The sequence below is a fragment of the Marmota marmota genome, unplaced genomic scaffold, assembly GCF_001458135.2.
Source record: "Marmota marmota marmota unplaced genomic scaffold, marMar, whole genome shotgun sequence".
NCBI classification, from domain to species: Eukaryota; Metazoa; Chordata; class Mammalia; order Rodentia; family Sciuridae; genus Marmota; species Marmota marmota.
This window is the reverse complement of record NW_025999968.1, coordinates 53,650,397-53,756,767: the sequence shown is the minus strand read 5'-3', so window position 1 is coordinate 53,756,767 and position 106,371 is coordinate 53,650,397. Positions and strand designations below refer to the sequence as shown.

The 106,371-nt window shown below is 40.7% G+C and overlaps 3 protein-coding genes, 1 long non-coding RNA gene, 1 other non-coding gene and 1 pseudogene across 7 annotated transcripts; 2 read left to right on the top strand and 4 right to left on the bottom strand.

Annotated features, from left to right (window-relative positions):
* The first annotated feature begins 6,858 nt into the window (after positions 1 to 6,858).
* Dnajc28 (DnaJ heat shock protein family (Hsp40) member C28) lies at positions 6,859 to 9,445 on the top strand. The gene is made up of 2 exons (XM_015478707.2): positions 6,859 to 7,154; positions 8,248 to 9,445. Exon 2 carries the CDS (start codon positions 8,276 to 8,278, stop codon positions 9,434 to 9,436), a length of 1,161 nt encoding a protein of 386 aa, XP_015334193.1. The 5' UTR covers positions 6,859 to 7,154; positions 8,248 to 8,275; the 3' UTR covers positions 9,437 to 9,445.
* Positions 9,446 to 17,752: 8,307 nt separating this feature from the next.
* On the bottom strand, positions 17,753 to 20,330 carry LOC107136145 (annotated as a pseudogene).
* Positions 20,331 to 30,257: 9,927 nt separating this feature from the next.
* Positions 30,258 to 73,483, top strand: Tmem50b (transmembrane protein 50B). Of its 2 annotated transcripts, XM_015478704.2 has the most exons (8): positions 30,265 to 30,409; positions 44,342 to 44,461; positions 52,757 to 52,889; positions 55,204 to 55,316; positions 56,725 to 56,792; positions 63,033 to 63,125; positions 67,854 to 67,911; positions 71,702 to 73,483. In XM_015478704.2, the coding sequence occupies exons 3-8, from the start codon at positions 52,791 to 52,793 to the stop codon at positions 71,745 to 71,747; spliced, it is 477 nt and encodes a 158-aa protein (XP_015334190.1). In that variant the 5' UTR covers positions 30,265 to 30,409; positions 44,342 to 44,461; positions 52,757 to 52,790; the 3' UTR covers positions 71,748 to 73,483. The 2 variants fall into 2 exon arrangements, with proteins under 2 accessions (XP_015334191.1, XP_015334190.1); XM_015478705.2 differs by lacking the exon at positions 44,342 to 44,461 and having other exon boundaries at positions 30,258 to 30,409.
* LOC125616946 lies at positions 37,540 to 47,367 on the bottom strand. Of its 2 annotated transcripts, XR_007347745.1 has the most exons (3): positions 47,196 to 47,367; positions 43,229 to 43,429; positions 37,540 to 38,119 (listed from the first exon to the last, which is right to left on the bottom strand). It is a non-coding gene; the product is annotated as an uncharacterized LOC125616946 (long non-coding RNA). The 2 variants fall into 2 exon arrangements; XR_007347744.1 differs by lacking the exon at positions 37,540 to 38,119 and having other exon boundaries at positions 42,979 to 43,429.
* Positions 73,484 to 81,841: 8,358 nt separating the features above from the next.
* Ifngr2 (interferon gamma receptor 2) lies at positions 81,842 to 101,482 on the bottom strand. The gene is made up of 7 exons (XM_048803945.1): positions 101,405 to 101,482; positions 99,456 to 99,673; positions 92,056 to 92,264; positions 87,916 to 88,061; positions 86,121 to 86,280; positions 85,192 to 85,349; positions 81,842 to 82,490 (listed from the first exon to the last, which is right to left on the bottom strand). The coding sequence occupies exons 1-7, from the start codon at positions 101,480 to 101,482 to the stop codon at positions 82,365 to 82,367; spliced, it is 1,095 nt and encodes a 364-aa protein (XP_048659902.1). The 3' UTR covers positions 81,842 to 82,364.
* Trnaa-ugc lies at positions 98,378 to 98,450 on the bottom strand. The gene has a single exon. It is a non-coding gene; the product is annotated as a tRNA-Ala (tRNA).
* Positions 101,483 to 106,371: the final 4,889 nt, after the last annotated feature.

The window sequence follows — 106,371 nt, the reverse complement described above, 5'->3', positions numbered from 1 at the left end:
GTTAAAAAAAAAAAAAAAAAAAGAAAAACAACTTATTTTTTAACATTTTAATTATAATAAAATACATGTAAAATTTATTGTAGCCATTATAAAATCACAGACCTACACTGTTAAATATATTTACATTGTTGTGCGATCTCCAGAACATTTTCATCTTGTAAAACGGAAACTCTATAACCATTAAACAACTTCCCATTTCACCCTCCCTGGAGTTCCGGGCAAACACTGTTCTACTTTGATTCTGTGAGTTTCAATACTCTTGATAGTTTATATAAGTGAAATCATGAAGTATTTGTTTTTTGTGACCAGCTTATTTCATTAATGTCCTTAAGGTTCACTATGACATAGCATTTGTCTGAAATGGATTATTCTGTGGTGTGTGTCACATTGTGGTTTTTTTTGTTCATACAGCTGGTTCTACCTTTTGGCTATTGTGAATAATACTATTATGAACATGGGTGCACAAATAACTCTTTGATACCTTGCTTTCAATTATTTGGGATATGTATACCCAGAAGTGCTGCTGCTGGATCACATGGTAATTCTAAGTGGTGGCAGACCTATGTTTATCATAGCAGCTGCACACTTTATATTCCCACCAGTAAGGATCCAATTTGTCCATATCCTCACCAATATTTATAATTTTCCTGGATTTTTTTTTTACAGCATCCATTTTAATGGGTGTGAGGTGATGTTTCATTGTGGTTTTAATTTGCATTCCCTAATGAACAGTGATGTTAAGCATCCATTCATATGCTTGCTGACCATTTGTATATTTTACTTAGAGAAATATCTATTCAAGTTCTTCACCAATTTTTTAATCCACTGACCTTCTTACTATCTCATATATTTACATATCTTTCCCCCTAGAATGTCAAATACTTGGAATCAATACAGTATGCAGCCTTTACAGACTGGTTTCTTTCACTTAGTAATATGCAGTTAAGGATCCTCCATGTCTTCGTGGTTTGATAGCTCAGTTCTTTTTATCACTGAATATTCCATGGTATGGATGTCCTGCAGTTTGTTTGCTTTTTGAAGGAGATGTATTTAGTATTGTGGATTGAACCTAAGGTGCCTTACCACTGAGCTATAGCTGCAGCCCTTTTTTTATTATTATTATTTTGAGACAGGATCCTACTAAATTGCCCAGGCTAAATTGCTGAGACTGGCCTGGAACTTTTGCTCTTCTAGCCTCAGGCTCTGGGTCACTGGGATTACAGTGTGCAACACTATTCCTGTCTTTGAAGGACATCTTAATTTCTTTTAATTTTTGAAAATTAAAAGGAAATTCTTTTTAAAAAATTAAAAATAATTCACACAGAAAGCTGTCAGAATAATATAAAACCTCTCCAATACCTTTAACCCAGATCTCCCCATTAGTTTTTTTGTTTTGTTTTGTTTTTTGGTGATGCTGGGAATTAAACCCAAGGCCTACCCACAAACTAGGGAACTTCTGTAACACTTAGCTAAATCCCCAGCCTCCCCCCGCCCATAGACTTCTACTCTATAACTTATAGGCATGCTCTCTCTTCTCTCTTCCTCCATACATGCACTTATTTCTAAGCCATTAGATAGTAATTTAAATATATATCCTTTATCCATAAATATTTCCATGTATGTTTCCTAAGAACAAGGATAGAAGCAAAATACCCATGTGGCTATCCCCCAGAGCAGATAATTAAACCTCAGCTGTCAAGCAAAGAATAGAAATTATGTAATTACTTGATTTCATTTAACACAACAGATTCCATTTGTTTAGTCAGGAAGGGCTTCTTCAAAAGAGAGTTTGAGTTGCAAATTGGATTTATGTGCTTATTTTCTATGCTGTTCAATTGAGAATAGCATGGAATATATGATCTAGTGTCACCCAGAATTTGAGGTCTTTCTGGAGAAGTTGTAGTAAAAGGGTCTTTCAGGGACAGTACTTGGGTGGGGCCTTTTTGAATGGGACCACCACTTCATGTCATTACAAAGCTGTCTTTAGAGTTAAACATGCCTTAAAACCAATTATCTCTGCTAAAGCATCTTACATGATTCTTTCACACACAGTGTTATTGTTAAGAATTTTTTATTATTGTTATTTGAGAAAGGATCTCATTATGTTGGTCAGGATGGCCATAACCTCCTGGGCTCTGGTAATCCTACTGCCTCAGCCTCTCCAGAAACTGAGACTACAGTCATGTACTGCCACATCCAGCTTGTTAGTGACAGTTTTAAGTATTTGGAGTTTTGTTGCCAAAATCTTTGACAATTAAGAAGCATCAAGAAAAAGGAGGCAACCCTCCATGTCCTGGTCTTTTTAACTTATCAGATCATGTTCAAGGATAAGAAAAGCAAAGTGTAGCCATGCCATAAAGCAATAATTTCAATAAACATGCTGGGTGAATGTAATACAGGTTTGAAACAATCCAAATCTTGATCCCTGGGCAGCTGATGTGCACTTGCTTTCCTCACTAGTGGCCTGCAATTAGAGAATGATATATACATTGTTCATAATTTTAAGAAATGAAGAGAAAATGCTGATAAGTCAGGCTCAAGTGATAAATCACTTCAAAGCTAGAAATAAAATTTAAGAGTGCTTGGGTGGGAGAAGGCAACTTCCACTAGCAAGTTTCCACAAATTCCACATGTGGCCCTTCCTGAACCATTCAGTCACTAATCAACCCAGATGGGAAGAGGGAAGAGGACACTGCTGAGAGCCATTGCCAAGTAGGAATGACGCATCGCAATTTCTTTGTCAGCCTACTCCATGTTGCTTAGAGGAAGGACTCTCCATGGTGGACCCAGGTCATTTGCAGTGACTTTGCATGAAAGGTGACCTTGCTCAAGGACCAGGGCGGATCCGGGTTTAGGGTGGATCAGGGTTTAGGGAGGATCGGGATTTAGGGCGTTCTGGGTTTAGGGCGGTTCCAGGTTTAAGGTGATTCCTGCTAGGAATAGGGCGTATCCTGCTGCCTCAGGCGCCTTGAGTTCCCGTTGAGTTCTCGCGGGATTCAGAGAATATTTGGGATTCAGAGCCTGGTGGAGAGTGTGGATTTTGCCCAGAACGTGTTTGTAGAGTGCCAGTGTGAGTTCGGGAATAAAGAATTGCTGTTTGAATCTACAAGGCTGTGAGTGGCTCGTGATTTTGTGCCCAGCCAAAATGTGCGGCAGACACAATGTCCAAGTGAGTGTGAATCTTCTCTTTTCCACAGTACTTTTTCCCACCCATACCCCATACTTTATTCTTGTACAATGGTCCCCACTTAACCATGGTTTCAATTTCAGTGGTTAAGTAGGGACAGTTATTCACCATCAATCATGGTCTGAAAATATTAAGTGGAAAATTCTAGAAACAATTCATGAGTTTTAAATTTTATGCCATCCTGAATAGGGTGATGAAATTTCTCACCATTCTGCTCTGTCTCACTGAAGAAGCAAATCATCCCTCCATCCTGGGTATCCAATACCTAGCCACCTTGATTATCAGATGAACTGCCATGGTTATCATTATCAACAAACTCTTTTTTTTTTTTTTTTTAAAGAAAGAGTGGGAGAGAGAGAGAGAGAATTTTTTAATATCTATTTTTTAATTCTCGGCGGACACAACATCTTTGTTTGTATGTGGTGCTGAGGATCGAACCCGGGCCGCACGCATGCCAGGCGAGCGCGCTACCGCTTGAGCCACATCCCCAGCCCCATCAAGAAACTCTTTACTTAATAATGGCCCCAACCACTAGAGTAGTGATGTTAGGAATTTTATTATATTGTTATAATAATTCTATTTTATTACTATATATTTTGGTTGATCTCCTACTGTGCCTAATTCACAAATTTAACCTTATTAGAGATGTATGCTCAGGGACTAAAAAAAAAAAACATAGTATATAGGATTCAATACTAGCCCTGATTTCAGGCATACACATGGGATCTTGGAAATATCCCCTAAGAATTAAAGGGGTACTGTCCTTCTTAAGTCAATCTACAACTTTTTCTTTTTTGGAGGGGTACTGGGGATTGAACTTAGGGGCACTAAACCACTGTGCTATATCCCCAGCCCTATTTTGTAATTTATTTAGAGATAGGGTTTCACTGAGTTGCTTAGCACCTCACCTTTGCTGAGTCTGGCTCTGAACTTGCCTCAGCCTCCTAAGCATCTGAGATTACAGGTAGACGCCACAGAGCCTGGCAGCCAATCTACCACTTTCTTTCTTTTAAAATTGACACTCTTTTTGTAAAACTCCTCTATGATCAAATGGAGTAAAAAGAGTACTAAGATGGCACCCAGAGAGAAACACATGTTCACAGTAGTTCTAAGAATTGCGGCTTAGATGACACCATTTGCAAATGTTGATGACCAATGTGTATACTGAGCTTCAATCAATCTGCAGGGAGCTATGGATTTTGGTTACTATGGTACCACAATTTAATGAAAACAAGTCAGTTTCTTTGCAGTCATCATAGAGCCAATGAACTGTAAAAGAATGCTTTATCACCAATACAACTTGCTGCTGCTGTAGGAGTTTATGTGTTGTTCTGAAGGTCACCAATAGGACATTTAATGAAACTGAAATAGAATACTGTAGATTAGATAATGCTCTGTTAAATTTGCTGAATTGGGTAATAGTATCATGGTGACATTAAGAGACTGTCCTTGTTTTGAAGAAAGAAATAGTGCATTTTGGGAGGTTAAGTGCCTGCAATTAACTTATAATTACTCATAAAAAGTCTACATGTGGAGAAAGAATGAAACAAATATGCCTACTCTTGGCACACTGATTCAACTAACCAATACCAGCTACTGCCTACATCCACATCATTTGGTCATTTTTGGCAAAGATGGAACACATATACTACAGTGATTCCACAAGACTATACTGAAGCTGAAAAATTCCTATCACCTAGTGACATAGTAGCTGCTGTTATAATATCGTAGCTCCCCATTTGATCTGCTTTTGGTGATGCAGGTGTAAACAAATCTACCAGGTGCTGCCAGTTATATAAACACACAGCAATACAATTATATACAGTACATAATATTTGTTAACAAGTTGCTATGTTAATGGTTTATGTATTTACTATCTATACTTTTCATCTTCATTCTAGAGTGTACTCCTACTTATTAAAAAGAAGTTTGTAGCTAATATCATAGCTCCCCTGTAATCCCAGAGACTCCACAGGCTGAGAGGCAGGAGGATCAAAAGTTTGATCCCAGCCTTAGCAACTTAAAGAGGCCCTAGGCATCTTAGAAAGACCTTTTTTTGGAGAGGGGGGCGGTACTGGGGATTGAACTCAGGGGTACTCAACCACTTAGCCACATCTCCAGCCCTATTTTGTATTTTATTCACTGAGCACTTCGCAGTTGGTGAGGCTAGTTTGAACTAGCAATTCTCCTGTCTCAGCCTCCCAAACCACTCAGATTACAGGTGTGTGCAATTGCACCTGGCAAGACTCTATTTTAATATTAAAAAAAAAAAAAAAAAAAAACGGCTGGGAATGCGGCTCAGTTGTTAAGTTTTCCTGGGTTTAAATCCTCAGTACACCCCCTGCCCCAAAAAAAGAGTTTTTAAAGAAGTTTACGCAGAACAGTATGCTGTGTTACCCTAATAATAGCCTCATCTACCCTGTGTTTACTATGCATTGTGATTGTGTTTCAAGACCACTGACCTATGTCCTGAGTGGTTTGTGCAAGTACACTTAGTGATATTCACACAAAGATGAAATTGCCTAACAATGTATATCTCCGCACGACTATATATGAGAAAAATAATCCAAGTCAGTGTGGGCTACTTTACACTTTGCAGTTCAGTGTGTTCCTTACACAGAAGGAAATCAATTATCATGTTGTTTATAACTGATAGGGTTGGTGCCCATTTCTGACTCCTTTAGGAGACACTGGGGCAACAAAAAAAATGTTTTTTAATATTGTGTAATTCTGTCTAATAAAGGACAGCCTAGAGAGCTAGGCGGACAGATTCAGCTCCCTTAATCTGAACTGTGGTCTAAATATTGGTGAAATGGTCATGCTCACTTTGAATTTAGTTTGGGCTCTATCATTTTGGGGCCATTAAAAGTGATAATTCTAGCTGTCTTAGAATTTGGTACCAAATTTAAGAGAGGAAAGGAGTCATGTGTATGAAGATCAAGTGGGTGAGTTTGATGCAATGATTATTTCACCGTATGTAAAATGGGGACGGTAACAGTATTTCTCCCAGGCGGCTGTTGCACCCAGTACAGTGCCTGGTAAACAAAAATGCTAAATACTCGGTTACAAACAGTCACATGCCTTGCCTAAAGCACACAGAAAATGGAAGAAACATTATTTTCAACCCAGGTCTGAAAGTCCTCAAGTCTTTCCTCTCCCTTTAAAAACAACTTTTCTACCTGTCCAGTGCAGGAGGGTACATACACCTAACCCTGTCCGCGGTTAAACCGAAGCCAGCAGATCCTTCTTTTCTAGCCTGTCCCCAGCCCCTACCAACGCCTGGCCATTAGAGCTAAGTACTCAAGTTAGGTACTCGCTGAGTTAAAGAAAGACCAGCTTTCTAAGCCTGAGTTAGTTACTAAGTAGCTTAGTGACCTCGGGCAAGTCAGGTGTCCCCGGAAGGGGCTGTCCTGGTCTTGCAGGAGCAATCGGCCTAACCTTCCCTCGCCCCAAATAACCCAGAGTCATCTCCTCCAAACGACAAAGACTTCGCTGTAACCCGACACGCGTACCCCCGGACGCTGAGCGCCGGGGACCCACTGAGAGGCCTCCCGCGAGTCGCGTCGCTGAGGCCCCGCAACCCGAACCTCGGGCGGAAGTACACCTCCCACAAGCCCAATCGGCCGAACCACCTCCGCTCGGGGAGGGGGTGGAGGCGGAGCTGCAGCCCTGGGGCAGGCCGGAGCCTCCGGGGTGTCCTGCCTGTGTCCTCCAGGTCAAGTTCGCGGTGGGGGAGAGTTCCAGTTGCCCTGGTAAACCAGGTCATCCGCCGGAATCGGGCAGGATGATAGGCTCCGTGCTCCGAGAGGCCCCCCAGAGTAAGGCCGCAGATGGTGTAGCCCAGCCGAGAACCTGGCTGCGGGCCGCCGCGCCAGCGCCTGGGGAGTGAAGGGCGACCCGCCCACGCATGCGCAGAGGCGGAGCATGGGGGCGGGAGTCGCGGGGCCCCTTCCCCATCCCGGTGAAGGTGAGTAGGGGCTAGGCGGGGCGTGTCCCGGGTCCGGACCGACACTGCGCTGTAACCTTCTCCGTCCGAACCAATGCTCAAGTCCGTTGACCCCAATCGTTGGAGGTTCCCAGGAGCTCTTTTGGCGTTTACATATAAAATTCCCACTTTCAGTTAAGCCATTCTAGTATTCTATAGCCATTGTCTATGTACATGTCCCCTTTATTGGACCATGCATTTTTAAAATAGCAGCGAACATTTGCTAGGGCCATCTCCCCTGTCATCTTTGCTTTCCCAGCACTCGTAGATAGCTCCTTCCTAATGAGCTATGGAGCCTTAAGTCTTTTGGACGCTTGATCCTGCTCAGTCTAGATAACCAGGTACATATTCTAGTGCTCTCTGTTTTATGTGCCTAAGTCTTCTTATGAGAAGACTTCCGAAACGATGAAGACCATGACATATTAATTGGAAAAAATGGTTTGTTTGAAGTTTATAACCTGCTGAGGATACAATTAAACGTCCTTATTGTGCCCCCCCTCCAACCATTTTGCTTACACTTCATTATACAACCTGGTTAAATTGCTTAACCTTTGGACTACATTTTCTCATACAATGAGAAGATTGGATTAGGTGATCACTAAGAACTTCCCAGCTCTAAAATTCTGTAATTAGTGAGGAGTGGAGTCCAGATTATGTCACAATATGTTAATGCTAAACATCATCGACTTCCATTTCTCTTGTTAACATCAGTGAAATACACATTGTAAGAATTTTGTCAGCAACATTAGAAAGAACTGTCCCTTGCTGGATGTACTGGTGCAGTTCTATATTCCCAGAGACTCAGGAGGCTGAGGCAGGAGGATGGCAAATTGGAGACCAGGCTCAGCAACTTACACCCTGTCTCAAAATAAAAAATAAAAAGGGCTGGTGGATGTAGCTCGGTGTTAAAGTGCCCCTTAGTTCAATCCCCAGTACCACACACACACACAAAAAAAAAAAAAAAGAATGAATTTTCCCTTACTAGATTTATAATTTCACATCTTCTTTTATTACTAAAAATAAGAAATCAACTGATAATAACTTTGTTCAACCTGAATTTGTTGTCATTTTATAGGTCATTGTGAAGAAGAACTCTGGGTACAATGATGAACAGAATGCATGTGAGGATGGCTCAAATCTTACGATCTCACCAGATAAGTGCTTCACGGATTCCTAATGGAGTGAAAATGCTTCTGTATCTTGGTGTCATTAGAAATAGAATGATATCAACCCATAAGTCCAATAAGAAGATCAGAGAATATTATAGGCTGCTGAGTCTGGATGAAGGATGCTCTGCAGATGATGTCAGGGAATCTTTTCGCAAGCTTGCCAAGAAATACCATCCAGATAGCGGCTCTAGTACTGCTGATTCTGCAACATTTGTAAGAATAGAGGAAGCTTATAGGAAGGTACTTTCCCATGTGGTAGAACAATCACATGCCAGACAGAATAAAGTTGAAGAAATGGAAGAAGAAGAAGAAAAATTCAAATATAATACACCCCAGCACAGGCATTATTTAAGTTTTGAAGGTATTGGTTTTGGGACTCCAAGTCAGCGAGAGAAACAATATAGGCAATTTAGGGCAGATCGTGCGACTGAGCAAGTGATGGAATATCGAAAGCAGAAGCTACAAAGCCAGCACTTCACTAACAGCGTAACTGTCAAAGATGTCAGACAGAGCAAAGAACAAAAGATAACTCAGGCAATCGAGCGTTTAGTGGAGGACCTCATTCAGGAATCAATGGCAAAAGGAGACTTTGACAATCTCAGCGGGAAAGGAAAACCTCTAAAAAAGTTTTCTGGGTGTTCATATATTGATCCCATGACTCACAACCTGAACAGAATATTGATAGATAATGGATACCAACCAGAATGGATCCTAATGCAAAAGGAAATAAAAGATACTATTGAACAACTCAGAGAGGCGATTTTAGTGTCTAGGAAAAAACTTGGAAATCCTATGACACCAGCAGAACAGAAACAGTGGAACCAAGTTTGTGAGCAGTTTCAAGAAAACATTCGAAAACTAAACAAGAGAATTAATGATTTTAATTTAATTGTTCCCATCCTGACCAGACAAAAAGTCCATTTTGATGCACAGAAAGAAATTATCAGAACCCAGAAAATATATGAGACCCTTATAAAAACAAAAGAAGATGCAGATAAAAGCCCAAATGACATTAATCAGGAAGAAGAGAAAACACCTGGAGTCAAGACAGGTCTTTTAAACTGGATGAATCTGTGGAAACTTATTAAAATATGATCATTTTGATGTTCACTGTCACAGTGCTGCTTCAGTTCTTTGTCAGTTGCACTGACATCAGACGTAGAGGTGGAGATGTGTTGCTATATCATACGAATTTGAGAATTGTGTGCCTCTGTAAACTTTTCACTAAACTAATCACTTCCTTGGCAATGTGTGAGAAACTGCAGACTGAGTCAGAGAGTTATCAACCAGCTTTGCTCTGCGAATATAGCAAGAAGAGAACTGACTTCTAGGGGAAACAATTTAACCCATGTCAGAGTCTAAATGCATCTCAGGTAAAATGAGCTAGAACTGAAACTCAGACTTGAGAATCATTCAGGTTATTCTGAAAGTCTTAGTGCAGTTTCAAGAGCTAATAACTTAAAAGCAGTTACTGATTGCCATTTTCAAACATAGGTACTTAGACAACAACAAAACCTAAATATGCATTATCAAAACAAAAAACTAATGAAATATAATGAAATTTAACTAACCAAACCTCTGAATGATGAATGTTTTTTGCGAGTTTGCTGCATTTATACTTCTGAGCTTATTAAAGCTCAAAACTATTCTAAGATTTTTGGAACATCCTCTTTTTTTTTTTTTTTTTTTTTTTTTTAATATTTATTTATTTATTTAAGTTTCGGCAGACACAACATCTTTGTATGTGGTGCTGAGGATCGAACCCGGGCCGCACGCATGCCAGGCGAGCGTGCTACCGCTTGAGCCACATCCCCAGCCCCTGGAACATCCTCTTAAAAGCTAAGTTCAGGAAATTTGCTTAGTGGAGTTTTGTACTCTTCTTATTACAAAGACCTTCGCTGTGAGTATTGAATGAAGAAAATACCAAACAGCTAGGTTGTACTTTTGCCTAACTTCATGATCCATTCTGGCTGCAGAAATCAATTATATCAGCTAGTTGATTTAGAAATTCTAGAAATAGACTCCAGTGTCCACTTTTAAAGAGGCTTATTTGTTTATTTTTTTAGTTTTCAGAGATAGTAAAAATTCTTAGGCTCAATGCAAATATAAGATTTCACTTCAAGTTTCATCTCTGATCACAAGGTTGAAGTGTTAGGTTTCCATAAGCCTGCCTGTGTCTTAAATTCCTCAGAGGCTTTTCAGTTCATGTGAAGATCCTAATTTATTGTCTGTGGACCCAATTTCCTGTCTTACAGACTTTTTAATAAACAAATATATGTAAATTTTATGCATTTGCATCTTTTGCAAATGACAAAAGATTGAAATTCTTGAGGTTTTTGTCCTGTCCACTTTCAGGAAATTTGACTTTTTAAAGTTTGGTTAATTGCTTTTGCCACAAAATTGGGCACCTAGAAGGAAGCAGAGGATGGTGAAAAGGAGCTGGTCTGTACCCAGAGTGCTGTGATATAGATATGATTCAGAAGCACAGCACTCAGGACTCTGATTTTGGAAGAAAGAATTATCGTGTGAAGAGTGTGATAATTAAAACAACAAAGAAATGTACATCTTCAAAAGGAAATTTGGGGGCTTTCTGCTTGAATCATGGGATATTAATTGGTATAAAGTGATTTTTTTTTCATTGAGTTATCTATAATTTGGCTTCTGTAATGATAGTACTCTGTCACTAAAAATTGTGACCAGTGTAAAATGTAGCTTTATAATAAGAGCTATAGTTCCACAACATTTTAGGAGCCTGTAATTCTGTGAATCTTGTTAAAAATGGGAGTTAGACCTGAAGAGCTGATTGTATTGCAGCAAGCACATATTAATAAAAACATTTTCAATGTTGAACAATGCGAAGGTGAGGTTTACCAAAAAATTGCAATCATTAATTTCAGGCACAGTGCACTTTATGTTTGTAAATGTTTATATTAATAAAATTACTTTAATGATTATTCAGTGGTCTGTATCGCATAAACAACTACTAGTAATAATAACCTTATTTTTATATTTTTAATATTTTTATTTAATAACCATGGGTTTTTAATTCCTTTTAAAATCTTTTTCTTTTTTTTTTTTTTGTACTGAGGATTGAAGCCAGGGATGTTTTGCCACTGAACTACATCTGTAGCCCCCCAGCTTTTTTTTTTTTTTTTTTTTAAGTTTGATACAGGGTCTCTCGTCTCACTAAGTTGCTTAGGGCCTCACTAAGTTGACTGAACTTGTGATCCTCCTGCTTCAGCCCCCAAGTCACTGGGTTTACAGACATGCATCATCACACCCTGATAAAACCTTTTTTTAAAATTAATAATATTGAAGCTGTGGCATAGATTCTCCATGATATGAGGAAAGGTTTTGTTGTTGTTGTTGTTGTTGTTGTTTGATTTGGTGGTACTGGGGATTGAACACAGAGCCATCTACTGTAACAGGAATTACTTGATGTTTTGACTGTATCCCTTGTCACTTGAAACTTACATTTTTTTTCCCCCAACCTTCTTCTCTCTGACCCTCCCTGATCTCATTTTCTTTGAATCACCTCTTTATCCTGCTGATGGGTAGAATCACAGCCTTTGGAATAGGAGTCCTGGTGTTTCTCCTTTGCTAGATGAATAAATTTATTGCTAAAGCCATAAATCTTTTTCCTTTTTCTCAAAACCATGTCCTCGTTATTGGATTGACATCGGGGACAAGGACCCAACTTTCGGCAACACTACCACTGAGCTGCACCCCCCAGCCCTTTTTATTTTTGAATTTTAAGACAGGGTCTCACCAAGTTGCTGAGGCCAGCTCAAACTTGGGATCCTCCTGTCTCAGCTTCAGAGTCCCTGAGATCATAGGTGTGCCTCACCACACCCAGCTGAGGGAAAAACTCTTTTAGGTAAAAACAGCCTCAATTATTTAAGTAACCAAATTTCAGGCCCCCAAAAAGGATTTGAGCTAGTTTATCCATTTGTCATACTGGAATCGGTCACTTTCAATACAGCCTTGATCTTTTCCTTTTAGTTTTTCCACCTTTTCACCGTCAGCTTTTCTGTTTATTGATAATTTGTTGAGGTTCCTGATCTCACTAATAGGCACATATCCAACTCTGCGGGTTCTTAGCCTTTCCATGGCTCCTGTCTCCACAATTCATTCTTCAAATGCTAACACCAGGGCTCTGGCCCAAGAAGCCAAGGAGAGAGTCTCAAATCACTGCAGCTTCTGTTTTCTAGATGGTTTTTGCTCAAGTTCTGTTCTCCTGAGTCTTGGCTTCAGTAGCTGTGCTGGTACATCAGGAATAAGGCTGAAATCCCTGAAGAGGACAGTTGTATTCCTCTTCCTATTCCTCATCATGTCCCCCACAACCCACTTAGGGACTTAGTTCTTAGAAACTGTCTTCCCAGGCTGGGTCCCTTAACCTTGCCTCTGCCTGGGTACATTACTATCTGACATATTTTCTGGCCACTAACTACTTGGGTGGTCCTCACTGGGCCTCAGGTACCTGTTGGGACATTCCAGTATCCTGAGCTGCCCAGCTTAGGGAAGACTCATGCTGATTTGCCTCTTCTTATAAGTACCACCCTCCCTTTTGTTCATTCAACACACATTTATTGAACTTATAAAACAGAATCCATCATTTCCCTCTCTGAATTCTCAAAAAATCTATAATTGTGGGGTGGGGGCAAAAGGACTCCTCAGCGTCAGAGGTTGGATACCAACTTTGCTCGGTACCACCACCTTGGTTCCAGGTAAGGGACACTGTGCCCCTCTACACCTCTGACCGAAGGGAAGATCCACAAAAGTCATAATTCCCCCTTCCTGGCTAAGACTGGATAGAAGCCTTTAAATACCACTTTCTTCAGAGCTCAGGATGACATAAGGGAAGGAAAGACAGTCCCTAGAATAGGACATCCTTACCCCTGGCCCTCTCCAGTTTGCCTCGGAGGCCAGCTCCTAGCCTGCTGTGGAGTGGCAGAGCCTACTGTCCTCCCATCTAGAAAAGCCCTAAAGTGCCCTGACCATGCCCCCACTCCCAGAATCTAGAGCCCAGAAAGTAGGACCAGGGGACACAGGGCTTTTTCTCTCTTGCCAAACCCAACGTCAAAGTTCTGGCTTCCTGTGGGAGGACCCACATCTTCCCCAGATGATTGACATGAATGCCATCCCTCCTCCCTGAAGAGAGACTTTACCTGTCCATAGCAGGACAGATACATCCAAATATACCCCTAGTAATCTTAACATTTGTTCCAAGAGAGCCTACCACCTCCTGGGTGGAGGGGTCCTACCTGGTATATAAAGGTAAAGAAGACATCTGTGCCCTTGAAGACCTTCTAGCAAGAAGCACTTGGTCTGGTGGCAAATCTGCTCTGAAGTTTACAGATGGATCTCTGTCCCATGTGGATGAGCCTGATGCAGGATCCTTGTCCTTTCAATTCTTCCATTCAGTCACAGCATTAATCCACTTGGTATTACTACAAGTTAATACCCGAGGACGGTTGACATTATAAATAAGAGGTTTATTTAACTCACTTTTGGAAGTTCAAGGTCATGGTCCTGGCATTGGCTCAGCTTTGGTGTGAGGACCCTCTTGTTTGCATCTTATCATGGCAAGAGCCCCTGTGTAAGGGAGAAATTTTATTTGGAAACAGGAAGTCAGAGAGATACTGGGTGGGGCCAGGCTCAGACTTTCATAACAACCCTCTTGCCACAACTAACCAGGGTCACATGAGAAATTGAGAAATGCATTAGGCCCTTCCTAGAGCACACCCCCAATTAACCTAAGGACCTCCCACTAGTCCCTACCTTTTAAAGGTTCCACACCACCTCCCAATAAGGTCACCCTGGGGACTAAACTGCCAACACATGAAATTTTGGGGAATACACTAAAACCGTATCCAAACCACAGCACACAGCTATATCATGATTTGCCATTTGGCTAAGATTTAGCCTTAAGATGCTCAGAGCTTTGCTTAAATGATGTAGTGAACAGCTGTTCGACTTTTGGGTAACGTCATAAAGACCCATATTTACGGTGGCATGCATCATTCAGCTGGCTGGTTCCTTCCAGCAGGAAGCCAGACCTGTGAAGTTGAACTTAGCAGGAGACAAAATCCTTAATTTTCTTAAATATGCTCAGAAATGGGATATTGACCTAGGCTCTGCCAATAGACCTTGACATCGGGAGGCAGTTCAGAATGAGATGTGGCAGGTAACACACTGGTTCTTCATGGTTTCGCTTCACAGGTGCAGGAAGGCAGTGACTGCCAGGTGGAATTCCTGGCACAGAAAGGGCGTCCGTTCCAGTAGCAGTGGCAGGCAGCTAAGTTCATGGCTTCAGGAGTGTGGTGGCTATAGCAGGTGATTTTCTCACCTGGCCAGTTCCTCAGTGTGGTTGTGAGCACTCTTTCTGTTACAGTGGGAATTGCCTTTTGTGATTCAGAACTTCCACGGATGCAGATAAGAGCAGGAGACTCTCACAGCATTGAGATAAACAGGAGTTGTAACTGGATTGTGGCCCGTGAAGCACAGGCGCTCTGGCCAAAATCTCAGCTCTGCCCCTCTATAGGCATATGTGTTTGGACAAGTTACTGAGCTTCACTGACAGAGATTTCTCAACATAGGAATAATGGTCAGTATGGTGAGAATTAAAGAGACAAATATGTAATCCAGCACAATTTCTGATGCATGAACACTTCAGTCTAAATATTAAATTATATGTGCTCTTGTGCTCATATAATAATAAATGGAAGTTCTTATTTTTATTGAAGATTTATTGATAAAAGTGTTCCATAGTTCTTTTCTTGGAGAAGCCTGATTTCAAAGCTAATCTTAGCAGTTTCAGTGAATTTTTTTAAATAGCTGACATTGCTCTGTCATGCCTTCATGACAAAACTACTAGAAGGCTTTAGAAGGAAACGGAATTGGTTGGACACAATAGCACACACCTATAATTCTACTGACTCTGCATCCAAGGCAGGAGGATCACAAGTTCCAGGGCAACCTAGGGCAACTTAGCAAGGCCCTGTCTCAAATAAATAAATAAATAAATAAAATAAGTACTGGGGATGTAACTCAGAGGTAAGGCACTCCTCTGAGATCAATCTCCATTACCAAAAAAAAAAAAAAAAAAATTAGGAATAATTCCATTTATATGAAAAGTCTAGAATAGGTCATTTATAGAGCTAGAAAGTAGATTAGTGGTTGCTTAGGGCTTATAGGGTTTGGGAGGAAATGGAGAGTGATTGTTAATGGATATGAGGGTTTTTTGGCGGGGGTGAAAATAGGTTCTAAAATTGATTGTGGTGATGCTGCACAGCTCCGCAAACATACTAAAAACCACAGAAATGTGCATTTTAAATGAGTGAATATTTAGTGTGTACAAAACTGTTTTAAAAAGAGAAAAAAACTAAAAGCCCCCAAATTTGGTAGTTTGAGCACTCCTTTTTCTATAGACAATTGTCTTTGGAAGCATACAAATATTAGAAAACTGTTTTAAGTCACATGAAACCTAAAACAACCGTCAGTGTTTTTAAGAATTTAAATTAATAGAATTTATATCCATAGCAAAAGTTGATTTTTATGTACAAATTTCTGGAAAAACAAACTGTCAGTATTCCCAGGCATCTGATACTGAATCTTTTTTTTTTTTTTTGGTACCAGAGATTGAACCCAGGGGTGCTTAACCACTGAGCCACATCTACTGCCCTTTTTAAATATTTCATTTAGAGACAAGGTCTTGCTCAGTTGCTTAGGGCCTCACAAAGTTGCTGAAGCTGGCTTTGAACTTGCAATCCTCCTGATTTAGCCTCCTAATCCTCCTACAGGGATGCATTATGTCTATCCCAAATCATTCTTAGAGCAATTGTTACTCTCAAGAAACTGAGGAATGGCCTTACATAAATGAGAATACACAAAGTGGAGAAAATCCCAATAAAAGCAGCAAATTCGGAGGCTGGGATCATAGACTATAGCTCAGTGGTTCACTCCCCAGCACTGAAAAAGAAAGGAAGGAAGGAAGGAAGGAAGGGAGGGAGGAAGGAAGGAGAAAGAAAATGTACATCTTGTCAAAGAATTTTTTTAATTACATACACAATTTAATCATATACACAAAAATTTTCACTCTAAAACTCAGCAGGTATTCGGGTGCATGCCTGTAATCTCAGTAGCTCAGGAGACTGAGGCAGGAGGATCATGACTTCAAAACCAGCCTCAGCAAGAGAGGTGCTAAGCGACTCAGTGAGACCCTGTCTCTAAATAAAATACAAAATAGGACTGGGGATGTGGATCAGTGGTCGAGTACCCCTGAGTTCAATCCCTGTACCCACCCCTAAATAAAAACACAGCAGGTGACAAAATTAAGATTTCAATTTCCACTGTTTCCTGTTATCTATCATGTAGCCCCACGTCTCTGCTCTCCTTTCCCTCTCCTCTCCAACTTTGCCCAAGAAGAAGTGGCCTTGAAAAGTCACAGCTCCATGGCTTTCTGGCATTAGCTGCTCCTGAGTGTCAGGGAGCTGGCAAAGGAGGAAGAGTGTCTGCTTATGCATTTGGGTCTCAAGAAATCTATTCTAAATGTGTCACTTAAGGTCCCTCCTGCCCACAGCCCCATGGATGTATCCAACTGGCTAGTGAAGTTGTTACATGGCACAAGATAAGCTGATAAATCAGATTCTTTATTTTGGAAAGAAATTATTACAAAAACGTAAATACATACATATGCGTGTATGTATATATATGTATACATGTAAAGGATAGACATGACTAAATCACTTCCCTTGTACTCTAGACTCCCTGCATCCCGACCTATGGAGTCCACTTCCTAGGTCCAATTGCCATCAACAATTTCATGTATAGCTGTATTAGTTTTATTTTGGGAGGAGGGCCCGGGGATTGAACTCAACCACTGAGCCACACCCGCAGCCCTATTTTGTGTTTTATTTAGAGACAGGGTCTCACTGAGCTGCTTAGCACCTCACTTTTGCTGAGACTGGCTTTGAACTCTGGATCCTCCTGCCTCAGCCTCCCATGCTGCTGGGATTATAGGCTTAATTTTTTTTCTTTAAAAAGAAAAGCTTGTCCAAAGCCATTCAGATGTAATTGCTTTTTTAAAAAAATATGTCTTTAGTTGTTGATGGACCTTTATTTTATTTATTTATTTATTTATTTATATGCAGTGCTGAGAATTGAATTGAACCCAGTGCCTTACACATGCTAGGAAAGTGCTCTACTACTGAGCCACCACCCCAGCCCCACTAAGGGCTTTTAAGTAATACTCTGTATAGTTCCATATGGCTGTCCCTGTGAGCCAGAAGTAGGGGAAGTTACTTCATGAATTCCCCCCAAGCACAATGCCATTCCCTCCCCCATCATGATGGCTGTCTCTTAAGATGAAGCCCTTTCATAGGAAAGAGAGCTGGAGGCTGCTGACCCCTGTCAAGGAGAGGCACTCATCTGGCCAAGGCTGCATTCTAACTTGAGTGTCACACTGTCAACCAACAGAACCACCTAGCCATGGAAGCTGTAAAGCTTATCAATAATTTGGTCCTTGTTGTTTTGCTGGTTTATTTAGCTTTTTCCTTAGGCAGGTCTGTTTAGATAAGCTTCTTATAATTCCTTTTCTTGAGGACAACAGTCAAGCTTTTGTTGGTGGTGAATTTTATGGTAAGACATGGGCTGAACACTAGGTTAAGCTACTTGGTCACCATCCAGGGGATGGGCTCACAGATGCCACAGTCTTTGCTTCTTGTGTTCAGCTAGTTACGGTAAATCAGCTCCACGGTGAGACAAGGCTTCACAGGTTGATGGCATAGCACAGGAGTTTGCCAAGTATTTGTTCTATTATTAAGTTTGAAAGATCATGTAGATATTTTTTTCATGGATCATAACGGTCTAAAAAAGAAATTTGGGACTTGCATGATTTAAGGTCATATATTAAACATTTGCTCTCTTACCCTGTACCTGTTATTGTCACTACCAAGGAGAGCCTCCTGTTTATATTACTGTGCTTCACAGTGCCCTTGGAGATCAAGAGATCCCCTTCCCTGGCTCAGACAAAACCTTAGACTTTAGCACTTTAGGTCATTGTTTTAGTCAGCTTTTTTTGCTGCTGTGACTAAAGGAGAAAAGTTTATTTAGGGGCTGTCAGTTTCAGAGTCTCAATCCATAGACTGTAAGCTTCATTTCTCAGGGCTTGGGGTGAGGCAGGACATCATGGTGGGAGAGTATGGAAGAGGGACCCAGCTTGCATGAAGATCAGAAAGCAAAGAGAGAGGCTCCACTCACCAGCTACAAAATATATACCCCAAAGCCACGCCTCAATTCCCACCTCCTCCAGCCACACCCTACTGCTTCATTTACCACTCAGTTAATCCCTATCAGGTGATTAATTCACTGACTGGGTTCAGACTCCTCATAACACAATCATTTCTCCTCTGAATCTTCTTGCATTGTCTCACACATGAGCTTTGTGGGGACACCTCACATCCAAGCCAGAACAGTCATCTACTGTCTTCCAGTGTCTGCAGTTATCCACCAGGTGCTGCATGAGGACCAGCAGATGTGCAAAGGCATACCATGCACTGAACATGTCTATTATGAAGTAGTCGATGAAGCAGATCTGGGACCTGGGTTGCTACAAGTGCTCTGGTCAAACACTGGCATCACCATTGACAGCCCCCGTCTCTTCACTTCATCAGTCTGTGCAAAATACTCCTTGGAGATCCTCCTGACCCACACAGGTCCAAGGGGTGGCATGGGTTGGTCATGTTGGCACATATAATCATCATACACTTGATCAGGATTTGGTTTTCAGGAAAGATCTTCCCAGTGGGATTGCATTCACAGGAGCTACCCTCAAGCTCAGCTGCCATCAGTTTGTTGATGGTGTTCACAAATTTGTTCACATGTTCAAAGTGTTTTGTCATCTCTGTTGCCAAAACCATGTCAATAATGGCACAACTTTAAATGATGGTTCCTGTCAGTATTCTTGAAAATGTGGTGTTTGGTGTCCTTGACAATGAGCTGGAAGGTCGGGGCTGCATGGCGACTCCCCAGGATGGCAGTGCTGTCGTAGAGCACAGCAAGGTCTTTGCCTGTATTGTACGGGAACAAGCTGGTCTTTCTCAGGTGATCCAGTCTTAGACTGTGGCAGCCACCAGGGCTTCCACCTCATCCAGTTATCAAGGCTTCCCTGTCACGCTTTCCTTTCTAAGAAAGCAAGCTGTGGTATGCAAGATGTCTGCAGCATGGGTGGAGTTATGGTAGGCATTGGAGGAGTGGTAGTTGGTTTCAGTCACTTGAAGACAGGCCTGAAGAGTGGTTTCAGAATAGTCTAAAAATTCACATAGTCCAAAATGAGTGAGTACCTTTAAGCCTAGGTAAACCAATGGCGTTTTGTGCATAACCATTTCTAATTCAAAGATGTTGAAGTTCCAACTTTTCTCATTATCAAGTAATCGGGCAATACAAGGGGGAACATTTGATGGTCTTGGCACTGTAAGGTGACTGTGACTCTGGTGCACACTCTTTGTAAACTGGCCTTTTCCAGCTTCTGGAGGCTGCCTGCATTGTTGGTTTGTGGCCTTCCTTCTCATCTTCAAAGCCAATCAGTCTTTCCCATATCACATCACTCATTTCTTGATAATCTTCTCAAACCATCCAATGAGATCACTGGATGAGGATCTTCATGGTATGAGGATCTTCATCTCTGGTACCCAGCCGAGGGACTAAAATTCTATGATTCATAACATGTTTAGAACTCTAAGGCTTCTGTTAATGTGATTGAGCTGTGTTTTTTTTCCCTGCACTGATTTTATTTATAACCTTTGTGATGAGAGTTTCAATGGAGTGGATCCTCACTGTGGATGGATAGTGATGATTCTATAGGCTTCAGTGCATTACTGCCTCCAGATGATATGTATTTCACATAAGTGGACTCTTTTTTTCCTGTTCTTGTACCTGAATGAATAAGGCTCTAAGAATTGTCTCCTGAATCAGAATGGATCTTGTGAATAGATTATGGAGGCTGCAAAGTCCCATCTGCAAGCTGGACGCCCAGGGAGACCAGTGGTGTAAGTCCCAGAGTCCAAAACCCTGAGGATCTGGAGCACAATGTCCAAGGATGGCAAAGACTGACATCTCGCCTCCTGTCCTAAGTGGATCTTACTGGGCTAAAATGATGGTGTTTGGAGGGCCATGTTCCTCTTGATTCCCCCTATGGAAGAATCAGTTCCCTGGCCTTTTCCAGCTTCTGGAGGCTGCCTGCATTGTTGGTTTGTGGCTTTCCTTCTCATCTTCAAAGCCAATCAGTCTTTCCCATATCACATCACTGTGACTCTCTCCTGCCTCCTTCTTCCACTTTTAAGATTATATTGGGTACACCCAGATAAACCAACATAATTGGTTTATTTTAAGGTCAACTGATTAGCAATCTTAATCCCTTTTGGAACCTTCATTTCCCTTTGCCTCCAACAATTTATAGATTCTGGGTTAAGACAAAGGCACATTTGAGGGGACCATTATCCTGCTACCACAATGTCCTTCCAAAAATTAGTATGTACATAGTATTTCTTTTTCTTGAAAATACTTGAAAAAATGTTAACACACCATAGATACTGTCTATACCTTTTTCTTCATCCGTTTATTTATATATCTTCAAGATATTTCCAAATCATCAAATTTAGCTCTATGTCATTATTTGTTAATACTGTATGGTAGTGTTGTATATTGTCATGGAAATCAGAACTCACCAATATGGAGCAAAAGAAATAAGTAGCAATGCAAGTTTACACAGAGACTGTAGGCATAGAGAGGGAAATCACAATCTGAGGTTACCATGAGTCTAGAATGAGCTATGGCATAATGAGGAGGCTCAAGTCATGAAGTACAGAGAAGGTGGCAATGAACATGAGTTGGGAGTGAGTCATGACTACTAAGGAGACAAAAGCTCTGGGGTTCAGAGCGGGTAGAATTAACTCATACTTGGTGACTACTTTCCTCCATTCACTAATTTAATCCCCACAACCACTCTATGACACAGTGTTTTAGTCAGCTTTTTTTTTTTTGCTGCTGTGAACAAATGACCTGGCAAGTGATAGACACAACCTGGTCTTTTCTTAAAATTGGGAGTCATCTCGCCCAAAGCCATAAGATAATTTCAGTTTTACTATAAATTACTGCAAATTCTGAACCTGCTTGGAATGCCTGCCTGTGCCTTGAACTCATCCATGCCTGGCTCTCTGACCAGACAGCAGCCCTCTCTAAAACTAGTGACGCCTCACAAATCTTGGCCTTTCCTTGCCAGACAACGACCCTCTCTGAGGCTCTAATGACCTTCATAAATTCTGATGTCGGGCCAGCAAAAATGTAAACTAGCCTTTGTGTTATGCTCGTCAGAGTTCTGTTATCTGTAACCCGCCTTGGTGTAACTTTCTGGGCTGTAAAGCTGGGCTGCAGAAAGCTGCGGCTGCTGTCTTGTTCCCGCGGTTTTGGGTGGGAGAGGCAGCCCGGCTGGTCGAAATAATAAGCTTGCTTTAATTTGATTTTAATTGGAGTCAGTGGTCTTTTCTTGCCTCCTGGTCTAACACAAGAAAAATGTAGAGCGGGGAATGTTTCACAGTTCAGAGGGGCAGTCCTTGATCAGCTCGCAGCTCTGGGCCTGAGATGAGGCAGAACATCATGGTGGCAGGGCGTGGTGGAGGAAAGCAGCTCCTGACCTGGCAACCAGGAAGCAAAGAGAGAACACTGCTCACCAGGGATAAAAGATAAACCCCAAGGCAACTCCTAGTGATCTACCTCTTCCAACCATACCCTACCTGCCTGCAGTTACCACCCAGTTGATCCATATCAGTGGAGTCCACTGATTAGGTTACATCTTTCATAATCTGATTATTTCACCTCTGAACATTTTTTGCATTTTCTCACACAGGAGATTTTGGGGGACACCTTATCTAAACCATAACATATAAGTACTCTCTTATTAATTTTTTTTAAAGAGATGAGACTGAGGAACAGAGAGATTAAGTGACATGCTAGATCACACAGCTAGAAACTGGTAGAGGTGGAATTAGAACTCAGGGCATCTGCAATTGGTCAGATTTCAGATCCCTATTCTTTTTTTGTGTGGGGGCGGGGCGATACCAGGGATTGAAATCAGGGGCACTCAACCACTGAGCCACATCCTGTAAGGATGGCCTTAGGCCTTAGCCTAAGCAACTCCATTTTAAAAACCTGCAGTCTCACCAGGCACAAGTCTACAGAGCCCTCCAATACACCATGAGGCACAGCCTGATAACAACCATGTCACTTACCACCACCCTGATAAGAGTCAGGGTGTAAAATCAGGGTGGAAGCCACTAAACCATATGGCTTGGCTCTGAAATGTAAAACGTCACCAAGAAACCCAGGAGTAACTGATAGGGACTCAAAGGGCAAGTGGAAACTCCCAGAATTGGTATAAACAATAGAGCAAAAGGACAGACATTCAGATGCACATAAGCCTGAGAGCCTGATGAGGACCTGGACTGCCATTACAACTCTTTTCATCATCTACCTGATCCTCTGCATGGTCCTCACTGCTCTCAAACTCTACAGCAGCCTCTTGATGGAGGTGAGAATGGCAACTGTCACCTTACAATAGTCTCCTGGACCAGCCACCAACTCCACTCCAGAAGAGTCCTCCACCTGATCGCTGTGGTCTGAGTGTGCATCCGCTGGACTTAGGACCTAAGACTTAAGACTTTAGATCTGGCGCTTGAGCTTAGCATGCAGAGAGAATGTCTGTAATAGGTCTGTCATGATTAGGTGGGTTTGCAGTGCTTAGAGTTAACTTAGAATTGTTTGCTTTGGACTTGATTATATCTATTGCTGAGGGTCTTGCTAAATTGCCGGGGTTAGCCTTGAACTTCTAATCTTCCTGTTTCACCCTTCTGAGTCACTGGGATTACAGGCCTGTGCCACCACAACAGGTTAATGGTTTCTATTTCTAAAAGAAATTGTATGGGGAAAGTAGCACATAAGTAGATGTGAATTATTGTTAACACATGTTGGTTATTTCATACAAGTTTATTGCTAAAATACACACACAAAAGAAGGAGGGTTATGCATAGATGACAAAACATCTAATTTAATAAAAAATAATGACTCAATGGAATTCTGTGGATGTCCAAATCATTAAATAGAAACCAGGATAATATTGAAAATCATTCAGTATTGATAATTTTAGAAAACTGCATTGCTCAAAAATCATGACTCATTTCTTGAGAGTTTGACTCTAATCAATATTCCAGACACTATTTCAGAAAACAAGTAACTTTACAAGGCCCAAGTTTGAGACATACTAACACTTATCCAAGGGTTCCCTCCAGTTGGTCAACCAGTCCCATTTTCTTTGCTCTGCCTGTGTGAATGTTTCTACCTGTCAGCATCATGATAAAAACAGCAGGCGCACCCACCATTTTGGGCAGGCTTTAGGTGTCTCCCTCTCCTGGTAGAATCCCCATCAAGAATTCAGGGACGCCTAATACTGTTTTCCTATTTTTTGTTGCTATTCTGTATCAGCATACAATGACAAACTCAAGTCCTCTTCCCAAGCAAGATCCACTGATGACAGCCACAACAGGTTTTGGGAACTTTCTAAGTTTCTCAAACATTCTCTATCCTTCCTTTGGTATTTGTGTTACTTCTTGCAGGGTCTTACAAGAGGCTGACATGTTGATATCAGCACCTACAAGAAAGCAAAACTGGCTTTGATGAGATGAGGTCAGCACTTTAGATTTGATCACTGGCCCTGATTTGATCATTTCCATGAATTCTGATTGTACTTCTTTATTCAGTGTATTTACCTTTGAACTGGGTGAATTAATGCAAATAACTGTCACATTCTCTTTGAGCCCAAAATTAACATGGGTTCTAGTTAGCAAAGCAGAAGACCCTGAAAAGTTGCAGCAAATACAACCTCTGGAGCGGAATATCTTGAAGGCATTGAAGTGTCTAAGGCTGCCAGTTGCCCAGGAGGTCACTATCTTGAGCAGGAGAGGACAAAGTAGAGCTGATCTCATTAATTCAATCAACACGTATTGCTTTAAACTATTTCATATGCACAGTTTAGTGTGGTAGCACATGTTTGTAATCCCAGCAACCTGGGAGGCTGAGGCAGGAGGATCATGAGTTCAAGGCCAGCGTCAGCAAATTAGCAAGACCCTAAGCAATTTAGTGAGACGCTGTCTCAAAATAAAAAATAAAAAGGGCTGGGGACCACTGGTTAAGCAGTTAAGCATCCCTGGGTTTAATCCCCAGTTAAAAAAAAATCATATGCACTACTTTCTAGTACAATGATAGTCAAACTATATTGTGAAAGTTATCTAATAAAATTATTTATTAATTTTAGAGTCATGTATTATGTTTGTTAGTACAAAATGACCAAGCCAGGTGCAAACTTCATGGATCAGCAGAGCTTTTATTCAGTGATGAAATCATGCATATGATGGACCCACTTTCCTGATGGAAAATGAGCCACTGGCCAAAGGGTGATAGCAGCACCTTATATAGGTGATATTAGGTGTTTATACAGCTTACACTGAGAGGTGACTTAATTATTGACAGAGCACATCTGTTTGGGCACTCAGGAAACAGGTTTGTAAGAATTTGAAATTTGTTTTACTGAGTAATATTTTTACTTAGGGAAGAATGGAAGTCTGAGGTCAATGTTTAGTGCTTATCTCTTTCTCTTCAGGGTCCCATTGTACTGTCACTGGGAAAAGCTTTATTTGGGGGAAGGATCAATGCTTTGGCTTCTTCCCAGAGACTGTCATTCTAGGACGGATGGATATCTCCTTCCCAGGGATTGTCCTGTCATTAGGAAAGGATGTATTGGGAAAGGATCAACATTATCAATGTGTTGCCTTTTTCCTCACTCCTTCTTTCCATATCTTACAGTGTTTCCATTCAACCTTATACTGTCTCCAGAGACCTTTCCCATAAGTTCTCTATGTCTTCTTATATTTCTGTATCTTTTTATGACTCATCCTCTTAAAATGAAGCACTGGGCGTGGTGGTGCTGGCCTGTAAATCCTAGCTACTTGGGAAGCTAAGGCAGGACGATTGTAAATTCACGGCCAGCCTGGGCAATTCAGTGAGACCCTGTCTCAAATTTAAATGAATGAGTAGCTGGGCACAGTGGCACATGCATTTAATCCCAGTGATTTAGGAGTCTGAGGCAGGAGGATCAACAGTTCAAATCCAACCTCAACAATTTATTGAGAACCTAAGCAATCCAGCAAGACACAGTCTCTAGTTAAATATAAAAAAGGGCTGGGGATGTGGATCAGTGGTTAAGCACTCCTGGATTCAGTCCCTGGAACAACAACAACAAAAATTTAAAATGAATGAATACATAGAATAATAAAAGGTTGGAAGCATAGTTCAGTGGTAGAGCTCCCTTGGGTTCAATCCCCAGTACTGGAAAAAAAACAAATCTCACAAATAAACAACAACCCTATGCGCCCCCATCCCCCCCCCCTCAAAAAAAAAAAAAAAAAAGGCACAAAAAAACCCAAAACCCCAAACAAACAAAACACAACAAGCTTTTGCTCCACAACTTTCTATCAGGCATTTACTAAAAAGGGCTACAACTGTTAATATGTATCTCCTAGAGCTCAGAGAATCTCTCAAGGACAGAGCATTTCCCAAAATGTAACCATCTAAAGAGTGAGACAATCCCCAAGACCTCTGCAAGGGTACAGAAACCAGTTTTAATCATTGCCAGTTTACAAATGCAGGTGCTGTAATCTCATTCATCTAACCTACTCTTTGTTCTTTTTGCTTCTCTTTCTCTAGTGAGCTTCTGTGCTTCCCCTTCCTCTAAAAACAACCAAATCAGAATGGAGCTTAGCTCTTTCCCCTACTGCTAGGCATTTTCAGGATTTCCTCATTTTTTAAAAACATTTTTTTAGTTGTAGATGGACACGGTATCTTTGTTTTATTTATGTGGTGCTGAGGATCAAACCCAGTGCCTCACACATATGAGGCAAGCGCTCAATCACTGAGCTACAACCCCAGCCCAAATTTCCTCGTTTTTAACTGATATGTAAGATGTTTTCCAGAACATGGGGTCATATGGAATACCTTAAAATCTGATTTAAAGATGACCACAAGGGGAACATTTATAAGTATCAGACCAATGGACCAGGAGCTACACAGACTAAAATGAAGAATAAAGAATGAATAAAAACAAGAGGGTACTGAGAGAGCAAATCTGACTATGCCCGTCTAACCTAACATGATTGCACTGGAATTCTTTTTTTTTCTTTTAATGATACTGGGGATTGAATCCAGGGTCTCCTGCATGCTAGGTAAGTGCTCTACCATTAAACTGCACCCCAGCTCTGAATTTACATTCTTTTCAAAAGAGAATTATTCCACAGGCAATGTGACTTCACTCTCAAGACATCCTTATCAGAGTATCATAAGCTAACAGATGCATAAGACTTTGAGGTCTTTCTTTACACAATCCTGTAAATTATACGGGAAGAGACACAATATTCTGGGAAGTAGTACATGTTTACAAAACTTCCTTTAGTGTTCTCCGTTAGTTTCAGTGGTACAATTGCACTTGTACTCTCAAAAGATGGGAAGTGAATTCCACTATCAGAGTAAGTTCATGAAGTAAATTCTGAGAAAGTAAGAAAAAACTAGAACCCATGGGGCCTAGTGTGAAGGATTGCCTGCATTGCTTCTTTTTTGATAGACAGTTTCTACCTGGACTGCATTGTATTTGTCCAATTTTAGGTGAAGTAGGTCTTTTAGAACAGGTCCTACCAGGCACAGTGGCACTTGCCTGTAATTCCAGTGATTTGGGAGACTGAGGCAGGAGGATTGCAAGTTCCAGGTCAGAAACTTAAAAAGACCCTGTCTCAAAAAAGAAAGAAAGAAAGAAAAAAACAAAAGGGATGGGGGAGTGTAGCTCAATGGTAAAGTGTCCTTGCCTTGGGTTTAATCCTCAGTTGAAAACAAAAACAAGACAAAAAAAATGATCCTAGTTCATTGCTGAAAAAGGTCCTGAAGTCACAGTCTTAAGAACGTAGGGGAGCTTCTCAAGGTCCTTAAGTAATAGGTTCTTAACAAAACATACAGGTAGCTTGATGGCAGCATTCCAGTTGTATCATGGCATGTGTGGAGTTTTATTTTCTTCTGGATCTTCCTTTAAGGCTGATTTGCAATTTTATTAAAGACTTAGTACATTTAAAACTGATATTAAAGTGGGGTCTGTTGGCACATGCCTGTAATTCTGGCAGCTCGGGAGGTTAAGGCAGGAGGATCATAAATTCTGAGCCTAGCAGTTTAGTGAAGATCTAAGCAATTTAGTGAGACCCCATGTCAAAATGTAAATTAAAAAGGGATGGGGATATGACTCAGTGGTTAAGGGCTCCTGGGTTTAATCCCTAGTTCAAAACAAACAAACAAACATGATATTAAAATGCTCACATCAACAACTTAATTCCAACTTTTCAAATGCCCACTCTTTTTTTTTTAAAGATATTTATTTATTTGTTTTTAGTTATAGGTGAACTTGATACCTTTATCTTATTATTATTATTTTTTAATGTGGTGCTGAGGATCAAACCCAGGGCCTCACACATGCCAGGCAAGTACTCTACCACTGAACCACAACTCCAGCCACAAATGCCCACCTTTTTAAAAGCAGAACTAAATCCATGTTTTATTCTTTTTGTGGAATAGAGGTTTATAGAATGAGGGGAGAAAAATCCCCATTAATTTCTAGAAAAACAACTCAAAGTATATGCATCCTTACAGAAGGTAGGGAATGGCATCTTCATATATGGAGGTAAACATTTTCTTATAGGTATTTTTCTGCAACAAAGCTTTTAAAAATCATGGAGGATATTGAAATACTTAATTTTTTTATTTTTTAGTTTTCGGTGGACACAACATCTTTGTTTGTATGTGGTGCTGAGGATCGAACCCGGGCCGCACGCATGCCGGGTGAGCGCGCTACCACTTGAGCCACATCCCCAGCCCCTGAAATACTTAATACTGTAAAAAGCAATGAGACTTAAGACTATGGTAGAAACTTCCAGTTGTACCTCCCCACTATCCAGTATAGAAACCACATCTTCTATCCTTCTTAGCAGTGTAGTTAGTTAAGTGACTAATTTTTTTTAAATATTTATTTTTTAGTTGTAGTTGGACACACTATCTTTATTTTATTTATCTATTTTTATGTGGTGCTGAGAATGGAACCTAGGGCCTCACACACACTAGGTGAGTGCTCTACTGCTGAGCCACAATCCCAGCCCTTAAGTGACTAATTTTGACCAGCAAAATGAAAGCAGAAATGTCACATGCAGCATTTGGGCAGAATTTTAAAGAGTGGGGGTCATCGTTTTTATATCCTCTCTTCTGATCTTGCAGGAATAATGGCATATCTCAAAAGGAAGTTATTCAATAAATATTTATTGAGCATCCAGATTCCAGCACATATGTAAGATCTGTAGTAGTTATAGATGAGTTAAACCAGGATGATATTTTGTGATAATCATATGATACAAAATATTTTACTTCACTCTGTCTAAGCAAAATTCCCATCTAAATTTTAGATTCCCAACGGTAAAACCTGGATAATGTCTTGTCCCAAAACAAGTAGATCACATTTTATATTCTGTAGAAAATTTAGACATGGCTTCCAAAGATTATGCAAGTCATGTTGAATATTCAAGAGGTAGTGACTACAGAGAAGACAAATAGGAAGAGATTTGACTTATAAGAAAGCTAAAAGGGTAGCGCGCTCCCCTGGCATGCGTGCGGCCCGGGTTCCATCCTCAGCACCACATACAAAAAAAACAAAAAACAAAAAACAAAGATGTTGTGTCCGCCGAAAACTAAAAAATAAATATTAAAAATTCTCTCTCTCTCTTAAAAAAAAAAAAGAAAGAAAGAAAGCTAAAAATCTGGGTGGGTGGATAGAAAAAGAACTGTCAGGAAATGCTTACCTAGCATGCATGATCCCCAGCACTACAGGAAATACAAACAAACAAAAAAAACAACAAACAAAACAAACAAACAAACAAACAAACAAACAAAAAACAAAAACAAACAATTGTCAGACCGGAGCGCTATCAGAAGAGTAGTTGTACTTTATAATCAGTGTCAGTTGAATATCCTTGGACAAGTAACTTTACCTTCCCGGACTCGGGTTTTTGTTTTGTTTTGGTTTTGTTTTGTTACTGGGGATTTATCTCACAATTGCTTTACCCCTGAGCTACATTCCCAGACCTTTTTATTTTGAGACAGGGTCTCGTGAAGTGGCTTAGAGTCTCACTAAATTGAAGAAGCTAGCCTCGAACTTGTGATCCTCCCTCTTTAGCCTTCCGAGTCGCTGGAACTACAGGTGTGCACCACCACGCCTCATTTAGGGCTCCGGTTTTGAATGGCGGGATTAGAAAAGGGCATCGCTAAAATCCTTGAGTTTCTGAGAATCCTCTTGGAGCACGTGCCCTACTCTGAGCACCTCGAGGACAAAGCTCTAGGGCCAATCTGCAAAGGAAGACCCCCTCCTGTAGACTTGGGCTCCTCTGTGATCTCACAGAGGCTGTGCACTTTGGTCTACACTTCGACAAACTGTAAGGCGCAGGGCCTGGACCGCGGCTCTCAGAGTCCGGCGAAACAGAAACGATCCCACTCCGCCCCCAGGAGTCCCGCCCCGCCCCGATCCCGCCCCGCCTCTCAGAGTCCGTCCCATCCCGCCCCTGGCAGGCCACTTACTGAACGCCGATTGGTCACTGGTGCGCACGACGCCCCGCCGCGCCCCACCAACGCCCTTTCTCCGCCCCCTAGAGTCCTGCTCCGCCTCTCGGATCTTGCCCCGCCCCCGACAGTCGACTTGCTACGCGCCGATTGGTCACTGCGGTGCGCACGGCGCCTCGCTCCGCCCCGCCGGCGCCCACCCCTAGCGCCGGCCGCAAGCTCCGGGCTCCCGGAGCTGAGGTGGAGTGGGAGGAAGCCGGCCCGGTGCGGCGCAATCTCCTCCTCCTTGAGCGCGCTCCTGGGGTCGGCGTGGTGGCCGGAGGAAGCTGGGTGAGTGCGGTTGGCAGGTCTCAGGCGTCTGGTGAGGGGTACGAGGGAGCTCACTCACGCCTGCTGCCCGAGCGTGGGGAGGTCCCCTCCGCGGGCCCGGCCTGCGAGATGCCGTGGCGCCTCCCGGCCCAGTGTTCCCGGAGCCCGCGGCAGGCTGAGCCGGCCAGCCGAGCACCCGCGAGCCTGCGGGGCGGGGCCTTGGTCGCCCCCTCTAGTCCGGGCCGGCGTCCTCTCCAGCTGACCGTGGCCCTGTTGCCCGGGCAGGCCTCTCCGCCGCGTGATCTCACCGACGGGTCGCCTTTCGGGGGAGATTGGAAAGGTGTCCATCTCCTGCCTTTCAGCTTCTCTGGGGATGGGTACTGTCTCCAGGACACTGCCGCAGCCGCGACCCCTCCACGGCCGGAACGAGTGTTTGGGGGCGACTCCAACCCTTCTGTTCCCTTTCGTTTGCTCTGAACCATTGCTGGGAGTCTGTCAGTGTGTTGTGCACTTTCCTGACTCCATCGGTACGCGAGGCAAGTCCGGAGACGGGGAGGGGAAATGGAAGAGGAACAAAAGTCTTTTGGGAATTAATCATAAGTGTTGAGTGTCTTTTAGAGGAGTAGCAGCAGAGCATTGTCACTGTGGCAGTGACATACTGTAATATTGTTTGGCAATTGACATAATATAAGGACTCATTTCCATATCAGTATGTATACTACTTTATTTTAAAAAAATGCTGCATAGAATATCACTATTAAGATATATCCTAATTTCTTTTCTTTTCTTTTTTTTTTTTGGTCTCTTATTCATGTATTTTTTGTGGTTTTTATCCAGTAAGTTGGCTTCCGAGTTAACCACTGGAAGGTACTTAAACCTGAAAGGTGAATATTTCACCTTTGGTGATATATCGTACCAAAGCAGTGAGATGGACCGTGCTCGCGTTTTCCCTGCTGCTTTTGGTGCGAGGGGAGGAGGGGGCGCGGAAATTCAAGCCTGTGTGTATCAGCATTCTCTCTCTCAAAACACTTTCAGAGAGTTCCACCTCTTCTCTCAAACTCTTTACTCTACTTGTACTGGAAATCCCTTTTCTGGGCAATTCCAGAGACTTACTGCCAGGCTTGTCATCCTTTTTCATCATCTTCAATCTCTTATTTGTCTTGTCTTCCAAAGCTGAATAAGTTTCAAATATTGAACATTTTAACCGAGCATAGGGTTGAAAGACACCTCGATCTTAAAATGAAAACCAAAAGTTATTTTCAATATTGACGCACAGGAAAAGCAGGTTTAATTAGACCGAGGTGAGGATGTATTTTTCCACTTCCAGAGACACACCCTTCCCACCTCCCCATTCCTCTTATACCAAATAGCATGGTAGCAGCGTTAACTGCCAGGTCTCTTCTGGGGCCCAAGGAAAGAATTTGTTTTATTTTATCCTTATTTGCTTTTTGAAATGATAAAATTGACATTGAGGTGTAAAACAATTTAAACAAAACAATATTAACTTAATATTAAGTATAAGTAAAAATTTCAAACAGCATAGAAGTACATCAAATAAGAATTCACTCTTCATATCCCCAATTCCACTTTCCAGGAGGGAGTCATACTGTAATATTGTTTGGCAACTGACATAATATAAGGACCCATTTCCATATCAGTATGTATAATACTTTATTTTTTAAAAATGCTGCATAGTATATCACTATTAAGATATATCCTAATTTTTTTCTTTTATTTTTTGGTTCTTATTCATGTATTTTTTGGGCCTTGTGCGTGTGTGAGGCAAGCACTCTACCAACTGAGCTATATCCCCAGCCTTCATGGATGGTTGGTTGTTTTATTAGAAGCCTTCTGTGAAAAATCCTTTTGGCATTGTAGGATAAGTTTCAAGTAGATAATGTAAACTGATTATTGTACTTTTTAATATAATTTTATTTCTGAAGGAAACTTTAATAACTTTCAAGGTTTTATAATTTAAAAGCAGTAGCTAAGTCTATGTGAGTTAAATGCATTTCTTAGAATCTTTGTGTTCTTTTGTATTTAGAGATTGCATCAGAAAAAACTTTGAGTACTGTGTTAAATAATGGCAAATTTATTAGCCTTGCTACCACTGACTGGTGTTGACAGTAAGGTTCATTTGATCAGCTTGGCAGGAGTGAATAGAGGGGTCTTTCAGGGAGGGAAAATGTGAACTGACATTTTGTGTACATGTATCTTGTGGCAATCCTCTTCAATTGCTAACAATAACAGAAATAATTGTTCTTTTTAAAAATACATTTGTTGGGCTGGGGATGTGGCTCAAGCGGTAGCGCGTTCGCCTGGCAATGCGTGCAGCCCAGGTTCAATCCTCAGAACCACATACAAACAAAGATGTTGTGCCCGCCGAAAACTAAAAAATAAATATTAAAAAAATTTAAAAAAATACATTTGTTTATTGGAAAATGTATTTCAAGTACTAAAATGTATATAATTATAAAAACACTTTTGCACTGATCACCATTATATCTGCTATCATATTAAAGAGAAAACATTTGCATTTTTCTTCAGAGGTAGCCTCTATCCTGATTTTTGTGTTAATCTTTCTTGTTTTTTAATATAAGTTTTACATATATACATATATGTAAATGCACATGCTTATATTCATATATACATAAATGTGCATGTATTATGTATACATAAATGCACATGCATACATCCATGTATATTCTAAATAGTATAGTTTTTTTTTTTTTTTTGGTTCTGGGGGGTTGAATCCAGGGGTGCTTAACCACTGAGCCACATCCTCAGCCCCCTTTTTTTTTATATTAGAGGGTCTGGCTGAATTGTTAAGTGCCTCATTAAGTTGCTGAGACTGGCTTTGAACTTGTAATCCTCCTGCCTCAGTTTCCCGAGCCACTGGGATTATAGACATATGCCAATGCACCTGGTATATACTTAGTTTTGAATGAATAGTGTTAAAAAAAAAACTCTCATTATGAGCATGTTTCAAAATTTAATTTAGCTGTTACTAAGAGTTAAATTTAAGAGGTGGTTTTAAGAGGATTAAAGGAATAAATATTAAGTCCCTTGGGAAAGGAATGTCCATAGAATTACTAATTAGATATAACAGGTTAATGTTCTACAGGGCAACAAAATCACAATGTTTTGGGATCAATTTTCTCCACCAGGCTATAAAATCATAATAGCTGGTTAATTTCTGCAGGGAGGTTAGAGTTATTAATAGTGGATTGTTCATTAAACAAACTATGATAACAAAGTTAAAATTTCCCAGAATACAAATGAAGTCCAATCAGGCTTATTAGAAAATGGTATAGCTTCCTAAATTTGGGGTTAAATTTTTGATTTATAATAATAAATTCAAACTTGACTGAGGGAACAGTATTGTCATTATTAGATGAAAGAAAAGAATGAGCTGAAGAGAATGGCTTCAGCTTCCCTGACTTATAGGGGCACTTTCTGAGGAAGTTGGGGTTGAATTATGAGGGAGTCCTAGGAAACAGAGTTCACCCCAATCAGGGCATCTGGAGTACTCTAGTGTGGACCAAGTAATGGAAGGACAGCAGAAGGAGTAGTCTGCTCTGCAATTGTTTTATAGCTCACCATGGCCTACCTGAGTTATCAGGGCTAGTCAAACTGCACCTGTGTGGGGGGAAGTGACTGGCCATTGCTGGTGCAGCTTGTAGGCTGCAGGAAAGGAGGAACTGCATTAGCATGTGCTCAAGATCAAGCCAACCCTGCCCAGTTCAGACAGGAATCTGGGCCATGTTCAGGGGCATGCAGTCCTCAGGTTAAAAGCTGCCATAGCAGCCAGGACATTGCACTGCTTCCTTCTGACCTGATTATTCTCTGATTCTGGGGCACAGCTGGGATTCTCTTTAGCCCTCCTGTGTTGGGTCTTCCTGTGTCCTGTATTTTTAAGTTTTATTTATTTTTTATTGATTTACTCTCTCTAGTAGAGCTCAAACTCTACCAGCATCTTGACAAGAAGTTACGTATTTTGGCACCTTTGCATCGCAGAATATGATTTGATCTATCCTCATACTTGATTGATATTTTGGAGGGCAAAAAAAATTTTGGTGGTAGTAATTTTTCTCCAGAGTTTTGAAGTTATTGCTTGGTTGTAATATTGCTTCTAGGTTGCTGTTGAGAATTCCAAGCCAGTATTATTCCTGAATCCTTTGTGACTCATTTTTGTTTTTGTTTTTCCTGTATAGAATCCACATTTTGATATTCACGTCTGTGTGTGTGTGTGTGTGTGTGTGTGTACACGTACCTGGGGATTGAACTCAGCGGCACTCAACTACTGAGTCATATCCCTAGTCCTATATTGTATCTTATTAGAGATAGGGTCTTACTGAATTGCTTAGCGCCTCACTAAATGCTGAGTCTGCTTTGAACTTCAGGATCCTCCTGCCTTAGCCTCCTGAGCCACTGGGATTACAATTGGGCTCAGTGCCTTGATGTCTGTGTTTTGAAACTTAAAATGATGCATGGGTCTCTTTTCATCCATTAGGTGAGATATATATTCAATGGACCCTTTAAATACTGGAAATAGACCACCTCTTCTGGGGAAACATTCTTTGAAATATTTTGTTGATTATTTTTTTCCTTGTATTTTCTCTTTGGAAATACTTTGTCATTTATTTTATTTTGTTTTTTTTCCATTTTTTAAAAAATTTGTACTTTGTCATTTATATGTGAGCTTTTTGTAATAGTCTTCTAATTTCTTAACCTGTTTTTTTTCTCTATTTACTGCTGTATTTTCTTTCTTTTTTTTAATATTTGTTTATTTTTAGGTATAGATGGACACAACACAATGCCTTTATTTTTTTGTGGTGCTGAGGATCAAACCCGGGTCCCGCCTGTGCTAGGCGAGCGTTCTACCACTGAGCCACAATTCCAGCCCTACTGCTGTATTTTCTTAACTCTTATTTTCTCTTTCTATTTGGATTTTAAAAAAAGTTTGCACTGTCTTGTTTTTAAATTCCAAAGGTATTGTTTTTAGTCTCAGTGTTTCTTAGGATAACATTGTTTCTTTTCCGTGAGGTTAGAGTTATTTAAGTTTTCTCTTCCTGCATGATTTGTTCCAAGCTGCTTTATTATTATTATTATTTTTTAATCATTCCTAGGGATTGATCCCAGGGGCTCTTTATTACTGAGCTATATCCTTAGTCCCATTTATTTATTTATTATACCAGAGATTGAACCTGGGGCATTTAACCACTGAGCCACATTCCTAACTCTTTTTATTTTTTTTAAACATTATTCTAGTTGTTGATAGACCTTTATTTTATTTATTTATATGCAGTGCTGAGAATTGAACCCATGCCAGGCAAGTGCTCTACCACTAAGCCATAGCCACAGCCCCCCTTTTAATTTTTATTTTGAGACAGGGTCTTGCTAAATTGCTTAGGGCCTCATTGAGTTGCTGAGGCTGGCTTTGAACTTGCGGTTCTCCTGCCTCAGCCTCCAAAGCTGCTAGGATTTAATTTATTTATTTTTTATTTTGAGATAAGGTCTCTGTTACCCAGATTGGTCTTGAATTTGCCACCCTCCTACCTTAGGCTTCTGAGTAGCTGGGATTACAGGCCTGCAATAGCTCCTGGCTCCCAAGCTGCTTTTTTTCCTCTGCGTGTCTCATGTATTAAAGGTTTCCTTAGGTGCACAGTAATTCTTGACTCTGTTTGAATAAGAGTAGGGGACTAAAGAGGTGATAGCCAGCTCTGAGGGAATAGATGAGGCTTTTTAGCTGTGTGTTTCACTGCAGTGATCTGGCTTGGTGATAGGTTAAGGAAACCCTGTTACCAGTATGTTTATACCCTGTTTCTTAAGGTCGTCACATTCTCAAGGGAAGCATTTCCTTGGCTGGTTGGAGGGAGAGGATCTGGCTGCCAGTCTCCTGAGCAGACAGAGGCTGAGACTGTCTCCATTTAGCATATAGTCCCTTATGTCTAATTGTCAATGTGATACCTGCATTGTCTTTTGGATCTGGTATTTCCCAGTCCAGAATACAAGAAATAAGAAAAAACCCCCACTTGTCAGTTGCCAACTCTATGAAGAGAGAAGGAGAAGTTGCCAAGTTGCTGAGGCTGGCCTCAAACTTGTGATCCTCTTGCCTTAGCCTCCTGAGTTGCTGGGATTGTAGGTGTGCACCACTGTGCCAGCAGGAGTTGATTTTTTTTTTTTTTTTAAACTCCCTTTACTGTAGTTTTAGTGCGGTTTCAGGAGTGAGCAAAAATGAGATGCGTATATGTAATGTACCATGTTCAACCAGAAATCGTACAGGTTTTTCTTCAGAGTTCTGGTAATGCTGTCAGGAATAGAATGCCTTCTACAAAGCAATCATATGTCTGTATGTGGCTTTTGTGCTTGACTGACAGGATACAGTGCCCACATGTGCTCTCTGTTCTCATTAATTTTCACTTTCTGAGGGGCATGTGACCATTACTCCAGTTTATATACCAGAAGACCTTAGCCTGGGGGAACTTTGAAGCTTGAATAGTTCCTGGCACATGGTTAGTCCAGGAAGAATGGAGTGGATGAATAAACCTGTCCAAGTAGGCACAACAGGGAAGGAGGCTGTGGGTAGCAGTGAGCCTAGGTTGGCATCAACTGTAAGGATCATGCTTTTAGCTTCCTGAAGGTGTTCGTTTCTTTGAGCTCTTTAGAAATATTCCTCCTGTAGATCTTTTCTGAATCCATCTTAATGACTTTGCTTTCCCAGTACTACTCCCCAGTAGGGTTCCCTTTTGCCTATGTGGGTTAAAAACTGTAAACCTGGAACCAGTTTCTCTGAACTAAGCAACTCCAGAGGATGCAAAGATGACTAAGCAGAGCTCCACCTGGGGAGTCAGGAAAGGATGTCCTTGGTGAATAAGTTGAATAATTTTGCTATGGCTGGATCAGCTCTTGGATTATATAGTAGTCATCTGCATTGCTGTGGTAATTCTGTTTTTTTCCCCTACCTTTTTCCTTTTATTTTATTTTATTTTTTTAATGGTAGTTGGACACAATACCTTTATTTTATTTATTTATTTTTATGTGGTGCTGAGGATCGAACCTAGGACCTTACATGTGGGAGGCCAGCACTCTACCGCTGAGCCACAACCCCAGCCCCCTCCTACCTTTTTATTAAAAAATAAAACAAAACATTGAAACATTCGGAGAAGTTTAATGAAAGAACAGTAACTTTGACATTGTTAATATCTTACCACATTTGGTTTACATTATTATTATTTTCCTAAACTGTGTGATAGAATGTTGCTGACATTGTCAGCATGCGTGATTTACTCCTTGCTACAGCTTTTGAATTTGGGGTCTGTAATGGCGTGGCAGTCCTGATGATTTCTCAGTTACCTTTGAGGTTCTTCTTGATGTCTTGGTGAATAACACCTGGCTTCCACTGAGATGACTGTTCTGTACTAATCTCCTTATCTGATGGTCACTTGACCACACCTTTGTTTTCTCTTACTAATTTTTTTCTGTATGGATAGGCTGAGAAAATTTTCTGTTTTTAAGTTCTGCTTGTTTTTTGGTTAACAATTCCATTTTTAAGTTATCTTTGTCTTTGTACATTTTAGTATAAGCACACCAGAGACACCAAGTCACGTTGTCAACATTACTTAGAAATTTTAAGCCAGCTCCCTCTGTCCCAGGTACTCAGGAGGCTGAAGCAGGAGGATTTTTTTGAGCCCAGAAGTTTGATGGCAGCCTGGACAACATAGCAAGAATCTGTTTTAGCAAAACAAAATAACATTTTTCTTAGTCAAATACTCACAACCTTTACCTTCCATAAAAGACTAAAATAAAAACATAATTTAACCAAGTTCTTTTTTTTTTTTTTTGGTACTGGGAATTGAACTCAGTGGTACTCGACCACTGAGCCCCAGCCCCAGCCCTATTTTGTATTTTATTTAGAGACAGGGTCTCACTGAGTTGTTTAGTACCTTGCTGTTGCTGAGGCTGGCTTTGAACTGGTGATCCTCCTGCCTCAGCCTCCCTAGCCACTGGGATTATAGGTGTGTGCCAGTGTATCTGGCAAACCAAGTTCTTTGATACTTTGTAGTAATGATTGCCTTTCCTTTATTGTCCCATGATAGGTTTCTCATCTCTGTCCGAGATATCAATGGAATGGTCCTACTGTCCATATTTCTGCCAACCTTCTGTTCATAACCCCTTTTCCCACTGCAGAAAATTGAGGCTCTGTTGCAACACTCCTCTTCCTTCTGAGCTTTCACTAGTCACAGAATGGTTCATTGTGACAAGGTAACCTTTTTCCAGCATGCAACTCCAAACTTTTAGCCTTACCTCTTACCCATTTCCAAAGCTGCCTTCACATTTTTAACTGTTACAACCATTTCCACTTTTTGGCTTTCTGACTTAGTCCATTTGGGCTGCTATAACATGATACCATAAACTGGGTAACTTATAAGTAACAAATTTACTTTTTATAGTTCGGAAGACTGGGAAGTCCAAGATCAAGGTGCTGGAACATTTGGTGTCTGGTGAAGGCTGGCTGGTTCATAGACAAAGCCATCTGATTGTATCCTCATGTGATGGAAGCTTGAAAGGATCTCTTGGTGGGCCTCTTTTTTTTTAAGACACTAATTCGATGTATGAGGGCTCTACCCTTCTGACCTAATCACTCCCAAAGGCCCCCATCTCCCAATACCATCACCCTGGGTGAGGGTTAGGATCTTCATATTTGAAATTTGGGGGCATACCAACATTCAGACATAGCAATAAATTTATAAACAAAGCAATTTTCTTTACAAACTCACAGTTCTACCATTATTACATCCAAGGAAATAGTTCTGTAGTATTCTCTGATGTCTGACCTGTGCTCAGATTTCCCTCATTGACTGAAGACTGCCTTTAAAATAATTTTTGTTGAACCATGATCAGTCAAGGTTTACACATTTCATTTTATTAATAGTGTGTTTTTGACTACATGAAATTAATGATGAAATCCTTTGAAGTTTCTACCTCATATTGCTCTTGGAGATTGCTCTATTACCGGAGAGATACCCATGCTTCGAGTCTTAACAATGAAAGGGAACCTGGAGGTAATTTGGTGCAATAATTACTGTACTTTGCTGATCATTAATGAGGGGAATTTTCCAAATTGGGAAATTTAAAAATATGGAGTTTTGTTCTTATTCCTGACTTTCTGATCTTTTAAGGGAGAGTTCCATTTACCTCCTGTCCCCAACACACACACACACCTTTTTTTTTCTTTCACTTAAAATTTTGCTCATGAATGTAAAGATAGCCTGGTACAGTGGTCCATGGGCCTATATGGGGACAACTGGTTTAGAGCAACCCCTGGTCAGGCAGTGTTGCACAGTTAGCAAATGTCAGAGTCAGGACTAGAAGCAGGGCTTCCCATGTTCATTCCCCCCCCCCCCCAAATGTGTTTGAGTTTCTCTTTGTTGAACCCATACACATATNTTTAGAGAGAAAATTCTGGTAACATATAGACTTGGAAGCAGGGAGGATGATTTTAAGAAATAAAGTGTTTGAGTTCTCTTTGTTGAACATACACATATTACTTTGCAATATGATGACTGTACAATTTTTATTGTTGGAATGTGGTGCTGAGGATCGAACCCGGGCCGCACGCATGCCAGACAAGCGCGCTACCACTTGAGCCACATCCCCAGCCCATGACTGTACAATTTTTAAAATAAATGAATAAATGAACAAAAACCCCTCAGAAAACCACCCATCAAAGCATTAAAGCTATGATGCCTGTGATTTGATGAGTCCTAAAGGTTGAATTGGAAGTTTGCCTATAGATACAAAATGAAAGGGGCATTCCAAGGAAGGGGAGCTCTGTGTGTGTGTCTGTGTGTAAAATATATTTTGAAAATACATATTTATGTATATAAGGTATTTCGCAGTTTGCTTCACTAAAAGTAGGTATTCAACAAATAGTGTGCCTTTTCCCTACTATTTCTTTATGATTGCAGTAGAGAGTATGTCGAAGTAGTGGGAGTTAGGAACATCATATTAAGGGAAGAATATTAAGTACTCTGTTTATATTATATTAGACTTTAGCTTATAGGCTGTGGCAAATTTTGCATGGATGCATGATCCAATTTGAGATTTAGAGAGAAAATTCTGGTAACATATAGACTTGGAAGCAGGGAGGATGATTTTAAGAAATAAAGTGTTTGAGTATAGTGTCACAGCAAATTTTTTTTGTCACCAAAATGATGTTTTTTATCTCCAGTTTTTATAAGTGGTCAGTTTATTGATGATGATGATGATGATTGGGTATGGGGACTGAACCTAGGTGTATTTGCAACTGAGCTACATTATTAGCCCTTGTGTTTTTTAATTTTTAGACAGGGTCTCACTAAGTTGATGAGGTTGGCCTTGAACTTGTGACTCTCCTGCCTCAGTTTCCCCAGTTGCTGGAATTATAGGCATGTGCCACTGTACCCAGCTGAGGGAAAATTCTTTTATGTAAAAACAGACTCCCTTATTTAAGTAACCAAATTTTAGGCCAAAAAAGGATTTAAGCCATTTTATCAGTTTGTTAAATTGGAATTGGACACTATGGCATAATATTGTTCTTTTCCTGTTAGTCATTTTTTTTTCACCATCAGCTTATTTATTATTGTTATTATTTTTTAAGAGAGAGATAATTTTTTAATATTTATTTTTTAGTTTTTGGTGGACACAACATCTTTGTTTTTGTATGTGGTGCTGAGGATCGAACCCGGGCCGCACGCATGCCAGGCGAACGCGCTACTGCTTGAGCCACAATCCCAGCCCTTATTTATTATTTTTAATTGACAAATCGTACTTGTACATGTAAATTGTTAGTTTAAAAAGCTTAGTGATAAAGTGGACTTTATTTCTGTCATAGAATAAGGCATGTATTGCATTTCACTCTGAAAATTTTAATAGACTCAGTCATTCAGTACCTACTTTATGTCAGGTACTGTGGGAGGCTCTGGGAAAATATGTGAGTAGTAATGGAGTTGGACTATTCTCCATGGGGAGGTAGGTGTTAAATAATAAAATTAAGAATGAAATGATAGAAGGGGAGTCCATCTTCTCATGGAATCAGAGGTCATGGAAATCAGTATCTTCTTTCACTTGGGTAATTTCAGTAGTCTCTTAACTGGTCTTTCTCTTTCCACTCTTCCCCCTAGAGTCTGTTCTTCCCACAACAGCCAAAGGGATTATTTTAAATGTAAGTGCTCTGCTCAGAACCTTATGACTCCTTATTTTAGTCAGTAAACACCAGAGTTCTCACAGTGGCCTGCAAGGCTCTGTAATGATCTGTGACCTCTCTGATCTCATTTTCTTCTACTTTTTCCTCTCATTGACTCATCTCAGCCACACTGGTTTCCCTGTTGTTCCTTGCCTAACCAGGCACTATGACCTTAGGGCTCATGCCCTGGCATTTATTCTCTGCAGATCTTGATAGGACTAACTCCCTCCTCACCTTCAGGTCTTGGCTCCGGTGTTATTTTCTCAATGGGACCTTCCTTGGCTGCCAGTTTGGCTTTTCAACTGTCCACTCTACCACTGTACATCCAGTCCCCCTTACTCTGCTCTGTCCCTGCCCCGCTCCCATACCAGTGGCTTTAATCACCTGCTCACATGATCTATAATTTATTTATTATGTTTTCTCTCTTTCTCCTTCTTAATAAGTTCCTTAAAGCCAGTGCTTTATGTCTGTTCATTGATGAACCTTAAGTGCCGAGAACAGTGCCTGACATGTTCTAGGCACCCTGAATAGATGTTGAGTGAATGAAGAGAAAACTGGTATTTGCTGAAAATGGACTTCTCAGCTGTCATTTACATATGAGTGAAAGTTAATTAGGTGAGCTGGGGATGGAAGGGTATCAAACAGAGGGCATGGGTTTTAGATGGGGTGATTTGGCAATTATGAGGCATTAAGAGAAACCAGTGTTACTAACTAGAGGAAAGAGAAAATTTATTATGAGGAAGGACAAAACTCTATGGAGTTTTGTCTTTATGTTAAGTCAGATGAGAAGACAATTAAATATTTTAAGCGGGAGGAAGATAACCAGATTTGTTCTATTTTATAAAAAGTCATTCTAGCTGTAGTATGGAGGACTGATTGATGAGGGCAGCAGTGCACATGGATAGGTCAGTTGGGAGGCTATTGTAATAGGACAGATGAGAGAGAATAGTACTCAGGTCATGGTGGTGGTGGAGATGGACAGAAATTAAATTATACTCCAGAAATATTTAGGACGTATCAGGTGGTAGATTGGATGTGAGAGTTGAGAGAGAAATAGCAAGGAAGATGCCTGGGTTTCTAGCTTGTGTAACAGAGTGAATGGTGGTTCATTCATTGTAGAGAAGCCGGAGTAGGGTCATGTTTGGAAGAGAATTGAACTCAGGTTTAGACACATTGATTTTAAGATGATTTTGAGACAGACAGGATGTCAAACAGGCAGTTAAATGTATGAATCTGGGACTGGGAGTTTAAAGTTATAAATCTTTGAGAAACAGTGGAGGGGAGGAGTCACCAAATAATCTACATTTTTTTAGTAATTAAAAGTTGTTAAAAAAAAAAGATACTTCTGAGGGCAGTTATAAAATAAAGTCTCTTGAAAAATTCACACTATCTTTTACTTTGATTTTCAATGTAAATTTTTCACACAAATTGGGGTGCTTGCTAATTTTTTTTTTTTTGTGATCTACAATTCAGTAGGTAAGTAAGTATTCCCTGAGATTAAATATGTAAAATGTTTTTTAAAAAAGTACTTAGATCTCTGAATAATTAATGTTGTTAGATTTTAAGACCTATAAAACATTCACATTGGGAGTGCTTAGAAACTAGGTTTATACCTAACTCAAGAAGAAAACTGTGTTCTTCAGATTCTGCTGGCAAGGTTTGATTCAGCAGTAATCATCAAGGTCATTGCAGACTGCTGTCTTCTCTTTCCAAGTGCTTACAGTGTTCCTTTAGATAGGGGATATTTCTTTTCTTGTTCATGTTCTTCTGCTATCTTCATCATAGGCAAGACAGTAACTGTCTCCCCATGAAATCTGAAATGAGAGAAATGCTGTGACACTATACCTGATGGACGCCAATAGAGTGTTATAGTCATGAGCACAGATTTTGGAATCACATGTGAACTTTAGTGGAAAGCCTGCTTTTCCCCTTGCTAACTGTGTGACCTTGGCAAGCTAACTATTCTCTAAACCTTTTCAATAATGTGAGATAATAATAATAACTGACTAAGGAATACTCATGTAAAGAATATTTCTAAGAAGAGTGGAGTAGCCTGTAAAGAGCTTGGCTTCTGTAAACAACCTATAACTAATAGTCAGTGCTGGTGGTAGTAACAGTAGTAGTGGGAAGATATAGATTCTATTTTATCATAGTTTTTTTTTTTTTTTGGGTGGGGGGTTTTGAACTCGGGCACTCAACCACTGAGCCACATCCCCTGTCCATTTTTGTATTTAGAGACAGGGTCTCACTGAGTTGCTTGGTACCTCACATTTGTTGAGGCTGGCCTTGAACTCACGGTCCTCCTGCCTCAGCCGGCTGAGGTGCTGATCCCAGGCATGTGCCACACGCCTGGCTTAGATTCTATTTTTGTTGTTTGATTAAATTTGTTTTGCTCTAGCTGTGTAGACCAGTATCTTGAATTATTTTTCTATTTTATTATTGCATTGATTTTTTGTAACAGGTTTTTAAAATTGTTTTTAGTTGTTGATGGACCTTTATTTATTTATTTGTATGTGGTGTGGAGTATCAAACCCAGTGCCTTACACATACTAGGCAAACATTCTACCATTGAGCAACAACCCCAGCCTTGTAACTGATTTTTAAATGAAAAAATTATAATTTAATTTTAAAAAGTGTTAACTGATTATTGTACTAGCATGTAAATCCCCTGATGACGAAGACTAAGTTTTATTAATCTTTATTTCCCCCCTGTGCCTTGCCCATAGGAGATATTCTGTAAATATCCAGAACATGCTCTTGAGGAGCTTTTGCTGATTTAATGTTTGTGAAGGTCTCCTCTCATGCTAGACACATACTGATTCAAGGAAGACAGGAAATTTTGAGAGGTAAACACTGATTTGAAACCCAGTCCTCTTCTACCTTTTCTCCTTGAGATACCTTAGCTACCTTCATGATTTCAGGTATTGCCTTACTATTGAGAACATTTATAATCTTTATCTCTGCCTTAAACCACTCTTTCAAATTTCAGTTGTCCTCTGTACATCCCCATACTGCATGTCCTTCATTAATATCAACTATATCACTCCCCATCTAACTCTCTCTCCCATTCTCCCTCTTAATAGTCCCCTGCCCCACTTCCCCCCCCCCATTAGAGCATTATAGTTATACATAGTAGTTGGGTTCATATTCAGAAAATCATACATGCATGGTGTTTGATTTATTCCATTTCAGTCCTTGTTCCTCCAGTCCCTGTTTTGATTAATGGTCTTTCACCAGCCTCTGGACACCTAACCAAGAAACCTAATGTCTTTTTAACTTCTTCCTGCCTATTGCTAACACTTCTTTAATATTTCTCTAAAGCATTTTCCTTAGTTTGTACAACTTGTCCTCAGTTTGCATTCTTATTTTCTCTCCGTCCAGAACTATGGCAAGTGTCTCTTTAACATTCCTCTTCAGTTCCTCCTTGCTGCCACCAAAATTCTCTTCTGAATTACAGATTTGATCCTGTCACTTCCTTGCTTATAGACCTTGGTGGTTTCCTGTTGCTCAGAGCAAGCATCCACAAACTGTAACCCGTGGGCAGCTCTGGCCTTCTACTATTTTTGTAAAGGCAGGCTTTATTAGAACACGCCACACTCATTTCTTCATGTTTCGCATATGGCCGCTTTCACACTATGACAGCAGAGTTGAATAGTTGTGACAGATTATATGGCCAACAAAAACCTAATGTGTAAACTATTTGGTTCTTTATAGAAAAAGTTTGCCAAGCCCTGACTTAAGAGGATAGAGTTCAGATTTGAGGAGGCTTCCAAACAGGTCATTATCACTTTCCACAGTTAAAGTCCATCCTATTCTTCTGGGTCTATATAATTCCACATATTTTATTTTTTTGTTATCAGACAAACTCCTGTTCATGCTTCAAAACCCAAGTCAATTAGTTCTTTCCTTATCAAACTTTCTTCAACTCTTACTGGCAAGTAGTGTTCTCTAACCCCCCACCCCCAGAACTGGGGATCAAACCCAGGGCTCTTTACTGCTGAACTACGTCCCCAGCCCAGTTTATTTTATTTCATTTCATTTTGGTTCTGGGGATTGAACCCAGGGGTATTTTACCACTGAGCTACATTTTGAGCCCTTTCTGTATTTATTTCAAGAGAGGGGTCTCACCAAGTTGCTAAGGGCCTTGCTAAACTGCCATCCTCCTGTCTCAGGTTCCTGAATCACTGGGATTTAGGTATGCACTACCATGCCTGGCTCCTTTTTATTTTCTGTTTTGGGATATAGTCTTGCTAAATCCCCCAGGCTAGTTTGTAATCTTTCTGCCTCAGCTTCCTGAGTCACTGGTATTGCAGGAATGTACCACCATGCCCTGCTAATAATCAAAAATTTTTTTTCTATTATTGTAATTTAAAAATTATAGCACATAATATATGTCTATTATACACATATTATAAGACAATTATTTGCTATTCTGACAATATCTCTGACTATTCTCTATGTGACTATCTTTTTTTAAAAAATATTTTTAAAGTTCTTGATGGACCTTTATTTTATTTATTTGTTTATATGCGGTGCTGAGAATTAAACCCAGTGCCTCACACATGCTAGGCAAGTGCTCCACCATGAGCCACAACTCTAATCCTGCATTGACTATCTTACTCATTTTTTATACTCAGTGCCTTACAATACTAGTACCATTGAACAACTAATGGTGAGAGATGAATGAACAAAGATATGGTATTAAAGAAGTTTGATTAAATAACATGAATTAGATATATTATTTAGGATTCTCATGCATAGAAGATTACTCAGACCATGTTTGTATATTAATGGTTATTTTTTCTTCTTGCCTTTTGCAAGTTTCTTTTTTCCCCCTAAACTGAGTTTTTGAAAGTGGAATTCTGACAGTTGAATCACTTAAAATGCCCTTTAAGAAGGACTTGTGTTTCCTTTTGTAAAGTGTTGGCTCTCAGTAATAGATATTGCAGGGCAGGCAGCACCTCATCAGGGTAATTTTTCCTGTTCAGTAGGGGATAAGCCACCTGAGAAAATAATGTCTGAAGTAATTAGGGAAGAAATAAAAGACAAAGTCAGAATTATAGATTTAAGGGAGTACCTGATAGGATCTTCCAGTCCATACAGGAGCTGGAACAGAGCAATTAGAAAATGGCTCCCTCCGGTGGCTTATTTAAGGGGGTACATCAAAGGCAGGGATAAGGTTTCAGGGGTGGAGTCTTGCTTCATGATGTCTTGCAGTCAACAGGTTGATTGGTATCTTGGCAGGCCACACCCATCTCTGAGAGGCTGTGTGGCTACAGCAGGTCACCCTATCTGGGGTGCTGTGTGGGACCTGGCAGAGCTGAATGGAAATTCACATGTATCTGGGTGGTCTTAACCAGCAGGATTGTCACTGGAGGTTCCCACATACCAGATTTTCCTATTCACTGGCTATGACGTGGGTTTGGTCCACACATAGCCCAAGATGGCTCTTGACAAATAGAAATAGTTACTGTCTAATGTATTATAAGACTTGAGTCAGACCACTGTGTTAGTCAGCTTTCCATCACCTTGACAAAATAACCTGAGATAATCACTTAAGAAAGTTTTATTTTGACTCACAGTTTCAGAGGTTCCAGTTCATGGTTGCTTGGCCCTGTTGCTTTGGGCCTGTGGTAGCAAAGTATATCATGGTGATTGTGGGTAGTGGAGGAGGAGGCTGTTCACTTCATGGTAGCCAGGAAACAAAAGAGAGACAGGAAGAGCTGGGGTTCCACTAACCCCTTCATGGACATGCCCCTCCCAATGACCTAACTTCCTCTCACTGCCTCCTAAAAGTTTTACCGCTTCCCAGTAGAGCTACATTCTGGGGACCAAGTTTTCGACACATGGGCCTTTGGGCCTTTCAAGGCAGTTTGGATCTTTTAAGATAGCAACCACTGATCCAGTTCAATAATTTCTTTTTTGATTGGTCAGAGTCAGTTTTGTGAGAGAGCATACAAAAAATTTCCTTGATCTATAAAAGTCTTTTTAAGTTTATCAAAAGCAATTGTAGATGTATTACGTCATACGGGAGGCTTCTGGGCAGGTTGCAGAGGAGAAGAATCACCTAGTTCATTGTGTTAATTATGGTAACTTTTAAAAACTTTGTATTTTTCAAAAACATAATTCATGAGCCCGGTGCTGTGTCACACACCTGTAATCTCAGCGGCTCTGGAGGCTGAGGCAGGAGGGTCACAAGTTCAAAGCCAGCCTCAGCAAAAACAAGGCCCCAAGCAACTCAGTGAGACTCTGTCTCTAAATAAAATACAAAATAGGGCTGGGGATGTGGCTCAGTGGCCAAGTGCCCCTGAATTCAATCCCTGGTACCCTCCCCTCCCCCCAAAAACATAATTCACGTTTTGCATAGCAAACTTCAAAAATATGCAAACAAAAAGCAAAAGAAACACTGATCCTATCAGTCACTTATATAATAACATGAAAGTACTGGTGTTTGTCCTTCCTTATTTTCCCAGTGTTTACACATATATATGTTTGTGTGTTTATATATAAATACTATTAATTTTTTTCCTAGGGGCTGGGGATATGGCTCAAGCGGTAGCGCTCTTGCCTGGCATGCGTGCGGCCCGGGTTTGATCCTCAGCACCACATACAAACAAAGATGTTGTGTCCGCCGATAACTAAAAAATAAAGTATTAAAATTCTCTCTCTCTCTCTCTTAAAAAAAAAATATTTTTTTTCCTAAAAAGAAAATAATGCAGGCTGGGGATGTGGCTCAAGCGGTGGCGCGCTCGCTTGGCATGCGTGCGGCCTGGGTTCGATCCTCAGCACCACATACAAAGATGTTGTGTCCGCCGAGAACTAAAAAAAAAACAAATATTAAAAAATTCTCTCTCTCTCTCTCTAAAAAAAAAAAAAAGAAAAAGAAAATAATGCAATAGATAGCTATATATTTCCTGCTTTTAGAACTATTTATAATAGATTCATATATAGAAAATGAATTTAATTTTTATGATCTTTTTCTCAATATCATTCATTACCACCCTTATATTATTAAATGTTATCTTTTTTATATTTATTTTTTAGTTGTAGTTGGACACAGTACCTTTATTTCACTTATTTATTTTTATGTGGTGCTAAGGATTGAACCCAGGGTCTGCTCATGCGAGGTGAGTGATCTACCACTGAGCTACAATCTCAGCCCCTAAATGTTATCTTTTTTTTAAAACTTTATTTTATTTATTTTAATTGTAGTTGGACACAATACTTGATTTTATTTATTTATTTTTATGTGGTGCTAAGGATGGAACCCAGTGCCTTCACATGCTAGGCGAGCATTCTACTGTTGAGCCACAACCCCAGCCCCTATCTTTTTTTTTTCTTAATATTTATTTAGTTGTAGAGGGACACACAGTATCTTGTTTATTAATTTATTTTTTATGTGGTGCTGAGGATCAAACCAGTGCCTCATACATGCTAGGCAAGCACTCTGTCACTGATCTATAGTCCAGTCCCTTATTAAGTCTTTTCTAAAACAAATTTTAAGCCTACATTAAACAAACTATTTAAACTTTTTAAAAAAATATTTTTTTAGTTGTCAATGGACCTTTATTTTATTTATATGCAGTGCTGAGGATTGAACCCAGTGCCTCACACATGCTAGACAAGTGCTCTACCACTGAGCCACAACCCTAGCCCTAAACATTTGATCTCTTATTGAACATGTAAATTTTATCTAAGTAATCTTTGCTTTCATTAAGTTCCTAAGGTCTATTATTTTATACTAAATGTTGTATACATGTTTCTCCTTGAAGGCAGGGAACCAGGTTAGTATTGCCAGTTTTCCTTAAATCAAAACTGTGTCACAAAATAGGTTTATCTTTTTGTAAGCATCAATGATAAAACCCTCATGGAGGTTGATCTTCCCAGTTTAGAGTGTTGTTAATACAGTAGCCTTTTCCCCTCCTAATTGCTTACTCTAGTGCCTAGGCTCTTGGTGTCTTAATCCTCTTCTCCTTGATGTTATTCAGTTAATTTCCCCTTTACACCCGATGAAACCCCAAATCCTTGATGAGATTCATATTAATCTTTAATGGAATCTGGTGCTTACCTTTCTCTAATTTTATTCCAATCCACTTGCTCCACTAACTGACTTTTCACTTATCATGACTCTCTTTGGAATCAACTAATCCTTCCTTGCTAGAACCAGAGCTCTCCTTGTTTTGCATCTCCTTAACGTGATTAACTTTACTCAGCTTTCAAATTTCAGTAGGTTTTTAAGTTTTAGCAAATTTCAACTCTTCAGAAAGGCTCTCCTTGACCTCCCGTTTTAAAATAGGTCTTCCTTTTATTCTCTCTGAGGATTCTGTGCCATTTCCTTCATAGCTATTTGCATAAGTTTGTTTTGCAGTTCCTTTGCCCCCCTCCATAAATGTCTACCCAGTTTAAGCCCTGGAGGGAGGAGGAGACTGTGGCTTATTTCATAAATCATATGTGGAAATAGCTATATATTTCCTCCTTTTAGAACTATTTATAATAGGTTAATATAGGGAAAATGAATTTCACTTTGTTTTTTTTTAATTTTTTTTTTTTTTTTAGGTTTTGATAGACTTTTATTTTATTTATTCCTATGCCATGCTAAGAATCGAACCCAGTGCCTCACACATGGTGGGCAAGAGGTCTAGCACTGAACTACAGCCCCAGACCTTCATTTTGTTTTAACCTTCAGTTATTATCTTAAATTCAGGGTGACCTTCCTTGTACTTGCTTAGTCAGTTAATATTTAATTCTTTATTAACACTTCATTAATATGTCTGCAGAATATCTTGATCACATGTGTCCATAGTGCTTTTTGTTGTAACAGGTACTTAAAATATTGACTCATCAGCTTGAAATTGTGGAGTCTTGATTTTGTACTTTGTTAGGATTTATCTGGAAATCCCAGAGTGTTTACTAATCCCCTCTCACTTGGTGGAGATTCAGACTCCAAAATGGAGTTTGTGGTGAGCAGTAGCTGGAATCTCCTTTTAGTTCTTTTAGCCATTTAGCTTTTTTTGTAATTTCCTGTTGGATTCCTTGCAGTCTCCTCCATGCATCTGCTGTTCAGGTGTTAGCTAGGAAGTAAAAGGGAATTTATATTAAAGTATGTAGAGTTCTCTCTTCTGACCTGTTTCTTTCGAAGGTTTTGCCCAACTATTTCCTGATGCTCTGGTGTACTCCATCCTCTGACATCTGAAGCCAATAAGATTGCCACTGCACCACAGTAACTCCCTGGGCTAGGAGTGGAGTCATGGCCTTCCTCAGGGGGAAAGCTATATAAAAGTGTGTCCTACTCATTGTGTTTTCTTTCTGTCAAGGTCAAATCCCTGCTGGCACACACCTAGAACCTTAGCTATTTGAGAAGCTGAGGCAGGAGAATAAGTTTGAGGCCATCTTGGGGAACTTGGCAAGACCCTGTCTAAAAATAAAAAATTCTAAGGAATGGGGGTGTTGCTCAGTGGTAACACCCCTGGGTTCAAGCTCCATTACATTTTTTTTTTCTTTTTAGAATTTTTGGTGGCTCTGAATCACCTATTTGAATATAATATGTTTTTTAAAATTCCCACAGTATGCTATCCTCTAATGACTCTATTCATATTATCTCTTTCCTTTGTTATCTATTATTGCATTGTAAATTAACTCTAAAATCTATGGGCTTAAAGCAGACATTTTGTTATGCTTCTCAGATTCTTTGGGTCAGGAATCTGGGAAGAGCATAGCCAAGATGATTATGCATCTCCATTTGCTGTAACTGGCAGCTCATCTGGGAAGGCTCAGAGTTTGGGTAATGCTATAGCTAGGACACCTGGAGGCGTCTTATGCATTAAGGCAGTCCATGTTAGCTCAGCTGGAACTGTTGGCCAGCACACCTACACCTGGTCTCACTGCAGCATAGGAGCCTTGAAGGTTGTACACAATGACTCAGGACTCTCACACTGGTGTTCCAGAGAATCAGGTAGAAGCTGGAGTGCTTTCTGTATCTAATCTTGGAAGTTACAGTGGCAGAAGGTACCTAGCATCACTTCCTTTATTTAGTTAACTAGCCCCTCACCCCCATACTGGAGATTTAACCCAGGGCCACACTACATTCTAGGCAAGTGCTCTATCACTGAGCACTTAGTCCTGTTTATTTATTTAGTTTGGTACTGAACCCAGGAGTACTTAACCACTGAGTCACATCCCCTGCCCACTTTTTAAAATTTTTTATTTTGAGGCAGAGACTCAATAAGTTCTTTTAGGCTTCGCCAAGTTGCTGAGGTTTGTTTTGAACTTGATATCCTCCTGCCTCAGCCTCTAGAGTCGCTAGGATTGCAGGTATATGCCACCACGCCTGGCCCTTTGCCCTTTTTATTTTTAATTTAAAGACATGGTCTTGCTAAGTTTCCCATCTTGGTTTATAATTTGTAATCCTCCTGCCTCAACCTCCCCAGTAGCTGGGATTATAGGTGTGTACCACTATGGCAGGCCTGGTCAACTGGTCTTTATTGTTTATATGCAGATTAAGGGGTGGGGCATAGATCCGACTCTCTATTGGAGAAGTGTCAGAAAATTTACAGATTTACTGATAGGTCAGGCTTTTTTTTTTTTTTTTGAGTGTGTGTGTGTGTGTGTGTGTGTGCGCGCGCGCGTGCTGGGATCAAACCTGAACCCATAGCCTTGCTTTATTTTTTGGTACTGGGGTTGAACCCAGGGGCACTCAACCACTGAGCTACATCCCCAGCCCATTTTTGTATTTTATTTAGAGACAGGGTCTCAATGAGTTTAGTAGGACCTCACCAAGTTGCTGAATGTGGCTTTCAACTCATGATCCTCCTGCCTTAGTCTCTTGAGCTGCTGGGATTACAGGCATGTGTCAGGCAGCACCTTGAATTTCTTGAACTTGCAGATGATCTAGCTTAGAGCTGCTCCCCCACCCCTTATTGGGAGGTGTTAAAACATCAGTGCTCATTTAGCAAATAGTGAGCTCCCCCTTGTGTTGAAGCACAATCCTACGTACATCTTAATGCACATCCTATTGAAGTATTGATTTTTTTTCTTATAGTAGAATATGCTCTAAAGTCAATTTATGCTTAAAGCTTTAAGAAAGGAATAAGATATTTTACTTCTTAACATTTCCATAAGTTAATTTTTTTTGTATGATACAGCATTTAATGAAAAACCCATGCTTGAGGACTAAGAATGGCAGGCTTCCTAGATAATTTCCGATGGCCAGAATGTGAATGTATTGACTGGAGTGAGAGAAGAAACGCCGTGGCTTCTGTAGTCGCAGGAATATTGGTAAGTGAGAGAGCCTGATTGGTGACATTTATGCTTCATGTTTTGCTCTGGAAATTAATGTTAGTTCCTTTGAACTGTAAGTACATTTCCAGAGCTATTTTATTTCATTGTTTTGTAAAGCTAATTATCAGGATTCTAGATACTGTTACAGAGTGTGGTAGGCCCTAGGTTTATTTTACTTCATAAATTTGTTAAATTTAAGATCTTTTCTTCAGTTCTAGTATTAATACATGTATTATTATAGGCAGTAACATTTTTAACATAATGATACAATATGTATGTTACCGTCCTCAGACTCAGAATTTGATGTAACCCAGTTGTTGCGATTTACAGACATCTGTAACCTCCTCTGGCTACCAGACCTGAAACCCGGCAGCTGCTCTGGGGAAGCACTGGGTTCTCTGTTTATACCTCAGCTATAGTGCTGAGGGCCGGAAGAGGAAGACGTGTGTGGAGGAAACTATTGCTTGTTTTCTTTCCCTTCGTTTTCTTTTCTTTCTTTCTTTTTTCTTTTTCTTTTTCCTTTTTTTTTTTTTTTAACATTTTGTTATTGAAAATGTGAAGAATATAAACAAAAATAGAGGTGGTATAAAGAGCTTCTCACCCCTCCCCATATACCTATCATATATCTTCAAAAAACAAAACAGAAACAAATCACAACCAATCTTACTTTATAGTTTTATCAACCATGCTCTGCCTCCCAAGCATATTTTTGAAATAAATTTTAGTGTTTTACATTTTTAAGATTCATCTCTTTCATCGTACGGTTCTTTCAAAGTCCATAAAAAATCCAAACCAGATCAAATCAATTAAGGTGGGGTAGAAACTGAAGATAATTGTGAGGAAATCTGCATGCAGAATTCTTTTAAATGTTTATAAGTTTTTCTTTTTGTACTGAGGTAGAGCCTAGAGGTGCTTTACCACTGACACTAAGCCACATCCTCAGTATTTTTTTTTTTTTTTTTAAGAGACAGTGTCTTGCTAAGTTGCTGAGGCTTTTCTCAAACTTATGATCCTCCTGCCTTAACCTCCTGAATTGCTGGGATTACTGACATGACACCACCCCAGTTGTTTTTTATTTTTGTCAGTGTGCTCTTTAACTGTGTTGGCTAATATTTTTGGGGAGGTTAGGACTGACTTTTATTTCTCATTAAATCCTTTTCAGTCGCTGGGGTTGTGGCTCAGCGGTAGAGTGCTCGCCTAGCAAGTGCGGGGCCCTGGGTTTGATCCTCAGCACCGCATAAAAATAAATAAATAAAGGTATTGTGTCCAACTACACTAAAAAAAAAATATATATATATATATATATAAAAAAATCCTTGGGGCTCGGGATGTGGCTCAAGTGGTAGCGCGCTCGCCTGGCATGCATGGGGCACTGGGTTCGATCCTCAGCACCACATAAGAATAAAATAAAGATATTGTGTCCACCTAAAGCTAAAAAATAAATATTTAAAAAAAATCCTTTTCAGGTTTATTAGTAATTTTACTTCATAAGAGTTTGGAAGCTTTTCATGTATGTCTTTTAACAATTTTTAAAAATTTACTAAACATTAAGGTTATATAATTTATCATGTCAGGAGTTTAGAAAATCATATACTCAATATGTCTAAGAAATTCTTCAGGGGCTGCGGTTGTGGCTCAGTGGTATAGTGCTTGCCTCGCACACAAGACCCTGGGTTCGATCCTCAGTGCTACATAAAAAATAAATAAGTGAAATAAAGATATTGTGTCCAACTACAGCTAAAAAAACTAAATTAAGAAAAAATTTCTTCAGCAGCTTATTGAACTAGGTTTGTTCAACTTAGCTCACTCAGTTATGTGGTGTTTAGCTAAATAACATAAATTAAACAATTACGGTCTTAAATAGTTTTGGAGATATGACAGCTGACTCTTGGCACAACTCATTTGTGGGAGCAAATGAGGAATGTTAAAATTTGAGGATATTAAAAAGGAATGTTCTATAGAGAAAAGAAACATCAGATAATCAGGAAGTTGGTTATGTTGGAGGTTAGGTAAGAGAGCTTGCATGTAATTGTGGTAGAAGAAACAGATAAGCCATTCCCAAATAAATTTTTTAATCTAGCGCTGAGAGCAGAACTTCAGAATCTTATTCAGATTTGATTAGATATGTTCACTTCATCTGCTATAAAGAACAAGTAAACACGGGATTCTTACTTTTATATTTCAGCATTCACAACTGAAAAAGTAGAAATGTTTTGTCTCATTTATATGATCTGTAGGGAAAAAGGAGTTTTAAAGAGCAAATATTGTACTAAGCAAGAGTTTTTGTTTTTTAATGTCTTGGACTCTTAAGTTTTTCACAGGTTGGTGGATCATGATTGATGCAGCTGTAGTGTATCCAAAGCCAGAACAGTTGAACCATGCTTTTCACACATGTGGTGTATTTTCCACATTGGCTTTCTTCATGTAAGTATAAAGGTAATTCTCAATTCAAGATTATTTTTTAAAAAAATATTTTCCTCTTAACATTTACTGCTTTTTTTAATAACTTAAATTTATTGATGGAGTGTTCTCTGACATGATAAATTTAAATTTCCCTTTAATTAAGGTTTTTTTTTTTTTAAACCAAGAATGAGTGTTGAATTTAGTCAGATATCTTTTTATCATCTATAAAGATTATCATGTGATTTTTCTCCTTGTATTTTTTAAACTATTTTGTTAGTTATCAAGTTATATTTCTTCATGTTTTATTATCTTAATAGTAATGATAATATTATTTTTCTTGGAATATTGATGGTATCTTAGATTTAATGAAATGTGTTGTATATCTATACACTGAACTTTTACCATGGATGGTAATTTTTAAAAATGTGCTCCTTGACTGCATCTACTCATATTTTGGGTGAGGGCGGGATTGACCTAAAATAATATTGATCTGTGGCTTTTCTTTTTGATAAATCACTTTCAGGTTTAATGGTTATTTCACTTCATAAAAGAGTTTCACAATGTCTTCTAACAATTTAAAAATATATTAAACATAAAGATTATATGATTTTCTTATTCTGTCAGGAATTTTAAAGAAAGGTTATATTATGGAAAACAAAACTGTTATATCTCTTCAAACTGCTAAAAGAAGACAGTTCCTGTCTTCTTAATGCACCTTACTCAAACAAGGAAATTGAAGCTGGATCAAGTATCCTGTTTATTATATGTGCCCTAAGTTTCCTCTCATTTTAAGAAACGGATCAGAGAAAATCACTTAAATTTTAGCACAAAGTGAAACTGTTTAACTCTTTTTTTCCCCTTTTCTTTTATGATATTAAGGATTCAACCCAGGCCCTTACATGTGCTAAGTACATGTTCTACAACTGAGCTACACTCACAACCCCTGTTTTAACACTTGTTTATAATGAGAACCCTAAGATGGGATAACTAATCTGAATCATTCCTGTGTAACTGTAAAATAGGCAAAGAAATGAGAAAATTGATTGTTTTCCCATAATCTCTGGAGATAAATGATAGAATCTCTTATAAAAAGTATATTTTCTGAGTGTCCTTGGGAAGAAAATAAGACTTATTTCTATCCACTAGGATTTTTGCTAAATTACAAGGCGTGTTTAGGGGGCTGGGGCTGTGGCTCAGTGGTAGAGTGCTTGCCTAGCATGTGTGAGGCACTGGGTTGGATTCTCAGCACTGCATATAAATAAATGAAGAAAATAATGGTCCATTAACATCTTAAAAAATAATTTAAAAATGTTTAGTTATTTAAATACTGACTCAAGTTAGGAAAGAATCTGTTTTCCTTCTAAGTGATAGGTAAATACCTATGAGAATTTTAATAGCATGAAGCTCACTGGATCATTTTGTGTTCTAGGATAAATGCTGTGTCCAACGCTCAGGTGAGAGGCGACAGCTATGAAAGCGGCTGTTTAGGAAGAACAGGTAAAAGCACTTTGAGCTATTTAATGGATGCTGGCAAATAGGAACTTATCAGCAGAAAAACCAACTTATTATGAGTCTTTATACTGGTAATAATGATATAGAACATTTTTTATTTTTCTTATATTTATTTTTTAGGTGTAGATGGACACAACACAATGCCTTTATTTGTATGTGGTGTTGAGGATCGAACCGGGGTCCCGCCCATGCTAGGCGAGCATTCTACCGCTGAGCCACAATCCCAGCCCTAGAACATTTTTTATTCACTTTCAAAAAAGTTTTAGTGTTCTTCAAGTTCTTAAGAAAGTTAGTCCTGTTTTGTCCTGTTAAACTGCCTGTGGTGTATAAAATGTTACTATTCAAAATCAATAGATCATGGACTCTAGGTTACTCTTATAGTGCTAATGATAGGTTTAATATTTTCCATAATGTTGACCAATGATATTACGTAGGAGATAGCTGGCTGTGGTCCCTGACAGCATGGTAATGAACATGTTAGGGCTACAGGGCTTTTTATGTTCAATTCTGATTACATGAGTACCCACCCCAGTAACTGCAACAAAATTATTTAGAAGAGACATGCTGTTTGTGTACAAATAAATTATTTTTTGGTAATTTGAATTCTTTTGAATTGTCATCCAATAGTATTTTTCCTTTTTTAGGTTACAACATGTTCTGTTAGTATCCAGGGGTTTGTTTTCAGTGGAGTTTCAGTACCCTGTGTAAATGATTTCTAACCTACAAGGAGCAGGGAGGGTGATTTTGGTCATGGTTGGAAATTTGGAGTAGGTGGGAAAGGCAGTTTTGAAGAATGATTAAGAGTCATAACAAATACTTGTAGAACGGTCACTGTACACTAGGGATTTCCTATGTGCTTTGCAGCATTAACTCACTAGTTATCATAATACTCCTATGAAGTAAGTTCTCTTATTGTCCTCATTTGTAGATGAAGGAACTAAGACACGGAGAGCTTAATAAATAATTTGTCCAAAATCACAAAGCATGGATGTGGTGGAGCCAGGATTGAACATTGACCATCTGGCTCCAGAGCCCTTGCTTTAAGCCACGAAAGTGTGCTTATTTCTAGGATAAAGCCTTGTGGTTCCTTTGGCTGAATGTCATATAGTATCTTTTATTTATTTTTGCCAGTTTGATTGAATATAATTTATGTACCATAAAATTCACTAATTTAAAGTGAATTACTTTGCTGAATTTTACAGTTCGTATAATTACTGCTACAATCATATGAATATCTTCATGCTCCTTTGTAGTTAATCTCCTTCCCACCACTTCCTGGCTGGCTACTGCTTATCTGTTTTCTAACACTGTAGTTTTTGCCTTTTCTTTTTTTCTTTTTTTTTTTTTAAGAGAGAGAGTGAGAGAGAGAGAGAATTTTTTTTAATATTTATTTTTTAGTTTTAGGCGGACACATCTTTGTTTGTATGTGGTGCTGAGGATCGAACCCGGGCCACACGCATGCCAGGCGAGCGCGCTACCGCTTGAGCCACATCCCCAGGCCCAGTTTTTGCCTTTTCTATACTTTCATATAAATGGAGTCATATAGTTAGCATCATAATGTTTCAAACCAAATAAAGGAGCTGTGAATAACTTAGCTTTCTTTCTACATGATGCTTTAAATGATGTAGATTTTATAGCCTTATTGCTACTGAGATCTAAGCCAAAATTGGAAAGGGAAGGTATAGTGATAAATGACAGATAAACCTAAGGTAAAAGTGCACAATACAAACATTTGTGTCTGTGTGTTTGTGCACTCACTTTTTAGATGTGTGTGCTCACACTTGTGTGTATGTGTGTGCATATGCATATACTCACTCAGCAGTAATGTCAAGAATGAGGGAGGGCAGCTGGGTGTGGTGGAACATGCCTATAATCCCAATTTGGGAGATTGAGGCAGGAGGATTGCAAGTTTGAGCTCAGCCTGGGCAACTTGGTGAGAACCTTTCTCAAAATAAAACAAAAAAGATTGGGTATAGGGGCTGGGGTTTTGGCTCAGTGAAGCACTTGCCTAGCATGTGTGAGGCACTGGGTTCGATCCCTGGCACCACATAAAAATAAACAAATAAAGGTATAGTGTCCATCTACAACTAAAAAATATTAAAAAACAAACAAACAAACAAAAAACAAGACTGTGTGTAGCCCAGTGGTAGAGCATAGCCTAGCATGCGTAAGGTCCTGGGTTCAATCCCGAGTGCTGCCAAGCTAAGAAAAGAGAGTGAGAGAGGGTGAAGAAAGTAACAGGTATTAATTACAAGTGAAAATGTTGTGTGAAGAACATACAATAATTTATTTGGTCATTTTTATTTTTTTGTATTTGTTACTGAGATGGAATCTAGGGGGCTTCTACCACTGAGCCACATCCCCAACTTTGAATCAGGGTCACATTAAATTGCCCAGGCTGGCCTTTAACTTGTGATCCTCCTACCTGAACCTCTCAGGCAGCTGGAATTATAGTGTGTGCTGTTGCACCCAGCTCTTTGATTGTTGTCATTAAAGAATGTTTCAAGGGGGCTGGGGGAGTGGCTCAGTGGAAGAGCGCCTGCCTAGCATGTGAGAGGCCCTGGGTTCGATTCTCAGCACCACATACAAAGAAATAAAATAAAGGTCCATCAACAACTATTTATAAAAAAAAAAAATCATTTAAAAAAAAAAAAAAAAAAGAATGTTTCACAGACATTGCTATGGATGGTTAATATTATCTCTTTTTTTATAGAAAAATAAAGATGGAGTTTGTATTTCCCTTTGGGTCTATATCTAGTTCCCAAGTTCATACTTTTTACCCTTACTCAGTGATTGTTGCTGTTTTGTTCTATGGGTTAAAATTCACATTTATGTTTATATGTGGTACCAAGTTTTATCAAGTGCTTCAAAAATTAAGGGTAAACTGTTTTATAGTCCCTACCAAGCTTTCACAGTACTTAAATGTATTTGTGGGCTGGGGATGTGGCTCAAGCGGTAGCGCGCTTGCCTGGCATGCGTGCGGCCCGGGTTCGATCCTCAGCACCACATAAAACAAAGATGTTGTGTCCGCCGAAAACTAAAAATAAATAAATAAATAAATATTTAAAAAATAAATAAATAAATAAATAAATGTATTTGTAAACTATTTAATTCCTGGAAGAATTAGTAGGAAAGTATCAAAATAATAAATATACTATAAATGGACTATACTAAATGTACTATAAATATTAAATAATAAAGCTATAAAAAGGAACAGAAAGTAGGTGGAAAAATCTTTGTACCTAAAATGTGGGACAAGATAGATGTTCTTAATTGTTTGTTAACCTTAACTCTGAGCTTTCTGGTAGCCAAAGCAAAAGAGGGAAAATGTTATAGTTTTATTTTTTGCTAAACAAAAGTACACTTATTTTTTTCACATTTTTTTATTGATGCATTATAGTTGTATATAATGGGATTTGTTGTTATATATTTGTACATGCACATAATATAACAATATAATCTGTCCACTATCACTCCCTAGCACTTCCCCCCTCCCTCCTTTCTTTCTACCTCTTGGTCCCTTTCCTCTACTAACATTCCTTTGATTTTTAGGCAATCCACACCAACTTTCTTTTCCTTTTTTTACTCTAGTTTCTGCATATGAGAGAAAACTTATAAGCCTTGACCTTTTGAGTTTTACTTATTTTGCTTAACATGAAGGTCTCTAGTTCCATCCATTTTCCTGGAAATGATATAATTTCATTTTTATTTATGACTGAATAGAATTCCATTGTGTGTATATACCACATTTTCTTTATCCACTTACCTGTTGATGGACATCTATGCTGGTTTCATAGTTTGGCTGTTGTGAATTGTGCTGCTATAAACATGGGTATGCCCATATCACTGTAGTAAGATGACTTTAATTCTTCAGGATAAATACTGAGGAGTGGTATAGCTGGGTCATATGGAGAGTCCATACTTTAGTTTTTTGAGGAAACTTCATACTGATTTCCATAGTGCTTGTACTACTTTACAGTTGCGCCCAAAGTGTTTTTCTTCACACCCTCTCCAGCGTTTATTATTATTTGTATAATAATAAACTGGTGTGAGATGAAATCTCAGGGTGGTTTTGATTTGCATTTCCCTAATTTCTGATGATGTTGAACATTTTTTTCATGTATATTTTTGGTTGTTTGTATTTCTTCTTTTGTGAAGTGTTTAATTCATTTGCCCCTTTATTAATTGGGTTATTTGATTTTTTTGGTGTAAAGTTCTTTGAGCTCTTATGTATTCTAGATATTAATCTCTGTCAGAAGAGTATCTACCAAAGATTTTCTCTCATTCTGTGGGTTCTTTCTTCACATTACTAATTGTTTCCTTTGCTGTACAGAAGCTTTTTAATTTGATGCCATCCCATTTATTAACTCTTGGCATTATTTCCTGGGCTTCAAGGGATACTATTAAGAAAGTTATTGCCTGTACTTAAAAGCTGGAGTGTTGATCCTCTCTTTTCTTCTAGGAGGAGTTGCATAGTTTATGGTCTGATTCCAAGCTCTTGATCCATTTTGAGTTGATTTTTGTGTAGGATGAGAGTTAGGGATCTCGTTTTATTTATCTACTTATGGATAACCAGTTTCCCCAGTACCGTATGTTAAAAAGGCTGTCTCTTTTCCAGTGTATGTTTTTGGCACCTTGTCAAGGATCAGATGACTGTAGATGTGTGGGTTTGTTTCTGTGTCTTCTATTCTGTACCATGGTCAGTGTGTCTGTTTTTATGCCAGAACCATGCATTTTTGTCACTATGGTTGTGTAGTATAGTTTGAAGTCAGGTATTGTGATATCTCTAGCATTGTTTTTTTGAAATTGCTTTGGCTATTCTGGGTCTTTTATTCTTCCAAATGAATTTTAGGACTGTTTTTTCTAGTTCTGTAAAGAATGTCATTAGCGTTTTGATGGGTATTGCATTCTGTATGTTGCTTTTGGTAGCATACTCATTTTTCAAGAGAAATTTTTTTCTTGTTTAATTCTATTAGAAAGTTTAACATGTATGGGTATATGTAAAGGACATGATGGAAAATAATTGCAAGGTTTTAAAAAAATAGTTACTTTTATTCATTTTTAGATAAAAGCTATGATTATATATGGTTTAGAGGAAGTTGTCTTTCTCCAAGGAAAGAAACTTAATTATATATTTCTGGAGAGCTGCTGCTTTGCCTAATAAAATTAAATTAGCTAGAGGCCTATTTCTTTCAAAAATCATCCATTCTAACCATGCTGAGTTTTTGTTGTTGTTGTTGTTGGTGGTGGTGGTGGTTTTTTTATGGTGCTGGGGGTTAAACCCAGAGTCTTGTGCACATGAGGCAAGTACTCTACCAACTGAGCTATATTTCCAGCTCCTATGCTGAGTTTTGATCAGCATTTCTTGCCTACATGTTGTCTAAATATATGGTATTCATATACACTTAGTAACAGAATAACTGCAGTTGAGGAAAATTTAGTTTCCAATTTTGAAAATTGGCTAGGATTTTATTTTCATGTCATCAGAACTTTGTTACTTTTCTACAGAGTGATGGGCAGTCATGTGCATGTGAAACAGGGTCTGACACAGTATTGACCAGCTTCCTTAAAAACGTGCTGAGTGCACTTGGTGTTCAGATGATTTTGTTATTGAGATTCTAGAATTCTGCACAATCCAGGGTTGAAGAGACACTTCTGACTTTGACCTTTCCAAGAGTATGTGGTATAGGTTGGCTGCCTCAGATGTAAAAAGTTTGAATAGTAAGTAGCAGCTATTTATACCATATTGAGGATGGTGTACTTTTTAGAAGCTTATCATTGATTAAAAGGGAACATGTTGGTCCTTGTTCATTTCTGCCTGGTGATGGCTATCTGCAGTACACATATGATACTTATAATAAAGCAATTATATTGATGAATATATAACAGGGATACTTTTCCAGTTAGGGTTTAATAGATGAATTTAATTGAATAATTAATTACCAAGGCAGTTTGCCTAGTTTTCTCAGATACTAATTCCTCTAGCTAGTAAAAAGGTAACTTTTCTTTCTTTTTCCCTTTCCAGGTATGATTTAATCCCTTTTAGGGGTTTATTTTTTTTTTTGGTATGAGTGCATTTTTAATTTTCAGTTAATTACGATAATAGATTTATATAAATATGTGCAAAATATATATTATATAAATAGTGTTTCTAGTGTTCTGTATTCTTAAGCCATTACAGAGCTGCAAAAATGAACAAAATCATAAATCCTCTTATTTATACAGGTGCTCGAGTTTGGCTCTTCATTGGTTTCATGTTGATGTTTGGGTCACTAATTGCTTCCATGTGGATTCTTTTTGGTGCATATGTTACCCAAAGTAAGTATTACTCCTTTATTTCATAGGATAAATTCAGATGTCTTTCATATTGGACTTAGTCCACCTGGAGTAAGATTTAGTGTAATTATTGAGTTAGCTGGAAGCTATTCCTCTGCATGGAGAGTCGCTAGTCATTAATAAAGCTTATACTGCGCAACAGGATGACTTCAGTTAGGAAATCCCAGCCACTGACGAAGGCTGATCTTTCAGCCGTCTCTGGAGTTTGATTCCTTTCCTTATCTTGGACAACCAGTCTCTTCCACTAGAGGCCATTTACTGGGGGTTACCCTGATAAAAATGAGAAACCAGTATAGATCTGTAGTTAGTTCTCATCTACACAATTCTGAAATCCATAAAATGTTCAAAATCAAGTTTTTCATCAACTGGTTTGACAGGAAAACCTGACCTAAAATGACAGACAGTACAATAGGGTCTTTATCCCATTTAATGTATTTAAATGTTTTATTGCAAGAATGAATTTGAAGCCAGGCATGGTGATGCACGCCTATAATTCCAGCTACCCAGAGACAAGAGGCAGGATGATCACAAGTTTGAGGCCAGCCTCAGCAATTTAGCAAGATCTTTCTCAAATTAAAAATAAGGCCAGGCATGGTGGTGCATGCCTGTAATCCCACCACCTTGGGAAGCTGAGGCAGGAGAATTGAGAGTTCAAAGCCAGCCTTAGCAAAGGTGAGGTGCTAAGCAACTCAGTGAGACCCTGTCTCTAAATAAAATACAAAATAAGGCTGGGGATGTGGCTCAGTGGTCAAGTACCCAGGAGTTCAATCCCCAGTACCAATGAATGAATGAATGAATGAATGAATGAATGAATAAGTAAATAAAATAATAAGAGCAACTTGGGATATAGCTCAGTGGTAAAGAACCCTGGATTTAATCCCCATTACAAAAATAAATAAAACAAATTCAAATATGTTTGATTTTGGGGATGCTAGTTCGGACCCACTGGGGGTGCCATGTAACATACATGTTTTATGTTTCTGTTCTTAAATCTGAAAAATTCTGAATTCTGATGCTTATCTTGCCCTCAGGATTTCAGACAAGGGCTGTGGATCCAATATTTTCTACTGACATTTTTTCCAACTTTAGCCTGTTCTTTTTAAGTTTCTACAAAGAGGAGTTTTTAAGGGTAGGAGCAAAGATATGTGTACCCTTCCTGCAGAAACAGTTAATGTAGGGAATGTGCCTTTATATCACCATTCTGAATATCACCATTTTGAATATTCTGACTGTGCCAGGTGCAAAAGCTTTTCATTCAGGTTGGAGTTAAAAAGCAGAGCCCAATCTCTCTGGAAGCATCCAAGAGCCTGTTTCATGGGCTCTTCCCAAATATAGGAGTTGGTTTCAGAGAACATTTATTTGTCCTCTGACCTCTCTACCTCTGGAATCTCTTTGTACTTCCCTTAATGGTCACATATTTTTATCCTGACCCACAGCTGATCTTTGAATACTTTTGATAGTATTCCTTAAATCTCATTGATTGATACCGATCATTCCAAAGATTTTTGGAATGCCTTTGTTTTTCATGTGGTACAAGTTTTAAGTGAGAGTTCAAGAGGACTGTGGTTGACTAATATTTAAATAACATTGCTCACCAAATATATCTAAAATGTGTTATTTTAGTTAATTAAAAATATGAATAGAGCTGATCATGTGGTGCATGCCTGTAATCCCAGTGACTTGGAAGGCTGAAGCAGGAGGATTGCAAGTTTAAGGCCAGCCTTGGCAATTTAGCAAGACCGTGTCTCAAAATAAAAAATAAAAAGGCCTGGGTATGTCTCACTGTTTAAGCATTCTTGAAGTTAATCCCCAGTACCCCAATAAAAATTACTGATAGAAGGCTGGTGGTACAGCTTAGGGGTGGAGGCCCTTTGGTTCAATCCCTAGCATCCAAAAAACATACACTAATAGAGCACATGGTTCTAGGATAAAGATCAACAGAAGGAAAGTACTTTTTAAAAAATAGCTTCATTGACATGAAATTTACATAACCTATAATTCATCTATTTAAAGTGTACAATTCAGTATTTTTAGAATATTCACAGAGTTGTTCTCCCAGTTGAGAACATTTTTATCACTCAATAAAACATCTCATGCCCATTATGCAGTTATTCCCCATAACCTCCCTTTCCAACCTTAGGCAACCACAAGTGTATCTGCCTATTTTCTATAGGAAAATATATTTTAAGCCCATTTTATCTCTGACTCAAGAAGGGTGAGCTGCTATCACTGATTTCCTTGAAAGGTCTGTATAGTTATGTTAAATGAAAAACTTGACACTTGAACTGTTTATTTGGGCAAAGAATGATTCATGAATTGGGCAGTACCCAAAACCATACAGGTTCAGAGAGCTTCATCCAGCAGCAGGAACAGCAAGCTTAATAGGCTGAACCCAGAAGCAAAATAGAAAAATCTTACATTATAAAGAATACATTTCTAAATTAGGTTTCAGTTTGTATACTGAGGTAAGTTTTTGGGTACCATTTTGTAGTTTGATGACCTTCTGCTTATTTTAACAGTTACTTCAAGCAGCACATAACATTTTCCAGTTTTTATAGTGAAAATGGGAATAACTTGTCATTTCTGTAAGGTGTGTAGGGAAGTGTTTTTTATAAAGGCTGTACACTCATTGGCTCTATCTTAATCTTCAAGAACTAGTACATTTTTATTTTTATTATTTTTTTTAATTAAAAAAAATTTTTTTAGTTGTCGATGGACCTTTGTTTTATTTATTTATATGCGGTGCTGAGAATCAAACCCAGGGCCTCACACATGCTAGGCAAGCACTCTGCCACTAGCCTAAAAACTAGTGCATTAAAAAAAAATTTTTTTTTTTAGTTGTAAATGGACACAATATCTTTATTTTACATGGTGCTAAGGATTGAACCCAGTGCCTCATGCATTCGAGGTGAGCACTCAACCACTGAGCTACGACTCCAGCCCCAAGAACTAGTGCATTTTGAGAAATTTCTTAATTATGGGTCTCATCTTATTTCAACAGCATTGCTCATTATATATAATCATCTTCTTCTTCTTCTTTTTTTTTTTTTGGTCCTGGGAATCAAACCCAGGGCCTTGAGCATAAAAGGCAAGTACTCTACCAACTGAGCTATATCCCCAGTCTATAATCTTCTATTTATACAGTGAATATACTTTTATTTCAGAAGACATTTATTACATGTTTCCAATCTTTTACTGTACAGTTTTTTTAAATTGTTAATATTCATAATAGCAGCTGTAATTTATATGTATGTAGGTCGAACATCACTAACAGGAAAACCTGAGATCAAGAATGCTCCAAAATCAAAAACTTTTTAATTGCTGACATGATGTCACAAGTGGAAAATTTTACATGGCCTCATGTGATGAGTTATAGTCAAAACATAGGTGCACTGAAAATATTGTATAAAATCACCTTCAGACTACTATTGTATAAGGTGTACATGAAACATAACTGAATTTCTGTTTAGACTTTGGTAGAACTCCCAAATTATTTCATTATTATGCAAATATTCCAAAATCTGAAAAAATATGAAATGTGAAGTGGTTTTTGGTCCTGAGTATTTTGGATAAGATATATTTCAACCTGTACCATTTAAGGAACCAGGTACCTAGACAGTATACATAGACATTCATTTAATTTTGACTCTTTGTGGGATAGATGCCCATAATACCCATTTTACAGGTGAGGAAACCAAGATGTATTGAGATTAAGTAATTTGCATAAGGTCATATTGTTTATTAGTCCATGATAGAATTAGGATTCAGTCCCAGGAATTGGGGTTAAACTTGGAACTCTCTTTTGTTTGCTATGATGCTTAAAACAAAAAGTTAAACCAGTTTCTTCATCCTGTCCAGTATTTTTTAATTAATCTGTATAGTTTAACAAAAGTTAATTATCCAAAAAATTTAAGTAGTTTCTGCTTTTTTTCCTCTTCCTATGAAAATAGAAACTATTTCCTCCAGGATAGAGTCAGTGAAAAAAATGATATAGGTCATATTTGTACAATATAACTCCTGAATTCATGAAAGAAAATACATTAGAAAACTATAAAAAATTAAAATTTTATTTTGTATCTTTCTATCATTTTAAATTTCTAGAGAATTGCTACATTCCAAACCCCATTTTATATTTCTGTATTGGTCATAGGAAGCAAAGGGACAAGCTGGCCAGGTGTGGTGGCACATACTTATATCTTAGCCATTCAGGAGGCTGAGGAGATGGCACGTTGGAGGCCAGCCTTAGCAACTTGGCTAGACCCTGCATCAAAATAAAAAATAGAAAGGACTGGGGATGTAGCTCAGTGGCAAAATGCTCCTAATCTTAATTCCAGTACTCCCCAACCTCACCAAAAAACAAAACAAAACAAAACAAAACAAAACCTGATTCTTTAGCACTGGTTTGTTTGTTTGTTTTGTTTTTGAAACTGGGTCTTGTTAGGTTGCCCAGGCTGGTCTCAAACTTTTGGGATCAAAATAGTTAAAACCATAGCAATTACTTTAGACAAAAAGAAAATCTGCTAAGAGCCATCTTTGGGAGAATGAAATTGGTGTTTTATTATTTCAGTTTCATTATGGATGTCTTAGAGTTGGTGTATTAATAACAGTAGTATGTTCTAATATGTAGAGTATGTCATTATGATTGTCACCGACTTTCTTACTGCCATTTGTCTTTGTAATCTTCTAATCCATTTTACTTCGCATGTGCAGATACTGATGTTTATCCGGGACTAGCTGTCTTTTTTCAAAATGCTCTTATATTTTTTAGGTAAGTTGCTTAATTTCTTTACTTCTGTAACACAGAAATGTCAGTTCTTCTATAAGAGCAGCATGTGCATGGAACATACAGGAGTCCCTTGTATTAGTTAGAAAGGATAGGACTGCTTGAAACAATTAAAAAAAAATGCCACTGTTACATAAGAGCACATACAGGCCTTTTAATTAGAGGTCCTGCCATGTGCCAAGACCTCAGCTGGATACTTTATATATATGTTACCTTTTAATTCATAATAATATATATGTTACCATTTAATACTTCAATATATATATAACAGGTGTTAGTCCCATTTTATAGATAAGGAAATAAGGTTCAGAGCTTACTTAACAATACCCAGATAGTAAATGCAAGCAGGGATTTGAACCTAGACACTTGCTTTATTAAACTACAACAAAAACAACACATGTGTACCTTTATGAAAAATAAGAAAAAGGAAAAATTAGAATTAATACACAGTATGCATATTATATCCCAACCCTGGTAGGATTTGAGCTTTCTAATTGAGTTCTTAAGATAAATTAAAGCAGGTATAAAAATGATATTACAGGTGTGATGGTGCACACCTGTAATCTTAGCAACTCAAGAGGCTGAGACAGGAGGATTACAAGTGCCAGGCAGCCTGGGCATCTGAGTCGACCCTATCTCAAAAATAAAAAGGAAGCTGGGCACAGTGGCATATACCTATAATCCCAGTGGCCTGGAGGCTGAGTCAGGGGGATCATGAATTCAAAGCCAGCCTCAGCAACTGCGCGAGGTGCTTAGCAACTCAGTGAGACCCTGTCTCTAAATAAAATACAAAATAAGACTGGGGATGTGGCTCATTGGTTGAGTGTCCCTGAGTCTATTTCTCAGTACCCCCTGCTTACCCCCCCAAAGTGTTCTTTTAGGGGAAATCTTCTAAGAAGCCTCCACCTCCAGAGTGACGCCTGTATTCTGTGTTTCAGAGCAAATGTCTTGCTGTCAACATAGGTATTTTAGGCATCCGTTAAGTAAGATCTAAGCCTTGAGGAACTTTGTCACTCGTTTTAAGCAATAGAGTTATGATGTGCTGTGGTGCGGTTTCTTCATATTTCTTCTGATTAGAGTTTATTGAGTTTCTTGGATTTGTGGTTTATGGTTTTCGTCAAATTTGGACTCTTTTCAGCCCTTATTTCTTCAAATATTCCCCCGTCCTCCTTCTCTTCCTCCTCCTCCTTCTTCCTCCTCCTCTTCTTCTGCATCAGTGCTTCCTCCTCCTCCTTCTCTGCTTCTTCTGTTTCTACTTCTGCTGCTGCTTCTGATGCTGCTGCTTCTGCTTCTGCAGTTTTTTCTTCTGCTTCTTCTGCTTCTGTTTCTACTGCTGCTTCTGCTGCTGCAGTTTCTGCTTCTGCTGCTGCAGTTTCTGCTTCAGCTTCTGCTTCTTCTTCTGCTGCTTCTGTTTCTTTTGCTGTTTCTGCTTCTGCTTCCACTTCTTCTGCTTCTCCTCCTCCCCACCTCCTCCTCTTCCTCCTCTTTTTAAAGAGATAGGATCTCACACCATGTGGCCCAGACTGGCCTTGAACTCCTCCTGCCTCAGCCTCCGAGTAGCTGGACCCACTGCACCTGCCACCAGGCCTGGCGCAGCTCACTCATATTCAGTTGTTGTTTTTCTCTCACTGGTTCCGTCTGAACAGTGTCTACTGTTGGGTCTTTAGGCTCACTGCTAATGGACTCCTAACACAAGTCTAGACTCATGGACTTCTGATCTACTGTTATCCCATCCTGTGACATTTTTATATCACATATTGTATTTATCATCTCTAGAAGCTTGATTTAAGTCTTTTTATATTTTCCTTGTCTCTCCTTAACGTACTCTTGCCTTCTTCTATCCTCTTGGTCATACTGGGTATGTTTCCAACTATTTCATTGCCTTTGTCTAATTGCCTCTGTCATTTCTGGGTTTGCTTCTGTTGATTATTTCTGCTTCTGTTTACTTTTCAGTTTGCATCTATTTTCACCTACTTGCTGCTTTACATGCAATTTGTTGGGGTTGGATTTTTTATTTCACAAATATTTTTCAACTTTGTTCTGGGATGCAGTTAGGTCACTTGGAAATGGCTTGACCCTATCAAGTCTTTTCTTTTTCTTTTAAAGCTTGGTTAAGCAACACCAGAGCAGCTTTTGTCCAGGACTAATTTGTCCCCTTCCTAGTACTACCTTCTGAGTGTTCCTTCCTATACTCTGATGTTCCATGTGTCCTGAAGTGTCTCCAATCTGTGTGAGAAACTGGGTGTTTCTCCCAGCCCTGTGGGACCCAGGGGGCTTTTCTTTTCCTGCTTGTGTAGTTTCCTCAGTGTACCTGCTGATCAGTACTCAGTGAAGATGCAGTGGCCACCCCATGGCTCTCCTGGGCTCCCTCTGCATGACTTTCTGTACTTTGCCTTGAAGTCACCACTTTGGGTTCCCTGTACTCAGAACTCAGGGAGACGCCCATGTTTTATCTGGGTTTCCTCTTACTGCACTGTTGCCTGGACACTCCTGATTTTGAAAGATGTTTGAGTTCCTGCTATTTTGTGATCGTATTTCTTGCCCTGTGACTGACAGCCTTCAGGAGATCCAGTAAATTTTCATGAGGACATTTTAGGCAGTATTTTTTAGGGATTAGATTTAAGTTCAGTTGTTTGTTTAGATTTAAGTGCACTTGTTTGAGGTGGTAGATAAATCCACATAAATGACAGCTGGATGAGCAAGAACCTTGTGTGCATTAAGACTTGTGCTCAGGTGGACAGTGACAGCTGCATCAACTGTGTGCTGGGCCCAGGGGCTGGCAAATTCTCAGGCCAGCCTTTGTGTGTCCATGTGCTAGGCCTCTTCTCAGCACCACGAATAGCACACTGGGTCACAGCCTCTCCTACTGGCCACTCCTGCAAGCTGACACACATTCCCTGACCATACCTTTTAAAGTTTCTTAAGGCTCTGTTCTAGGCTCACTCTTGTCTTCTTGCTCTTCTCCTCTCTAGATGAGCTCGTTTATGCTTATAATTTCAGTTATTGCTTAGATGCCGATGAGTTGTGGGTGTGTTTCCAGGTCTAAACTCTGTATCTAGATTCTTACTTAACATCTCTTCTCAGGTTGTTGACATTTCAAATTCAACACATGCAGCATGTCCTCATGGTCCCATCTCTCTGTTCCTTCCTCCAGCTTTGCAGACAATTCCCTCTTCTTTTGGATCTTGGTTCAGGCACCACTTCCTCAGGAAAATTTTCTTGACTTTTCTGAGTAGATCACATCCTTATATTTCCCTCTTATGATATTTGTGTGCTGCTCCTTTGTGGCTTTTTTTTTTTTTTCAGTTGGACTTTTACATTTATTTGATTGTCATCCTCCCTAGGCTTTTAGCTGCATTAGGAGGCAAATTTGTGCATTTTGACTCAGTCATATCCCAACACTTAGCCAGGGCCTGACATGTAGCCAGTCCTGAGCACACAATAATGATTTGTTAAAAGAATAAAGAAGCTTTGGTGACTGTAACTCAGATATAGTGGGCCCCAAGGACTGCCACTATGAGAAATGTCTCTTTCCCCTACAAGTTTCCTATGTAATAACTTTCTAGGCTTTAAGAAGGAATACTTAAACTCAGCCATCATGATTAAGCTGCTTTACAAAATAAGTGAATTTAGATACCTCCACCATGATCTTTCATTTAGTTTTATAAATGAATGCAAAGGGATCAGTGAAGTACCTGTCAAAGTATATTTAGAAAACAGATTCTGTGTCACTCATTCATTTGTTTCTCATGATTTGTATTCGTATTTTTTTAAGCACTCTGATCTACAAATTTGGAAGAACTGAAGAGCTCTGGACCTGAGATCACTTCTTAAATCACATTTTCCTTTTGTTATATCCTATTTGTAGATAGGTTTTATCTCTTGATATAATTTACACATTGCCAAATGGAATAGATTGTACATTAAATGTTTAGTTTCTTTACATTTTTATGCCTGAGTTTCGAAATAGTTTTCTGAAATTCCTTCCTTTTTTTTCATTGACTAGACTGTTAATATGTACATAATATAAGACTGTATAGATTTGATGATGAGTATCAGTTTTTTTATTCCCGAGACTTAAAGCTTGATCTGTTCCCTGAGCCAGGGTTATGTCATCATGTTTAGAGGTAAATACTCTGTCTCAGTGTCTCCAATTTCCGAAGATGTGCAAAAAATATAGCTCCATGTACATTGGAGTAAGCATTGAGCCATTAAAAAAGATATTTCTGCAAGTTGTAATTTATTTTGGCTTACAAATGGGATTTTTGAAGTGGACTTTTATATGAAGATTTTTTAAATGCCCAAAGGACTAGTTTGAAAGTTTCTTTTAAAAAGAATTCCTTTAATATGACTTTATCTGGGAAAGGATAGTGGATAATCATATAAACTCTGTTTGTATGGTTAATGTAAAGGCTATAAGGCAGCTCAGCATGTTCTTCCTGTAAAAGCAGCTTAAATGATCTACCAGGTTATCTTTTGACAGCCTGTCATTATCTGACATTACATGGTTCCATAGCAGGCAAGCTTGAGACAGCTTCAGTTTAGAAGCATGAACCATATTTAAAAAAAAATAAAATAAAATAACTAGTTTAAAGATAAAGCTTCTTCCCAGACGGGATTTTATGACCTAGTGAAAATTTAGGCATTTCATCCATTTAGAGACAGACTGCAAGTCTCTTTTTGTTCTGGCTCTCAAGCTTTGGGTGAACAGTTGCTACAAAATTTATCTTCAACTAAAAGTTCACTCTGATCCAAAACTTCTTTACCGAGTTTGAAATCCTGTATTTGCACTGTATATTCCTATGGGCCCTTTGGGACACTTTTGCTTTCCTTTGTTATAAAGATTTTATGTTGCACTTTTCCCCAGAGGGGTTTTATAGAGCCTTTTGCTGTAAAACAGAATGGTACAATGGTAGTATATGCAACTTCTAATGCAAGCCTTATCTTGCATAACTCCTGTCTCCTCTCTGAGAGGACTTGCTGTGGGCAGCGAATGAAGCAATTGCAGAATGCTGTGCCTTTTATCTAGATGCCATCTTACTTCTTTCTTGTTTCCTAAAATGGCAGTAAGCTTTGTCTTGCTTCCAGAGAATCAATCATAAGACTGACGACTTGTTCCCAGCCTTATCACCTGTTGCAATGCACATGACTGCTCATACATTTAATATTGTGTGTTGGAGAAAATGGACCATAAAGATTGGTTTGCTGTTCACTTTTACTTGTTTAAGTATACTGAACAACAAAACAGTTCATCCTTATAAAATAAGGAGAAATAATGCCAAGACTGTAAGATGTTGGTGTAAAGGTTTATGAAGGGCATCCCTGAAAGACCGACTGAAAGTGGTGGTGTGGTCTTTTCTGTTCTTGACTCTGACATGAATTTGCTTTTTAATTGTGAGCAAGTCATTTAATTTCCTGTGTTTATTTTCTCATTAAAGAAAAAGAGAGATAATGTTAGTATCCACCTCACAGAGACTGTGAGTTAGTAGGATCCTTGGTAATCATTTAAAGACACATGTGATTCCCTTAATAAAGGTCTCGCTGTTACCCAGGTTCAGTGGCTGTTGAGTCTGAATGTCTTTTGCGTGTGGACTACCATTATCAGAGTATTCTATTGTATAAACTATCTCTAAGATCCTTGTTGTAGTCTTTGTGTTTCCATTGATTAAAAAAAAAAAAAAACAGGCTGGATTTTCCCATTATATATTTTTTTCTCCTAAGACATTGACATGCATTACCATAATGAGTTTTGAGGACTGAAAGGTCAATTCAAACCACTAACTTGGCCTCTTCAGCAAGAACCCTGGAGTAGTCAATGCAGACACAGTGAACTCATGTTCTCTATTTTTCCTTGATAGAAGAAGGGTGTCTGGTATGATGTCAACTCAAGAGTATTTGTTTGCATTGCTTCTTTATAGATTAAAATTCCTTCAGATGAATTTCTGCCAGTTGTATAAATTTATCCTAATTCTTCCATGCCACTCTCCTATCGTTACTAAATTGGATTTTGGTTAAAGTTTGTGGAAGTTTGGGGCTACTTTTACATATTTTAAGGTCAAGTGATAACTCATTTAAGCCCTGGAGGAGAAACACCTAAGGCTAATTTTATTCTGTAAACATTTTTTTTTTTTTTTTTGCTGTACTAAGGATTGAAGATGGCTTTGCCATGCTAGGGAAGTGCTCTATCCCTGAGCCACATCCCCCGTGCACTCACAGCCTTTTAAAATTTTTAAATTTTGAAACAGGATCTTGCTAAGATATCCAGGCTGGCCTTGAACTTGTAATCCTCCTGCCTCAGCCTCCTGAGTTGCTGGGATTACAGGTGTGCACTATTGTGCACTGCTTTACATTTTGTTAGAAGATATTCCAGTTAAGCTTGTGCTATTCAAATCAATTTCTTCACTGTATCATTTGTTAAGATAGGAAAAATGAGAACTTGAAGTAGAAATTAGTATTTTTTTGATGCTGGGCAACAAACCCAGGGTCTTGTGCATGCCAAGCATGTGCTGTACCTACAGCCCCAGCCCAGCAATTGAGTCACTCAGTTGATTATTTTTCCTTATTTCTCTAAGAATAAAAGAATAGCCTGCTGTGTTTGATAGTTGCAATGTTTTTCTGAAGAATTATTGAAGAAAATCAGAACATGCTTATTTAATCCTAGAGTCTTTTTTTTTTAACCTTGAGGGAATCATGACACGATTTTTGTTTTCATAGCCCATCCCCATTTTCTTAGAAATAATAATTTTCCATTTTATTATAAGTGAACTAATTTGTGTGCTGAGTCTGGTGGTTTAATATCCAAAGGGTCTCATGCCTGAATTCCTTTTTAAAAAATTCATACTTTTTAAAATTATGTATTGATAAATTATAGTTTATGAATTGATGAGGTGCAAAGTGGTATAGGATGTTTGAATACAACATGGAGTGATTAAATTAAGCTAATTAATGTCTGTCATTTTAACCCATCCCCTGGATTTCATTATTACCAGTCCCAAAATATTTTGTCCTCCACCTCTTTCCCTTTTACCTTAAATTTGAAACTTTCCAAGTATAGTCAATTCTTGATATTCTCAGTAGGTGGGTTCTATAAAGTTGCAGTGGACTCTGAATTCGAGAGCACTGTCTCGAATTCATCGTCTCTAGGGGAAAGACAGGGTAGGTTCCTAGAGCTGCTGGTCTCAATGTTGTGTTTGGCTGATGAATATAAAACTCTGTGTTATGTGTATTTATGTCTAAAGACACCTTATTTGATATATATTGTTGACTCACCTCCATTGGATTTGCGGCGCCATAACGTGCTTAAACTTCCTTGTTCACCATAACCCCTAACAGATCTCCCTAAGGCACACTGCTGGACAACTTCAGCAATACACGGGGAGGCCATTTTTTAAGCTGGAAATCACCCACAGAAAGAACCCAAGTGTGGAAGACACTGGTGCTAAGCAGGCTGAAAGGGTCGCTGTTCACAGTGGGAAAGCGGAAAGGAGAAGGCAGGGAGAACCTTGCTTTGCTCACCTCAGCTCATCAGGTGACTTAGTCTCTGCACATATACTCGAGTGATCCAGAAATACCATCAAATACTGATTCCGATTCAACAATAAACGAAGTTTCATTAAGCATGAAGTACCTTAACAAATACATTTTAGCAAGTAGGTGAACTTGCAATTACAGAGCATGAATAATGAAGTTGTACTGTAGCTAAGGAGTTTCTAATGACTTATTTTTCTTTAATACTGTTATTTTTTTCATCATTCCTATGATCGTCCATCATTTTTCCCCCTCTTAATACTGCTAGCTTAATCATTCCATGTTAGGACCTTGTTTTAGCATCATTCTCTTGCTTGACACAGCACTGAGAACTCTCTCACCTGGGGTCACTCAACACAGCACTGAGAACTCTCTCACCTGGGGTCACTTAACACAGCACTGAGAACTCTCTCACCTGGGGTCACTTAACACAGCACTGAGAACTCTCTCACCTGGGGTCACCTACCATTCTCACAATTCAGAGGAAAAAGCGTTGATCAGAGAGGTCAAGTATCTTACTGATTGGAATCCTGACTCAGCCCTTCTTGACCCCCCAAACCCACTCTTCATGCCACCAGCATTTTCCCAGATATATGAGTATATATATATTATATATAATATATATATAAAACATTTGTATCCTCTCAGGACCCAGGAAAACGTGTCCAAGAAGTATGGCAGACCCTGGGCTGAATCCCTGGGTTGAACTAGGTCAAAATATCCTCCTCTCAACCTTCCGTACATTTTTTCCCCCTTACAGCTCTTCAAAAATGTGCAGTAAGTTTTTAGAAGGAAAGAGTCAGTTATATTGTACCTTCCATACTTGAGACCCAGAAGTTGATCTCCTATGACATTTGAGAAATATAATTTGAGGAAACTGCTGCTGTTATGGTGGCTTTAGGAGAATATAGAATTAACCCAAGCCACAGGCTTTGGGAAAAACCATTGCCAGCCTGATTTTAGGGAATAAAAATGTCAATGAGGGGGACAGTAGGAGAATACCTCTAGTTTTGGTTTCTAGAGAATTCTGGTTTGAAGTCGGGATTCTTGGGGGCTGTAGATTTATGGTTAGGTGAGTTTACTTCTCCCTCATTCTACCTCTGCCACTTATTAGCTATGTGACCCTGAGACTGTTTCCCTATTGGTGTGTTTGAGAATTATTCTGAGGAAATGCCCTGCACAGTTCCTGGAAATAGGGAAAAATAAACTTAGGCCTCTCTGACCCTCTCTAAGAGAGGTTTCCTTCCTCCTCTGATGTCTTTCAGCTTTTGGCCACAAGGTGGCGTGCCACGATAAGAAAACCGAGCGTCTCAAATTTACTAGTTTTTGTTGTTTTGAGCCTGCAGGTGCTGATTATTTTGTAACGATTTTATCACCACTTAAATCGCTTTTTGTAGGATTTTTTGATGAAAATACATGCATTTCAAAATATTTTATCTGTGACAAATAGGATGTTTTAAATTTCTACAGGTAAATACTGCAGGGCATGTAGTCTAGACCCTTGTGCCAATATAGAGTGTATGAAATTTTTGATTTAGGAGCATCTTGGCCTCTTTCTCATCCTAGAGGTATGGACTGAAAACCAGAGAGAACACTCTAAAAACAGGTTATTTTCATCTGTTTCTACTCCAGTTGCCAAAAGTGATTTAGTACGACATTAAGTGCACTGTGTTTATATCCAGCTACAAAAGTTGTAAATGTATAGATATTGATTAACTTTTTATTTTTAAATAACCTAAGACAGAAAATTTAAAAAAAAATTCTGTATAACCTTCAGATTTCCCGAATGTTAACATTTTACCATAATTGCTTTATTTTTTTCTGAAGTGTTTGATAATATGTTGCAGACTGATGCCTTTTTATGCTTGAATGCTTCTGTGTGTATTTTCCCCCCAAAATGAATATTGATACAGTTTTTTTTGTGTGTGTGTGTGTGTGTTTCTGGGAATTGAACCTGGGAGCTTTCTGCCTCTGAGTTATCTCCCAGACCTTTTTGTTTTATTTTGAGACCAGGTCTTGCTCAGTTGCCCAGGTTGGCTTAGAAATTGTAATCCTCCTGCCTCAACCTCCCAAGTGGCTAGTATTATATTTCTGTCGTCTGGCTTCTTATGCTTTTCAAGTACCTAAATGAACTTACCCACAGAGAATATATCATATGTTTATATTTCCCTGAATGCAAATATGAAATGTGTTAATATTTATACTTATTATACTTGTTATTTATACCATGTTTTAATTAAAAGAAAAACAGTCAATATCTTTTGAAAGTGATTTTATGTTGTAACTGGCTGTATGAATGTAAAATAATCCTAGCCATCTGTTTCTCTCCCCTCCCCGCCCTTTTTTTTTTTTTTTTTTTTTTTAAATAATTGAGGAACCCAGTATTTCCACACTGGGATGAATTTTAGGTTGCATCATTTTCAATTTCCTTAGTGCTGGCGAGGCACCCCAAACAGCATTCTCCAGAGCAATGGGCTGTTCCAAGCCCTAGGTCACTAGCACCCACGGATTGGTTCCCACACCCTCCCAGGTGAAGCCTGCTGTATTCCCTCACCATAAACCAAAATAAGGGAGGAAGAAACCACTTTGACTCTTGGCACCTCCTCCAGGGAGGCTTCTTCAGCAGTGAAGGGCAGGAAGTTCCAGGCAGGATGACCTGGAGAATGCCCGGGTTGAGTCTCAGTTCTCACGGAACAGAAGCACAGGCTAAGATGTTCTCACATCCAATGCAGGCTACTCGGCAGACAGTAAATATACTTTGGAGAGCTGTGGGACACCTCACAGAGAGATGTGACCGCACAGTAACTCTGCAGACTTAATCTGAACACTATGAACAGAAACAATGTAAAATGAAATGAGTCACAGAGTTGGATGACACAGTCACCAGCTAGAAACTGAGCTGTTGCGCATGCAGGCAGTTAGTTTCTGGGTGAGAGGGCAATACTCATTTCTCCAGGGTAGGAAATCAGTCAATGTCCTATCAACAGAAGTCTCCCTTCTCTGTCCCTACCATGTCTCTATGTCCTGCCCCAGGGCCTTACCTCTCTACCCCCATGCCCACCATCTCCTCCGGAAACTTCTCTGTCCTTCATCTTCGATCTCTGCACCATCCCGTACAGTGGTGAGCTCACCCCAAAGCTGTACCTCCCAGGGCTGCAGCATCCAGTCCTTACCAGTGTGTACCGCAGAACTCTAGGGGGCACCATTCATAGACCAGGTGAGCAGTGTGTCTGTTAAAAAGAAAATCTGTGGCAACTGGAAATAAAGTGTTGAAGATAGATGCCTTTATCTAATTCACACAAAGTTTCCTTATAGGCTAGCAGGGGCCTCAGCCCACCTAATCTGCATGATCTCTGCAGGACAAATTCTTGGTACAGAGTGTGCTCTCCTCCATTTGTCTGCATCCTCCTACACTCTGTGTCTAGTCTTCTGTCACGTTCATAGCTAAGTTGTGCCAGGGCAGTGACACAGGTAGCTGAGAGACTAAGATGGTATACAAGGCCCAAGGCTCTACTGAGAAATGCTTCTGGGGAAGAAGTCCCTGTGGTGACTGGCTGAACAGGCAGCTCTTCCGTCCCTCAAGATGCTGCTTTTCTTTAAGGATGTCACACCTTCCCTGGTGCAGAGTGCATCATGTGCTTTATAGAGGACACAGAAGAATTAAATGTCCCTCTCCTATAGTTCATGACTCCTGACCTCTGTATTAAATAGGTCAACCTGTCACTGCATAAACCTAAATAACAGGAGTAGGTGTGTTTGTTCTCACAAAATATCCATTTCATTGAATGGATCCAGGGTCAGCAAACTTTCCATAGAGGGCCAGGTGGTAAATATTTAAGGCTTTATGGGCCCCACAGTCTCTCTTGCAACTATTCAATTCTGCCATGTAGTGTGAAAGCAGCCTTAGATGATACATAAATGAGTGAGCCTTGCTGGGTTCCAGTAAAAGGTTGTGGACATTGAAATTTGAATTTCATAAAAGTTTCACATGTGATAAAATAGCATTTTTCCCCACAATTATTTAAAGATTTAAAAACTATTCTTGGCTCACAGACAAAAGCAGGGAGTGGATGGGTTTGGCTAGTGGATCATAGATAATGCCCTATTACAGGTGATATATAAAACATTCCTCACAACTCAAAAATGTTGTTTGTGTACTTAGCTTGACTATAAATTAAACCCCAAGTTAGTACAAGTATTAATCCTGTTGATTAGTCATATATAAAGTAGAATGAGGCATTTCTTTTTTGGAAAATACTAGAAAGGGGAGCATTTTACTTATTCAAATAATTCCTGACCTCTTCCCTGAACAACAGGCCAGCCCCGTGCCTGCTGAGCTGCAGTGGTGAATGGCCTGTACAACTGGACCTCAAGGTGCTTCTGCAGAGGCACAGCAAGGGCAGACTCCTGGTCAGTGAAGTTTGGTGTCAGAGTCAGCCCCTTCCCCCTGAGGGAATAGCCTTGGCCAGCCTGCCCCCGAAACCCTGGAAATGGCATTGGCTCTGGGCCTGGACTTTGAGTGCATTACTGACATAGCTGCTGCCTTCAACCAAGAGGGACACCTTTCAAGGCCCAAACCACAACTACCTGTTGCCCCAGGACACTAGATTAGATCCATCCTGAATATAGTTCAGCCTCCTCTGAACCTGCCCCTACCTGCTGGCCCCTGCCCAAGCTATAATCCTCTTTAAGCAGGGCTCTGAGCATGAGCTTACTTTCTAACAATGGGTCTGTCCCCTTTAGGTCCAAACTCTTTCCTGTTCTTTCTGTTATACAATCCTCCCTTGGCATCCAAGAGGTTCCATATCCAAAGATTCAACCAACCACTGACTGAAAATATATTTTTAAAAAAAGCATAGCTGGAGGCTGGGGTTGTGGCTCAGCGGTAGAGCGCTCGCCTGGCACGTATGAGGAGCACTTGGTTCAATCCTCAGCACCATATAAAAATAAATGTGTATTGTGTCCAACTACAACTTTAAAAAATATTTAAAAAAATCACATCTGGGGCTGGGGATGTGGCTCAAGCGGTAGCGGGCTCGCCTGGCATGCGCGGGGCGCTGGGTTCGATCCTTAGCACCACATAAAAATAAAATAAAAGATGTTGTGTCCACTGAAAACTAAAAAATAAATATTAAAAAATTTTCTCTCTTTAAAAAAATATCACATCTGTACTGAACATATACAGACTTTTTCCCTAAACTATTTATATAGCAATTACATTGTATTAAGGATTATAAATAATCTAGAGATGGTTTAAAGTACATGGGAGGGGGTACATAGGTTATATGCAAATATAGGCCATTTTTATAAGGACTTGAGCATCTGTGGATTTTGGTATCTGAGGGTTCTAGAACCCACCTCCTGAGGATGCTGAGGGATGACTGTTTATCCTCTACTTCTCACTGGGCCTCATCTATGGCCCATCAGAGGAAGCTTTTCTATTTTTTTAAATATTTTTTTTAGTTGTAGTTGGACACAATACCTTTATTTCACTTATTTATTTTTATATGGTGATGAGGATCAAACCCAGGGTCTTGCACGTTGGAGGCGAGCGTTCTACTGCTGAGCCACAACCCTAGCCCGTCTATTTTAAATCTTCTAAACCATCCAAAATAAGTTCTTATAATATCCATCTCCTAACACTTCCTCCAAACCTGTGTCAACTCAAGGTGCACCTGACAGGTAAAATAGAGGCCTCACAAGTGGATCCATGTGTTTGGCTTAGGAGCTGTCCTTCTTTTCCTTTTTGCAGGACTGGGGATTGAACCCAGGGCCTTGTACTTGCTTGGTGAACTTTCTACCAGTGAGTTTTGCAACCCCAGGCCTGGCCTTTTAACTCTTGCCAACCTGGATGGCTAAGCACCCATCGCCTGGTTGGAAAGAGCCAATTCCTTACCAGCAGAATAAAACCCAACAGGGGGAGAGAAGCTGGTTCCACCAACCAGCACTAGACATTTCATCAAACTACAGATGGCATCTCCTCTTCCCCCTATCAAGCAAGGCCGTCTGCAGGGCTTCTGCCCAAGGCTACTGTGTCCCTTTGTGTGGGAGCCCACACTGGCTCTAGCAGACCACTGTGTGCTTAGCAGATAACACCACTGTTAGCTAATTCCCTTCACTGCCCACAGCCCTGCCTCAGTCAACACAGTGTGACTCATCACATAAACCAGGCACTAATGCTGCTCTGGAAAATCCCCTCAGGACTTTTCGAGGAATCCAGTGATACCCATAGAAAGTTCTTGCTGAGTTCCCCGAGGCATCTCCTGCTCTATTAGGGCATTACTTAAGAAAACACAAGTTTAGACAGGATAACTTAAAAATATCAAAACTTTGAAGAAAAAGCCCCAAATAAGAAAGGTTAAAAAGAGAGAAAAGACTTCACATAGACTTTTTACAAGTTCACTATACAATCTTTTATTTCCAGCTTTAAAAAAAACCCAAACACTTAAATTATTAGGAATATATTTACAGGATCAATCACATTTTAAGCCAGCAGTCAAGACATGAAAGGCTGCTAAGGGTCTCTCACTGTGACAGTCCGGACAACTCATTTGCCCAACTAGAGTTAAGGAGAAGACTGGCAGCCGGCCCAACCAGTAATGGAAAGAACACGACAGGTGTGTGAGGGCCAGGTTTCGGATAATGACATGCTTTTTTAGTGTTTAAGAGAAGGCTTAATTTTTCTGAGATATTCCTGTAGAATCACTCTAGAAACTTGTATGATTCAGAAAATTCTTAAAGAAAAGCAATAAGCTTGCCTCCCCAGGAGACCCATTATGCCTTGCTGGGTGCTGGAGGCCTCTGGGGAGGGAGTCCCAAGTGCTGTTCTCTGTGAGGTCCGAGTTGTTTCCCTGCTCAATGTGCTGGTGCCGGAGGTCCGTGGGCTGGACTAGTGCTTTGATTCAAAGCATTTAGAGAACATCTTCTCGCTCCTTTTCTGGAAACGAAATGATGGACACAGAGTTCCAGGTGTCATCCTTTTGTGAGATGTCCTTGTCCAAGGCCTCTAAGATGGGCTGAACTGGGTCTTTTAAGTACTAAAAAAGGTTGAAAACAAACGTGTGATTAGTTCATCAGTTCCTTGTACCAGACCTTTACTTTACTTTTAGCTGGCAGATTCATATTTTATCTGGGTAAGACTTTACCCTGTCCACATCTTTGTGTGTGTATGGGCACTGGGGATCAAACCTAGAGCTTGACAAAGGCTAAGCACATGCTCTACTGCTGAGCTACACTCCCAGCCCTGAAATAACTTCTAATATGTGAACACCCTCGTCATCCCAGGAGGAGCTCTAATACTGACCCGAGGCTCAACACATTAATCCTTTGAAAGCTGTGAAAGGGTGTAACTCTGGAAAAGCAAGACAGAAACACTTGCTGCTTTCAGGGGAGGCTGGTGGATTATGAATCCTAAAGTGTCTTTAAAAATGTAACTTGCCAGGTGCAGTAGTGCACACCTTTAAATCCAGCGGCTAGGGAGGCTGAGGCAGGAGGATCATGAGTTCAAAGCCAGCCTCAGCAAAAGTGAGGCCCTAAGCAACTCAGGGAGACCCTGTCTCTAAATAAAATACAAAATAGGGCTGGGGAAGTGGTTCAGTGGTCAAATGCCCCTGAGTTCAATCCCCAGTACCAAAAAAACCCACAAAAAACCAAAAACTTTTCAGTCAAGGAGAACAGGGACTGCTTGAGCGTTCAGCCATGACAGGGTAAAGATAAAGAGTTTCCAGCAGGTCCTCAGCCCCTGCATCACCTATGGTTTTCACTCCACACAACACAGGACACGGAGTCCTGGGGCTGTGCAGCTGGGGCCCTGAGGGAGCCGAGGTCCCACTGTGGAGGGGTCTCAGCACTGAACTTGCTCTTTGCTCCTGCTTTTAGCCATAAATTCACCATGTTACTGAGAAACTGGTACTTAGCTCTTGAAAATGCTGAAGGGCACTAAATACAGTGAGCCGAGAGCTGACTGATTAAAGGAGGAACAAAATCGTATCATGTGCTCTTGTGAAACCTCAGAAATAGAAGTGAGATATGATTCATTGTTCTCATGTAACTTCAGCGAACTTTGTAGATATTTTTCACACTTTCCCAAGAAAGCGAACTGAAAGACCCTGTTTCAGAGGCGTGACCTGGAGGAACGACTCACTAGGGCCCAGCTGATGGTTCTGCAAGTGAAGTTCCAAGGTCCAGTGACAGCTGTATGACCACATTAACCAGGGAGGTTCTGGTAGGGACCTTCTTATAAGCCTATGCATTTTAAATGTATCATTAGGGATGAAGGAACAAACAACTACAGATCTCTCTAGAAGTGTCACGATGTTTTCACAGACTTGGACTTAACATCTGTTCATTCTAGACACAGCAAAATAAGAACCCATTTTTAATACCTTTACTCCAAATTCACCAGAGAACAACATAAAATCTCTGGAAGCAAATGCTTTTATTTTGCAGTGCTGGGATGGAACCCAGGGTCTTGCATGAGCTAGGCAAGCTTCTGCCACTGAGATCACCCCAGCCCTGGAAGCAAAGACTTTTCAATGTTTTTCTCTCAGTTAGTTTTAAAAATGTCCTGACTGTATCCTCAGAATTCCCAGCTACTTCCCAGAGCCTCAGAGGACTGGGCTGTGCCAGAAATGAGACCGTACACAAGGCCCAGGGCACTTTTCTTTCTCTTTTAAAATGCTGGTTCCATCCCCTGCGTGCTTGGTGTACGAGGCCTGGTGCTCACAGCTCGGGGTGTACGTTTCTCCCTAAGTCTGCCCGGGCTCCTGATCTGGATCCTGATCCCTGAAGGTGAAGATCTGGCTTCCCATCCTCCAGCCAGGCTTTCTCCAGGCAGTGAAGGACAGACCCCTGCCTCTGGGAAGGGCCAACCACACAGCCAATCTCCCGGCCAGGCTAGGACATCTTTTTGGCCAATCCTGTGCCTTATTTATTTATTTTTCAATAATGGGGATTGAACCCAGGGCCTTGTGCACATGAGGAGCATGCGCTACCACTGAGCTACACCCCAAGTCCTTTTTCTTTTCTTTTCTTTCTTTTGAGACAGAGTCTCACTAAGTTGCCCAGACTGCCAACCTGCAATCCTCCTGCCTCAGCTCCCCAAGCAGCTGGGATTACAGGCAGGTACTACCATGTCCGGCAACCCTGTGCCATTTTTGAAAAAAAGATCTATTTTGTGGTCAACCATACATATAAAATTTGCCACTGTCACCATTTTGGGGTATCTGATTCAGTGGTGCCAAGGACATTCACAGTGCTGCACAGCCACTGCCACCAGCCATCTCCAGAATTCCACCTTGCAGAAGTGAAACTCAGAAGCACTCCTCCGCCCCCAGCCCCGATACCACCTTTCCACTTTCTATCTCTATGAACTGCCTATTCTAGGAATCTCAAATAAATGGAATCATATATTTGTCCTTTTGTGAATATCTTTTTAAATTTGGCCCAAGGTCTCCAAGATTCAGGTTTCGTGATGTATCAGAATTTTTCTTCTTCAAGGCTGAATGATACTCCATTGTAGGATGAATGTTCCACGTTTCGCTTATCCAATCACCTCAGTGGACCTTGGCATTGCTTCCCCCATTAGACTTTGGAGAATACTATGAACATGGGTGTGCAAATAGCCCTGGCCCCTTTTTAAATGAAATCTGCGTTCACAGCTTTGTCCATGGCAATCATGGGGGGCCAGGGGCCGGTGGAGGGCCGATGCGTCGCTCATGTACATGTGTGTACACTTACCTCCTCTATCTGTGCCGGGATGCTTGGTGGGGTGCGAAACAAGTATTTAACCACGCTTCCATATTTCAGGACCAGGAAGAAACAGGCCCCTGCCAGGAGCAACAGCGACAAAAGGGTTCCCACAGAGATCCCGATGACTTGCTGTTGCTTGGCGTAGGCTGCAGAGATGATATAAAAGTGAACAAGGGGACCTTCCCACATGACACGGACACAAGTTAACTTTTCATCTGACAAGGCTTAAACAGGATTCACGTCCCGGTGAAACAGACGGCTCCCCTTCCTTCTGTCCCCACCTCGTGTGCTTAAATTGATCCCTGAGCCCAAAATCCAAAATCTGAAATGCTGCAAGATCCAAAACATTCTGAACCCTCAGACAATACCCCAGTGGACAACTCCACACGTGACCTCATGTAGGGATCACAGTCGAAATGCAGGTGGACTAAAATCCCTATAAAATTCCTGGGCTGGAGAGGCAGCTCCGTGGTAGAGTGCTTATGTAGCATGTGGGAGGTGCTGGGTTCAATCCTGAGTGACAGACACACACACACACAGACACACACACAGACACACACATTACCTTCAGTCTATGTGTACAAGGTGCATATGAAACAAATGGATTTTGTGTTTAGACATGGGTCCTATCTCCAAGATATCTCATCATGTACATGTGAATATTCTAAAAATCTGAAAAAGTTTGGAATCCAAAATACTTCTGATCCCAAGCACTTTGGATAAGAGCTCTTCAGCATGAGGCTAGTTGTGCTGGCTGTTCAACCTCATTGTACCTGCAGTCAGGTACTCTCTCCAAACCCCCTTCTCTCTGGGTCTCCTCACTCCCAACACTGGTTGCCTCATTAGCATCCCCCAATCTCGCTATTTGAGAAGTATTCTTCTCCCAGCTCATAAAGGATATAAGAAGGTGCACTTACCATCTGCTGTTGTTTCGTAGCAAGATGTGTTGCTCAACTGCCCAGGTCTGATGATTCTTTGTGTGTTCCAGAACAGCTGGGCTTCAACTTGTAAACAGTATATTCTGAAAGGCTTCAGATTATCCAACAAAATGAAGTTGCTCTGTAAAGGGCCTTTAACCTGTTCGAACATCACAACATGCATGTAAAGCACCCAGAGGTGGCGTTGAGCCACTCCTAGTTTTTCCAGAGTTTCCTCAAATTCAAAGTGAATACATCAAAGAGTAGTAAGATTTTTTTTTTTTTAAAGGAGCCACTATCTGTTAGAGTCTGTAAACAAGTCAAGATGGCGCCTGGCATTTTGCAGAGGGAGTGGTTTGTGAAGTAACGCCAGCGAGCCATTAAGTGTGGAGATTCCTTATTGGTTGACTGCTGTATCTAAGTTTATGTTAATTAAGATAAGCTGTGTGGAATGTATATATACCCCTCCTGTCCTACAATAAACGGCTCCCACTCTTGCTGTATCAATGTACACAAGTTGCTCATCACCCCCCGGTTATTTTGCTGCAGCCGGACTGCGGCAACTATCTTGCAGAGGACACATTTTTTTTTTTTTTCTGTGAAAATTGGAGGGCAGCCAGGTGCGGTGGGTGGCACACACCTATAATCCTGGTAGCTTGAGAGGCTGAGGCAGGAGGATCACGAGTTTAGAGCCAGCCTCAGCAATTTAGTGAAGCCCTAAGCAACTCAGTGAGACCCTGTCTCTAAATAAAATATAAAAAAGGGCTGGGGATGTGGCTTGGTGGTTAAGTGCCCCTAGGTTCAATGCCTGGTTCCCCCACCCCCACCCCCCCAAAAAAAAGAAAGAAAAAAAGAAAATTGATGAAAAGTGCCAATGGCTAGTAGATTTTTCTCCTTTAAAGTTGACATCTTGTGTCTTACGGTTAAGCTAACCTGGATACTTTACATTGGTCAAAAGAAAAAAAGAATATTCCAGGAAATAATGTTCTTTAGTTCCCAAGCTGCTTCAGGCTTGAAATGAGATGTGTTAATTCCCCATGCTGTTCTGGTCAAAATGACCCTATGGCACTGGGAGAAGGCTGGACTCTGACTGTCCAGGGCTGACCAGGCCCTGTGATCTGATGTCCCTTTGCCAACTTCCCTGCCTGCAGGTCTCCACGCGTACCAGGCCTTTTCAGACCTGCTGGTTCTGCTCCACGGAAGGTTCTTTTGCGTTCTAGTAGACTTAGACCTGCTCACATATATCCTTTCTGCAGCTGTTCAAACCATTTAGACTGAGGTCATGGATTCTTTGTTTTCTTGGATATGAAAAGTGCCCGTGGGGGTGTCAACATCAAAGGGAGCCTGATGATACGGGAGCCTTCTCCTGATGTCACTCAAGTGTTTTCTGCAGGCCTCACTATGACTAATATGGAACTCTAAGACCTCTGCAGTCCTTGAGGTTTAACTATATAAATGGTTTGAACAGAAACAGGTCCAGTAAAACCTCCCTGCACCCTGGCTCAGAGATGGCACAGGCATCATGGACGACGCACTAGCAAGGTTTGGACCCTAAACAGTGGGCGTGGGTGATACCAAAGAGGGGCCCTTCAGATCCACCTGGCAGGCTAAAGTCTCTGCACAGTGTGTGGAAAAATGGGTTTTGAAGAGGAGAATTAAAACTGGCTCAGGGCTCAGACTCCAAGAGATACCAGGAGACCCTGGTCTCTTGGCCCATGTTAAAGTTTTCTTTCTTCACCTAAATTGGAAACCCCAAGGGAAAGAAAATCAAAACAGAGAAGAAAAATGCTCTTGCCTGTTGCATTCCTGGTTTCTCCTCATAATGGACAGTATACAAAAACGTGGCCTCGGAGGTATCAACTTCAAAGGGAGGGGAGACGGCAATGACCAGGGTGCCTTCTCGTGGGGTCACCATGATGTGTTTTGGAGGCCCGACAGTAACTGAAATAGAATCACAAACAGAAAAACCATATATATACGCATACGGACACACCAACACAGACACTCTTATACTGAATATATGTACTGTATGTATGCATGTTTAATGTATAGCATGTAACTATAAATATACTAACTATACAGTGTGTTTACATACATACATTTATGTTTGTAAATCCATGAGGTTGCCTTCAGATGCAGAAAACCCTGAGGGACTGTTCTGGGTTTGAGATTTATTTGGAAGTCCACCTCCAAGCAGAAGGAGGGATCCTTGTAGGAGCACACATCTTAGCCCAGAGCAAGCCTCTCCTGCCTCTCGGGGGACAGGTCAGTATGAGGAGGTGAGATCATATCTGGCAGGTGCAAGATCCTCCCTGGCCAAAAGGCCACCAGAGCCACCATCTCTTGTGGAGTTGCTCCCTGGTCTCAACCAGAGACCTACCCAGTTACAAGAATCATTGCACTTATTGGTGTCAAGAATATGGCTTTCCACCAGGTATTTAATATGGTCCCAGCAGTTGAAATGCTCTTTTCCAATCAGGGGTCATTTGACCAAAAGCAATGGCTTCTGTTTTGTAGTGATACAACATATTTATCAGATTCCCAGAGAAACAGAACTTTTAAAAAATATTGTTTTAGTTGTAGATGGACCTTTATTTTATGTATTTATATGTGGTGCTGAGGATTGAAACCACAGCCTCACACATGCTAGGCAAGTGCTCTACCACTGAGCCCCAGCCCCAGCCCCAGCCCCAGCCCCAGCAACAGAACCCTTGACCTTTGGTTAACCAAAGGTCATGCAGAGGGGGAAAATATTTGTTAGCCTTCACCTATAACATAAACATAAATTTTCAATATAAATAAGTGGCATTTACTATTTATTTTTGAGACAGGGTCTCACTCTGTTTCCCAGACTGGTCTTGAACTCCTGGGCTCAAGTGATCTTCCGGCCTCAGACTTCCAAGGAGCAAGGACTTCAGGAGTGCACTACCATTAATCACTGAGCCACATCCCCAGCCCTATTTTGCATTTTATTTAGAGACAGGGTCCCGCTGAGTTGCTTAGGGCTTCTCTAAGTTGCTGAGGTTGGCTCTGAACTTTCAATCCTCTTGCCTCAGCCTCCTAAGCCGCTAGGATTACAGGCACGGGCCACCATACCCTGCGTATTTGCTAACTTTTAACTCTTAACTTTTAAGAGTTTTTCTCCTAGCTTCTTGTAACAGTAAGTTTGAACCTAATAACTGAGAAATGTTGTTGTGGTGTAAGTCTATTTATTATGGCTCTTTATATGATTCATAGGACAACCAAGGACTGTGATTCATGATGTTTCAAGGATGAAAGTTTATAGTGTTTAATGAACAACCGTGTACATGGTATTATTGACTGGAGGATAATAACTCAGATCAAAGTACAGGTGCATGCTTCAAGTTCTGAGGGCCATCTTGGCACATTTTACATAGGAGACAATCCTATTGCGGTAGTGTTCACAGTGGTGGGGCTGGATCTCCCGTACGTCCCACGCTTGCCCTGGGTGCTCCAGGTTGGCAAGGGCCTGGCACACCATTTGGTCGAGCTTCTCTCTCCAAAACTGGTCCCTACAGGGTCTGCATCTGTGTCTTTTCATCTCATAGTTGTGGTGTAGGAACTACATCCAGATGATGCCAGGTGGCAGTGCCAGGGCCCCTGGCCCACTGCCCGCTGTAGCAAGATTCTAGGCCTGGCTGCCGGGGACAAAGAGCTCTTTCTCTGAAGCTGCTCACAGACACTCTCCTGCACATTCCCAGATTCCCTTTTCAGAGCTCAGTGAACAGAGCATGGACAGCATACCACCAGCTGTAGGCCTCTTACCCTCGCTTTCTCTACGTGCGTCCATGTGCGCACAGGGAATGGCTGGGCACGTGGATGCCCGCCAGGACCAATCACTTCTCGGCTGAAAGGGCAATGCTCACAGACCTCCCTTCTGAACACAGCCCCGGTCTGGAATCTGATATCCATCTGATAAGCCTCATTCCTCAAGGGAAAAATAGCCTGCTTTCTCAAGGGCCCAGGAAAGAGTGGCTTGATGAGCAAGGGGTGACCAATGAGAGCAGCCTCAGGCGCCATGGAGCCTTGCGACAGCCATGAAGGTGATCCCCACTCCCCAGAGGAGGAAACGGAAGCCCAGAGTGACACAGGCAGCAAATGGCTGTGTTGGGATCTGAACCCAGGTCTGTATGACACCAAAGCCTGCTGCCTACCCCCGCCCCATTCCTCCACTGTGTAAACCATCTTCACGCTGGCTACTGACTCTGACTCCCCCAAAAGTGGTGAGGGCAACTGGTGGGACTCGAGACCATCTGCCTCAATCCTTAGAAGCCAGGAGGCAGCGAATGAGAAGGCGGCCAGGAACTAACCAAGAACATCGCTGCTCAACTCAGGCTGCGAGACAGGGAGTGGCCGCTGGCTGACACCAGACCAATAATTTTCATGACAGGTACTGCTTCTGTCACCATCTCTTGTCCCCTGGGTAGTGTTGGTAACTATCCTGACTTTTTTTTTTTTTTTTTTTAAATTCCTAGTTCCCACTTAGGTAATACTTCACAACTCAAATGTGTGCTGGTTTTCAACTCAAGGACAAATGACTGTCCCTAGTAGATGACCAGCTGGTAGGGACTTCCTTGTGTTTTCTGTTCTGATCCCCATATCACCTAGAACAAACCATTGACTTAAAACAAAACAAAACAAAACAAAAAAAAACACCAGCCAGGCGTGGTGGTGCCTGTAATCCCAGCAGCTTGGGAGGTTGAGGCAGGAGAATCGAGAGTTCAAAGCCAGCCTCAGCAATTTAGCAATGCCCTTATCAACTCAGCGAGACCCTGTCTCTAATAAAATATAAAAACAGGCTGAGGATGTGGTTCAGTGGTTAAGCACCCTGGGTTCAATCCTCAGTAACAAAAAAACCAAAAAAACCCCAAAGTTTTTATTAAGGAAAATTTCAAACACATAGGAAGTTGAGACATGATCATAACACAAGCTCAAGTATTCATCGTGCAACCTAACCAGCAACTTACAGCCAGTTTGGTTTCTTCTGTGCTCATATACTTTGTCCTTATCCCTCCCACTCTGAATTATTTTGAATGAATCTCAGACATTACATCATTTCTCAAATACTTCAGTAGGTACCTCTAAAATATAAGACCCTTCTCCCCCCCTTTTTTTGTTGTAGTAAAATACTCATAAAATTTATCATCCTAACCAAGATCACTCCCTCTTTTAAAAACATAACCAAAATATCATTATAATATCTAAAATAAATGAAAAAGAACTGCTCTATGTATCATCAAATATCTAGACGACAGTCACATTTCCTCAACTGTCTTATGCTTTTCTTTACTTTGTTGGAATCAGGATCCAAGTAAGCATCATACTTTCTGTGTGCCCAAACCAGAGACACTTAGGAACTTCTGGCATGGCTGACCAGGCCACAAATAGACTACTAGCATCTCAGAGTCCTTCTGCCCCAACCAGTGCCTGGGAACACACTGGTACATTCAACAAATATTATGTGGCAGGCACTGTTTAAGGTTGGATGAAATCTTTCTTCAATACAGAATTAGTTGTGCTGGAGCAGGAGGGTCAACAGTGCAGCCAACATGCTACCGTCCCATCTGGCACAGAGGTCAACAGACCTTTCCAGGAAAGGGCCAGGTGAGGTGGGCATGGGCTAGGATGTAGCTCAGTGGTAGAACAGTGGCGTAGCATGGAGGAACAGGAAAAGACAGGAAAGAGGAGGAGAAGGAGAAAATAGATGGGCCTGTGTTCCGATAACTCTGGATTTACAAAAACAGGTGGTGGGCCAACTTTGGCTCCTGGCCTGGCAAGTCAACACTCTCTGGCATCAGCCCCCAGGTCTGATCATCCTAACCACTTGTTTGGGGCCAATATTTAGGGTGAGAGGCAGGACTGAGGCTCGTGGGATGCATACCACTCATTGAAGAGGCATGTCAAGCTCTCTTACCGTTCCGATAGTGTAGAAACCAAGGCATGGTTACCCAGGCAGAAACGAGTTCTCCCAGCTCTGCTCGAAGACGTAAGGTGACGTTGAAACGCAACAGGAAGCCCTTTGAAAGGCCGGCTGCAGTGAAGTCACACTCTGTCGCTGTGATCTGAGTACAATTCACCCCTATGGACTTGACCGTGACATCATGCCATTCACCAACGATGCTGCTAAGGAAAACAGGGTTTCAATTCACAAAATTCCTCTTCTTCATGGATAAGAGTGTCCTGAGAACTGTTCTTCTAAAAATCAGCCTTAATATAGCTTCTCAGTCTTTTGGCAAAGATCAAGTATAAAAACAATTGACAACTAATTCACATATCATAGGGTTTGCTTATTTTAAAACAGACACTTCAGCAGTTCTTAGTATATGCACAGGGTTTTATAGTCGCCACTAGGAACATTTTAGAGTCATTTCATCACCTTGAAAAGAAACCTGGTAGCCCTTAGCAGAAACTCTGCATTTTCTCTCAACCCCTGCTCCTGGGCAACCACTAATCTACTTTCTGTCTCAAGAGCTCTCCCTCTTCTGAATGGGATCATACAATATGAATGGAATCATATGATATGATTGGACTTTTTTGATTGGAGCCTTTCACTGGTTCCTTGTGACAAGGTCCATTCATGTTGTAGCATGTACTTCACTTTTTTTTTTTTAAACCAAATAATATTCCATTGCATGGATAGACCACATTTTGCTTATGCAATCATCATTTGGTAGACATTTGCATTGTTTCTACCTTTTGTCTAATTTGAAAACACAAGTTCTGGTGTGGACATAAGATTTTTAATTTTTTGGAGTATGTACCTAGGAGTGGAATTGCTGGGTCATATGTTAACTCTATGTCTAACTTTTCCAGGATGTTATAGCTTGGATATGAGGTGTCTGTCCCCCCAAAAGCTCCTGCGTTAATGCAGGAATGTGCAGAGGAGACATGACTGGAGTGTGAGGGCTGTAATCTAATGGGTCCATCTTAGTCTAAATGGACTGGCTGGTAACTATAGGCAGGTGGGGTGTGGCTGGAGGAGGGTCACTGGGGACGTGCCCTGGAAGGGCTGTTCTTCCCTGCAGTCCCTCCCCGCCTTCCCTCTCCGCTTTCTGGCTGCAGTTAGGTGAGCAGCTTTCCTCCTCCACACCCTGCAGCCATGATATCTGCCTCACCTCAGCCCCTGAGCAGTGGAGTCTGCCATCTATGGACTGAGACCTCTGAAACTGTGAGCCTCAAATTAACTTTTCTTCCTCCAAGTTTTCTTGATGGTCCCAGTGATGCAAAACTAACCAACACAGGGCACTTGCCAGACTTTTCCCAGAGTAGCTACGTTTTATATTCCCACCGATCATGTCTGAGAGTTCCAGTTTCTCTGTATCCTCATAACACTTGTTATATCTGTCTCTGATCACAGCCACCCTAGTTTACACCTACACCTGGGTGTGCTGTGGTATATCACTGTGGTTTGATTCGCATTTCCCTGATGAATATTGGAGTTCAGCATCTTCTCATGTGCTTATTGGACATCTGTGTGTCTTCTTTGGAGAACTACCTAATTAAATCCTTTATCTACCTCCTAAGTGGGTTATGCGTCTTCACTGAGTCTTAAGAGTTCTTTACATATTCTGGATTCAAGTCCTTTATCAGTAAATGGTTTACAAATATTTTCTCTCATCCTATCCCACAACTGATTTCAGTGCTTCCAACTCAGCCTTGGTAGCCACATCTTAGAAATGATCCTGAATTGACAGAAGCTCCACTCCTGCTTCCTGCTAGTGTGGAGTTTGTCATTGTCCCATTGCTGCCCATTTAGAGAGGGTCTGCCTCGTGCATTTGGAAATCCTTGCAAGTGACAGTACGTTTCCCAGAGCCCCAATGCCATGTCTCATGAGAGACTCGGGTCCTCAGCTGTGACTTCTGTCCTTGTCTAATGAGACAGAGTTCAGAAGGGCCTTGGAGGTGGAAGTTAGGAGACTGAGTGAGGCACAGTGGGCAGTGTCCCTTCTAGGAACAAGATGTGCCCTGAACTACAACTTGGCCTAGAAAGCAACAGGTCCCTCCCTGTTCCCACAGCCACAACCTCCACATACCACATACTTCTAGTGTACCCTGACCCTGTCTGAGATGCACCTTCTATCAAAGTGGCAAGTGACAAGATGAAACCATTTCAAGATGTGTGGCCAAGGCTTCTGTGGAGGAAACCTGCCATGTATATGTAACACTCAGCCTCAGGGGTCTAGACCCCAATGGAAGGTGGGATCCCAAACTATAGGCACCTTTCCTCAGATGGGCAGGGTGTGTTCCAGAAGGGGTAACTCACTTCTTTTTCAAGATATACAGATGCTTGAAGATACTCTGACCTTCTCTCTGCCAAGGCCAGCTGTTGAACTTGGAAGAAAAACTCCCAACATCCTAAAGGCCCCTTCTCTGATTCAACATGGAATTGACCATGTTCTGCCTTCTGCCCTCTCCTCCACCTTGCCCCTGTGTGAGAACTACTTTATAAAATTGTTTCTCAGATCGGGCTGGGGATGTGGCTCAAGCGGTAGCGCGCTTGCCTGGCATACATGCGGCCCGGGTTTGATCCTCAGCACCACATACAAACAAAGATGTTGTGTCCGCCGAAAACTAAAAAATAAATATTTAAAAAAAAATTGTTTCTCAGATAAGAAGCTTAAAGAGGAACAAGACATCCAAATTTAAATGAGAGCTGACACATGGAACTTGGTAGTTTGAGGTAAGGAAGAGTAGAAAAGAGTGCTGCCTCCCTATTTGTGTGCAGAAGGTAAAAATCAGGCACTGTTGGCCCCTTTTAAGTGAGTAACAAACGAACACAGCCTCAAGACCATGCCATTGCCCATCGTCAGCCTCTGTCGCTTTAGCCGGCCTGAACTTTATTTACCAAGAAAGTCCCACTTCCTCCTCCTTGCAATGAACTAGTTTGGGTGGCCTCTGCTCCATACTTTTATCTATCATCATTATTATTATTTTTGGTACTGGGGATTGAACCCAGGGAGGGCCGTGGGCATACTAAGCACATTCTGTACCACTGAGCTCCACCCCTAGAAAATCTCATTTGGAAAGCGACCCTCATTGTGAGAAAAAGCATAGCACAGTGCATAGGTGCTTGCGGTCTGGAGCCAGATCACCTGGGTTCAACTCCTGGTTACCTAACATCTCCGTTCCTCAGTCTTCTTATGCACAAGAGAGAGGTCAACTGTAGTATCTGCCTCCTAGAGTCGTCACGAGGATGGAGTGAGTGGACATCAGTGGACTGAGCCAGTGCCCAGGGTCCAGTAAGCACCTAGTAAATGTCCAACAAACAGAACCCCACTTCTGCCTTCCAGGACAGGCTCTTGAGTCGACTCTCAGGTCTTCTGCCACTACCCCTACTCCTGCTTTTCCACACCAACATGGTCAGAGCTGCTGCTGGCCCTGTTCTCGCCTTCCAGGACTGAGAGCTGGGAGTGCCTCTGGAGGGCTTCCTTCTGGGGGGACTCAGTTCAGGTTAACACACAGCTAGGACTGGGGTTTCTTTCTGACCCACATCCCCACATGCTGAGACCCTGCTGGCACAGGACCATGTGCCTGGAAACTGAAGAGACCTCTCCAACAACACTCTGAGCCCTCCTCTGAGGCAGAACCCAGGTGGAACCTGCCCTTCTACCAAGTTCTAAGGCAAGGAGGTGGCCATCACCACACAAGACCAATGTAGGGCAGGTCCCTGCACAGGTCACATGTCCATGAAGTTGGCCCTACTTTCAGCATTCAGTAAACATAATCTCTGAGAAGCAAATAGGAAATTTTCAGGAAGGGAAAACCACAGCCAATTTATTGACTAGCATTCCTGAGCCTTGAAAAGAGATGTATATTTGTAGATTGACTAGAGGCATCAGTATTACAAAAAAAAAAAAAAAAAAACTTTATTGATTTTTTTCAAAAAGTCTGGTAGTTTCATATTATATACTAACACCAACATGGCTCACGGTCTGTCCCCAGGAGTGCAGTGCAAGAGCCCTGCCCAGCCTCTATTAGGCCACTTACAAAACATTAACAAAGTTCGTCCCCTTTCACCCTCAACCCCTCTTCCAGAAATGTGAGAAAACAGAGATAATTTATGTAGGAAGATATGATTTAAGAAAGTCACCAGCTGTCACATATCTAGCCCTGTAACGGGGAAAATTAAATACACCACATGTAAGACTTCATATAAGACATTCAATAAAAATGTCTACACAAAATAATTATCTGAAGAAAGTGCTTACACACTTACTTATGTTAAGTTAAAAGGAAAACTTAAAGAAGGAGCAGGACCCCAAAGAATAGTCTCAGCTTTGTGCCATTCTTCTACACACACATATACGCATTTAGAGAAAAAATCTAGAGAGAAAACCACTAAAATGAGAATAGTGATTATTCTTGGAGCATATTCTATCTTTTCTACTTTTCTGGGTTTTCAGATTTTCTACAAAGAACTATTGTTATTTAAATTAAAAAAAAAAAAAAACCAACAAGGAAAGAATGTTTTGAGAAGTCAGGTCTGAGACTGAGGCTGGCAGCAGCCCAGGCAGGCTGTGATCTAGAAGGGCCGCTGCCCTGCCGACTGCACGTGCAAAAACAACCAGAAATTCAGGAGTTTTCGAGATATATATTTTTTTAATTTTAAAGTTAAATCTTTGAATTTGTTAATGTTGTCGACTAATTGAAAAAAAATAATCAGACACTGGGGCCACACAGCCTGCAGGCTGTTATCTGCAATCTATGATCTGAACTTCAAATCCTCCCACAAAGTGCACCGTGTCATTTTGGCTTTGATACTGTGACTATCACAAAAACAAAGGCACCTTCATTCATAATTATAATACTGTTTTTCTAAAAGAAAGTGAAAAGTTTCAGTCCCACCTGCCTCAAATTTAATTAAAAGTCCCAAACATACATAAATGTATCTGAGAGCAAAAAAAAAAAAAAAAAAAAGCCTCATTTTCGGTTTTTAGTGACTGCTCCACTTTTTCTTTTATTAAACCCAACCTCTATCCTTGAGGGAAAAAAAAACAACAGCAACGAAATACTTTCCAAAAAGAAAGAAAGCAAAACAAGTTAGTATATGATATGAAACTATCAGACTTTTTAAAAAAAATCAATAAAGTTTTTTTGTAATACTGATGCCTCTAGTCAATCTACAAATATACGTCTTTTTTCAAGGCTCAGGAATGCTAGTCAATAAATTGGCTGTGGTTTTCCCCTTCCTGAAAATTTCCTGTTTGCTTCTCAGAGATTATGTTTACTGAATGCTGAAAGTAGGGCCAACTTCATGGACATCTGACCTGTGAAGTTGCACAAGGCACCACTCTCAGAAGGTATGTGGTTTGATGCCCTGCAGTAGCACCTTGAATTCTCAAAACATTTTGAACAAGGGCACCATGTTTTCATTTTGTACTGGGCCCTGAAAATTGTGTAGCCAGTCCTAGTGGATTGTTCCATTTAGGTAACTTATAATAACTGGAGGAAGTGATTCAGATTCAAATACTCTTGTAGTAGACATTTAATATTGAATAATATATCCATAGGAAATGAAATCAGTATGTCAAAGAGACATCTGTACTCCCAAGTTCATCGTAGCCAAAATGGAAACAACCTAAGTGCCCATTAACTGATGAACAGATAAAGAAAATGTGGTACAGATACACAATGGAATGCAATTCAGCCATAAAAAGAATGAGATCCTATCGTTCGTAACAACATGGATGGAAATGGAGATCATTATGTTAAGCAAATAAGCTACAAGAACTCACCCCTATGTTGAATCTAAAAAAGTTGCTCTAATAAAAGTTGAGAGTAGAATGGTGTTTATCAGAGAATGGGGAAAGTAGGGAGGTGGAAGGATGGGGAAAGTTGAATCAACGGGTACTTAGCTGCAGCTACATAGAAAGCAAGAAGTTCTGGCATGCTGTGGCACAGAAGGGCAACTGTAGTTAACAATAATGTTTTGTATATTTCAAAAAAACTGGAAGAAAGTTTTCACCATAATGAAATGATAAATGATGAATGAGACGCCAGGTATGTTTAACCTGACAGACACATTACACGACATATATGTGTCTGGAAATATTCCATGGTATTCTACTAATATGCACAAATTTTTATGTATCCGTTACAAAATAAATTTTAAAATTTACTAGGAAATCCACTTCTCTAAGAAATCAACTGCCTGTAATTTTTCTACATTCCCTTCCTGCTCTTCTCCATAAATACATTCCACATTTTACAGTCACAAAACTTTTTTTTTTTTTTTTTGGAGGTACTGGGGATTGAACCCAGGGCCTTGGGCATGCAAGGCAAGCACTCTACCAACTGAGCTATATCCCCAGCCCTACAGTTGTGACCATAGAACATATAATTATCTTTTTCAGTTATTGCCTACCCACTTCGTTTTGTAAGTGAGCATGCTGCATTTTGCCATTTTCCTACCGATAGATATGAATATACACTTCAAAGTGTATCTTTGTGAATATGGTTTTGTTTTCTTTTTTGGGGGTGGGATGGGGTTAGATTATCTGCTTGGGGTAAAAGTAATAAGGGCAGTCTCGTGACTTTTTAAATGTATAAATAATAAATGCATAATTGCTTTTCAAAGGGATATGCTAATTAATCTTGCAACCAGCAGCATGTGAGCAACTGTCTTCTCACAAGCACTGAACATTGTCATTTCTTTAAGTTTTGTTCAGTAGTATAAAATGAATTGGTCAGCAACTTTACCTTAATCTTCAATTAATTTACTTAGCAAGGTAAACAAATACTCACTAAGGACCTGGGTTTTGCCAGTCTTTTTATATATGTTTATGTTGCAAATCAAGTGAAGACAAATTATGAAAAAGCTTGGAAAGGAGGTGAGAGATATCATGAGGGGCCAGAATAATATACTACTTAAAACTGAGAACCTGTTGAGAAACAGAATTCATTGTGATTAACTGACCAAACTCCTGATGAGACTAAATTGGCCTGTGTGGTTAAGTCACTCAGATTTTTAACTATGAAGAAGGTGAAGACTTGTCATCTGCCTCTTGTTCTTCTAAGACCAGAAGTCAAGCCTTGTCCTGAAAGAATAACGTTTCTTAGTGAAAGAATGATATTTCCTTAAAGCAAAACGCCACGGGGTTTGAGAGCAGAGTTCTCTGCTGCACCACTGAAGCCTCCAGACGAGTGGGAAATTGTGAAATCTCTCTTGGAGATTTTAAAAGGATAAGAGAAAAATCCGCTTCCCACGGATTTCATTACGGTGCTGCTAAGAGGCAGTAGCCAGCAGCTGGCCCCAGGGCTCCATATGACCCCCCCACAGCTCGCAGCATGGACACAACAGAGATAGCCACTTACTATTTATACTGTACGCTGTAGACAACTGGTCTGGTGTCATTGACTGGGAACGGTGACTCCCAACTCAGAACCTGTTCCAAATTGTACAGGCGAATCTTCGGGTGCCGAGGAGCAGCCAGCTGGGAAAGGGAGTCTTGAAGGAGTCGAGAATCAGAGAAGAGGGGTGGGGAGAGGGAAGAAAGTGGAGGGCAAATGAGAAAAGTCAATTTCCCAAACCCTTAAAGGCACTTTATCAATGTATCATTCATATAATTCTATTTTTGTCAAAGTGCAGAAATGGTACACTGTTCTCCCTGGGCATGTCCCCTTCCCACCTGTGACTGCAAAGGCAGCACTATTGACATACTAAGTGTGGGGTTAAAAAGGTACCTGGGGCTACCTCTCCACCAGCACTGTCCAGTAGCTAGGAATAGTTCCTGGGAACTGCAGTTTGTGAGACTGGAATCCCAGGCTCACTGTTCGTAAGTGCACTTGAATCTAGACTGTCTGAGCCTCAGTTTCTTCTTCAGGAATAAGGGATTGCAAATAGTACCCCATAGAGTTGGGGTGAAGATTACATTAGTGACCATGTGATGTGCATTAGCCCTAGATTGGTCACCAAGGAAGTTTTTGGTAAACCTCTGTGAGCCTGCACAAAAACACTCCAAATGAGGTGGGCCAAAGCCCAAAGGTGCAAGAGAGGTGAAGGGCTGTCTTCTGGGCTTCAGAGATTCTCTGTTTCTTGAGGACCTCAAAACAAAACAATCACTGAGATACCAGATACACTGCAGATTCCCAAGTCTCACTGAAGATCAGGAAATCTGCATTTTCTTTTTGGGGGGCACTAGGGACTGAACTCAGGGGCACTCAACCACTGAGCTACATCCCCAGCCCTATTTTGTATTTTATTTAGAGACAGCATCTCAGTAAATTGCTAAGTGCCTCGCCGAGGCTGAGGCTGGCTTTGAACTTGCGATTCTCCTGTCTCGGCCTCCCCAGCCACTGGGATTACAGGCGTGCCCCACCGCACCCAGCTGAAATCTGCAATTTCAACAAGCTTCCCAGCTCATCCTTAGGCACAGGAGAGTTTTGAGAGCCATGAACAACAAAATCCTGTAGTCCCTACGTGTATCAGAAGCCCCCTCTTTGGGTGGCCTGGAGGAAGCTACCTCAAGCTCCTGTCAGGCAGATGCTTCATAGGACTGGGCCGGAGATTGAAAGCACAGAGTGTTTCTCTAGAGAGAAACCATGATAACACTTTCTCTGATTGAAAGATTAATGAGAAATGTTCAAAGGTAAAAAGAAAAGTTGAAAAACACGCTGTTCCTGAATTCAAAGCAGGAAATTCAAACCACACATTTTCAGTAAATGCCTCCAAACCTGAAGAACAGGGTGCCAAGCAGCCTACAGCCTGGCCTGCTGCTCTTCTTCTGAGGGACATACTGCCAAGGGTCTGTGACCACTTGTTTACTTAGATAATGTCCATCGCCTCCACTTCTATAAGCTCTGGCTGACCTTCCTCCTAGTTCCTTGTCAACAGTTAAACAACATCATTCTCCTGACTTAGGCCAGGCCTCACAAGAACCTGGGCCAAAGGCAGACCAGCGAAACAGCGGGGTGGGAGGCAGCCTGCTGTGGCTGCCACGATGGGGAGATCTGCAAACTGAGCTGAGAGCCAGCGCCTGCTTCCATGGGGGGCTGGGCAGTGGCCCCTGGGGTGCGTGCTTGGCTAAGGCTGGGTACCTATCAAGTTCAGAACTTCAGAAACCTCCTTTCATTGTCTGCATTAGGTTTCTATTGCTGCTGACCGCAAACTGAGTGGTTCGTAACCACCTGGATTTATTATATAATCTTACAGTTCTGGAAATCAGAAGTTTGAATAGGACCCACAGGCCGAAGCCAAGGTGTCGGCAGGGCTGTGTTCCTCCTGGGAGGCTCCAGGACAGAATCCACTCCCTTGCCTTTCCTACCTCTGACGGCTCCTTGAGTTTTTGGCTCATGGCACCCTGCTCCGGCAATGCTGGGCCGGCTTCTTCTGGAGCTACCATCTCTTCTGCCTCCCTCTTCCATCTCCAAAGGACCCTTTGAGGACACTGGGCCCACATGGCCTGACAATCCTGGACCATCTCCCCATCTCAGGATCTTCAACGTAATCACATCTGCGGGGTCCCTTGTGTCATGCCAGGTTGCAGGGATTCCGTATGGACATCTTTGGAGACCACTAGACTCCTACCACGCTGCCCCTTCACTGTCCCCTATCTCTGGGGAGGAGACAGCAGGAATATTCTCTGCCTCCCGTCCTCCATCTTGGGGCACCCCATCTCCCCAGCCTAAACATCCAGTTGAGAAAGGAAGCCCCATACCCGGGGCTGACAAGGAAGTGTTCCCACCCTAACCCACGTGTGGGATGGCAAACTGTGTCCCTATCAGGGCTGGGACAGAGCGCACTGGCACCCGTGAGGCCCCAGGTTCAATCATCAGCACTGAAAAAAAAAAGGCATCGCTGTCAAAACTGGAGTTCCCAGACCAGCTTCTACTGTCTTCAGCTTCCATGTTCCCGAGCCTGAGGGGGACCTGCGCAGCACAGCTTTGTCTTCAGGGGGAGTTTCTTGGAGTTTCAGAACTCTGGGCTCCACGGTGCCAGATTGCCCATTCACTGAAGGACCTTACAAAACTGCTCTCCTCACGTCTCCAAAGACCCGCTTTGAAACTCACCCTCTTCCTTCCAGGCCTTGTGGCCCCTTGTTGGCCCTGGGAAGCACCGAGCACATTCCTCCTCGGGACTCTGCCCTCACAGGTCCCTTTCCTGAGAGCCCTCTTCTCTGGCTGCTCGGGTGCTGCCTGATATGAGCCCTGGAGTAAAATGACCAACTGCCCTCTGGACTCTGTCCCCTGCAGTGACTTTTCTCCAAGGCACTGTTCATACCTGAGTCCTTCACGGATTCTAGAACTAGATCCCAGAACTAGATCACTCGGGCTTCTTGCTTCTGGCAAGGTGTCTGGATCTCGGAATGGGACTGGCAGCAGTGTGCTTCACAGGGCTGCTCAGAGGCACCGAGGAGCTAATTTTAAACATGGTGCTGGCCCATGGCAAGCATCTGGGATCACCGCATCTCCTCACTGCTGGCAGCGGACAGTCTCTCCTAGGCAATGGAGGGGGTGTTCCAGAAAGGCAGGGTGTTGCTGGGTTTGGAGCTGTTTTAGTCCCAGGGCCTGGAGCAGCAGGTGCTCAGGATTTACTGCCTGAATGGCCTGTTCTTTAAAGATTACATGGCCACTTTCTTGACGGTTGCATTATCCACTCAAACCCACGCAACCCACTCAAAGCCAGGCTCTCTGTCCCTTCCTTGAGTTAACCTAGTGTTCCCCGTTTCTTTGGTTTCAGAGGCTGGGGCGGGGGGGCTTGACAACACTGGAACACAGGTTTACCTGGATGGCTCTAAAGAGTCAATCAATATATTTAGGGCCACAGCACCTGCCTTCAACGGTGTTGACAGAGGCTCCATGGGAAAAGAACAAGAATTCAGGGACAAAGGGCCTCAGATGGAATCCTGATCCAAAGCCTATAGCCACTGAGTCTCAATTTTCTCAAGAGTAACAAAAGGCAAACCACACACTGCTGTCTATGTCACTTTAAAGATGTGACTATTTCAGGGTTTCCTGATTTCTCATGAATGAATGGCTTTTTCTGCAGGTGGTGAGCCACAACTAGTTTCCAAGACAGAGTGGCCACAAATGGGTGGCCCGATGCTGGGCAAGGTATTCCACGGTTCTGTCCTGTCATAGGCAGAATAGCACCCCGCCCCCCCCCCCACCCCAGTGTCGGTGCCTTGTGAATATGTTGGATTACATGGCAAAGGGGAAACAAGGTTGCAAATAAAACTTACGTTCCTAGTCCAATGACCTTACAATAGGAAGATTATTCTGGAATATCTGTGGGCCCAATGTAATCACAGAGTGTTTCTTTACAAGCTGACAAAAGCAAGGCAGTGATTCCTCTCTCTCTGGGGCCTCCAGAACTTTGACTTTTGTCCTGTGAAACTCAGATCAGACTTCTGACCCCCACAACTGTAAGACAGTAAGTCTGTCTTGTTTTGAGCCACTAAGTGGGTGATGTTACAGCAACAATCAGAGACTAATAAAGTCCCACCCAGGCCTCATGGACACTCCAGCTCCTACCAGATAAAAACTTAGATAAATCCTTAGAAGGGTGCACAGAGGTCCATGCTACCTTCCTTCTCCATGGTCTCGGAGGAAATGAGTCATCAACTACTAATGGCAAGAGGAGATAATCCAGGTGTAACCCATGAATTGTGTCCACTGCTCCTCATAGTCACAGCTCCTTCTAAGCCACCTTCCTGCCCCAACCTGCCACCTCTGATCCTTCCTTCCCCAACCCACTACCCCAAGCTGTCCTGGATCCAGGCATTTGGGACTTTATACAAACTTAAAAATAGGCTATCCTGGTCTGAACGACATAGTTTGGTTAACAACTCACATACAGATCATAAAATACAATTAACATTAACTTATCATTGATCTCCACAACCTAGGATCAGCTCTTCAGGATCTTTCTGCTTGGTGGAGGGCATTATGATGAACATGAACTATATGACATCAATAATCTCACCTCTAACACCCCACAAACGAGAAGTAAAAAAACATTCCTCATTCCTCATCCATTCCTCACTTCAGTAAATACTGGACATCAAATTATTTACCTGGATCATTTGTCTAAAGGACGGTTTTGCTTTCTTGGGAATAAAATAAGAAGATTATCTACTTTGAAAGAATGGTTGATAAAATTAAGAGAGCTTATATATATATGTGTGTGTGTATATATGTGTATGTATGTATATACATACATACATATATGCTTGGCACCTTGACTTAGAAGATGGTTCAATAAATGGTAACTAGGATTATCATTTGTAATGTTAGCCCAAAACATCCCACCTTCGTGAGAGTTTTGATTGCAGAGACTATGGACAAACAGGAGACTTAAGGAACATTCATTTGCAGTGGTTTTGATGTTGTTGGGGATAGACCATCTTTGTCAGAAGTCTCTAAGCACATTAGAAGGTTTAGATGTTCAAGTTGGCAGCTAATGGCAATACAGTTCCGCAGCACAAGTATATATCCATTAAGCAGCAGCTACAATTACAAATAGAAGCCTTAATTCTTCAACACTCAGGTAATTAAATTGACTTACTACATTTTTACACTGTTGATTACATTTTCTCTTTGGAGCAAATGGCTACTCAACAAAGCCTGGTTACAAATTGTTGGGTCCAATATTTTATATGTGTCACCCTGTTAACAACTCTAAGGGATAGATATTATAAATCTTCGTTTCAAAAAAATTATTCCAACACTTTTATCTACCTGCTCTGGCCATAGACGCAATCTCATTATTATTAAAGGACACTTGTAAATCAGGGAATAGTCTGGAAACTTTTCTATTACTTGCTTGCCGTATAATCATTGTTAACATTTTCACTTTGTGTTTTGACTAAAAAAGGATTTCTCTTTAAAAATATCCCAGTTAGGGGGTTGGGATTGTGGCTCAGCGGTAGAGCACTCGCCTAGCATAGGCGGGACCTGGTTCGATCCTTAGCACCACATAAAAATAAAGGCATTGTGTTGTGTCCATCTATACCTAAAAAATAAATATTAAAAAAAATCCCAATTAGATTTTTATAAAAATTATTTAGTATGAAAAATTCAAATTGCTTTTTTCTGAAGAGATTAGTATAAAGCGCTACTACTTTTCAAAGGATCTATGGGTCCAGTTTATTGACAATGAACTATAGAACAAGACTTTTGTGGAACACAGTAAGTTAATCATTGGAAAGATGGACACACACCTGGATGCTGTAACAATTTCAAATTGTAAAGTTTTTAAAATGGACTCATCTCAAGTGATCTGTAAACAGTTCACAGGCTACCAACAGTCAGTGCCACACCCTCAGTGGCCCTGATACAAAGTACCATTATTTGCCCATCACCCAATTGGGCAATTAGCAAATGTCATCTGAGGAGGCCTAGGCAGGGGACATAAATAGGTTCCTCAAAACTTGAAGCTGGGGAGCATCAGAATTGAGATTCAAACTGACCTCTATGGAAATGTCTCCTATGGAAATAGTCAAGCACATCCTTATAGGCATCCCCTCCTCCCACTTTCAGGAGAGTCTAAACTTAATTGAGGGTCTTTGCAAGAAAAGCGGGTAGAAAAAACCAAATCCCCAACACCACCTTCAAGTGGGAGGAAATCTCTAATTTGGTGAGACTATTCAAGTGTCATTCAACCTTTGATATCATCTCTCTATAGGAAAGAACCCAGCAAAATACAGGTGCAGTGTTCTTTGTCACTGAGGTCTTTTTCTTTTCCTTTAGTTCTGTGTTCGGCTCATTGGTCAATTAGGGTCAGAGGTAAGGAAGATGCGGAGCCCTGGTAAAGTGCGGTCTGGGCAGAGGAGAGCTGGGATTAAAATCCTGGTTCAGCTGACATCCCTACCCTCCTTGCAACTGGAGGGAAGTGGACATTTCTTATAAATTGAGTCCTTGTCCCTCGGCTGACCCCTACAGCACCAATCCTTGCTGCCTCTAGGAAGATCTGAGTCCAGCTTTCAGGTCAGGCCACTGGAGAGGGCCCTCCGGAAGGGGATAAACTCACTCTAGCCGGGGTTAAGAATCTGCGGTCAGTAGAGGCAGCCCTTTCTCAGATCTCTGGAGGTATTTTCCCTTTGATCATTTGGAAAGTCTGGAGATCTGAGCAGCAGTTAGTTCCAGGCTTGGTTGTTCTGGGGTCAGGGAGAAGAAGCGGCAGCGCGTCCAGCTTCGTGCTGGGGCAACGGGAGTGTCCCCTTGTCTGGGAAGGATGTCCCAGGGGCCAGGATCCGGGAGAGGTGACGGCCGTCCAGCGGCTCCCTCCAGT

Excerpts from the sequence above, each read along its gene's own strand:
- Ifngr2 (XM_048803945.1), bottom strand. The coding sequence starts at position 101,482 with ATGGTAGCTCCAGAAGAAGCCGGCCCAGCATTGCCGGAGCAGGGTGCC. Across the intron at positions 92,265-99,455 it reads TACAGCGTACAGTATAAATA|CAGCATCGTTGGTGAATGGC; the intron begins GTAAGTGGCTAT and ends TGTTTTCCTTAG. Across the intron at positions 85,350-86,120 it reads CTACGAAACAACAGCAGATG|CCTACGCCAAGCAACAGCAA; the intron begins GTAAGTGCACCT and ends TCATCTCTGCAG.
- Dnajc28 (XM_015478707.2), top strand. The coding sequence starts at position 8,276 with ATGATGAACAGAATGCATGTGAGGATGGCTCAAATCTTACGATCTCAC.
- Tmem50b (XM_015478705.2), top strand. The coding sequence starts at position 52,791 with ATGGCAGGCTTCCTAGATAATTTCCGATGGCCAGAATGTGAATGTATT. Across the intron at positions 55,317-56,724 it reads TCCACATTGGCTTTCTTCAT|GATAAATGCTGTGTCCAACG; the intron begins GTAAGTATAAAG and ends TTTGTGTTCTAG. Across the intron at positions 63,126-67,853 it reads TGGTGCATATGTTACCCAAA|ATACTGATGTTTATCCGGGA; the intron begins GTAAGTATTACT and ends TCGCATGTGCAG.